The sequence below is a fragment of the Podarcis pityusensis genome (assembly GCF_964106645.2).
Source record: "Podarcis pityusensis genome assembly, chromosome: 3".
NCBI classification, from domain to species: domain Eukaryota; kingdom Metazoa; phylum Chordata; class Lepidosauria; order Squamata; family Lacertidae; genus Podarcis; species Podarcis pityusensis.
The window spans coordinates 19328442-19472620 of record NC_138026.1 but is presented as its reverse complement, the minus strand read 5'-3'; the positions used below and the strand labels follow the sequence as shown (position 1 = coordinate 19472620).

The following is a 144179-nucleotide window of genomic DNA, read 5'->3' as shown; positions in this document are numbered from 1 at the left end:
GACTTTGAGCCAAATCCAAATGCTTCTGTAAGGTCTTCTCCACCTGTCTCCAGCATCAAGGGTGCCTCTAGAAGACCTCTTTATTGAGTATGCAATCTGATTTGTTTTCAGCAAGGCTGGATTACACTGGCTATTTAGTGAGCGTTCATCCAGAGTTCCTCCGGGAAGGAGGATTGATTGTTAAACCACTCTGGGAATGGTAGCTCTGCCAGGGAACTAGGGGTCACCTAATCATTCTCAGCAGCCTCAACAAACTACAGTTTCCAGGACTCTTTGGGGAAGCCACGACTGTTCAAAGTGGTATGATTCTGCTTGAAATGCACGGTGCAGATGGGGCCAAAGTTGAAGACGGAAGCTAGTGTAAGGCATTGTAAGGGAGAAAAATCTGTTGAAAATTTCATAGGCATGCTGAGCAGCACTTGTTAAGTTCAAGGGCTCCAAAGTTAAGGCAATATAGCTGAAGAAATGTGTCTGTGTGTGTGCATCCAGAAAAGTTCCAGGGGGGGGGGGGAAGGCTGAGCTAAATGGCTGATGATCACTGTTGTTAAATTGAGCCCCTTGGGGATATCATGCAATTTGCCAGCAATATGAAAGCCTGGTTCTTTTAACAGGGGTTTGTGAATTACTCGTCTCAGGATTCCATTTTCCTCGTGCTGAACACTCCAGCAGTCTCCCCCCCCCTTTTTTTTTTTGCAGGGAGAGCCATTATATCAAAACAACTGGCTGATTAGCCATGGAAAGTTAGAGAAGGCAAAAGGCCATTTTCGCCGCATGGGCCAGAATCGAATGCAGCGAAAGTTGGATCTGATTCTCTTGCTTCCTTAGTTGTGCAGAATGTCGGTGCAGGTCTTTGGAGAGGAAAGCGAGCAGGCATGGCATTGTTCTCATGAGGAATAGGAACATCCCATCCATGCTTTCTTGGGACATGGGTGGCGCTGTGGGTTAAACCACAGAGCCTAGGACTTGACGATCAGAAGGTCGGCGGTTCGAATCCCCACAATGGGGTGAGCTCCCGTTGCTCGGTCCCTGCTCCTGCCAACCTAGCAGTTCGAAAGCATGTCAAAGTGCAAGTAGATAAATAGGTACCGCTCCGGCAGGAAGGTAAATGGCATTTCCGTGCACTGCTCTGGTTCGCCAGAAGCGGCTTAGTCATGCTGGCCACATGACCCAGAAGCTGTAAGCCGGCTCCCTCGGCCAATAAAGCGAGATGAGCGCCGCAACCCCAGAGTCGGCCACGACTGGACCTAACAGTCAGGGGTCCCTTTACCTTTACTATTCATGCTTTCTAGCCACTCCCAGTGACTACCTCTTATTGGGGAGGCCTTTTTTTAAAGGGTTAAAAGTCTTCAGACCATCTTGTAAGTACTATTTTAATTAACATTTTGCTTAAAAAAAAAAAAAAGTCCATGCTTTAACTGCAGAAATGAGATGGAATGTATCTCTTCACATCCAAAGCAAAATGGACTTAGAGCAATCTGCCCATTCATAGTCCAAAATTCCCATTCATAACTCAGGCATTCACTCACTTGCTGTCACAGAGCATACCAGTTAGTAAGCTGGAGTTAACTCTTTAGTTGCAAAAACACCGTCTTCACAGACTTGGTTGAGTGTCAGGCCAAATGAGCACAGCAGCTCATGCCTGGTAGGTCTTAGTCTATGAAACAGTTGTCAGGATGCCAAAACTGAAATCCGCCCCCCACCCCACGGTTGCCTAAGTCCCCTCCTCTCCAAGGCTTTCCCCAAGCAATCAGAGACTGCATGCAGTCTGTCACTGCTCCACCCGTTTCAGCCCACTTCTGGTTCTGGACGACAAGGGCGGGGGAGCTGGTCGTAGCAAAAGGTGAAGACACTAGTGACTCTTCACCACCCTGACTCATCTGTGCCTCTTGACCTCTCTCCTCCCACTCATCTGCTTCCTCTTCTGTCCTTGATTCTGGAATTCTCTCTGCCACAGACTCTCCCAGCTCACTAAGACCTGTTATCATTTCAGCTTCCAACACCTCCTCTTCCCAGTCTTCTCCCTCTGACCACTCATCATTGTTCCACCACCATTCCCTAGGCTCTGAGCCTTCTTCCCTTGGTGGTTCCCCAACTGATTTTTCCTACCATTCCTCTGTGTCTAGCCCGTCTATGACGGTTGCCTTGTTTGCTTGGATCCATCCAACCAGGCAACCAAAGATGTTATGAAAGGAGTTATATTCTCTCGGAACCTCTTTCTTGTAAGGAATTTTATGCATGCTCTGAAACCCAATACACTGCTCAAGCATGTAAAATAGAATGTCCTAATTTCAGTTGACTTTTTTTAAATTTCATTTAAAAATATTGCCTTTTGGGTTTTCCCCCCTCATCCCCACCTCAAGTAAATGTTATTCACTTTGGCATTTGGCTCTTTTGGTTTACAAAAGGATTTCTCTGGAATTTATGGCTAAAATCTTCCCCATGTCTGTTAGCTGCACAGTATTCTGAATATAGTTCTATAAGATTCACTTCCTCTGTACTTTGGGGTGGGAGGATGCAAAGCTCCTTTCTTTGTAATTATTTCTAGAGTTGGACTTCAGGGAGGAGACTTTGAACCCCTCACCAAATACTGGACAACCTAGAGCAATGGTCTTCAACTGGTGAGTTGGAGCATTACCAGCATGGAAATATATGGTAAAAGATTAGGAAATGGGTCTCCTAATGTGTTGTCAGGGACTGTGCTGAGGAGAGCTACAATGAAGAGGCATGGTGGGAAACACCTCCTCCACCTGACCCTGAATCTCCCCAGGAGCAGGAGGACAGTATAGATTTAGAACAACAGTTTGCAAAGGGGCATAGTTCAGAAGGCAGAAGCTGGGAAATACTGGATGGGGAACAGCTAGGAGAAGAAACAGTGGAAGAGAGAGGGTTAACAGATTCACAGTCATTGGGTAGCATTCCACCCCCCCATCCTCCCCTCCCCCAGTATAAAAGAGCTCAGAAAGTCTCCGAACAGAAAGCACAGGGGGTACAAGCTAAGATTACCAGACGAAAGTGTGATGTAAATTAATAGGGACGGAAGGGGAATAAGCCTTAATTGGGAGCACCGCCATTCTAGAGAGATGTGTTGTCTTGCCTCCCGCTGTGATTATTAAAGATTCTAACTAGTAAGAAGACTCCTTTCCCTTTGTTCTGCTTATCTACTGCCATGGGGAAGGAAGCCAACTCCCTGAAGCCTGACATTTGTGGTTGGATTAGAATGACCCTGGGTCTGAAAAAGGTTGAATACGTCTTATCTAGTAAGGTTTTTGTTTTGTTTTTCAGGGTAAGTTTAACCTGCAGTGGCAGGATAGCCATGTTCTTTTGGGTAGCCCTTACAAAAAGGGGTCCACTATCAGGCAAAGGTGACTTCCTCACCTCCAACCCATCAAATCAGTGGAAGAAGGACTGTGGTTGGAGATCACAGAGGCAGGGAGGGATCTGGAAGTGAAGGAACAAAGAAAGGTTAAGTAAAGGTAAGAACTGAAATCACAGATCATAGGATATTCAAGAATGGAAAAGACATTGATGTGAAGATCTAGACTGTGTGTGTGTATCTGTGTATTTTAAATCAGGAGACCTGATGTCTTCATATTCAAATAACTGTAGCTCCACAATGCACTCTTTCTCAGAATATATCTACCTGTTGAGAGATAGTGAGAGAAGCAGCTATTGTGCTGATGTCCCGTGTGGAAGGCAAATGACATCTTTGTCAGTTTCTGTTGTCATCTGAGAGAATGTGAAAGTCTGCAAATGTATGTGGTGTGAAGCTGAGGTTTTGTGATGGAAAATGTTTGAGTATAAATGCAAAGGAAGAGAGAATACCTCAATCAACTCAGTAGGCTAAGAATATCTGTTTTATCTCTGCTCATCTCTGTTGTCGCTTTGGGTCAAGCATTTAGTGCTCCAGCCTGCTTTTGCAAATTTCCCTTCAAAGCCAGTTGCCTGTTCTACTAAGAACACATATTTAAGTTCAAGCTGGTTAAATGCTTTATCTCCGTCTTACTTGAGTCATTGTGAAAATTCAACAATGATAAAAAAAACAACCCTGAAAATGAAGGCCTCTAAATAGCTCTCTCTCAAAACTGGAGATAATTTTTTACTGCTATTATTTGTAACAATGGGCTGCCTCTAACTAACCCATTGAAATCAACGAGGAAGTCAGATTAATTGCTGGTTTAGGGATACCATAGGGATCTCATCTTGTATCATCCTGCCTGCTCCCTAAGATAACAAAGAGAGGTCCTTCTCTGTGCCCCATTGTGGTGGAAGCATGGGTGGATGGACAAGAGGAAAGGTGTCTTCAGTAGCTGCACATAGGTTATGAAAGAGATTCCCAGTGAAGAGTGGTTGGCACCCTCTCTTGCTTTTTTTCCTCTGTAGCTTAGCAGTAGAGCTATAGCTCAGTGGTAGAGCACCTGAGGTCCCAATCTCCATTATATCTAGATAGGGTTGACCGAAAACCCAGAGAGAAGTTGCAGACAATGCTGAACTCGGGAAGTTTTTTTAAATGTTCAATGTTTTATTATGGTTTTATATGGGTGGGGTATTATTATTATTAGTAGTAGTAGTGGTAGTGGTAGTACAGTCATACCTTGGATTTCAAACACCTTGGCTCCCAAACAAATCGATTGAAACCCAGAAGTGAGTGTTCTGATTTTTGAACTATTTTTGAAAGTTGAATGTTTGATGGGGCTTCCGATTGGCTGCAAGAGCTTCCTGCAGCCAGTCAGAAGCCATGCCTTGGTTTCTGAACGTTTTGGAAGTCGAACAGACTTCTGGAATGGATTCCATTTGACTTTCAAGATACGACTGTATTAGTATTAGTATTGAATAGGACGGCCCTATTTTCATCGGAGAAATGTTGGAGGGTATGTAGTGATGCTATCAGAATAGTCTAATACCTAATCCATATGTTAGATTATTTGTTTATCTGTCTGTTTGTCTGTTCTTAAAATTGTATACCACCCTTTATCCGAAGGTCACAGGGGTGGTTCACCACATAAAAACACAAAATGGGAACACAAAATACAAAATAAAACAAAAACAAACCAATAACCCTGCTCCCACAAACACATTAAAAAGGCTAAATAATGTTTGGTTTCTGTTTGAAAAGAAAAGGGTGGGTGGGAATTGTTTTGGGTCTTGGATGGACTGAGAAGAACCAAGACCAGTTGCAGCACAAACCATTGCTTAAATCTGGGGTAGGGTCAACCACACAATGGAAGCAGCAGCAGCCTGGGTCCCCAGCTCCCATCTTAGCACCCAGTTAGCAGCACACAGAACTAGAAACGTTTGCTGTAGCTTTTAAACACATGGCTTCCCCCAAAGAATCATGGAAACTGTAGCTGGCCGCTCACAGAGCTACTGTTATCAGCACCTTTAACAAACTACAGTTCTCAGTATTTTTTGGAGAAGCCACATGCTTTAAATTTGCTGCAAATGCATGGTGTGGTTATGACCTAGTTTTTATAGTGCACATCAAGCAATGGCGTGCTATTAAGACGTGACCCCCCTAATTCAAGCCACTCACTATCTCCCACATCTCCATTCTGGGGGTTTGGAGTAAATGAGGGTGTTTACGATTACTGAATTTGACTAAAAGTGACAAGGCAATTTACAGAAGTGGCTGTGATGGACAGAAATTGTCTAAGCCACATTCCAGCTGTACAAATTAGCACACATTGAAAATATGTTATTGTCTACCAGAGGACCAAGGAAGATAATAAAGAGATTAAAACCTATGAAATTAACCAAGTGGAAAAGGATCTGTCTTTACTTCCACCACCCCACTCCATTATTCCAGTAGTTTAGATTAACAGCCCAAACTCCCATTCTGACTCTCACCAATCAAGATGAGTCCATTGATAGGAACTGCCACAATAATCTTATTTAATAATAATCCCACTGGGCAAGTTACATAAAAAATTTAATGAATAATTTGTCAACATGAGACATAAATCTTTCTGCTGATGCATATCTTAATCCCTTTCATAATTTCCAGGTCAAAGTCCCTTATTTTTAATGGGGGGAAATGTATCAGAGCAATATCAAGGACCCTAAGTTCAGACAGGTTTATTGCCAGCATCTAGATCTATTCTCACAGTACATTTTTCATTTTCAGTGAAAATAACATATTTGCTGGAGCAGATTTAAATTGGCACCTCTGCTTTCATTACAAGCTGTAATATGAGATTTTTCAGTCACCCTTTAATTTATTAGAATTTTATTTTATACCAAGGATGTGACTGCTTTTAATATCCGTATATCAAAGTATGTTGAGAGTTCATACTGGGAGACAAATTATTAAAATAGGACTTATATTTTAGGAGCCGGGTAAGTCAGCTAATTTGGAAAAAACTTACTGAAAAATATAATTACATGTGCTTGTTTCCACAGCGTTGTGGTGTTAAAAATCAAAGTGCATTTTTTTGTCTGCTACGGAGGCTGCTTGGAAATAATTAGCAAGTTTATTTTAAGTTCCTGTTTTTCTATTTAGGCATTAATACATTTACAACTTTTGATTCATTTGTTTCCACTTATTGACATTGATATCACCATTGATACCATAAAGCTGTTTTTACAATAATTAGTTTGGGGGAGTTTGGTTTCCAAATGGATTATAATTACAGCGATGGAGGTATGAAGTAGAGTTATCCTTCATCTTTCTAGAATCACCATCTCCACGTCCCCAAAGAGTTAACCGTAGAGGGTTTTATTGTATGTGGCTCAATTTCATTGTGTAAGCAAACTATGTTACAAACTGTTGTAAGGTAAATTATGCTAGTAAAGTGTAATTTTGCTTTGGGAAGAGGTGCAGTAGTTAAATGGCTCATTTGAAATGGCACGCGCTACCCTCAGTGGGTGTTAGTTTCTGTACCTATGTACAGAAATTGGGTTGTATTGATATTGTACTAACACGCTGCCCAGTGGTGTTCACAGAAAGGGGGAGGATGTTAGTTTCTGTTTCCTCACTGTGCAGCTGCTTGCAGTCACAGGACTCTGTTTACATTCCACAGAGTCCAGCTACTGTTGGAGTCTCACGGGAAAGGGAGATGGGATGTGACGTTACTGGTTTCCTGTTTCCTTTGTTCTGTAGTTTCCTTTGTTCAGTTGCTCTCTGCTCTCATAGAGAGAACATGTATATTTCTTTGCTCTCAGCTTAGCTTAGTAATAAAGCATGGTGTGTAGCCCATACCTATCTCATCCTTCCGCTGTTGTGTTGTTTTAATGCTCTGCTGGGAGGGCTCAGAGGAAGATGAGCCTTATCAGCTCGGACGAACGGAGCTGAAATCCCAATAGTGGGCACACTGGTCATACTGGTCTGTCAACTGTCAAGAGAGGAAATGCCTTATCCCTTTCCTCCCTATGAGAAAGTCAAAGTAGTCTCTCTTTTTTAACTTGAAATGGAGAAGTATGTCTAGCATCGTGCTAATGGAGGAATTCAGTTTTTGCAAAATCTGGCATGAATTGGCCTTGCTTGAACAGCAACTTCCCAACTAATGTATGGATTGGAACTTAGATGTTCATTGTACTTTGTCCTTCCCAAAAGTGGCATGGACCAACAATAGGGATCAGTTCCTAATCCTGCATATATTTTATCCTTCAACCTTTAAGGGTGATATCAACCCTATTCATGCATTTGGGACAAACAAATGTGGATTAGAATGGTAAAGGTAAAGGACCCCTGGACAGTTAAGTCCAGTCAAAGGCGACTATGGGGTGCATCATCATCTCGCTTTACAGGCCGAGGGAGCCGGCTTTTGTCCGCAGACAGCTTTCCAGTTCATGTGGCCAGCATGACTAAACAGCTTTCGGCACAATGGAACACTGTGATGGAAACCAGAGCACACGGAAAATGCCGTTTACCTTCTCGCTGCAGCAATACCTATTTATCCACTTGCATTAGCGTGCTTTCGAACTGCTAGGTTGGCAGAAGCTGGGACAGAGCAATGCGATCTCACCCCGTCGTGGAGATTCAAACCGCTGACCTTCTGATCAGCAAGCCCAAGAGACTCAGTGGTTTAGACCACAGCACCACCCACGTCCCATTTAGAATGAGGAGGGCATGGGATACAGTTACAAGCCCTGCTCCGACTGGAAGTTGGTCTATTTTGGCAAATGGTACACTGCTTCATCAACCTCAGTCTGTCCTGATCCAGCCCCCACCGGCCCAGTGTTCAAAACTCCCTTTGTTCTAGGCGCATTTTGCGACAGGGAATTTCATTAACGCAAGCAGTTTCTGAGCTCTGGGCACAGTGCTGAGCCTAAGATTGCAGATTAAAACTGCAGAGTGGAAGGAAAGGAGGACCTTTTTTGCCTTCCCACTTCCAGCTACTCTCTGAAGACTGGAAGAGAGACTTTCTCAAGAATATTAGGGGGTTGGGCAGGGGAAGGACTAGACCATGTGAAAAATGAAGATGATATTTTAGCTGCAGTTCATTCATTTTCAGCTTTGTATTCTTGTTATAAAGAAAGCACATCTAGACCTTCCATTGTTGTGCCCATAACCTAGGCTTAAGGTGCCATTTAGCTCCTAGCTTTAATATCTTAGTTTATTTTTTATTTTATTTTTCATTCATTACACACAACTCATATTCATAACATTTGCTATGCATTCCTTCTTCTCTCCCCTCCTAGGCTTCCCCCAACTTCCGCTTCTGGTTTGTTTCTCCTTTCACCCACTTTGCTGCCTCCTAAAAGAAAAAGCTACTAATAACATATTTATACAATAACATCAAACATAAAAATAACAATCAATACACCATAGTATTTCTCTGTCTTCTACATGTTTTCTAATACTAACAATGTGAAGGTTTATTTAATAATATCTTAGTTTCTAACACTGCACCGGCCTGCCTTCTTATTTACAGCCAGTCAGACAGTGGCTTGCAGTCACTGGACTTGGGGGACTAGGCTAGTTCCCTAAATGTTCCCCTTGTGCCTCCTTCTTAAACCCAGAAAGCTTCTGCCCAGCTCAGGAAGGGAGGCACAATACTCACATGCACAATGTTCCTCCCCATTTCCCTTGCAAGCTGGTGCTTCTGGCCTAAACTGTTCCCCTATGAAAAATGTCACCACATGCCACTGTAGTCAGAGGGTGGCTCTGCCTTTCAGTATCTGTGGCTCCACCAACTGTTGCTCCCTCTGCCTTTTGCCCTATTTATCCTGTTCCCATGGGTACCAGGTACTACTTTCTGTTCCAAACATCCCAGGGCACATAAGCTCCACTGCACATCTTCCCATAAACTTCGGGGTTCTAAGTGTCATTGGGTGAAAGTTCCTAGAAGCCTCTTCGCAATCAGAAACTCTGCTAACACAGGTTCCCGATCACGGAGAGGCTTCTAAGTGCATTCACCAGAATATGGTTAGAATTTTCCTTAAGTTAATGATAAGGATTTGACATTCGATTTATTATCTACCCTTCTTCCTAAGGTCCCATGGCAAGTGACAACGATTTAGTGTACAATATAAAAAAACCATTAAAAACAAACATAAGAGAGCCGTGCTGGATCAGGCCAGTGGTCCGTCTAGTACAGCATCCTGTTCCAACCAGATGCCTGCAAGCGGTGCTTTTCCCACTTGAGATTCTCAGCACCTGGAATTCTGAAGTTCTAATAGTAGAGGCAGGATATAGCTATAGTAAAGGTAAAGGTACAGTGGTGCCTCGCAAGACGAAATTAATCCGTTCTGCGAGTGTCTTCGTCTAGCGGTTTTTTCGTCTTGCGAAGCAACCCTATTAGCGGCTTAACGGATTAGCGCTATTAGCGGTTTAGCGGCTATTAAAGGCTTATCGGCTTAGCCGATTAGCTGCTAAAAGGCTATTAAAGGCTTAGCGGTTTAGATAAAGGGGGGGGGGAAAGCGAAAAAAAAATCTCAAGACTCGCAAGACATTTTCGTCTTGCGAAGCAAGCCCATAGGGAAATTCGTCCTGCGAAGCAACTCAAAAACGGAAAACCCTTTCGTCTAGCGGGTTTTCCATCTTGCGAGGCATTTATCTTGCAGGGCACCACTGTACCCCTGACCATTAGGTCCAGTCGCGGACGACTCTGGGGTTGCACGCTCATCTCGCTCTATAGGCCGAGGGAGCCGGCGTTTGTCCATAGACAGCTTGCAGGTCATGTGGCCAGCATGACTAAGCCGCTTCTGGTGAACCAGAGCAGCACACGGAAATGCCATTTACCTTCCTGCCGGAGTGGTACCTATTTATCTACTTGCACTTGACATGCTTTCAAACTGCTAGGTGGGCAGGAGCTGGGACCGAACAATGGTAGCTCACCCCGTCGTGGGGATTCGAACCGCCGACCTTCTGATCGGCAAGCCCTAGGCTCTGCGGTTTAGACCACAGCGCCACCCGCGTCCCATAGCTATAGTAGTTAGTAGCCCTTGATAGCCTTATCTTCCATGATAAGGCCTTGCACTCAACATGTGAATGTCTGTCAGGTGGCAGAGGAACCAACCTCCACGGCAGGTTGCCAGGAACGGATAAGACAAGGAAAAGTCCTTACCATCTGCTTTTATTCAATATTTATGGAGAGAGGCTTGGGAATGCAGCTTCTTGGAATAATAGCATTGCCCCGAGTAAATCTCCCCTCCCCTTCTCTCCCAATTTCTCATTCGTCATCTCTTCTATGGGTGGCGCTGAGGGCCCTTTGCTTCTGAGCCCTTTGCTCTCCTACTTTTAGGGCTCACCAGGTTCTGGGAGATGGTGGGTCTGGAATGCTTTCTAGTGACAACGTGTCAGCCAGATGCTGCTCCAGCTTTGCCTCCTCCTCCTCTCCCATTATTTCCCAACTTTTCCCCTCATCTTCCTCTGAGCTGTGATCTCCCTCAAACCCCTGTTGTGCAGTGGTACCTCGGGTTAAGAACTTAATTCATTCTGGAGGTCCGTTCTCAACCTGAAACTGTTCTTAACCTGAGGTACCACTTTAGCTAATGGGGCCTCCCGCTGCTGCCACACCGCCAGAGCACGATTTCTGTTCTCATCCTGAAGCAAAGTTCTTAACCCGAGGTACTATTTCTAGGTTAGCGGAGTCTGTAACCTGAAGCATCTGTAACCCGAGGTACCACTGTAATTCTGAACTGTCTTCTTCTTCTCTGGAATGATCAGGCTGGGGAGGCAGTCTCCACCATTCCTCCTCTGCCCAGTCCCTGACAATGTCCAAAGTGAAGCAGGAATGCATTGGGACAACAGGGGCATCCCTTCATATCCCTCTGCACTCTGAGTCCCCCCAAGTGCACTAATATGGGTTCGGAGTAACAAACAAAACCCAGAATACTTCAAACAGGCAGAATCAACCAAAGGCCAATTACATTCTTCAACAATTACCGTATTTTTTGCTCTATAAGACTCACTTTTTTCCTCCTAAAAAGTAAGGGGAAATGTGTGTGCTCCTTATGGAGTGAATGCAGGCTGCGCAGCTATCCCAGAGGCCAGAACAGCAAGAGGGATTGCTGCTTTCACTGTGCAGCAATCCCTCTTCCTGTTCTGGCTTCTGAGATTCAGAATATTTTTTTTCTTATTTTCCTCCTCCAAAAACTAGGTGTGTTTTGTGGTCTGGTGCGTCTTATAGAGCGGAAAATACGGTACATTCAAATTGTGGATATTGAATGGAATTGAAAAAGAAGCTTTGAGCATTTCTATGCAATACAAATATATGATCGATATATTAAATATAAAATTAAGATACCATAATTAAGAATGTTTAGTTGTGTTAAAGTGAGATAGTTAAGAAAATTAGTGCCTATCCAGCACGTTCTGAGCATCTCCAGGGTACAATCAAGTGGGAAATGGGTTTTGTCAAATATGCACAGATGGTTCTTAGGAAGCAAAGAACTGCTATAGTCGAGAATTATGTCCTCATGTGAAAAAAGAAAAACCCAATTAAAATGAATCCTTGAACCCACATCAACCCAATCCAAAACTACTCTACCATTTGGGCTGCTATATTACTGGCAGGATGGGGAGGAGAATTTGCCTGTCAGAAATGAAGTCTATCTATATCTGATCTAATCTCTTATTGCCTTAAGCCTCAGGAACAATCTCATTTTATCATTTGCACAGGGGCTTTGCATTTATTTGTTTGTTTGTTTATGAAAATGCTCATATCCCATGAATCCATCACAACTGGGACCAGCTACGTAATGGTGCCATGGTTTTATTTTAATCCAACCATAGTGCTTGCATAAGAAGTCCATGAGATTATCAGGAAGCTTGCATAGATCAAAATTCTAATTGTATTATATAAAAAGACTTTTGACATAACAATATTTACCCACATGTAACCTCCTATGCTAGTGAAGCTACTTGCTTTCCTTTATGTGTAGTAAAGGGTAAATGTAAAGGACCCCTGGACAGTTAAGTTCAGTCAAAGGTGACTATGGGGTTATGGCACTCATCTCACTTTTCAGTCTGAGGGAGCTGGCGTTTGCCCACAGACAGCTTTCTGGGTCATGTGGCCAGCATGACTAAACCGCTTCTGGTGCAATGGGACACCATGATGGAAGCCAGAGCACACAGAAACGCTGTTTACCTTCCCGCTGCAGCGGTACCTATTTATCTACCTGTGCTGGTATGCTTTTAAACTGCTAGGTTGGCAGAAGCTGGGCCAGAGCAACGGGGACACAGGTGGTGCTGTGGTCTAAACCATCGAGCCTCTTGGGCTTGCTGATCATAAGGTTGGCAGTTCGAATCCATGTGACGGGGTATGCTCTCTATGTGCATAACTTCTCTTAAGAGTGTGTCCTGAAAAAGCAAATTAACTTTTTTTCTTTTCTTTTTTTCTATAAAGAGCACAGATGTCATGTAAAAGACGAAACTCAAAAGAATTCTGTTGGGCTTGGCATACACTCTCTGTCTCTGAGAGTGTATCCAATTCTTTCTCCATTGGCAGAAACAGGGGAGTTTATATACTCAGCACCTCTGCATGTATATAAAAATGAACACTGAACTCCAAAATGAATCAAAAGTCCTGTCTCCAAACCAACTATTGCGTAACATGAAGCATGCCCACCTTTGATGGTGCCTTCTAGTGACATTTCTGCATCACCATTTCCTGAGCTTTCCCCATATCAGGACCCAAAGGAGTCAAAATATGCCTGAACACATGTTAAAATCACTTAAAGTGTGTAAATGATTTGATTATCATGGCGTTCTCATCCACATTTGTCAGAACTGGGATTCAAAGCTTCACCTGTTCTGTCTTCACCTCTTCCTTGGCCCTGGAATAATAATGATAATGATAATAATAATAATAATAATAATAATAATAATAATAACAACAACAACAACAACAACAACAACAACATTTCCCCAAGCAACTTGGATGGCAAAGTCCTTTGTACTACTTCAGGGTTTCACTTGGGCTTCACTTCTCTCAGCATGCCTCTAACTTCCATCACATAAATCACAGATGCTGAAAGAGTGTAATACACACAAACAGTTCCTTATGACATTTCCAGCAAACAAGCATTTTTCTCCATTACATTTCTCCATTTGAAACAGAAATTAGCTACACCAGGAACCCACACAATGCTTTGGATTTATCATGGCTATCAAGCCAGCTGAGTCTCTCATGCATGCATTTGTTTAAAGGTGCACTGACCACCATGATCCGCAAAAGACACAATGATGGATTTATTACCAAAATAAATAAATAAATAACATTTTATTTTTGTAAGGTATGTAGAAATGTGACAGTTCTTATGGGCAGCTTTCCTCCTCTCCATCTACCCTCTCCCCTGGCAAATATTCTCTATAAATTGTAGCCTGAAGCTGTACAATGTGTCTATTTTAAGACCATAAAAATTGCCATGCTGGGTTGGATCAATGGTCCATTTAGCTCAGCTTTCTGTCTACTGCTGACAATGGCCAGGCAAATGTCCCAAGGAGGTTCACAAATAGGGCATGAACAGTGATATGCATCTCCTGCTGTGAGCCCCTAGCATCCAGTATTCAGAAGTAAAGTGTCTGCAAAAAATAAAAAAATAAAAAATGGAGGTTGCACTTTTGATTGCCATCCCTAGTAGCCGCTGATGGGTTTATTCTAATTAACCACAGCCATTCTCTTTCTTGTATGAAGGAAACATTCCTCCGCCTCCCCATGTGATGTCTCTGGAAGAAAAAAGAAAATATACCAAAGCAATATCAAGGCACGAGCCCATCTGCTGCAACTTGGGGCTTTCCAGGTGTTCTTGGACACCAACTCCTATCAGCCTCTGATGATCAAAGGTCAGGGGCCATAAAATCATAGATTTGAAGAGTTGGAAAGGATCCCAAGGATCATCTAATCCAACCCCTTGCAGTGTAGGAATCTCAACTGAAACATCCATGACAGATGGCCATCCAACCTCTGCTTAAAAACCTCCAAGGAAGGAGAGTCCACCACCTCCCAAGGGAGACCATTCCACAGTCAAACAGCTCTTACAATCAGAAAGTTTTTCCTGAATCTCCTTTCTTGTAACTTGAAGCCATTGGATTGGATTGAGTCCTACCTTCCAGAGCAGGAGAAGACAAGCTTGTTCCCTCTTCCATGTGACAGTCCTTGAGATAGCTGAAGATGGCTAACATATCTCCCTCTCAATCTCCCCTTTTCCAGGCTAAACATACCCAACTCTCTCAACCGTCCTTCATAAGGCTTGGTCTCTAGACACTAGAAGTATGTAAGTTATGATGTGAGGAAGGAAGATGTAGCTTTGGATTTGGAATGCATTGTCACAGAATTTACCACACCATCCCATCCATGTTGACTTAGAAGTTTGTCCCATAGAGTTCAGTGAGGCTTATTCCCAAGTAAGTGGAAATGGGCTGAATGTGGACCATAGGCTGAAGACAGCATCCAGTCCTTGAGATATTTGAAGATGACTATCATATCTCCTCTTAGTCTCCTCTCTTTCAGACTAAACATTCCCAGCTTCCTGCAACCATTCCTCATAAGGCTTGGATGATGGGTTCTGTATTCCATCAACTTTTGGAGGCCATTGGATTGGAGATGACTGGCATGTCTTTACTAATGGGTAATGGGTTAGGAGAGGGCGTTGACTGAGAGAGACTAATGCTTTATTGATCAGTTACACATTGTATCTTTCTGACTGGCGATCTGGTCTAACTCCATTTTCTTGCAATTACATACCTATAACCATGGGTTATATACCTGAATTGCTTGTGTTGTGGTTTGGAGATTACGGTATTTGCTTATTTGAGGGCTCCTCTGGATAACCTGTTTATTGAACATTCATTCTGATGGGCTTGCGCAAAGCTTATGTGAAGGTTAGACTATGCCTAGTCTTTGGTGAGCATTTGGTTTGGTTTGGCTGTGAGGCATTTATAGGTGAACAAGCCTCCATCCTGACTCATTTGCAGGCTGCTTATATCTTTCCATTAATCATTCATTGAGCCCCACACTTGTCAGAGCATTTGTCTGTCACTCTGTCACTTCTAAGTTAGAAAAGTGCGTTTTCTGTGCCAGGGCACCAAAGTGTTTTAATCCACTTTGACCATGTAAACCTAAGTTTCTGATATGAACTTGAATTCCTCCAGCAAAATGCTGTGTCCTCTGCATGAATCGTATGTCTTGACATGTATCATTATAAGAACTAAATAAAAATTAGAGTTAAAAAGAAACAATGCAGCACCTCACCTTTTTACATCACTTACGCTAGTCATGCTCATGGCAGCAAATACATGCCCACTCATTCACCTTATGCCTCTATACCCAGAAAAAAAAAATGCTGAAAGGGTTTTAAATTAAAGAAAAGTTATCTTCCTTGCTTCTGTTTTGCATCTTCTGGAAGTAACGTGTTGATGTCATTTTCACAGTAACTGAATGTGCAATCCATTAATAAGAGGAGGATTTTCTTCTTCTTTCCTCTTAGATGGAATATTTGCAAGAATCTTTTTCGAAAAACTATTTACGTTGCTCGCCATTTATCCTATTTCAGGGAGCTTCATCAACAGCGCGCATACATCATATGAAAAAGTCTTTCTTTGTGTTTTCCCTTAAGCCTTTCATTTTAGCAGATGATCCTTCATTTTTCAGTTTGGTTTCCCCCCAAGAGAGAATGGATATTTCCTTGCTGTGAATCATTAGGAGCATAGGAATCTGCTCTACATTAAGTCAGACCTCAAGCAAGAGTCTGCCATGCAATATGGAAGGCTGCTGTTTGAGAAGTACACACAGAGCTGGTTGTTTTTGTCTTTCAGCCTTGGTCAATATCCTAAACAGGAACTCATGCAAAACTTTAGGCCATATACATTGTATGGTGATTGGGTTCCCTGATGTCGTTCTCAAAGTAGGGGATCCCTTCCCTCCAAAAGGAAGACATGGAATAAGTTATCTCAAAGACTAACAAATTTATTATTGCATCAGTTTTTATGGACTTAAGGAAATACTCAAAAATTGTGAAGTTTCACAGTCCATTGATGAGGGGTGGCCAACAGGCTCATGCATGCTATCCCTCTCACACGGTGAGAAAGAAGAACAAACTAACAGGACTTCAGTTCACTAGTTCAGCTACTTTGGAGCCTGTCTTGCCCATAAAGTTTCTTTCTGGACTGTAACAGCCAATTCAAATCCATCAGTGTATACAATTCATTAGGCTTATTTCCACCATTGCACCTTACTGGCACATTTTATTTCATTTCTGTTTTGATTCTCTTCACTTACCTGTTTGTTTGTTTGTTTGTTTGTTTGTTTCTTATCAAAGAACCTGGCATTCAGACAATTAACTTCTTGTTTAACTTCAGACTGATGGATCAATGAAGCAATAAAGGTATTATGTTTAAAGCTACAGTCCTAAGCATACCGACTCAGAATCGATGGACTCGCTTCCATGTTAATGTTCTCAGGAAGCAGCCCTGTTTTCAGTAATGTGGAAATACCCAGAAGCCTTCGCTGGAGCTGAAACTAATTTAAAAACACAGAATTAAATATTGAATTCACAGCTCTGAGTCCCCTGAGAACCAATCCCTGGGTTTTGTGCCCATGAATGGTAAACAAAAGTTGGACTTCTTTCCTGCGTTTCCTGCTTGATTCTTCCTGCTCTGAAAGGGAGGCAAAGAGTGTGCAGATACTTTTATAGGCGATGTACAGTGGTACCTTGGATTAAGTACTTAATTCATTCCAGAGGTCCGTTCTTAACCTGAAACTGTTCTTAACCTGAAGCACTTTAGTTAATAGGGCCTCCTGCTGCCGCCGTGCCTCCAGAGCATGATTTCTGTTCTCATCCTGAAGCAAAGTTCTTAACCCAAGGTACTATTTCTGGGTTAGCGGAGTCTGTAACCTGAAGCGTATGTAACCTGAAGCGTATGTATCCCGAGGTACCACTGTATCTACCTTTAACACAGGGGATGGGCATAGGCTTATACTTAAAGTAAGAGCATGGTATTCTGCTAACAAGTTCTGCCACTGCTTGGTTTTCTGCTTGTGCAATGGGACTCTTCCTCATCTCCAGGGCAGTCTTAAGCATATCCGGCACCGTGGTGCAAAGATCCCTCAGGCGCCCCCCCTTCGCAGAGTTGTTGACCTTCTCCCAAGCCTCTGCAGGGATCGCTCTCCTCCTGTGGTGGGAAGGAAGCTGCACACCTGCCAGCTGTATACCGTATATTTCGCTCCATAAGACACACTTTTTTCCTCCTAAAAGGTAAGGGGAAATGTGAGTGCGTCTTATGGAGTGAATGGCGCTGCGCAGAGAGGGAGAGCTGTGCAACGCCTGTCCTGCGAAGCCGGAGGAGAAACAGAAGGGACTCTTTTTGTTTCTTCTCCAGCTTCGTGTCTGTCCTGCGAAGCTGGAGGAGGAACAGAAGGGTCTCCTTCTGTTCCTTCTCCAACTTCGCTTGAAGGTGCGCTGTGCAGTTCTCCCTCTCTGTGCAGTGCCTCTCCTGCGAAGGAGAGGCGCTGCACAGAGAAGGAGAACTGCGCAGCGCCCCTTCAGCAACGCACGTGTCCTGGCTTCTGCCTTAGCCGTGCGCAGCCTCTTTGGGCAGGGGGAGCCTTCATCCTGCTGCCCTGAAGAGGCTTGGTGCGGTTATCCCAGAAGCCAGAACAGCCACACAGTATCCCAGAAGCCAGATCCCTCTTGCTGTTCTGGCTTCTCCCAAACCTGGGTGTGCCTTATGGTCTGGTGCGTCTTATGGATCGAAAAATACGGTAGTTGGCAGGGCACAGCTTCCATCCTAAGCCTCTACAGGGATAACTCTCCTCCCACAAAGGCTTGGGAGGCAAGCTGCACGCCCGCCAGCCGTATGGTTGACAGGGCACAGCTGGCAGGCATGCAGGGAAAGGGGAGGCTGCCTGCAAAGCCGTGCAGCTCCCCCACTCACTGGGGCGCCCCTGAGAGGCCAGCGCCCTGGCGCAACACGCCAGTAAGCCCAATAGGAAAGACGGCTCTGCCCATCTCCTCCCATTTCACACACATCTTGCTGCTTCCCCTAATCTGCTCTAGAGGGTTGGTCGTATCTTATTTGTGGGGGCATTCAATAGGAGGATACAGGGATAGCTTTCTGTTGCACAAGCAGAAACGCTGGTGATGAAACAATTGCCTTAGTACTATGTTAGCTTAAACCCCTGTTTCTTGATATCTCCTTGTACAGTTCAGATGTTTCCTGTTTATTCTTCCACAAGAATCAGCATGGCATTTCAGCTTTGCAAATAAGCATCAAAAGATGCTTCAAGTATGATGCATTAAATGTCAAATGACTTACAAGTGTTTCCTAAAATGACTGAGTGTGTGTGAAATTATTAGGTAGGCTACAGAGAATGCTCAAATACAAAAAAACAACAACACACAAAACCCACTTCTACATCTTGAAACTGGAGTCAGTATCTTCATTACAAGTGTGTGTATGTGTGATATCAAGAGCTGCCATTAAGGTTCTGATAATGGCTTTAGACTCACAATTTATTTTATGCCAGAAGCTGCGTTTGTAAGGAGGGGTGGGGTTGAATACGTTGTGTTTGAGTATTCATCATAACCCAAGGAAGATTAACAGATAGATGCAGTACTTTTTTTTGCTTTTTTTTTTAAAAAAAAAGGTTTAGGGGTACTCTCATTTTCCTCCTCATATTGAAATACTGCCCCTCAATGATGCCAAACTTGAATTCACAATATGTTTAGAGGAATGCGTCCCCCCAGAAAAAAACCCAAGGGATAAATGTAACATAATCTACTCTTTCATTTATCTTTTTATTTATTAAAGTGAGTTTATGTTGTGCCCACCTGCTAAATTTGTGGTTTTTGAATTTTGTATATTGCATATTTATTGTTGTAAGCCACTCTAAGACCACATGGCGAAAGTTGGGATATATATTCCCTTCAAGCCCTCTGGGTTCTTACATTCATCCAAGAACCCAAAGGGCTTGAAGAGAATAGCCTTCTTCCACTGGAGCCCTTCAGCAATTGAGATCCAGTGGCATGCTGCCCCAGACATGGACATCCCATACAGCTGCCATCATGGATGTCTCCTCCTCCATTAATTGTCCTAGCCCACTTTTTAAGGGCATTAAAGCTGGTGGCCATCATCACATCTTGTGTCTGTGAATTCTATAAATCAGAGATGTCCAACAGGTCAATCGGGATCAACTGGGTGATCCCCGGGAGGTTGCAATCAATTGCTGTCGATCGCAGGCTAATTTTCCTTTGCTTTTGCCTCGCCCCCTCTTCCCTGCCTGGATTTTCTCCTGATATCTGTAATGGAAGACGGAGTTTTTGCTGTGAGGCAAAATGCTTTCACAGCGCTGTCTTGTTGAGCGACTAATCCCCTTCCCCCTTAAAAGTCCCTCCCCCCCAAAAAGAAAAAAAGAGGTGGGGTATTTCCCACCTCTAAAAAAAGCTCAGCAACTTTGACCTGAACCCCTAAAAAACGGGGGTTGATCACTGTCAGATTTTAATTCTGAAAGTAGATTGCAGTCCCTCGGGAGTTGGCCACCCCTGCTATAAATGAATTGTGAAGAAGTACATTCTTTTATTTCCTGCCAACCTAGCAGTTCGAAAGCACATCAAAGTGCAAGTAGATAAATAGGAACCACTCTGGCGGGAAGGTAAATGGCATTTCCGTGTGCTGCTCTGGTTCCCCAGAAGCGGCTTTGTCATGCTGGCCACATGACCTGGAAGCTGTACGCCGGCTCCCTCGGCCAATAAAGCGAGATGAGTGCCGCAACCCCAGAGTCGGTAACGACTGGACCTAATGGTCAGGGGTCCCTTTACCTTTACCTACATTCTTTTATTTGTCTCAAATCTACTTCCAATCCATTTATGACCCTGAGCTGCTCTGTTATGAGGAAAGGAGGGGGTGGATCTCTCTCTCTCTCTCTCTCTCTCTCTCTCTCTCTCTATCTCCATACACCATGCATGATTTTATAACCCTCTATCGTGGGACACATAGGAGATCTTCTAACGGAAGGCAGCAAGCACCTGTCAAAGCTGATCCCACCACTCCCCACCCCTATAAATAAAGTTGTTCAATTTGTATGGCTTCACTCTTGTCCGTTATGACACCAATCTGTGATGGGAGATACAAATCCCCAAGGACAATGAGAGGCAGCTGGCTCCACATTCTTGGGTGGTGGCAACACTGCCTTCCTTCACACATCTTGAGTGTGTTTCGCAATCCCACTAGGCTGCGCTTGGTGAGAGGCTTTGTCCAGACTTGATCAGTTATTAATAACTTCAATGCACAACAGTTTTATTTATAAGCATTTATAGATCTGCCATATGTTGCTTAGGAATTCATACGACTTTTGCCAATGCCGCAAAATGTGAGCGGTGCCTTCGACTCTTCGTGGCTACAACAAGAGACTATACAGAAACACTGATAAAAATGAGAAATGCAATACGGCCTTTTGGTGATAACTTCAGTTTTGAACGCCCAGTTAAATATTTCAAAGTAAGTATCTTAATTGGTTTTAAAACTGGCACCCAATCAAGCAAAGAGCCACTTATGAATATTTTTAACTTCATTTCAGCACACAGTGGCACTTTTTTTTGTATGAGTGGTAACCCTCATTTCAATAAAACCACTCAGAAAGAAAAGTACTGCATCACATCAACAAACACAGTAGAATTGACACTTTAAATCTTTCTGCTATTGGACTTTCACCCATATGTTACACTGAAAATCCAGAATGAGAATACAGTCGTACCTTGGTTCTTGAATGCCTTGGTACTTGTACGTTTTGGCTCCCGAATGCCAAAAACCCGCAAATAAGTGTTCCGGTTTTTGAACATTTTTTGGAAGCCAGACATCCAACTCGGCTTCTGCTTGAGTGCAGGAAGCTCCCGCAGCCAATCGGAAGCTGCGCCTTGGTTTTCGAACGGTTTCGTGAGTCAAACAGACTTCCGGAACGGATTCAGTTCGAGAACCAAGGTTCTACTGTACAGAGAGCAACATGTGAATTCTGACAATCCCAGACAAAGTCTGGGAATGTTCACATGCACAGTTAACCACAAGGGTAGAGGCATTTATTCTCCCACCCCCTCCAAAGATTGGAGGCCTTCGCTGGATTCAAGGGGCTTCACGTATATGAAGAGACTCACTCCATGAATGGAATAGCTCCTCTGAATCTAGCTCGCTGGGCATCCTCTCTCATTTCTTTTTTTACTATACAGTAGATTCATGTTTTAAGCACGCACACCTGACAAAACAAACAGAAATTGAATAACAAAGGTTGCTCATGCTTTCACATTCTTCAGGTTACCAGAAAATAAAGTGGAAATACAAGACCTCCTGTAGCATCCCTTGGGAAACAATGATATATTACCATTTTTAAAATACCCTCTGAATCCACATGTTGACTCTTTATACTACAGGTAACGTAAATTAGACGGCATGGAATGATGTTCTTAGCGCTCCGAACACAGTCTACCCCCTCCCCCAACAGAGCAATCCCTCTTTTTTATTGATTTTTTTTTAAGTGCAAACATAATGAAAAGAAAGAAAATGAAGAACGAAAAGAAATATAAGTTACAAAGTGTTGCAGACACTTGGAAAAATGGAAATCCAAAAGAAAAGCACAGCTCCAAAGGGATAATGAAGTATTAACTCACGCAAATATTCCCTTTACAAATATGAAGATGTGTAGAAAGAAAAGTATTCTCCACCTGTGAGTTCTCTTACTACTGAGAATAAAGGTTCTATAAAGTCTTAGATGAGCCAGATGTTGCTCACTGGTGGCACTGAGCAACCATGTGGTTCAATATTCGTATTAGAAATATAATCCCACTTTTAAGTTGCTGTCACTTAACACAACATTTGGCCTAGATTAGCAGAAGTCTGTAGTTGATCCTAGGATGTGTTGAAGCCGGTAAACAACAAAGAAGAAAGATTGTGATTATACTATGGATATGTGCTCCGAAAATAGTGCAAAATTAGTTGCTTACTATCTGCATAATGACCATGTCTCTTATTCAAAATGGGCAGGGGTGAGTAAACATGCGAAAGATTGGGCCACAAAACTAATTTTGTTTCTTTTAGTAGGGGTGAACCCCTAAGGTTGTAGCTCTATGTGCATTCACTTTGGAGTCTCACAGAATTAAATTTGATTTACTTCTATGTAGACATGATTGCACCGTAAATATGCCTATGAATGAAAATCTCAGTCCACCACCTTCTGAATGACCCCAAAAGGATCCCCCCCAATACAAAATATCTGCAGCTTTAAAAGGTTATTGTGTGACCAGGCATGACAGCCCCAGCCCCCAGGGAATGTGGAAAAAGGAAACAAAGACTCTGACAATGTTATGGAATTAAAATTAGGCCACAGCCTTATTAAACTTCTGAATGTAAGAAGACCTTGGCTTAGGCCTTGGGCGTGTATTCCTCCCAGCCCCAAAGCCGAGGGGAACTGGGGCTCATCAGGGTAAATGGGATATGGGGGTGCTCTGTGCGACATAAGTGTAGGCAGGCAGCCGAACCCATATCCCCACACGCGGGGTAGTTCACGGACAACCTTTCAGCGTATGGCCAGTGACACCCATTTATGTAACCCCTTTAAGAGGGGACCCTGGAATTGCCGCCACAGGGGGGTGAGTCACCACTTCACACACACGCACACCCCATTATAGGGAACTAAAGGATTCCACCCATGGCCATAACCACCAAAGTTGTGACGAATTGCTACGGGGAAGACAACACCTGCCAATGCAGGAAAATTTATTCCCAGTCCTTCAACAGCAACCAGTCAAAGACCATAGCAGTGTCCACTAAACAGGAAGAAAAAGTTAACCTGTAAACAAGAAACATTAAGAAAGGGAAGGTAGGGAGGGTGAATCTCCAGAGCTGGCTAATACTGGCTCCTCCCCCTATTTATAATGAGTCTGGCCCCACTTCCCAGGAAACGAAACTTAAAGCTGAGGCTGGGCATGAACCTCTGAATAATACACTGAGAAGCAGGCCAGCCCCCTTCTACTAGCAAGGGAACTGTAGCACCACACGCAATCCCGCAAAAGGCACCCACAATATAGTGTGAGTGCTCATTGTTTTTGCAATGCAAAGTTCTTTGCACCCAAATGTTTCTTTCCCCCCTGTGTGCTCTGTGTGTCTGTGTGGAAAATCTCACCTTTTCTTATTCTTAAAAACGTACAGAGAATTGTCATGTGGGGTTTAGAGCCATGGGAGCTCAAATCTACGGCGTGGGCATGCAGTCTCACTCAAAGAGAAGGCAGTGCCAAACGCATAATATCCCCAAGTGAGATGGGAGGTCCTAATAGGATTGAGAACAGATGGAGAACTGATTAGAAATTTTCATTTGCTAATTGTGTAACCCTGCCTCCGGTTGAGAACATTGGGCCAGCGAGTCTTCAGAGTGCCAACCTCTGCTCACATTTATAGCAAAGGCTCTTTTCCCTTTTTTCCAGTCCAAATCCTTGGAGTCACGCCAAGGCTACAAGGGAAAGGATTTGACTCAGCTTCTAATGGCACATAGCTGTAAGGCCTCTTTGATCTCAGTGCACCTAGGACTGTCTGTCCACAAATGCCTGAAAAATGATTGTGTAATATTTGCAGCATAATGATGTCCTTTTTACAAATTGATCAGGTGGATGCCAGTAATCTGCAGCCCTCAAAACAATTCTGCAATGTTTGCTTTGTTGACCTCTGCACGATTTCCGAATCACATGAAGCCCTTGCAGCTGGGGCTCGGAGAAGGCTTTCCAACTTGTTCCCAACGACCACTGTGTAAATGCCAGCAGAGACCCTCTGTTGTAATTAACCCAGATTCTTTACAATATCCAGTTACACAGGCATAATCCATGAATATTCATGGACAAAGAGTTTGAATTAGGAACACTCATGAATAAGTCATTTGCTCGGAAAACAGGCTTACCGTATGTTCTTTTCCATGGCTTCTATGAATTACCCGGCGGTATTACAATTTGTAATATTAGTTGCTATCATAAAGTTTATCTTTCAGGTTTTCATTTCCAGCTGTGACTAAAGCACTATGGAAAAGATGCAACATTTCCCCCCCCCCCTTTCTTCTTACACACCTAGAAGGTAAAATGCAAGGCTGCATATTTAATGGAGAATGGTGAGAGCCAATTGGTGGTCAACATGAAGCTTCAAACCTAGCAGATGGCTCTGACCAATCACTGTAAGGTATACCTGTGCTCCAGGAGATAGGAAGATTTGAGAAAAGACAATACTGGTACCTGTAACGACCCTAGGACCAGACTCCACTCCATCAGGGGATGAGGCCAGAGATTCAGAGTGGAAGAGATACCGGTATATAAGCAACCAGAAACATTTGCACTAGAGTAGCCCATATTGCCAGTGCTTCTCTTGCTTGAGGATGGCTCATTGACTCCCTCTGACCCTGAGAACTCCAGCTCACCACAATCTTCTCTACCTATTAGAAGTGATGGGCCCCTTTAAACAAAGATCTTTTCTCACCCAAGGCAGAACTGGTTATTGAAAAAGAATTTCAGCTCCTACTTAAAGCACAGTTTGATGATGTCACTTTTACATGTCTTCACTGATAAGTCCATTCCACCCCCTTTCAGCATTAATCCTTGATTGTTTTATTTTTTAAAATGCACAAAAAAATCTCACTTAAATGCATATCTTCAAATATTTCCCCCCGCAAAGTTGTAAACATCTCTAAACATATGTTCTCTCCAAATACACATTTTAAAATGCAGCGCAATGCCTTTTTTTGAGCTGAAAACTGCATCACAAAATTTGGAGAAATACAACACCCTGAAGGATAACTACGTTCTGACCTACAGATCAGTTGGTGTGGTGGAGGGGTTGCAGATCAGGTCAGTTTATGGTGAAATTTGCAAATATTTAGGATGCCGCAAGTTAGGTCCTAGTTTTAAGTGACCTGCTTTGTTTCATGCTAGTTCTAAATGCTTTATTGTTATATGTTTATTTTATTGTGAGTCGCTTTGAGAGGCAGCCTTTCCTGAAAAGTGGTACAGAAGCCCAATAAAACAGAATAAGTATGCAAAATAAAGATAGAATTATTCAAGCATCCCTAGAAAGAAGACAGGTATCTTTTAATGCAGTGAAGGTACATAGGAAATGAGAGGCCCACACAATAGAGGGAGGATCTTACCTGGGAATCCTCACTTGGCTCCAGAGCTTCTCCCACCCTACCCACCCTCAGTTAATGTCTTCCTTTGCAGGTTAACTTTTCTTCATAGGTTTTGCAGGTTAACTTTTCTTCACAGGTATGTGGGTGCTGCTACGATAAGGTCGCTGTTAAAGGGCCGGAAAGGAATTTCCCTGCATTGGCAGGTTTCGCCTTTCCCGTAGCAAAACGTCACAACTTTGGCAGTATCAGGCCTTGGGCGGAATCCTTTAGTCCATCTTCCTCTTTGCGGCGGTGATACCAGGGTTCCCCGTTAAAGGGGTTTCTGAAGGGAGGCTTTGACCGTACGCCGAAAGGTCGTCATTGCTCTCCCCTGCGGCGGCGGCGTAACGGGGGCGGCTATCTCTGCTTGAACATATGTTCTCCAGAGCCGGCCCATCCCCCCCCCACACTGGATAACCCTGAAGCTCCCTAGGTCCCTGGCTGGGGACTGGGGAGGGAGAACGCCCAATGCCTGAGCCAAGGTCTACCCACATTTGAAATTTAATAAAGTTGTGACCAATTTAATCCCATAGCACGTTGTCTTGAGTCGTTATTCCACACGATGGGGGGGACCGCTCGGGATCTGGGGACTCCGCCTGTCCACGCAAAGAAAGAATCTTCATTTTTTAAAATATAGTTCAACCTATTTCTCGGAAGCTCACTTGGTTATTTCAAGTAGCAACAAACTTCTTTTTTAAATGACCTAAAACTACCTTGAAAGGTAGGAATGGTTTCAGACCAGGGAATAAGGAGTTCTTTCCCCCACAGCTTCAGAATTGAAGTCATGAAGTAGAAATTTTAAAGAAAAATTAATAGGTTAATGCTATACAATTCTCTTGCATTTTTTTTCCTTGGCGTATATACATAGCATAAAATTTTAAAGGGTGTAATAAAAAGTATGTGTGATTCTAAAGATTGTAATATTCCCTACTGAGAACTGCTATTTTATGTGTGCTATACATTCCCGGGCTCAGAAACCTACTGAAAAGCCTTATATGGCTGATTAGATGGTCCACTAAACTTCCGAAGCAACAGCATCATAAATGGATTTTTACGACTCTGTAGTATTCAAAGTGTGGGCTCTAAAATAAAAGTAATACATCAGAATGTAGAGGTGGAAAATAAAGGTTATGGACAAATATGAAAACAATGAATGATACAGCGTGTTCTCACTAAAGGAGAGCACGTGTTGCGGATGGGGCCGGACAAAGCACCCTGCAATGACTAGGCAGGTTGGAATAAATGGGGCCTAGTGCTGGTTGGTGTTGTGTTGCTGGGGAAAATTTGTTGTTGCAATTTTAGGGGTGGGATCAGAGGATATTTAAGCAGGGTCCACAGCAGGCTACTTTCTCTTTTACTGTGGACATCGGATCACCCACCCGCCCTCCCTTGTTGGGGCTTGCGCTTTGACCTTGCTTTGCCTGTCATGGGGTCGTCCGCATTGGTGCGGGGGCCTGGTAGGAATTTTTCCATTTGGCTGATTAGTGTGTGCCATTTGGGTTTTGCCTACTACTTAGCAAATCGTCACAACTTGTAAGGTTGGCGGTTAGGCATTGGTTAAATTGGTTGGTGGAGGGGTATGGATTGGCTGTGCCTGCCCCTCCAATGCTGGTGCTGCACGGGAATTCCGTTAAAGGAATTCAGGGGCTTACCATCCTTTCGTCCAAACCCCTGGAATCGGGTTTGGGCCGTGTAAGCCCCTAGGAGCATGCAGGGAGAAGCTGAGGGTCTGTGTCGCAGCTCCAGTCATCCCTGAACTTGTTCCTCCACACTGGCTTTCGCTGGAATCCGGGAGCCAGTGCTGTCCCCAATGTGGGGGGGGGGGGGACAGATAGTCATAACCAATGCCTAAGCAACCACTCACAATTTGTATGATAATAAAGTTGTGGCCAAAATTATGCCAAAAACCTTAAACAAAAATTATGTGTGATGTGTGAGTTATTGGGGTAAGGGTGTTTTGGGGGACCTCAGCACGCAAATACATACTCCTCAACCTGCTGGTTTCTTTTGAGCATTAATGCTAGAATATGCACTCTCACAACCCACAACTATCCATGTACAGAGCTACTTTTCTATAAAAAGAGGTGCCAGAACTCACCATGAACACCTCCCTCACTCTCTTAGAATGGCAAAGGGACCAGAGAGGTGCCGGAACTGAGTTCCGGAAAGTTCTGGCTGAAATAAAGCCCTGCCCACAGGGCCTTCCTTTTCAGTTCAGGGGAAGGGGCAGTTGGACCCCTGAAATTGGATTATCAAGCAGAATTAGGGTACCCCCTTATGTATTGCCAACAAAGAGGAAATGTCTCACTGAAGAAGATGGCAAAGGAAGTCATAGGGTTGCATAAAATTTGCTCATGCTAATTACATGTGTTTAGAAGCAAATTTGGACATGACGTAGGCTGACATCGTCTGTGGGGTTCTGATTCACACAAGCTGTATGAAAAGAAAACTCAGCGAGGGGGCTCCTGCTTCACAATCGGTGGCCTCACATGATTGTGACACCTGCTTGAGTAGATGCTCTGGTTGTAGAAAGTCCCAGTCGGTTGCACAAAGCTACCCCAATCAGACAGAGGCCTACACTCAAGCTTGCATGCTGGGCTTTCTTTGCACGCAATTGTGCACAACACACAGTCGCTGAAAGAAAGAAATGTGATGTTGGAGATTACACGCACAGCCCTGCTCCTTACTCAGCAGTAGGGAAAAATGGATTGGGATGGCCAGTTCTTGGACTGTTAATCTTCTGACACCAGATTATTTAGGGATGCCCTATGTCCAGAATTTCCCAGACATATCCAGAATACTGGAGCTGGAAGCAGTGTCCAGGTGGAAATCACTAAAAATGCCTGGGAAAATCTGGACGTATGGCAACCCACACGCTCAAAAACAACTTTTCTGTTCGGATTTTCACTGTTTGAAATATGGCAACCCAAGATTACTGAATTTTAAGTAAGTGCCCCCTGCTCTTACTTTCTTCCTTTGCAGATGCCCCTTGCTCAAGCTGTACCTGCCAATGATTGTTTTTTCCGCTTTCAAGCCCAGCTTGAATCCATGCTATGGATGCAAAGGTAGAATCGGGAGTGCACTCTCAGTACACTGCCAATTTTTTTCCTTTCCAGCTGTCATTTGCCGCTCTTCGAATTTGGCACTTTTTTCTGTCACCGCAGGGTGACAGGAAGAAAGCGTCAGATTAAAACAACAACAACAACAACAACAACTGAATTATATCAGCAGCTGGAAAGGAAAGCACTTAGCAATGCCAGGTGATTGACAGGTGGGTGTGGTTTGGGCCAAACCATTCTGTGGGCCAAATGGCTGGAGGTTCCCTATTGTGGCTCTCTGCACTTATGCGTACATCAAAATAATACATGAATAGGCACTGAAAGGAAATTGTTGGGGTGCGGAAGTAAAGGGAGCTTCCTTTTTTTAGTCCATGAGAGAAATGTGTCCCTGAGCTGTCAGAGATTTGGTGGCTCATAAGGCATTCAAATGCAATTCATAGATCTGCATAACAAAATATAAAGAACTCATCCAGTCCATCTCAGAACCCTTTTATTTCTGCAAAGAACAGTAGCTCAACAGCATTATGTGTTCCCCTCTTTTGTCCCGACAGCCATTCCATTTTTGTTGCCTGCTATTCCTTTGCTCATCCCCAAGTCGCAGCTTCTTGCAGTTTGATTGTATTGCTTTCTTCCGATAGCTTTTGTGAGACTCCGGAGTATAATAACTTCACATTGGAGAGCCTGGATTTTTTAAGCTGTTACCTAACAGCGTAGATTTTTATAGGATTACTAAACTTTGTAATTTTATTTCCCTTTGGCAATTAAGCGAATACTGATGTTGATTTCTTCCTCCCCCCACCCACTCCAACCTTGTAGTCAGATGAAATTGGAATCGTGTGTTATATAGTACCAATTTCTGAAAATTAAGGTGGTGTGTGTGTGTGTGTGTCTTTGAATTCCCACATTTCATATCACAAAATCCACCAGAGATTTAGCGCTGATACACTGCTACATAAACTAAAATTTTAAAAGCTAAAATCCTTACGATGTTTGCCACATGTTTTTCCAGGGGAATATTTCACACTTTTAATGAGCGTTAGGTTTCATAACCCAAAAGCTAGCTTTCAAAAATGGAATCTGCTTCTGGTACAGGTAGATACAGGTACACAAAGAGCCATTGCCCAGGGGCCAGGGGCTGGAGAAGGGGAAGACCACTAGGCAAAATAGGTAGTCCCAACTCATCTCTTTTCCATTGCTCCCCCTACTGGATTTTCACACAGTAATTTTCGTTCATCATATACTTTGTTGTTGTTTAGTCGTTTAGTCGTGTCCGACACTTCATGACCCCATGGACCAGAGCACGCCAGGCACTCATGTCTTCCACTGCCTCCCGCAGTTTAGTGAAACTCATGCTGGTAGCTTTGAGAACACTATCCAACCATCTCGTCCTCTGTCGTCTCCTTCTCCTTGTGCCCTCCATCTTTCCCAACATCAGAGTCTTTTCCAGGGAGTCTTCTCTTCACATGAAGTGGCCAAAGTATAGAGTCTCAGCTTCAGGATCTGTCCTTCCAGTGAGCACTCAGGGCTGATTTCCTTCAGAATGGATCGGTTTGATCTTCTTGCAGTCCATGGGACTCTCAAGAGTCTCCTCCAGCACCATAATTCAAAATCATCAATTCTTTGGCGATCAGCCTTCTTTATGGTCCAACTCTCACTTCCCATCACTACTGGGAAAACCATAGCTTTAACTATATGGACCTTTGTTGGCAAGGTGATGTCTCTGCTTCTTAAAATGCTGTCTAGGTTTGTCATTGCTTTTCTCCCAAGAAGCAGGCGTCTTTTAATTTTGTGGCTGCTGTCACCATCTGCAGTGATCATGGAGCCCAAGAAAGTAAAATTTCTCATTGCCTCCATTTCTCCCCCTTCTATTTGCCAGGAGATGATGTGACCAGTGGCCATGATCTTTGTTTTTTTGATGCTGAGCTTCAAACCATATTTTGCACTCTCCTATTTATACGCTATAAGTGGTTAACATAAAAGAATACAAACTATTCATGCTAAAATATTGATAAGGTCAATAGGCTTTGAAAACAAGCAGACATAATAAAAATGATCAAAGTGTAGATAAAATCTACAGGTTGATGAGCACATGGACCATTCGTTTATCAGGATTTCTGCAGCACATGCAGGTCGCATTGAACACACATGTATACTAGGAAAGGTGAGGCTGATTAAATCTGCCTGCAGTAATTGCAAGCTTACATACGAAACCGACAATCGCCACTGCTGGCATGAAAGAGACTCTAAAGAGCAGCATGTGGGAGCTTGATGTATTGTGAAGAACAGTGATCATGCAGGCAGCGACTTGCTGCTCACCAAGTTTGGCCCAAGCCAAATACGTCCGGAATTTCCCAGATGTATCCAGGATTCGTCCGCCTGAAATAGCATCCAGCCAGAATTTTCAGAAATTGGTTAAAATGTCTGGGAAAATCCAGCTGTATGGCAGCCAATATCAGAGGTGTTTGGTTTGGTTTTTTGTTTTTTGAATTCCCCCCCCAAAACCTGGGGGGGGGAGATTTTCCAAAAAAAACCCCAACAACAACTCCTTTTGTGTCCGGATTTTCACTTTTTCAAACTTTTTTTGGCATGGGGGGAACTGCAGGAGAAAAAAACCTATTATAGGATTGATATAGTCACGTACATTAAGCACAGGTGACTTGGCATTTAATTAAATGTTCTCATTTTTACATAGTTTAAGTATATTAGTTGGGATGCGGGTGGCGCTGTGGGTTAAATCACAGAGCCTAGGGCTTGCCAATCAGAAGGTCGGTGGTTTGAATCCCTGCGACGGGGTGAGCTCCAGTTGCTCGGTCCCTGCTCCTGCCCACCTAGCAGTTTGAAAGCACGTCAAAGTGCAAGTAGATAAATAGGTACCTCTCCTGTGGGAAGATAAATGGTGTTTCCGTGCGCTGCTCTGGTTCGCCAGAAGCGGCTTAGTCATGCTGACCACATGACCCGGAAGCTGTACGCTGGCTTCCTCGGCCAATAAAGCGAGATGAGCGCCTCAACCCCAGAGTCGGTCACAACTGGACCTAATGGTCAGGGGTCCCTTTACCTTTAACTAAGTATATTAGTATGTTGGTATGCTGTCTTTCTTTTTTTTTTTGGATCACAGTATTTAGCTGTGAAGGACACACTGTTTAACCTTAGAAAACAAGTTGTTATTGTGACTTTCACGTATTTACATTAATTATTTTGAGGGGAGTGGGGTAAATAGGAAGATTTATTTATTTTTTAATCCACTGGAGGGAAGGGGAGATGTGTCTTATCTGGTGATGCCGATTCCAATTTGCTTCTTCTGTCAAATCACAGAAACAATGAGAAAGTGCTACCAGATCATGTTTAGACATTGTTTTCCCACTCATTAACCTAGCTGCAGCATGCATTATTCAAACTTAGCAATTATCCCATGAAAAATAAATAAGAGTATTCCTATGGGGTGCATTTGCACCTCCAACCTAGCTAATGCATGCAGTCTATAACTAGGTCCGGGGTGGAATGGAGAGGCAGAAAACATAAGTCTTCAGGGAAATATCCTGTTTAAGTATTTCTCCGTCTCTACCATGGCCCCCGGCTGAATTGTTTTAAGCAAATCCAGTAGCTCTGGTAGATAGGACAGCAGCCTCCTCCAGCCTGGCTTTCTGCACACCTACTAGCTGAACTAAGCTTTATCAGCATATAGAGCAAACTGATGTGGTGACAATGTTAAGCTAATCTTAAACAGAAGAGGAAGATTAGCCTACAGAGCTATGAAATCTAGCTTCTGAGGAGACTCTGGTATAGGAAATCCAGATGCCAGGTAAATAAGGGTTACTGTTGGGCAGTGCTTTTTTTCGGGGGGGACACACAGGGGTACACATACCCCTAAACATTTTGTGAATCTTTGTACTTTTGTCCATTCACTGTATTTATATTTCCTGATTTGAACTATAAAATGGTGATTTTCTTGAGTCAAATTGAGAGTGCCCCTAAACATTTCTTTTTTGGGGGGGGAGCACTGCTGTTAGGAAATAATTGGGGGAATTTCCACATTTGTGAGAAACTGCAAAAGAAACAACAGCTAACTTCCTGAATTCAAAGAAAGTGAGGGCTTGACTCACTCTCCAGTCAAAAGAGCCCTCAGCAGAGTTTGAAACAGAAATACGTGTAGTGTTCGCAAAGCAAAATATAGGTTGCTGACATCACCTTGCCAACAAAGGTCCGTATAGTTAAAGCTATGGTTTTCCCAGTAGTGATGTATGGAAGTGAGAGCTGGACCATAAAGAAGGCTGATCGCCAAAGAATTGATGCTTTTGAATTATGGTGCTGGAGGAGACTCTTGCATGGACTGCAAGAAGATCAAACCTCTCTATTCTGAAGGAAATCAGCCCTGAGTGCTCACTGGAAGGAAAGATCCTGAAGCTGAGACTCCAATACTTTGGCCACCTCATGAGAAGAGAAGACTCCCTGGAAAAGACCCTGATGTTGGGAAAGATTGAGGGCACAAGGAGAAGGGGACGACAGAGGACGAGATGGTTGGACAGTGTTCTCGAAGATACCAGCATGAGTTTGACCAAACTGCAGGAGGCAGTGGAAGACAGAAGTGCCTGGCGTGCTCTGGTCCATGGGGTCACGAAGAGTCGGACACGCCTAAAAGACTAAACAACAACAACAAACCTTTAAATGTCTTGGTATTAAGCACTCACAATCGTGCTCCCCACACCTGTACCCCTCTCAGAGTGAATTGACCACAACCTTATGTAAGCTTAAATGCTTTACTTACAGCAATAACAGGTCTTACTCACCCATCATTTGCTGCTACATCAGAAACAATATAGGCAAGGTATTCTTGCTTACAAAATTCAGAAGTTAGTCTCAAACATGTGGTCTGGGGATGGAGTCACAGCATCAGGCAGCTGCTCAGTTACATGGTTCAAAGAGAAGAGAGAAAGAGGAATAGGAAATGACACTTATTTCCTCTTTTCCCAAAGCTGAGGGGGTGTAACCTAGGGCAGATCTGCACTCATGGTTTTTAATGTTAAGGAAGGGTTAATGAATGGTATTTATAACTATAAGGACACAAGACGTCCTACTTTTAATGTTCACAATGTGTTATTCAAATGTGACACCAGAGGCTGCTGCAGAGCAACCAGCGGTAGGAAAAAAGCATTTTGATGAAAGAAACGAAGGTTAAAAAAAACACAATTTAATTTACAAGTATGCCCTGTGATGTCTTAGAATGATATATCTAATATAATTCTAATCAAGTTAAACAGGTTAATGTAGATCCAGCCCTGGTCAAGCCTTCTTTATCAGTTTCTAGCTCTGTGGTTGTTAACCCTTCATTTACTAACTAGCATGGATATGCTAGGCTTGAGTGCAAAATCTCCCACAGTCACCATCTGGTACTAGCAAGTGTCAATTATCTCGGGCCAAAGTTAATGTTTAAATGAGATTCGTATTGATATTTGTTGCAGTCATAGAAGTAGGAGGTGGTGCCAGTGGGAAGATGAGTCTCCTGCCTTGCAATCAGATTCCCTGGGAATGAAGATGAGATAATTTCACATTTGTACACAACATATTAAAATGGGCACGAATGCAAAAGCAAGTGATTAAATATTTTATAATTGTGAAATATATTGCTCAAGAAGGGTTCCCACTCATGATGGACTTTCATAAAAATAATTCTTTATGTAATAAAATTTCCTATGGAAAGTGTTTGCCCACCCCTTTCTTTGTACCTCTGCAGGACTTTCTGAAGGTCCAATGCGTCAAGAAAGCTAGGTGGACAGAGAAGGCAACTTCCTCTGTTATTCCATGGATTTATAGTGGTCTCCCCTCCAGACTACACTGTGGAGGCTTGTAGCAGTTGATAGCCCCCTCCTCCACAAATTTGTCTAATCAGAGCTTTTTTTCCCAACCGGAACTCACTGGAACTCAATTCTGCCCATTATAAGAGAGGGATGGAGGTGTTTATGATGAGTTCTGGCACCTATTTTTCTAGAAAAAATTCACTGTGTCTAATCCTCTTTTGAAACCATCATCTGTAGGTTGGTAGCCATCACTGTTTTGTATGGATGCAAATTCATATTTTAACTATGCACTGAGAATCCTCCGGAAAAATAATCTCTCAAAGGACCTGTTGATGGCATTTTACCATTGTACTGTTGAGAGTGTAGTAACTTATGGACTGTGTGTGTGGTTTGGGAGCTGCACGGTCAGGGAAAAACCAATGCTGTCCAAGGTTGTAAAGACTGCGGAGAGAATAATTGGGTGCACTCTTCCCACCTTGGATCAAATCTATGCTTCCAGGTGCCATAAGAAAGCTGCAGAGATAATGCAGGACAGTGTGCACCCCGGAAATGATTTCTTTCAGCTTCTGCCTTCTGGAAGAAGGTACAGGGTTATAAAGACTAGGACTAGCCACCTGAGAAACAGTTTCTATCCAAATGCGATTTTGGTTTTAAACACAGTGTAAGGTAGTCTCTGTGTGAGTGTATTGTATTTAATGATGGGGTATCAGAGTTTTTAGGGGCTAACCAGGTTGGGATAGTTGGGATAGCAGGCTTGTTGGTTTTTGAATGTCTGATGTAGATTTTTTCCATTTCGTTGTTCTGTATGGGACAATGGCAATAAAGATTATCAATGAAGAAATACTTTCTTTCATCTGTCCCAAATTTATCCCGAACATTCACCTCCATGAATTCTATTGTTCATTGTTGTGGCTTGGGGTGATTGACCATTTGGGTCCATTCCAGCTCTACAGTTCTGTGATTCTATGAGAGATATGTGTGTTTCTCTCTCCACTTTTTCTATTCCATGCATACTTTTATAAACGTCTATCATGTCATCTTTTCTTCTTGTCTTTTCTTAAAGCTAAAAAGTTTCCAGTGCCACAACATTTCCTCATAGGGACGTCTCTCAATCCCCTTGATCTTTTCAGTCGTCTTTTTCTGCATTAATAGGTATGCAGCTATCAATAAGGTGTATGAACATTGGAGTTCACTCTGAACTTCCCATTAAAAGAAACTGGGGATCCATCATTGTCCATATGAGTCCTTTCCACATACTGTATTCTCAGGATTAAATTGACTTCAAACATGTTTATTTTTAGTGACCTGTCTGTGACCAGCAGTTGCTGGGGTGGTTGGAAAGGGGATGTCATAATTAGCAGAAGCATCCCACAGCGGGCTTGATGGCTTGTATCTAGTGGAAACCTGATGTTAAGTGCAAATGTCTCTATTGGGTCTCAGCTCATTCCCTGCAGGGTGTTTGTTCATATCATAAGATCTCCACAGTTTAACATGATTTAGCACTGCAGTCCTTGCTAAAGGAAGGGGAGCGCACACATATGAGAGAATCAGAAAAAGAGAGAGTGCAGACAGACCTGGAGATATGAAAGCTGATAATGGACAAGTTAAAAATAGGCAGGTAGTGTCAAGAGCTGTCTGAGGATACAGGAATGGCTGAGTTTGTGAGCTGGCCAGGAATAAGCTATGGAGACTATACTGGTAGAATTGACAGACCTCCAGGCCTGACTTGGAATCTCCAGGTTTGCTTGTCCTCCTCCTGGTTGCTGATGGGGCTTGAACTCCAGGTGAGTAAGAGTGTCTGTTTTCTACATGTATTCCCTCTCTCTCTCTCTCTGACTGTGTTTGCAGCTTGCAAGCTTCATCCCAGCAGGAGCTGGTTGCAAATTGTTGCATAGTCTCTAGGTGGACGGGGGTCTGCTACCTCAGACCCTCCAAGCACCCCTATTTTCCAGGGACATCCTGCTTTTCCTTAGAATGTCCCTATTTTCAGCAGAGAAATTTTGGAAGGTATGGAATAGGATGTCGCTATTTTCATTGGAGAAATGTTGGCGAGCATGGAGTTATCCGACCCCTGGGACATCTGAAGGGAATTCTGTATAGGGAAGTTTTTTTAAAAAAAGTTTGATGTTTTATTATTATTTTTATATATGTTGGAAGCTGCCCAGAGTAGCTGGGGCAGTCCAGTAAGATGTGTGGAGTATAAATAGTAAAATTATCATTATGGAATGGGACATCCCTATTTTCATCAGAGAAATGTTGGAGGGTATTCTCTTTTCTGCAGACCTTCCAAGTGTCCCTATTTTCCAGGGACAGTCAAGAACTTACAGAAGTCATCCCGGTTTCTGATCTGATTCCAGAATGTCCTGCTTTTCCTTAGGACACCCCTATTTTCATCAGAGAAATGTTGGTGAGTATAGAGTTATGCAATCCCCAGCCAGGGAGATAAGTAACTATACAACCTTTAGAAGACATCTGAAGGCAGCTCTGTATAGGGAAGTTTTTTTAAATGTTCAGTGTTAGATTATGTTTTTACATATGTTGGAAGTCACCCAGAGTGGCTGGGGAAACCCAGCCAGATGGGCAGGGTAGAGCTGCCACCTTTCTGAGTAGACATACTGGACAAGACAAAAAAATAACCTGCCCTGATAATAAGGCAGATTGCTATGTTCTACCTCTGCCTACCCATTTGGGGCCTACGGAAGAAGCAGGACTGCAAATCAAGATCAGCCATACTCTGTAGTTATTGTTGTGCTGAGCCTCTGTTAAAGGAAGATTGGGTGTTGTTGCTTGAGAACAACCAAAAATATGAAATCTTATCAAGATCCATGCTGCAAACCCTATTGTTCTATTCACTCTATTAATGTCAGAGAGCAACACATGTAGTTCTGCAAATTGAAACTGACTGTATGAGCCCTAAGAATAACCCAAGGCGCAAATCAGTAGAGAGAAGCGGGTGGCAGGGAGGAGAGATAGACAATCTCTCTCATTACTTTGCTCTAAAAATCCTAATTAATCCCAAAAGGGGTTTTCTTTTGGGGTGGGGTGTGCTATAAAATCAGGTAGAGAAGGTACAGAATTTTTTTTGGCATGCAGACAATGTGAAAAGTAGGACGGTGACAAGAAAGGATCTGCAAAGGATGCTAGCCTTTATTCTAAAGTGAAATATTTATAAATCTGGAGACATATCCTTCCCTAAAACAGGTACATAATGCATTGTTTAATACATTTTTCTAATTGAGTTTAGCCTTGTAAAATAATACAATTGCAGCAGAACTTCGGCACGGAGGGAGAAACCGTACATCATTAGCAAGATTATTAATATTTCACAACAATGTGATTAATACTTCTTTTTCTTTTTAAAAAAAATTCCAAGTGTAATAATAATCAGAATGTCTCGAGGGAATGGACACCTCGTAATGCAGGTAATTTAAACTTGATGTCTGATTGTATGCATTTTACTGAAGTAGCCTTATTTATTTTGTTACTTACACCTTGCATATTTAGGACAACTTTCTCTCTCTTTTGCCCACACCTCCAAGAGTTCATTTCGTCTCAGGTCCAATGCATTCAACTCTTTTGGGGCATGAACAATTTGGGCTTAGTAGATCTGTGCACTGAGATGCAGTTATGCGTCTCAGGACAAGGGTCAGTCGCTTAGCTCAATCAGGGTCCAAAAAGATAGGATCAGGGAAATGAAGGGCTTGTCCACAGCTCCATTTTCCCTCAGGTAAACCCAGGGTTCACTGCTGAAGAAAACCAAATTGCAATCAGATTTCCCGCAGATTGCCATTTGATCTGGTTCAGTGGTAAAGAGATAGTTTTCCAGCAGAAAGCTGCAGGGCAAACACGATACCACTCTGCCCTATGCAGTGGTGTAGCATGGTTTGCCGGTGCCTGGGGTAGGTGGGTGCGCTGGGGGGCTGGGCATAGAGGGTGAATGAAGCCTGCCATTCCAGCCCAGCCCTCGCTGCCACCAGAGCGACCCTCCACCAGAGCCAAGCAGGCCGTTGCTACTCTAGACAGTCAATATTTTGCAGGAGGGACTCAAGCACATATAGGTACTCCAGGTTGGTGCATTAAAAGTGGGCTGAAGATCATGAGATATTAGTCAAATCAAAAATTAAAAAAGGAATGGAAATGTTTCAAAGATTGCCGTATTTTTCGCTCTATAAGACGCACCAGATCATAAGATGCACCTAGTTTTTGGAGGAGGAAAACAAGAAAAAAAATATTCTGAATCTCAGAAGCCAGAACAACAAGAGGGATCGCTGCGCAGTGAAAGCAGCGGTCTCTCTTGCTGTTCTGGCTTCTGGGATAGCTGTGCAGCCTGCATTCACTCCATAAGATGCACACACATTTCCCCTTACTTTTTAGGAGGGAAAAAGTGAGTCTTATAGAGCAAAAAATACGGTATATGTTAAAATATTGTTCTAAGAAAGATATACTAATATGCCTAGAATAAAAATGTAAAGTATGTCTATGAATTGGAAAAGAGAAGAGATAAAAGAAATACAAAGTATGATACATTTGGAGAATGCAAAGATAAATGTGGAAATAGAGATTTAAAGAAGTCGAATTGTGGCGGAGGGAAGCTGTGGGTGGGGGGGAGTATTATATGATAAGTATGACATATTTGTTTTCAATGTTTTTGGATTGTTTTCACTCTTGTTTTCCTTTTTTTGTTTTGTTTTGTTTTTTTTCTGTATTATTTAAACAAAAAATAAATAAACATGAAAAAGACGGATCTTGGGACTTCCGGGTTAGCGCCATCGGCGAATGGCGGAGTTCCTCCGACCGGAGGAACTGGCTCCATGGAAACTGGGTCTTCCCGCCGCGGCGAAGGTGGGGACCCACTAGAAATCCCAGGCGGAGGAAGCCTGGGAACGTGGGGTTCGGCAGGGCACCAGGAGCTCTACTCACCGGGAACCCCATTTTGGGGCTCCAGAGTGAAGTGGGGTGAGCGGCGCGGTGCTGCGAACTGATTGCTACTTTCACGGAGTGAAGCCGCACAGCCATTGCCGGAGAGCGCTGACTTTTTCCTGTGGACAATTGGATTTAAAACAAGTACCCGTGAGTAGAAACGGAAAATTGGATCAAGAAATATCTTAATTTGGCACCGAAGCGGGAAGGTTCAAAACAGGAAGTCCACCTTCCGCTTTTTGTATATAGACTGAAGCAAAAACCTTGTAAGCTAAAGCCTGGAAAGTCGTTTAAAAAGTCTAAATTTTCTTCATTTATAACTACTGAAACCCCCTTGGAAGCAGGAGAAAAGGGGGGGGGGGACTTTGTTTAACGCCTGCAGGAGAGGGAGTGAAGAAAGATAAGTTTCCACCGTCTCTAACCTGGGAACGGGGTGTCAGAGACAGAAATTGTTGGAGAGGTTCATTGACTGTGAATGGTATACTTTGACAGATAGCTAAAGAAGAGAGAATAAACTGATTCCAATGTTGCCTTTTGCATTCTAAAGAAACAAAATATCTGAAAAATGAAAGTAATTTTCCTTTGTTGGACTTGCCTTAAAAAAATGGATACAAATAGAAATTGTCTCCTCTAGAGGGAGCTTGCTAAATTGTTGCTGCAGTCTACTTGAGGACTCTACAGCTGTGAGATTAAGATCGTGGGACCAGTCCTTTTTGACCTTGATTAAATATGAGCTGGGAGGAAGTTTTGGTGCTTGCTTTATGCAAGACAAGTGCCTTGTTGGAACAGATGCATGAGAAGATGGATTTGATGAATGAGAAAATTGATTTGATGACTGTTGTGGTTAATAACTGTGGACAAACAGGGAATATTGATACAGAAACCATTCAGGGACCAACTCAGGAACCTGTACTGACTGGGCAAGTGCAGAAGATAATGGAGGAGGTTGCGGTTGCACCTCAAACAATACAAATGGAGAGACCCGAGGTCCTACAGGAGCATAAGCCGCTGTCTTTGAAGATTGAAGTTGGAGTGGGCCAGGGGGAGTCTGGAGCTGAGGAGGTTCTTAACTTTGGAGAGACCTTGAAATATGCTTTTAAATATTTTTTTGGATTACATTGATGACTGTGGGGAGTGGGACTGTGGGGAATGGGCTGGTTTGATGAAGGGAGACGGAGATAATTTTGGGTTGGAATCCCCCAGAGACCTACTCCTCAATGAGAAAGGAAAGAAATTAAGAAAGAGAGCAACAAAAGACAAGGAAAAGGGCAAGTATAAACAAGAAGAAAAAGATCTGCAGAAGGGACATGGAAGAGACTTAAGGGCCTTGGACATAAGATTGAAACATTTTAAAATTAATGAATGTTAGAAGGATGCTGGAAAGAAGTTATATGACTTTAGTTGAAATGTTATAAAGAATTAAGTATGAATAGACTGACAATGGGTAAAGGTTAAACTTAAGGTTAAATTGCGTTAAGATAAATTATGGAACTAAATTTGAGAAAGAGAGAAAGGACTTGCTGGAACAGTCAATTGAACTAGAATACAAAAAAGGAGGTGTGAGGAAGTCGAGGAAATAAGCAAATGAAAGATAAGGATATGAAAATACGGGGTTTTTCTTTTTAGTTCTTTTTTCTTTTTCCCCCTTCTATTTTCTTTTTTTAAAGGTGTGTGTTTTTTAAATGTTTCTGTGTTTTTTTTCTGTTTTAATGTTTTGATGTACTGTTGATGTTTTGTATTATTGTATTTCCTTTTGTTTTTGAGGTCTTGCAATTGTCTATTGCTTGTATTCCTTTTTCCCCCTTTTCTCTCTCTTTGTAATATTTAAACTCTAATAAATATCTTTTTTTAAAAAAGAAAAAGACGGATCTTTTATTTGCCAAAAAATAAAAGTGGGCTAAAGTGCTCTATAATCCTACGGTAAGAAATGCACCCCCCCCCCCAAAAAAAAGACACAGACTAATGGTGTTTTGGAACGTGATAGGGAAATGCGTTGCAAAATGTGGTGCGAATGAATGATTGACAAGAAGGCAAGCAAATGCCCAGCAAGCAAATTTGGATGAATGCTCGTTGTCAGGTAACTGCCTGTAAACAAATTGGAACAAATGCTAAATAAAGACCAGGTGACCATGTAAGCTTTGTGGAAACAATTCAGGATGAATGCTGAATGAGTAAGCAGGTCAACTTTTGTTCAGCAGCCAGAATGCAGCTGAAGACCTGTTGCTTCTTTTTTTAAAAAAAATAATATTTATTAAAGTTTCAAAAAAAGATTACATTGATAAGAAAAAGAAAAGTAGAGAAAAGAAAAATACAAAATACAAAAAAAACAATTAAAAACAATTCTATCTTTTCATCACTTATCTTTCATTTACTTATTTCCTGGACCTCCTTATGCCTCCCTTTTTTGTATTCCAGTTCAATTTATTAGTTCAGCAATTCCTTTCCCTCCTTATTTTATCCTAATCTTTAATCTTAATATATTATAGCATTAAGTTTTGACCTATTGAAAGTCCAATTTTTCCATATTCTTTTACCATTACAGCTAGAAACCACTTAACTTCAATCCAACATCATTCTAACATTCATTAATTTTGCAATATTTCTGTAAATAGGCTTTAAATTTCTTCCAATCTTCTTTCACCGACTCTTCTCCCTGGTCTCGGATTCTGCCAGTCATTTCCGCCAATTCCATGTAGTCCATCATTTTCATCTGCCATTCTGAAGACCTGTTGCTTCTGGGCTTCATGAGAACATTTGGAGGGCCACTGTGACAAAGTGGACATTGAACTAGAGGAACTTTTAGTCTGATCCAATGTGGCATTTCTTAAATTCTTACGAAACTTGTCAAGAATTGTTTTGTTTTTTCATTATTATAGCCTGTCTAGAGATGCCATGAGTTTTTCTGCCATTCACAGCGTAGTCATTAATCACAACTCATCTCAGCACAGTGGTACCCTGGGTTATAAATACCTCGGATTACAAACACTTCGGGTTACAGACTCCACTAACCCGGAAGTAGTACCTCGGGTTAAGAGCTTTACCTCAGGATGAGAACAGAAATTGCACGGCGGTGGCAGCGGGAGGCCCCATTAGCTAAAGTGGTACCTCAGGTTAAGAACAGTTTCAGGATAAGAACGGACCTCTGGAACGAATTAAGTTCATAACCAGAGGTACCACTGTATTGTACAGTATACACACAAGAAGCGAAAAGTGAAGGGACTGATAGTGACTGACTCCATTCCTTGCTCTCTTTTCATTCTGCCTCTGGGAGTTTGAAATAAGACTGCACCGAAACCCCTCTCACCACAGTTTCCTGAAAATATTATTCATTTCTGCCAAAAAATGAGAAAAACGTATTTTTAGTTTATAACAAACTAAACATTCGAAGCTAAGCAGTACAACTCCTGGCATTCCCACCTCCCTGAATTTTTACAGGTGTTATGTACTGAAAATTGGCTACTGGCCTGCAATAGTCATTAAATTTTGTGAAAGTAAAGAGGTTTTAGCTATTTTTATTTTAAAAAATCACCCACACTACTAAATAGGGAGACACAGAGTTTTGGTTTTTCTGCAGTAAATACTCTGGTTTCTCTTCAGATCATAACAAATCTTTCGCCTTTTATGGTTTTTCCGCAGTGAGGTTCTGGCCTGAGGCAAAGTGGGCAGACTCTCAGTCAGCCCTAGTCAAAGTAGACAGATTTCCATATCACTGAATCTACGGTAAGCCCTATATTGTGTTTGGTCCATGCCTTTCATGTCCACCTAGTTTACTACCCATCACTTTCATCTCAATAGTCCATTTCCCACAAGTAGGCCGCATTTACTAAAAGTTTGAAAATGTGGCCAAGGACAGTTCTTTAAAACCAGTTCCCCGAGAGATAGATTTTAATATTACAAGTCACTTTTTGCGACTCGGAATGCACAGCTTGGATTCTCTTTCTCTGCACATATTCCGTATGAAACAAACTGCATTCAATCAGGATGGCCCACTGAGCTTCACAGTGTGGAGCGTGCATTAGATTAAAAGGGATGCATTATCATAGGTGTGCTTAGGACCATAAAATGTAAGAGAACTAAGTACCGTACCAAGCGATTTAAAGGGCTGTTTATTGGCCTTATCGTTTACAAACAGGTGAACAGACAGAATATGTTTCCAGGCTCTCCAAATTAATTTTCAGCAGAGATTTCACTTGCATTGGGGCGATAAGTAACTTGTATGGAATTACAACACAAAAAGTTAACTGTCTAGAAAACATGCAAGTTTTAGGCCACTTCGCAAACAGGAACAAAACAGAAATGGGTAAGAAGTGTGGATTTCTTACGAAACATATGCGTTCCAAAACTAGAAGTTTGCAAGGAATGCTGTGATGCGATTGGTTTCCATTTCTACAGATTTTATTCATTAAAAAAAATAAAAATCACACACACACACGCAATAAATATATATACTATTCCTTGTAAAAATCACACTTGCTTCGTTATTTGAAATTGCTGTCATTTTGTTTCATTTTTGTTGCTGCAGCAAAGCTTTTTTCAGGGATGCTGACATTGTATTTACCAACAATGTCCAATATTCCAAAGCATTATTGGGGGGGGGGGGGTGTCCTCTAATGGCAACTGTCATTTCCCCTCCAGAATGTCCTGAGACAACTCAGTACAGTGGTACCTCGGGTTACAGATGCTTCAGGTTACAGATGCGGCTAACCCAGAAATAGTACCTCGGGTTAAGAACTTTGCTTCAGGATGAGAGCAAAAATCGTGCGGCGGTGGCGCGGCAGGCCCCATTAGCTAAAGTGGTATCTCAGGTTAAGAACAGTTTCAGGTTAAGAACAGACATCCAGAATGAATTAAGTTCTTAAGCCAAGGTACCACTGTATCTGGAAGATTCTTGGAAAAAATGGCAGCTACCAGCCTCCAAATACAACACCTGCTCAAAGCAGCATCTCCCTGAAGCAGCACCAGCACCCCACAGGATCGAAGTCTCTGCTCAGCTGTTGGAAGGCACTAATGCATAGAGAAGGGGATTCCACAGCACTGGGGCAATGGCAGAAAATGCCTGTTTTCAAGTCCCTGCCCTGTGATGTTGTGTACAGTGTGGATACCGTGAGTAAAATTTATTCAGGTGATCTAAATGAACTTACAGATCTGCACCAAGGCAGGTGGTCTTTCTGGTCAAGTCAGCCCCAAGTTGTTGAGTGCTTTACTGCATTAGTGACAAGACCTTGAACATAGTCCTATAGCTGATAGTATGTTGTAAAATCATCATTAAAAATTAGCCAAAGTTATCAGTTAAGTCAGTGCTTTTTTCTGGGGGTACGTAGAAGTACACATATCCCTAAACATCATTCTATTAGTATTTACCCAAAGCCAGCATCTGCTCCCTTTGCCATCACTGGAGTAAGCATCAGAGTCTCACACCGCTTAGAGACTGGGGTGGTGTGTAACAATATCCTTAGGAGGGCCACCTTTAATTTCTCAGAAAAGTGGACTAGAATAACAATATTTTAAGTGCATGGAAAAGTAGCTCCAGAAGGAGAAATCAAATCAAGGGATGAGTTGACAAAATAAATACACTGGGAAAACAGAGCTTAAAAAGAGGATATATTCTTAGTGGAACACGAGATGGTGGCAGGTCTGGGAATGAAAGCCCAAAGGAGAAGTTAAAAAGCTATTTGGGTCTCTGTGTGACAATATCAATGGCAAAAGAATCAGAACACTGAAATAAGAGATGGCAGAAAGGGATGCTCAGTTGGCAACAGGGCCAGGGAGAAGCAGACCCTCTGCCAATTGCGAGAGAGGATATTGCAGCATATAGAAAGAGGTGGTTCTCGCTCAGTGTCTCACATCATTTTAAAGTCTCTGAAGTGTGACTTCAAATGCTTGCGATCTGCAATTCTGACTCCCAGGCTTGCTGGTAAAGCTCCATCTCAGGCTGCTCACATGCTAACTAGTCCCGGTGTCCTGATGCTTGCCACTTCACACATTGCTCTCCACTGTGGTTTGGCATGCCTCCTAGTACGCACTAACCCATTTGATTTCTTACTTTGTAGAGTTTGCAGTGCGACTTCAGTGCTGCTGACTCTGCCCCCTGTTTACTAGATTGCATGATATAGAGCTGTGCGCTGAATATTTATTTCGCTTGTGCTTGTACTCCCTTCTTCTTCCTCCTCTTTTTTTTCCCCTTCTGTTTTTTTCTCCCCCTCCATGATCTGTTTCTTCGTCGGGCTTTTCATTATCTTGCTGAAAAATTCCAATCTGCCTCTTAAGCCGAGACTTGCTCTTCCTCTTCTGATGTTGCTCATATTTTGGTCTTCAAATTCCCCAGGGCTGAGGGTGGATTTGCATATGGTTGGCAGTTTGTTTATCTGCTCCTTGGGTCTTTAGATGGTGTTGTAATTTGAGTTTGTTTGGAGGTATTTGTATGCAAGGGGAATTGGTTAACATCTAAGCCTGGATCTTATAAATAGAGATGAATGCATACATGTGTATCCATGTGCACCTCAGGCTTTCTGAGCCAGTAAAAATAATTAACCAAGCACCCGGAGCTCATGCGCCTTAAGAAGGAAGAATCTCAGGAAACATCAAGCAACAACTCTGGGAGCCATTAAGGGTATCTGGGCTAGCTGGGGAAAAAGCAAATCCCCCTTTTCGTTTCAAATGATACTCATTTTCGATCTAATTATCTCTTTTCTCTCTCTGATCTTAATCATGGCTGTCATGCTGTGAAGAAAATAGTGTCCCTGAAATAATACATAAAACCATAGGGTAGTAAGGGAGAGAACAAGGCTCACTGATCGGACTATTGTTGAAGATGAAAAAGGAACATAAAGACTGCTTGTGGGAACTTACGTAACCTGCCAATTTATCACTGATCAGGACAACACAGAAGCTGTGACTTTACTGAAGGCATCCGGGAATTAGTGTGGGCTTAGTATGAACCCAGTTTGGTGTACTGCCAATTCTACCTATTGAAGATGGTCAAGTATATCCATTAAAACACCTTCAGAACAAAACAAATTATGTGGTCCATTGTTGCCATTGACTACCAATGTTGCCATCTTTGCAATGCACGTGAAGTTACTCCAACAATGTTCTTTCTTTTATTTTATTTTTTTTATAAAAAATTTTATTGCTTTTTTCAGATACAAGTGTACAATCAGCATAAGAAAATAACAGTAGTAGAAAAGAGTAAAAAGGAAAAAAAAGAAAGAAAAACAAAAGAAAACCATCTTTCCAGAGTGTTTTCTCATAACCAACTGGACTTCCCCACATCTCCCTCACCCTGCATTCTTTACAATAGAGATATCAGCAAATTATTACCTTGTTTCATGCATTCCTTTGTACTTTCAAACAATTATACTTTATGTTTAAAATACTTATTATCTGATTACTTTACCTTAAAGTAAATATGATGTTACTTTAAACATTAGTCCTTTCATAATTTTAACTTAGTTTCCATATCACCGAATCTTATTGCTGAAGCTAAATTTTCTAAGTCATGCAAACTCTTAACATTCATATAACTTATAATATTTTTGTAGATAGTCTTTGAATTTTTTCCAATCCTCTTCCATTGTTTCTTCTCCCAAATCTCGGATTCTGCCAGTCATTTTGGCCAATTCCATATAGTCCATCAACTGCGTCTGCCACTCTTCCAGTGTGGGCAAATCTTGTGTCTTCCAATATTTTGCAATTAGTATTCTTGCTGCTGTTGTAGCATACATATAAAAAGTTCTGTCCTTCTTTAACACCTTCTGGCCGACAATGCCCAGGAGAAAGGCCTCTGGTTTCTTAGGAAAGGTGTATTTAAACACCTTTTTTAACTCATTATGTATCATTTCCCAGAAGACCTTCACTTTTGCGCATGTCCACCAGAGGTGAAAGAATGTCCCTTCAGCCTCCTTACATTTCCAACATTTATTATCAGACAAATGATATATCTTAGCAAGCTTGACTGGGGTCATGTACCACCTATATATCATTTTCATAATATTCTCTTTCAAGGCATTACATGCCGTGAATTTCATACCAGTGGTCCATAACCTTTCCCAGTCTTCAAACATAATGTTGTACCCAATATCCTGAGCCCATTTTATCATTGCTGATTTGACTGTCTCATCCTGAGTGTTCCATTTAAGCAGCAAATTATACATTCTCGAAAGTACTTTAGTCTTTGGTTCTAACAATTCTGTCTCTAGTTTCGATTTTTCCACCTGGAAGCCTGTTTTTTTATCCAACTTAAAAACCTCTTGTAATTGAGCATAATGGAACCAATTTTGCACCTTATTCTTTAATTTTTCATAACTCTGCAGCCTCCAATTTTCTCCAACTTTTTCTATGATTTCCCCATATTTCGGCCAACCAACCTCCATATTGGATTTTTTCCAGGCCTTGGCCTCTACTGGTGATAGCCACCTCGCGGTTTTACCTTCTAATAAGTCTTTATATTTTGTCCAGACCATAAATATTGATTTTCTGACAATATGGTTTTTGAACATTTTATGAACCTTTGCCTTGTCGTACCACAAATATGCATGCCAACCAAAAGCATTGTCAAACCCTTCCAGATCTAGGACATCAGTGTTCTCAAGAAGTAACCAATCCTTCATCCAGCAGAAGGCCGCAGCTTCATAATATAATCTCAAGTCCGGCAGGGCAAACCCCCCTCTTTCTTTCGAATCAGTTAGTATTTTAAACTTTATCCGGGGCTTTTTGCCCTGCCATACAAACTTGGATATATCCTTCTGCCACTTCCCAAAACATTCCACTCTGTCCACAATCTGTAGGGCTTGGAACAGAAATAACATTTTCGGCAATACATTCATTTTTATAGCTGCAATTCGACCCAACAAGGAAAGTTTCAATCTCGACCAAATTTCCAAATCTTTTTTAATTTCCGACCAACATTTTTCATAATTGTCTTTAAATAAATTCAAATTTTTAGCAGACAAATGAACCCCTAGGTATTTCACTTTTTTTACCACACTTAGTTCTGTCTCCTTCTGAAACCCATCTGTTTCTGAAGATGTCAAGTTTTTTCCAAACAATGTTCTTTCTTTTATAGTGTCTTTACCTCTAACAGTGCAGTAACAAATAGTTATGTTTACTTGGCCAATTTTGTTCATTGTGTTGTGGAGAAGCACAAATTCAATCCTTTCTGTCACACTTAATGTAATAGACAGTGGGGACACAGGTGGCACTGTGGTCTAAACCACACTGAGCCTCTTGGGCTTGCCGGTCACAAGGTTGGCGGTTTGAATTCACGTGAGGGGGTGAGCTCCCATTGCTCTGTCCCAGCTTCTGCCAACCTAGCAGTTCAAAAGCACACCAGCGCAAGTAGGTAAATAGGTACTGCTGTAAAGGTAAAGGTAAAGGTACCCCTACCCGTACGGGCCAGTCTTGCCAGACTCTAGGGTTCTGCGCTCATCTCACTCTATAGGCCGGGAGCCAGCGCTGTCCGCAGACACTTCCGGGTCACGTGGCCAGCATGACGAAGCTGCATCTGGCGAGCCAGCGCAGCACACGGAACGCCGTTTACCTGCCCGCTGGTAAGCGGTCCCTATTTATCTACTTGCACCGGAGGTGCTTTCGAACTGCTAGGTTGGCAGGCGCTGGGACCGAACGACGGGAGCGCACCCCGCCGCGGGGAATCGAACCACTGACCATGCGATCGGCAAGTCCTAGGCACTGAGGTTTTACCCACAGTGCCACCCGCGTCCCGCAGGTACTGCTGTGGTGGAAAGGTAAATGGCGTTTCCATGCACTCTGGTTTCCGTCACGGTGTTCTGTTGTGGCAGAAATGGTTTAGTCTTGCTGGCCACATGACCCGGAAAGCTGTCTGTGGACAAATGCCAGCTCCCTTGGCCTGAAAGTGAGATGAGCACCACAGCCCCATAGTTGTCTTTGACTGGACTTAGCTGTCCAGGGGTCCTTTACCTTTTGCCTTAATAGCCAGTGTATGTGTTCCATGCCATGTATGTACAGACCTGATTCCTGTGAGTCCTCCTCCTTAAAATGAAGGGGAAGATTGCTTAAACTAGACTTCCGGTCATATAAATTTCGGGACGAAACACAAATGGCACACATTGCTTTGTGTCTATAGTAGGATGAGGTTCATATACCTCTCTGCTTCTGACTCCTCTGCTTCTCTGGGTGAGCATCAGTGCCATGCTGCATTTGGAAGCCATGAAGAAGAAGAAGAAGAAGAAGAAGAAGAAGAAGAAGAAGAAGAAGAAGAAGAAAAGAAGAGTTTGGATTTGATATCCTGCTTTACCACTTCCCTAAGGAGTCTCAAAGCGGCTAACAATCTCCTTTTCCCTTCCTCCCCCACAGCAAACTCTCTGTGAGGTGAGTGGGGCTGAGAGACTTCAGAGAAGTGTGACTAGTTCAAGGTCACCCAGCAGCTGCATGTGGAGGAGCGGGGATGCAAACCTGGTTCACCAGATTACGAGTCCACTACTCTTAACCACTACACCACACTGGCTATCAATAATAATAATAATAATAATAATAATAATAATAATAATTTTTATTTATATCCCGCCCTCCCCAGCCGAAGCCGGACTCAGGGCAGCTAACAACAATAAAACAATACAAAAGTACAGCATAAACAACACTCTAAAATCATTCATTATAAAATTAATTAATTCAAGCCACTGGCAACCATTGGGCCAGAGCTCTGCGAAGATTGCCGAGGGAGGGAGTCAGGCTGTGCCCTGGCCAAAGGCCTGGTGGAACAGCTCTGTCTTGCAGGCCCTGCGGAAAGATGTCAAGTCCCGCAGGGCCCTGGTCTCTTGTGACAGAGTGTTCCACCAGATCGGAGCCACAGCCAAAAAAGCCCTGGCTCTAGTTGAGGCCAGCCTAACTTCTCTGTGGCCTGGGACCTTCAAGATGTTTTTATTTGAAGACCGTAAGTTTCTCTGTGGGGCATACCAGGAGAGGCGGTCCCGTAGGTACGAGGGTCCTAGGCCGTATAGGGCTTTAAAGGTTAAAACCAGCACCTTAAACCTGATCCTGTACTCCACCGGGAGCCAGTGCAGCTGGTATAGCACCGGGTGTATGTGATCTCGCAGCGAAGACCTCGTAAGGAGTCTCGCTGCAGCATTCTGCACCCGCTGGAGTTTCTGGGTCAGTCTCAAGGGCAGCCCCACGTAGAGCGAGTTACAATAATCCAGTCTGGAGGTGACCGTTGCGTGGATCACAGTGGCTAGGTCAGGGCGAGAGAGGTAAGGAGCCAACTGCTTAGCTTGGCAGAGATGGAAAAATGCCGCCTTTGTTATAGCTGCAATCTGCGCCTCCATGGAAAGGGAGGTGTCGAAGATTACACCCAAACTCTTAACGGACGGTGCTGGCACTAATTGCGCCCCCGCAAGAGATGGGAGTTGCCCCCCCCAATCCCATATCGCCCCGTCCCAGCCACAGGACCTCTGTCTTTGAAGGATTTAGCTTCAACTGGCTCCCACGTAACCATCCAGCCACAGCTTCCAAACATCTGGTCAGTGTGTCTGGGCCTGAGTCAGGATGGCCATCCATCAACAGATAGAGTTGGGTGTCATCGGCATACTGATGGCAACCCAGCCCAAAACTCCGAACAAGCTGGGCGAGGGGGCGCATAAAGATGTTGAAAAGCATCGGGGAGAGTATCGCACCCTGAGGTACTCCACACACATATCAAAGCAGTGGCGCCCCACCCAGACCATCCCACAGACTGCTACTGAGTAAGAGTTGCATCCACTTTAGCCTTGGCCCCACCCACTTTTTGTGGCATGTGGCCCCCAGTAGATTTCCCATAAGGGAATGCTAACCCTTCGATGGATAAACATAAACACACTGCAAACAGCCCTGTGATCCTTTGATGAAAGTGGTAAGTAAATGAAACAAACAAACAAACAAGCATAGGCTCCCCATTGCTACTCGTGGAACTTGTTTCTTGACTGATCACATATCCCTGTCATTTGCTTTTTTGCCTATTTTAAGAGTTGCTTTGCATTTGACGGCATTGCCCTCCTGCCCTAGCATCCCAGCCTCAAAGAACACAGTGGATAGAAGTCTCCAGCTCCGGGCAGGGAGAATATTTATTTATTTATTTATATTTATTTTAAGGAAGCATCAGCTCTTGTTTTGCAAGCACCTCTGCATCAGAGTGCTCCTTATTTCTGAAGCTTTGGTCTGGCCGTGATGGCTATGGCAGGACAGTCAAGGGGAGCTAATGGCCTTAGGAGCTGTGGTGTAAAGTACAGAGGCATTGTGGATTCAAATTATCCTTGTCAGCTGAGCCTGTTTCAGCTGATAGCTTTGCCATTTAACAGAGATGCTATTTTCAAGCATTTCATATTACTAGATTCTCTGCCATTTTGTAATGCAGAGTGCTATTTCTCTCTCTCCCTTGAATGATATACCTTACACTGCAACTCCTGTGGAGGACACCTACTGGGAAAGCTCACAAAAATATGGAGATTATTCTGAGAATTGCATTTGTTTTCAACATTCAAACAGATTTCATGAAAGCTGTGTTTTATTGTTCAAAGTGTCTAGAAGTCATGAGAAGAGAAAAACGAGGTGCCAGGGATCTCTTAATATACTTCAAGCATGCTTTGACAAGAGCCGGCTCAAAATTTCTGATATTTTCCCTTTTTTACCCTTTGCCAGGAAAAGAAGACCACTCTAGATAAATTTCTTCAAATGTTCTTTTTGTTGCCACCACCATTTTGTCACCATTTTGGTGTCACTGCCAATGGTGAGCCCCACTGCCAAGAAACTCCCCCTCCCCACAAACTGGGGAAATTTGATATAATAGCCTACAACTCCCATGATCCCTAGGAAGCAGAACCAGTGGTCAGGGATGATGGGAATTGTAGTCTCAAAACATCTGGAGGGCTGAGGTTGAGGAAGCCTGTAATAGACCAAAATAGGGTGTCCACAAATAAGGTGGGGGATTTTGAGAGGCAATTTGCACACAGCTCTAGTTTCAACACCTTACCTGTTCAGTCATCAAGTTTATCAAAGGGAATTGAAGGCAGAATCCAGGCACTGCCTAGACCACACTAGCTAACTCGCCTCTGGTCAGGTAACCAATGCCATTTCACTTGACTCTGTAAAGCAGGGAAGGGTAACCTGCAGCCTTCCAGATGTTACTGGACTCCAGCTAGCACCAGCCTTGACCACTAGCCTTGTTGGCTAGGGCAGATGAGAGTTGGAGTCCAACAACATCTGGGGGACCACACCTTTTCCACTGCCACTGCTATAAAGCCTGGGACCTACATTATACTCTAAGCCACTTGTCTCTTAGTGAGAGGGCCTTGCCTCAACTCCTCCACCAATGCTGCTTCTGCCTTGAGGACCTGATCTTTGCTTACCTGGACAGTGACCATTGCCTCTGACCATTTGACTGCAAGCTGTAACTTTTGAGTACCTGGAATTTTGCCTAGACCTTGTGTTGGACCCCTGTTCCTGTTATCCTTATATTTTGCTTCTTTGTGATGGAGAATATCTTTATGACTTCAGCTTAGTTCTTCAGGACTTTGGTATGTAATGTAGCACACATTTAATGAAGCCACATCTGTTTCATTCTGCGCTCTCATAACTCAGAGAGAGAATCGACAACATGGCTGCCAACTTTTCAAGGTACTTAATGTGCGATATTGACCCTTATTATTCTTGTGAGGTTTCAAAGAGCAAGGCCAACAAATATTGCGGAGAAAATCTAATACAAGGGAAGGCAAAAGTACAGGGCTTGTGTAGGTGAATAAATCAGTGTTGGAGGAGAAAGACTAATCATTGGCAAGCTCTTTCGCAGGTACATTTATCCACAAGGGGGGAAAATGGGTGCACGTGAAATATAGATACATTTATTGTAAAAATCCAATGTGTGCATGTTTTAGTTGCGCATGAATTTCCCTAAGGCTGAGTTAATACATTTTATAATAAATTTATTTTTCATATAACCTTCAGCCTGATGTTTCTCTGTCTCCTCATTGTAATGTGCTGACTTCAGGTGGTATCAGACTCCTCTGTTAATTGATAACAAGGTGTGCTTCACAATCAGCCTGTGTGCTTCACTTATGCTGTATGTTAGCCTCATGCATCTGATCAGACAAAGTGTGGCATGTCATATCATAACTGTGGACCTAGGTATGGGAGACACTTCACTTCATATTGACATTCTATACTTGAGGATACAAATCCTAGGTGCAAAACACAGGTATGTAGCTTTAGTAATGGTGGGCAGTAATGTCAATAGTATTAGTGATGGTGATAAGGTAAAGGTACCCAATGACTCTTAGGTCCAGTCGCGGACAACTCTGGGGTTGTGCGCTCATCTCACTCTATAGGCCGAGGGAGACGGTGTTTGTCTGCAGACAGCTTCTGAGTCAAGTGGCCAGCATGACTAAGCCACTTCTGGTGAACCAGAGCAACGCATGGAAATGCCGTTTACCGTCCTACTGGGGTGGTACCTATTTATCTACTTGCACTTGACGTGCTTTTGAATTGCTAGGTTGGCAGGAGCTGGGACCAAACAATGGGCGCTCACCCTGTTACGGGGATTCAAACCTCCGACCTTCCGATCAGCAAGTCCTAGGCTCTGTGGTTTAGACCACAGCGCCACCCGCATCCCAAGTGATGGTGATACCAATATATAAATGGCTCCTTTCGCTTTTGGAATAATGTAAGCAATAACTGGGAAAGTATCAAGCTGGCTTGCATGTTGTTGTTGTTGTTTTATTTTTGCAGCCATAAGGTTTATCAGTGTGAATACCCTCCATTAATGGCATTACCCACATGGATTTCCCGTGTAGCACACTATTTGACCTGTGAAAGGCTGTGCCTTCTTCAAGTGATCTGAGCTAGAGGTTTCAATTCTCAGAGGGCTGCAGCAGCTTAAACTGCATTAATCCCAATTATATCTTGGAGGACTCTGGTTTATAGACCTTTTTCTGTGTTTCTTCGCAAGCAAAACACAAAGACGATGGCCCCTTCTGTTTCATTCAACAAGGATAAGTCAACAACAAAGTCCTGTATGTTTTTGTTAGAGATCTCATAATGAGCTATTAAAAACACAGAAGCAGTTCATACTTACATAACTCAGACCACAATTATTTTTTGAGACACCTGAGGTTCATTTACACAGGAAGATCAAGGGGGTACCACTGCTGTTAATATTGAAACCTACATCACTACACAAATCTGGGACAACACTTGCTCAGGACACAGTATCTCTACAACTGACAGCAACCTACTCATCTCTGCTCAGAAAACAAGCCCTTTGGGAACAAGAGTGACTAGAAGAGACAGCCCTGGCTCAACTCAGCAGTGAGAGGCATGGGAACGAAACTAGAATTAGAATTTGCCTATCATTGACCCTTGTTCTACCGGCTCCTGGGACTCAGCTACACAGATGCAAATAAAACGTTTTAAAGATGTTGTAAAGTGCAACATACAAAAGTGACAAAATTCAATGTAGTTTTAAAACGTTTTAAAATAAAGCATTTTCACAATGTTTTTTTTTTAATATGGATGTAGATTCCACTGTGGTCTCCCTGCCTTTCACCCCAGCAGTCCTAATTGGCAGCAGCCACGACTGGAATTACTGGTAATCATGTGAGAAGGAAGGGGAGAGATAAGGAGTGAGGCAAGGTGGCAGTGAAACAAAGCTCTGGTGTGGCGCTTCTGTGTTTGGGGACAAAGAAGGAGGAAAATGTTGCAAGATGGAAAGGAAAAGTTAGAATGAGAGAGACATTGAGATCTTTCCTCTATGAAGCACATCAGAGTACTTGACACCTTTATTAACATATTTTCAGCGAAGACTTTTCTCTTTCCCAAACATTTGATTGTTGAGATCTTATTTGTGCTGTTGGGGGCATTTCTTATTCTTTGGTTGATAATTTTGTGGTGATCGTGAATTCAGATATTTAACATAGCTCTTATTTTTTAAATATGTGACTGGATTTTGTTAATTGGTAAGTCACCTTTAGACTATCTATCTATCATCGATCGATCGATCTATCATCTATCTATCTCCTATGACAAATTTCTCAGGTGGATAATGCATATCCCTAGGATTTTACTATTCATGACCTAGAAGTGCTCAGGCAAAGCATAGAAAGAATTTCACAGGAAGTGAAAAAGTTTTGATAAGTTTTACAACACCTCAAAGGAGAGGAAAGTTCCACAGATCCAGAGCCTCACATTTAAAAGTGCTCACCTGTTCTTTTGAGTAATCTTCTCCTTATAAAGTTATATGCTACCTTCATCATCATCAACTCCTTTTGTACAAGCTGATTTGGGTGTCACAAGCACGATGATGTGATATTTTAGAAGAGGATGAAAGAAACAGCAAGCAGCTGGAGAGACTGGGATCCTCACCCACAAAGGTCCTGATTGCATGAATATCCCCCCCCCCCCGAATCTCAATAACATATTCATGCATTGCAAGTGATATTTTCCAGGAGGCATGAACACAGGGCCATCAGAACACTTGCAAGTCAGTTCCTGCAATTTCAATAGACATTAGTAGAACATTCAGGCTCTGCTTCCTTGCTAGCACAAGAACATAAAAAAGAGTCCTGCTGGATCACACTGGGATACAATGATAGATTCAGAATGGGTAAGACTTGCCATTGGCCCTCAGATATGTGGTTGATTCACTCAAGCATCACCTTGCCCACAGATGAGGCACTCATGGAAATGTCGCTTTGCACAGCTTGAGTAAAATTTAAAGAGCCCCTAAACTAGGGCAATGGACTTCATACATTAACTATGTACTGTCTGACATAATAATTCCTGTTTTCCATTCCTAAAACGGCTTCTTATTAATTTAAGAGCCCAAATTCCTGTTTTCCATTCCTAAACTGCTTCTAATTAATTTAAGAGCCCAAATTCCAGTCTTTTGATATGGCATCCCAAAACTTTTGTCTTTTCCCTCCTTGGTTCTCATTTCTCCTCAGTGGAAATGCTTCAAGCACCTTCAGCCATGGAGAAGGTTCACAAGCCATTTTGACTACTCTTTCCTCATCATTGTTCTGCAGAAGAACCAATGGAAAATTAAAAGGCACCATTATTCCATAATACACCCCATTCTAACTTGGACATAGTGATGCACAAACTATTCTCAACTTGACATGGAATTCGTGTGATACTTTTTAGCATTGGGGAAGGTTCCAGAAGTTCTTTTCTGTCTTGTAACGATGGCAAATGCACCCTGGTATTGTCAGACTGGTTTAACAATCAATTCCTCTTCCCAGAGAACTCTGTGAATTGTAGCTGCGTGTGAGAATAAGGGTTTTCTAACAACTCTCAGCACCCTTAACACATTAAAGTTCTCAGGATTCTTTAGAGAACACCATAACTGTTCAAAGTGGCATGATACTGCTTTAAATGGATAATGTAGATGAGCCTTGAATTAGGTTGGGAAGCTTCCTGCTAACAATGTGGCTGCTAAAGCTGGACTAAAATGCAGCCATGAGGTAGTAGTAATTTCTCAACATGTTTGAGTAAAACTGAGTATGTACCAGCCATGGTGCCATCTGATCTGATGGTTCGTGATGTGCAGGGACAAATGTCAGGCACTGGCTTGAGAAATGTCTTGTTATTCATTATAAATTCAGTAAGTTTCAGAGGACAAATGCCTGACTCCTAATAAAAACTAGTAGATATCAATCATCTATTGCTATTGTTCTTACAGACCAATTACACAAAGCCTTCAGAATTAACTGGAGCAACATACAAACTCCAGATCTCAGATAACTTATTGTCGTCACCATCATCCAGTACTGTGAGCTGAGAAAAATGTGTGGTACAGACACCTTGTTTGCAGACTTTATTAGCATAGAATCATAAAGTTGGAAAGTTCTGTTTCAGTGTATCTGAAGAAGTGTGCTTGCACACGAAAGCTCATACCAAGAACTAACTTAGTTGGTCTTAAAGGTGCTACTGGAAGGATTTTTTTTATTTTGACTATGGCAGACCAACACGGCTACCTATCTCTATCTGTAAAGTTGGAAGGGACTCTGAGGATCATCTACAATAGTCCAACCCCCTGCAATGCAGGACTATGCTACCTTTGAAGGTGACCCGGAAACTACAACTAATCCAGAATGCAGCAGCTAGACTGGTGACTGGGAGTGGTTGCCGAGACCACATAACACCATTCTTGAAAGACCTACATTGGCTCCCAGTATGTTCCCAAGCACAATTCAAAGTGTTGGTGCTGACCTTTAAAGCCCTAAACGGCCTCGGTCCAGTATATCTGAAGGAGCGTCTCCACTCCCATTGTTCTACTGAGAGGTCCAGCGCCGAGGGCCTTCTGGTGGTTCCCTCACTACGAGAAGCCAAGTTACAGGGAACCAGACAGAAGGCCTTCTCAGTAGTGGCACCCGCCCTGTGGAACGCCCTCCTACCAGATGTCAAAGAGAAGAACTACTAGACTTTTAGAAAACATCTGAAGGCAGCCCTATTTAGGGAAGCTTTTAATGTTTTATGGATTCCCCAGAGTGGCTGGGGAAGCCCAGCCAGATGGGCAGGGTATAAATAATTTATTATTATTATTATTATTATTATTATTATTATTATTATGCAACTGTCCCTTATGGGGATTGAACCTGCAACCTTGGCGTTATCAGCACCACACTCTAAACAACAGAGCTATCCAGCCAGCATCATTAACTAAACCGCAGCACATTATAGCATATTTCTTTTTCTCTGTGTTATTTTATCCTTTTCATTCTTATTAGTCTTACTGATTGAGAGGAAATATAACACTGAGTTACGTATTGTTTTTCACACTTGTATCCCTCCCTTCTTCTTCAAGAAGCTCATGGTGGTTTCATGGAATTATCTAATTTTTTTTAATCTTTGCACCAATCCTGAAATGTAGATTAGACTTAGGCACAGTGCTGGCTTGCCCAAGCAAGGTCAGTACAGTGACTGAGCAAAAGTTTGAATCTGAGCTTCCCATATTCAAATGTGACACTCATCTCACCCGTTGGTCATAGTTGATCACTTGGGTTACATCCAGCTAAAGTTAGAGCACTAGTCATATTTGGCTACTCGCCACCGGGGATTTGATACATCTTCTATTTCAGTTGTTCCTCTGGCACTGCAAATATTTGTTTGTCAAGAACCTAGCTGTCAGGGACTGGCTAGATGAGATGAAGTGGTGGAGACCATCTTGCCAAGAAGCTTCCAGGGAGAGTGCAGAAGAGGGTAGTCTGGACCCAGGTTTGTGGTGGTGGGAAACAGGATACACCCCAGAGGAGGAAAGGAGCTGGGAAATACTGGAAGTTGGGAGTCAGGGGGGCGAGGAATAGTAGAAGTCACAGCCCTGAGCTATCAGCTCCCCTGTGACACTAGCAGACTTCATAATGTATTGAGTAGGTTGCATGTGGCATGGCAGACCATGCATTGTGTGATCCTACCCCAGGTGTCCTTATCTTTGCTGGTGCCATTTGGTTTTGCAGGCAGTGATTTGAGGACCCAGCTGATTCCAGTCCAATTTATTTTAGAACACAGTTGACTTGCACACCTTCCCATTTTATGACAAACAATCACTTCAGCAGAAAGAGCCTATCAATCACAGCACTGTTTGCATGCTTATTTAGCTAGCTTGTAATTAAGGGCAGCTAAAAATATCATGCATGAATATATGGCAGTTTCCTTGCCTTTTTTTAAATTTATAAGACAACCTATTTCCTTCACAGAGAAGACATGAGTTCCATCAATCAAACAGTTGGTTACTGAAGTCATTATTACAAAAAATTAAGACAATTATATACAAATGAATATTAATGATGCTTCCAGTCCAAATTAAGGGGTAGTTAATATTTTTTAATAAAAGATCTACAGAGCCACTTCCTCTTTCATCTTTGTTAGAAAATAAAAGAAAGGGCACAACTTTTGCATTTAGTATAACCCAAGGGTTTATAGTTTTAATAAAATTATTAACACTAATTTTATATATATATACAGAGCAGTGTGATGTGTTAATCAAGACTACAAAATGGGAAAAAGTTCCTTCATTGGTTGAATCTGGTTTCTGTGCTTTGATATCGAGTTTTAATGGACGTGTGGCAGAAAATCTATTGTGGAAGAGCAGAGTGGTGGACACAAGCAACCCATTCATTCTATTTTATGTTTTAAAATAATTATTTTATTTTATTATGAAAAAATATTGATGCAGAGGCATGGTTATCTAATAAGGAAGGGCTGTAAGTTCCTCTTGCAATTCCAAGCTACAATATTTTGGTCCATCTAAATACAGAACCGCATGTCATAGGTAACTAAACTATGGGGTTTACGTCCAGTTTTGGTATGGAAGTTCAAATCCCCGTAATGGGGTGAGCTCCCATTGCTTGGTCCCTGCTCCTGCCAACCTAGCAGTTCGAAAGCACGTCAAAGTGCAAGTAGATAAATAGGTACCACTCTGGCAGGAAGTGCCGTTTCCGTGAGCTGCTCTGATTCGCCAGAAGCAGCTTAGTCATGCTGGCCACATGACCCGGAAAAACTGTCTGCAGACAAACGTCAGCTCCCTCGGCCAGTAAAGCAAGATGAGCGCCGCAACCCCAGAGACGTTCACGACTGGAAGGGGTCCCTTTACCTTAAGACACATGGACACAAGCATTTTAGGTTAATGGGCTAAAAAAGGCCACAACTTTATTGGTTTCAGAATGTGAGTGGTATTGGCTTAGGCATTGGATCCGAAAACACTATACTTGACTCCTGCCCGCTCTGCAGGGAGTCACACAAGGGTTAGCAACCTGTAGGGGGAGCTTGTTGATACAAATCAACTGGAAGCTTTCCCCTAGAGTCACTGGAGGGTCATGCCATGGCCCTAGCCATCCCCTGGGCATTGGACAGGAACCACGACCACCAGATTCCTTTAACAGAATACTCTTCAAGGGGAGGGGTAGGTGATGGCCACAACCTGCCCTCCAACACACAACGCATTTCTAATGCCTAACCGCCAAACCTTACAACAACAACAACAACAACAACTCTGGGCAGCTTCAAACAAAGATTAAAAATACATTAAAATGTCACACATTAAAAACTTCCTTGAACAGGGCTGCCTCCAGATGTCTTCTAAATGTCAGGTAGTTGTTTATCTCTTTGACATCTGATGGGAGGGTGTTCCATAGGGCAGGTGCCACTACTGAAAGGCCCTCTGCCTGGTTCCCTGTAACTTCCCTTCTTGAAGTGAGGGAACCGCCAAAAGGCCCTTGGAGCTGGACCTCAGTGTCCTGGCAGAATGATGGGGGTGGAGACACTCCTTCAGGAATACGGGGCCAAGGCCATTTAGGGTTTTAAGGTCAGCACCAACACTTTGAATTGTGCTCGGAAACGTACTGGGTGCCAATGCAGGTCTTTCAAGACCGAAGTTATGTGGTCTCAGCGGCCACCCCCAGTCAAAGTTATGACAATTTGCTATGAGGTAGGCAAAAAACCAAGAGGGTGGTGCCAATCTGCCAAGTGGAAAAATTCCTACCAGGCCCCTTGGATAATCAAGGACACCAACCAAGGTCCATAGAAAGGTCAGGTGCAGAAGTAAAACCTAGAGGGAGGGAGGGAGGGAGGGAGGGAGGGAGGGAGGGAGGGAGGAAGGGAGGATGATCCGAGAAAGCTGGAACAACAAGGCAGCACTCGTGTGCCCGTGGCCATTTTTAAACAGCTAAGCCACACCCCACAGCCAGGTGGATTGGCTGGCTAGGGTGCTTGACACGGGCACAGGACTCCAGTGACGCAGGGGCCCAGTCACGCCCCCCCCCCCGAGAGCTTGGGAAGTGATTCCCGCTCACAACACTTCTCCTCGGGGAAGAGGAGAGTCTTTAACATCTAGAGGAAACATCAGCAGGAAACCGCTACATGATTAGGACCATCATGAGTTTTGGTATGCACTGTCAACATTTTGCTGATTATACACACCTCTGTTTTTTCCTTTACATCTGTAGGTGTGGCACAGAATGTATTGGAGTAATGTCTAAGCTTGGTAATGGAATGGATGAGAGAGCAAATAAATTGAAGTTTAATCTACACTGGACATGGCCTGTTCTGGAGGAAGCTATGCTCTTCCTGAAGAAGCAGATGCATTGCTTGAGAGTACTTTTGGGTCGATTATTTTTGCTTGAAGCCTCAAGTGATTTTGGTGGCATGAAGTGCCTTCAACTGGTTGCTGAGTTATGCCCTAACTTAGGTTGTCTATGCTCTGGTAACCACTAGGTTAGATTCTTAATTTAGTTAGAAAAAGAATAATGGTGGGTCATTTTGCAACTAGTAGCTTTGTTGCATGTGGGATGATGACAGATAAATCCATGATTATAATTGGCTCTCATCATTTTGGTAAGTTGCTTTTTTTGGGGGGGGGGGACCAACTAATAAATACGATACAATAATATAAACTTCAATAACACAAAGCACATTTTCAAGTTAGACAAATGATTTTGAATCAGACTGGATATAAGGTGCTAGACAAACATCATACAATTGTTATTATTAATGCCTAGCTAGAAGGTTATGCTGCAGTTGAGAACCCAGAAGCTATAATGAGTTGTTAGGGTCTGTTATCACATTGATAAAAAGAAAATAGGTGATGTTTGGTTCTGGCAGCTCTGCTAAAAGTTTTGTGTCTTCACATCTGAGAAAGATATTTACTGTGTGAAGATGCACTGATCCCTCTGAGGAAACGGGGGAAAAGAAAAGCCCTGCAACAGCAGTCCTTAGATATATTTCCACTGCAGCTCAGAAAGGTTCAAAATTCTGAAATGCTGCAAAGATGGAAGGGGCCTTCCATCAGACAGTAGGCATGTGAATGATAACTTGTCTCAACAGGAGTCACCTTGGATACAAAAGTTTTAGATGTATTGCTAGGAAGGACTTCTTACACAGGATGTTTGAGGAATTTGATCTGTGGGGATTCTGATAGGAGCTAACATGATCCTTGTCTTCAGGACTAATATGACGATCAGAACTGGGAAGTCAGATATTCCAGCACAGTTCTTAACTGTAACAAATTGCATTCTAAAATGTGTATTTGGTGTGAAAATACATTTACAAATGCATATTTTGAGAGAAAATTTGTGAGTGCCCGGCCCCTTCATGAGGAATTTTGTGGGTGCTTGGGTACCCAGGGACCCAGAGAGTTGGCACCTATGTTGTTGTTTAGTCGTTTAGTCATGTCCGACTCTTCGTGACCCCATGGACCAGAGCACGCCAGGCACTCCTGTCTTCCACTGCCTCCCACAGTTTAGTCAAACTCATGCTGGTAGCTTCGAGAACACTATCCAACCATCTCGTCCTCTGTCGTCCCCTTCTCCTTGCGCCCTCCATCTTTCTCAACATCAGGGTCTTTTCCAGGGAGTCTTCTCTTCTCATGAGGTGGCCAAAATATTGGAGCCTCAGCTTCACGATCTGTCCTTCCCATGAGCACTTAGGGCTGATTTCCTTAAGAACGGATAGGTTTGATCTTCTTGCAGTCCATGGGACTCTCAAGAGTCTCCTCCAGCACCATAATTCAAAAGAATCAATTCTTCGGCGATCAGCCTTCTTTATGGTCCAGCTTTCACTTCCATACATCACTACTGGGAAAACCATAGCTTTTACTATATGGACCTTTGTTGGCAAGGTGATGTCTCTACTTTTAAGTTGGCACCTATGGTCTTGTTCAAATGTCCTTTTTTTTACCTGGCCTCTCAAGGCCACAAAAATTTCATCTCTAAGATCAATGCCCTGTAGACTGCTATCTCCAGCCTGTGGGGGCCTTGGTGAGCAATTCAAAGTAAGATTGATTTCATCTATCTGCTGCAATTGTCCTGGAGCCATCAGTAACAGTAATGTCAGTGTTTGTACCTTGGATCTTCTACATGGAAAACATGACCTGTAGTCCACTCCCTCATTGCTTTTATATGGTTTTGCTGTTGCTTCATTTAGTTTGTAGCTACCCTGAGGGCAGGGGTGCTAACTTGAATAAAATATGGGTGGCAAGTAAGCCCTACCCCACATAATCAATCATATGACACGGTGCACGCACACCATTTGAATGGCAATGCCCATCAACCTTGGGGGGCAGCCCCCTAAAATATTTTCTGTGCGGGGCGAAGACCCCTCGGCCCCTAAGAGATGTCTCCTATGCCTGAGGGCTCCATGGAGCCATGCTTTGTGCCATTTGATTTTAAACATAGACAGACAATACCCATAGGCAGTGAGAGATGGAGCAACAAGTTGAATGAAAAAACAAATTGATCTTTAACCCGCTTGCTTTTAAAGCGCTCACTTCTTTTCTTTTTTTAACATGCCCTCAAAATTTAGGAAGAGTGTTGGAGCCTAACAAAATCAATGTGGGCTGTTTAATAGGGGCAGATAAAACCCAAAAGGTTTAATAAAGCCATTATACAAATCTATGGTGCAGTCAGGGCCAGCATGTCTGAGGCAAAGGACAAGATGGCACCCCCATTGTGATGTAAAAGAAGAATTAGCATATGGTACTTTGCACCTAGGCACAACAGGGTTTCTCCTTAACTACCTTTAAAATTTACTTCAGCATGACAATACATTGCAAAAACATATGGTAAGTGTCACCGTTAACTAATTTTTTTTCACATCTATTGTTTTTTCACCACAACCTTAATGTTCTTTTAATGTCTATTTTTTCTTGCGGATGGCTAGTCTGATTGTTTTATTGACAGCTTCATTATGTTTAGAGCCTATTGTTTACTTTTATCCTCCCACTAATTTAGGGCCTGACTCAAATAACTTCAAAGAGAGCTGGAGTCTTTTAAGAAAATTTTGAAGTTCATTTGGCAGGGTAAACTCCTTGAGAAAATTGGCAAACTCCCTATTCAAACACAAGTTAGATGACGAAGAGGGTTTACCTACTTCTTCCACTTGTATTTTCATGTAGTATTAGGCAATAAGGTTATCAGCTATAACAAATTGGTTTACTTTAGAAAAGTAGGAAAGTTTTTTTCTGCTGAACAAGAGAAATTTGCTCATCCATTATTAAGTTTTCTGCGGTTTGACAATAAGAGAATAGATATTGAAAATTGTAATGTATCCTCTGTTATAAGTATTTTATTGGTGTAATATAAGTTTAAACACAAATTGAGCCCTCGTTTTTGTCTTCTGTTATAAGCAAATCCCTCTCAGGAATATATTGGCAAATATAGTATATGTGCAATTTCTTAAAGCTTGGTCCCTTAATAATTTATAATCGAACAATATCACTTCGAGAAGTGGTGAAAAGCAGGGTGGAAATTGACTTTCTCTGTTTCAATATTTTCTAACATTGGATACTTTGTGCACCCTCAAGAAATATTAAACATATCATCATATTTGGGGAAGACAAAATGCCAGAGTATGCCTACCTCTGATAAGATGAAAAGTTTACTAGGCAAAATATATTTATATTTTTAAAACTAAATAAGGCAGAACCTAGGTAAAGGTAAAGGGACCCCTGACCATTACGTCCAGTCGTGACCGACTCTGGGGTTGCGGCACTCATCTCGCTTTATTGGCTGAGGGATCCAGCGTACAGCATGGCCAGCATGACTAAGCCACTTCTGGCGAATCAGAGCAGTGCACGGAAACACCGTTTACCTTTCCGCCGGAGAGGTACCTATTTATCTACTTGCACTTTGAGGTGCTTTCGAACTGCTAGGTTGGCAGGAGCAGGGACCGAGCAATGGGAGCTCACCCTGTCGCGGGGATTCGAACTGCCGACCTCTGATCGGCAAGTCCTAGGCTCTGTGGTTTAACCCACAGCGCCACACGCGTCCCTAGGCAGAACCTACCTAGAGGCAAAAATGGAAAAGAGACATTGGGACTAATTTCTCCTTATAAGACTGGTCTTGCAGTCTTATATATATACTATATGTCAAGCCAGACAGTTGCAGCTCGTCTGCTTACGATTGCTGACATCATATTTGACCCACATTCTCCATTAGTTTTGTTCTTTTCAATGATAAAAGCTGGCTCTATACAGAGATTGCCCCTGTCAGTCTGTCAGAGGTGAGTTGTGGGCTGCTGTAGAAGCTGACCCAGGAGTCATAAACCAGGAGCAAGAAGTTGAGGCAGGAAACTAAAGCTGAGGAACAAGCCAGGAAATCAAAGCTGAGGAACCAGTTAGGAGACAGAGTTAAAGAACAAGCAGAAACCAGAACGAGCAGGCAAGCAAGAAGTATGGAAGATGACCAAAGGGCAGAGCTGAAGATCACATGAGAACATACCAGAACCAGGCCAGTTACTCAAGAACATCCCAGCACAAACATGAAGGCTTTTATAGCCCTTTTCCCCCAGAAGGCCATTACTTCTTATTCTTATTTTTGTTGTTGTCATCTCAGGAGCTCAAGGTGGCATACATGGTTCCCCCCCACCTCCTCTCCATTTTAGGTCACCTACTTAGTTTCATGGTTGAGTGGGGATTTGAGACAAACAAGTGAAGTCAAGGTCTAGTTGAACATAATATGTTTCTTTAAGCTATATATGCAAGAATTTAAAACTATACCAAAATGCAATCTATGGCTGATAGCCAATAGAATATGCAATAATACATGGGTAGGCAAACTAAGGCCTGGGGGCTGGATCCGGCCCAAGCGCCTTCTAAATCCAGCCCGCAGACGGTCCGGGAATCAGCATGTTTTTACGTGAGTAGAATATGTGCTTTTATTTAAAATGCATCTCTGGGTTATTTGTGGGGCATAGGAATTTTCACCCCCCCCAAAAAAAAAAATAATCTGCCCCCCCCACAAGATCTGAGGGACAGTGAACCAGCATCCTGCTGAAAAAGTTTGATGACCCCTGCAATAACAGCTGAATAATCTTGTGTGGCTTTCCAACATTTACATGCAACACATGGTGTATTATCTCTCATGAACAAAGTTGTTTGTGTCCAAAGTCTTAAAACACATTGATTACAAAAGCTGCATTCCAAATGGCTTGTCAAATGTGTTTTGACTCCGTCTTCTTCAGTGGCATCTATTTGGAGAGCTCCTGCTTATGTGTGAACTTAGATCTTCTTAAAAATACAAAAAAGAGGCTTTTATTAAGCTAAAAACCTATAATTCTGCACTTTTCTATTTAAACCTCAATACAATTTTGGGCTTACCACATAGCGTATAATACTGCTGTAGGTTCAATATGGAAGACATACTGTATTTTTTGCTCTATAAGATGCACCAGACCACAAGAAGCACCTAGTTTTTGGAGGAGGAAAACAAGGGGAAAAAAATATTCTGAATCTCAGAAGCCAGAACAGCAAGAAGGATCGCTGCGCAGTGAAAGCAGCAATCCCTCTTGCTGTTCTGGCTTCTGGGATAGCTGCGCAGCCTGCATTCGCTCCATAAGACACACACACATTTCCCCTTACTTATTAGGAGGTAAAAAGTGAGTCTTATAGAGCAAAAAATACAATAAGTTTAAATTATTCATTACTGCAGCAAGCCCCTATAAAAATGTTCACTCTAATTATAATGTAACATAGAATGTAACAATCTAACCACCACACCACACTGGCTCTCAATGGACAATTGGGATGGATGGGGCCAGGCCAGATCCTGGAAATATCATATTGCACAAGCAGATGTTCCTGTGTACAGTTCTGCAGCTCATCATATGGGACATCCTTACACAGATCCCAAGGTTGTCCATTTTTGCCCAGGCAGCTCCTAAGAGACTAACTAAGTTATGTTGTATTTTTCAGTAAACAGCCTACTTGATCAGATGTATGCAGTGGACTGAGAAAGTGGTAAATATATATGTTGAAAGGAATGTCACTCCCCCCCCCCCCCCGGAATGTTAACATTCAGACATGTGAATGCAGACAATCTCAGAATATTCTGGTTCCTGCACTGCGGAGTGGGAGAAAGGTACTCAGCTGAACCTCATTTAAACTTCAGCAGATTATCATTTTAAAAAATATTTCTAGACTACCAATTGAAAGGATCTGAAAAATCTGATTTTAAGCGAAGTTAATAATGTGAATCCAACAGTCTTCTTTAAAGTTTATAGTTCAGTAGGTTTCACTACTAGGAAGATCTGCAAGGCAATGGTCCATAATGATCCTCACTTAGGAAAGTATCATCATTTCTATTTCTTCCTTTATCTAGCACCTCAAGCATATTCCACCGAGGTTTTCTGTGCAGTGTCTGAAATATTCATGAAAATACCTCCAAGATGTTTGGGAAACAAGGAGGAAAATACATTAACCTTCAAAGTAATTTATGTGCTTTTCAGGTTACTGATTTATTAAGACACTTTGTGCACCTGTTCCAGTCATTAGTGATAGATTGTTCCGTAGTAAGCCCTCACTCCATCTTAGTTAAATTACTTTTGCTGGTTGGATGGATTATTGGGTTACTTCACAACAGCCTTCTAATTTGCTGACTGCTATTTAGAAACACGTGACATATATCAGACTTCACAAGCCAGAGTTAAACTAATAAACTGTCCTGGTGACAATTCTGCAATTTGTGTGTCTTACCTGGGAATTCCCAAAGGGGGAGCCATTCTAGTCTGTTACGTATGAACTACATAAACCACTGTGGACTAGAATCCACTTCATCAGGTACATCAGAGTACCCTACCGTCCGCTTCATCCTGCAACTGATGAAGGGGACTATTGATCACCAAAGCTGATCGTGCAAGTATACTGTCCAGATCAAGGGAAGTAATGTTGTTGTTGTTTAGTCGTTTAGTCGTGTCCGACTCTTCATGACCCCATGGACCAGAGCACACCAGGCACTTCTGTCTTCCACTGCCTCCTGCAGTTGGGTCAAACTCATGCTGGTAGCTTTGAGAACACTGCCCAACCATCTTGTCCTCTGTCGTCCCCTTCTCCTTGTGCCCTCCATCTTTCCCAACATCAGGGTCTTTTCCAGGGAGTCTTCTCTTCTCATGAGGTGGCCAAAGTATTGGAGTCTCAACTTCAGGATCAGTCCTTCCAGTGAGCACTCAGGGCTGATTTCCTTCAGAATGGAGAGGTTTGATCTTCTTGCAGTCCACGGGACTCTCAAGAGTCTCCTCCAGCACCATAATTCAAAAGCATCAATTCTTTGGCGATCAGCCTTCTTTATGGTCCAGCTCTCACTTCCATACATCACTATTGGGAAAACCATAGCTTTAACTATATGGACCTTTGTTGGCAAAGTGATGTCTCTGCTTTTTAAGATGCTGTCTAGGGAAGTAATAGTACCACTCTATTCTGCCTTAGTCCGACCACACTTGGAATACTGTGTCCAGTTCTGGGCATCACAATTTAAGAAGGATCTTGACAAGCTGGAACATATGCAGAAGAGGGCAACCAAGATGATGAATAGTCTGGAAACAGTCTTATGAAGAGCGCTTGAAGGAGCTGAGTTTGTTTAGCCAGAAAACATGGAGTGTGAGAGGGAGATAGGATAGCCATCTTCAAATATCTCAAGGGTTGTCACATAGAGAAGGGAGCGTGCTTGTTTTCTCCTGCTCTGGAGGAAGGTAGGACTCGAACCAATGGCTTCAAGTTGCAAGAAAAGAGATTCCGACTAAACATTCGGAAAAACCTTCTGACATCAAGTGATGTTCAGCAGTGGAACAGACTCCCATGAGAGGTGGTGGACTCTCCTTCCTTGGAGGTTTTTAAGCAGAGGTTGGATGGCCATTTGTCATGGGTACTTTAGCTGAGATTCCTGCACTGCAGGGGGTGGACTAGATGACCCTTGGGGCCCGTCCAACTCTAAGATTCTATTATTCTATGTTACAAATGCTTTGTTGTTCATAAGTTTAAGTAATCTTTGACTTCTAGTCACCAGTGAAGACAACCGTTCATAACCAATGTAGGAAGCCAGTGGCAGGACCATAGTTCAGTGCGAAGCAAATTGCTTTGGATGTATAAAGACCTTCAGCAAAAAAATATTTTAGATAGGGCTGAAAATATGCTGCCTTGAGACCCTGGATCATCATGGACAGTCAGACCATGAAAATATTATCTAGATGTACCTCTGTGTCAGTAGAAGGCAACTTCATGCACCCATGTTCCTCATACAGGCCAGGAACATTCAGACAACTGAATGTTCAGGTAATGATTCCAAATTCTACTGATAACCCAGCTACCTGAAACTTTCATCACATGGTGATTTACTGATAGATTTAAACCTAAAATAAAAAGTGTTAACTATTAGTAGGAAGAACATTTCCGCATAATAGCATAATCATATTATGAATGGGTTATTAACAGAAATAATAATAATAATAATAATATCACCTGAAAATCCTCATGGAATCATAGCATCATAGGCTTTAGTCGTAACTCCACTTTTGTAGGAAAAAGTACTTCTGAGTCGACATGGTTTGGGCTGCAGATGTGGTCTCTTTGCTTCAAGTAGTTCTCACACACATTATAAGGACTAAGGGCACTGTTTCCCCATGACGTTAGCTTTGACAAATCAGTGAATATAGCATCAGCATAAGCAGAGTCCAGTCACAGAGGTCCAGGGCCTTTTTTTCAGCCGGAACTCACCGGAACTCAGTTCCGGCACCTCTCAGGTGGGCTCTGAGGGAACGAGGGAGGTGTTCTGGCACCTCTTTTTCTGGAAAAATATCACTGCATAGGTCTTTCCCAAATTCCTGGTGTTGCACCAGATGGGAAGGTACTAACCAAACAATAAACATCCAGTGATGCAGTCATGATAAGAAAACACACACCACACACACAAAAAACTTCTTCAAATCTATTTCCCATGCACTAACCTGCTAAATCTCACATTAAAAAATAAATAAACAAACAACACACTATTAATTCCATTGACATTTGCTGGAGATAAGGAATATGGTCTTCAGCATGCAGATCTACTATTTTAAATGTATGCACACACTCACCTGTCAGCTGTTTTAGTTGCAGCATCCCAGGAAAGGTATCATGGGTTGCACAGAATAAGTAAAGGGATTCTTTGACTTGTGTCAGGGAAGGAGGAGAGGGAGACGGGTCTGCTGTGCTTCTGTTTGTATCAGCCACATTAACTCTTCATATCATTATCTTCCCATTCCTATGATGAAAAGAGAAAGAATATAACTTTATTTTCAGTGTGGTTTTCTATCTCTTGCTCTTTGCAAACGGTGCAGGAAATATCAACGTGCAATTGGTGGTTTGCTGAGTTCTGTTTGCTGCAGCAACAAACAACCAGCCAAAGGTTATTATGTGAATGCACACGCCTTTTTCAATTTCACTGTCCCTCTCTCTCTCTCCCCACCCCCGGCAATTCTATTCTATTCTTAAAGCTACTCTTCTGGCAAAAGAAAGAAAAAAAAGAAAAAGAAACGAAGGGAGAAATATGCTTCCCATGTCTATAGATAAATTCTTTAATCTGTCATGCCTGAAGGTAAAAAAAAAGGAGAAAAAAAATAAACTCAGACTGAACAGCTTACTCTAGAGTTAGTTTTGCTGATGCAGCTTTTCTGGTTGTCCATACTGAGCAGAAACTCAGGGAAATAGCAACACAACTTGTTTAATGTAGCATCGACAATCATCATTCTTACCGTCAGGTAAAACAAGTGCTTACTGCTAATCCTTGGCTCTTTTGGTTTATACTGCATCTAAAGTTAAGAGGTTCTTGTTGTTCTGCTTCCTACCTCTATTCAGGGATGCGGGTGGCACTGTGGGTTAAACCACAGAGCCTAGGACTTGCCGATCAGAAGGTTGGCAGTTCGAATCCCCGTGATGGGGTGAGCTCCCATTGCTCGGTACCTGCTCCTGCCAACCTAGCAGTTCAAAAGCACGTCAAAGTGCAAATAGATAAATAGCTACCGCTCTGGCGGGAAGGTAAACGGCGTTTCCGTGCACTGCTCTGGTTCGCCAGAAGTGGCTTAGTCATGCTGGCCACATGACCCGGAAGCTGTACGCCGGCTCCCTCGGCCAATAAAGCGAGATGAGCGCCGCAACCCCAGAGTCGGCCACGATTGGACCTAATGGTCAGGGATCCCTTTACCCTTTACTTTACCTCTATTCAGTGGAGATGATGCCCCATGCAACCCAGAAATCTAACCATCTAACATTACAAGTCAAGAGCCTTGTTTAAAAGGCATGCAAAAACAAAATCATGACAAGAGGTGAACACAAACTGACCACTTGGTAATGACTAGCCACAGTTCCTGTGATGTGGGTGGTAAACTGTAGCATTTTCCCAAATGGCAAGTGTTTTTTGTTTTTTTTGTTTTTGGTTTTTTTATTAAACAGTCCCCTGGTTCCTTGGATTTCTGGTTTTGTGTAAATGTTGGGTCAAAATGCACGCCTGATGAGATGACCAGATGAGATGCTAAAGAGACAGACAACCATTTCTTCATGTAGCAGCATGCCCACTAAAGGAAGCTACCAGTTGGCAAACAAATTATTATCAGCCTGTTCACTGCTTTCAAAGTAAGTCGTTTCTTATCCTTCCACCCCTAATTTGGAATGGGCTATCCTCAGACTTGTCTCTCCTACCCTGTCAACTTTCAAATCAGTCCATTGAATCATTTTCTTTTATTCATAAGCCACAGAATCCACTTTCTCCCCCCTGCCTCCTGCCCTCCCTGCCTCCTGCCCTCCTTGCTGATTTTCCATTATAATGGCAGACTCACCCACAGGTGTGGCCCTGCTGGTTTAGACCAAAGGCACCCCACTACTTTTTCCACAATCTACTGGGGAAGAACTTCCTTGGATGGAAAGGAGGGGATTGGGGTGACTATGGTTTTGGGCTTGGACAGCAAGACCACCTGAATATTGTAGACACCTGTGGAAAAAAAGGAGGGGCATTGGGAAGTCATACTTAATGGCTGAAAAGCCAATAAACTACACCATTATTAAGAGAACCAATGCCCTTTGTTGATCACAATTGCAAAAGTAACTGTGACGTATTCTGTCTTGTGACATATTCTCTAGACTACCAGAGGCCATTCATGTGAGCAGACTGAGACAAAAGAGGGGGAGCAAATTAGAAAGCAAGCCAGTAAGCATGAGAGCAAGCATGTTTTAAAGACTTCGAGTCTTAGAAAGTTGGAGTTAGAGCGGCGAGGAGAGAGTTACACATATCACAATCGTAACTTCCACCCACCACCAGCAGGGATTTGCAGAGGAGAAGGGAAACCACCACATCTGCAACTTATGCCAGCCCCAGTGAAAGGAGGAGGGCAGGGTGACAAGGCTCAGATCAGGCCTGATGCTGTTGCACTATGGGAGTGAGATGAGCTTGAGATCCAATGGATCCTGGATCAGCTCAGTCTGGAATTAGAGAGAAATGGAAAGTGAATTGTTGTAGCTTTAAGGATGTGGGTGTTAGGATTCGTTCCCCGTGTTGCAGTCATGGGATTGTTTTTATCACATGACGGTGTATGTTTTCATTCTGCATTGTAGGAAGTGATGGAGACAGGATGTTTTTATTACTCTGTTTCCATGATATAGGACATTTGTCCTTTTGTTCTTTCTCTCTTTGCTGTCTGATGCTGAAGAGGAAGGAGCTGAGTTACGATGCTCCACGTGTGTATATGTAAATAAACGTAGTTTAGCCAAAAAGCTGCACTACTGAGACTGTACGCTGACTGCCTATACTCTGCTGATTCTGAAGTATGCTGATGCCTCTTGGTATCAGTCACTGTGATGTTCGGGCTGGAGAAAGCTTTTGAATCTCCCGACCAACCAGGAGGGAGAGAATATGCCAATCGGGCATGTGTCTCTGCCAGATTCCTACTCGTATGTAGGACCTCCTGGCAGTGGGTAGCGTTTCTCACTGATTTCTGTATCCTCATGCTATCCCTATCCATGATATTTCAGAATGGGGGGTCCCCTCTCCAGCTATGTTCATTCCCCACCCCCCATCCAAAGAAAGATTAGACCAACTCCAGGTTTTGGGAGGTCTTTGTCAGTGGCTCTATCATCTCCCTGCTGCTTCCACCACTGCTCAATAGCCTTTCCTCTCCCTCTGGGCCCAGTGAGACTCACTGTCCAGGGAGAGAGATGAGCAGAAGTAGCAACAGCTCTGCCTTTTTCTTTCTCTTGCACTTTCTCATTCACTTAGGAGGGCAGGCAAAGAAGCAGCAATAAGAAGGAAAATGAACATCAGTCCTGCAGGGTTCAGGGATTGCCAATGGACACACACACACACACACACACACACACACACACGTAGAGGAATGGGTCTTGGATGCCGACCAATAATGCCAACCCTTGACTCAGCCCCTGGCCCTGCTTCAGAAGTCCAGCTGGTGATGCAGAGTTGCAAGTGGAAATTTTGCAGGGCATTAACTAGGCACTTGATATTTTCAAATATGTATTCATTTTTGCACTGCTTTTAATAAGAAATTATGAGCAGAAGCCCATGACAAAATGGAATATGTCAATGTGCCAAAATAGAAAACAAAATGCAAGAAGAACAGGATGGAAAACGTGCCCGGCATTTACAGCTGGGTAGGGAAAGGTCTAAAGTTTGAGTATGTGACTGTAAAATAGGCTTGCCATTTCTTCTAGGGAGCCTTGGGTATGAGAACTTTTATCTGAGGAGGTATTCTGGCACATCAATAGAAAATGGCCATCGAAGTAAATGTTGCAACACTGTCTGCAAGATGCTCATAATGGAAAATTCATGTCAGCCCTGGAGGTCTGAGGTAGCCCAACCTCTGAGAGGACATAGAGAGGACGAAAACACTGCAAACTCCATTTCTCACCTTCTCCCAAATATATTCTGGGCTGGAAAAGTTTTGAGATACTGCCGAGTTCAGGAAGCAGACCAAACTGGGAGAAATGGTTTATGCACTCTTGGATTATGTCCAGAGCTTCTTGCACAAATGCTTTCCACACACTTCCATTACTCCAGTGTGCCCGTGGGGTCTCCAGAATGACCATTTCTGAGTTCATCATTACTTGTAGTCCAGACTCTTTTTAAACCACAGTTGGTCTGAAAGTAGGGACACGGGTGGCGCTGTGGGTTAAACCACAGAGCCTAGGACTTGCCGATCAGAAGGTCGGTGGTCACCCGCGATGGGGTGAGCTCCCGTTGCTCAGTCCCTGCTCCTGCCAACCTAGCAGTTCGAAAGCGTGTCAAAGTGCAAGTAGACAAATAGGTACCGCTCTGGTGGGAAGGTAAACAGCATTTCCATGTGCTGCTCTGGTTCGCCAGAAGCGGCTTAGTCATGCTGGCCACATGACCCGGAAGCTGTACGCCGGCTCCCTCGGCCAATAAAGCGAGATGAGCGCCGCAACCCCAGAGTCGGCCACGACTGGACCTAATGGTCAGGGGTCCCTTTATCTTTACCTAGGCCTGAAATAGGGCAGCATGAAGGTCCTGCTCTTGTACCATCTCTGCAAGCTGCACTGCTGGCAAAAGATCAAGTGCAACAGGGCACTCCAAAACTCCCATTTTCAAAACTTCAATTGACAGGGGCAGTAGTGGTGGCTTTGTGGTTTTGCTCTTCTCTTTAATTAAGTCCCACTTTGCACAGATTGTAGTCCTTTCTTTCTGCTTGGGGAAATGGACAGAAGTTGAATATTACTCCAACATTGTAGAACCTGATTCAAAAGGAAAATTCAGATCAGCCAGGTGGCTGTCTTTCTTTCTGTTGGGCATTTTTGGAGCCTCCGAGACATATTGCCCTGAAACAACAAGTATGGATTGTATCAAAATGCAGAAATGAAATAAAATGCCTCTTGATATCCTAACGTTATAAAACAAACATTCTTCTAGCTAGATTCCAAAACTGAGTTTTGTGCATTTTTGTTGTTGGGTAGGGGGGAGGCATTGTACCATTTGGTAGGAAGAAAGGCATATTGCACACTTATTCCATTTCTCTCAGTCGAAGCACCATAACAACAAGGAGTTCACTCAGAGAATGTGCTCTGTGTCACTCTGAAATGTTTACCTCGTCAATTTAATTGAAGATGCATGATTTTCATAACCTCTGGGAATTAGAAATCCTTGATGAGATCAGTTGGAACATACAGATGCTAGCAGTTCCTGAAAATTGACTCGTTTGTATCCAAGTTCTTCGGGGAGGGGAGAGGTTTTCTAGCAGTCCTATATGGAATGTTGGTGTTTCAATTTAGGACTTGGCTCAGTAGTGGATCATAGAATATGTGGAATTGTTCAGAAAATAAAAGGTCCTAATTTGTATATCCTTATTCTTGTACCTTGGACTGGGGGAAAATTAAAAGTCAGTGTTGAGAACAGTCACAGTTACAGGAATAGGGTGAGACCTCAAAAACACACATTCTGGTGTCAAAGACCATGGAGGACAAGGAAAACCAGAAAGGGGGTGCTGGGGATGCAATATCACAATCTTTTCTCAGTAGGACAGAAAAGAACCCTCATTTATTTCAAGGGCATTACTTCCAAGTAAAACATACAAATAACAGCCAATTGTGTTTTATTCTGTAAAGGCATCACACTTGGGAATGACATAATCTGGACGTGGAGAAAGGGCATTTGGGCTATGTCTGTGTTTTGTGCTCTTCCTTCAAAAATGTCTGAATTACTCTTAGTGAAACTAAGAGAGTGTGCCCCCTGCTAGCCTTAGGTAAAGGTGAAGAACCCCTGACAGTTAAGTCCAGTCACGAACGACTCTGGGGTTGCGGCACTCATCTCGCTGTACTGGCCGAGGGAGCTGGCGTTTGTCCGCAGACAGTTTTTCCGGGTCATGTGGCCACCATGACTAAGCCGCTTCTGCCAAAACCAGAGCAGCACACGGAAATGCCATTTACCTTCCTGCTGGAGCAGTACCTATTTATCTACTTGCACTTTGACATGCTTTCGAACTGCTAGGCTGGGAGCTGGGACCGAACAATGGTAGCTCACCCTGTCATGGTGATTCGAACTGCAGACCTTCTGATCGGCAAGCCCCAGGCTCTGTGGTTTTAGACAGCTGCTAGCCTTAGACCTCCTCTAAACCCTACCCCTTCTGCCCATCTGATGGCAGCCCTGTGCACATGGATAGACTTCTGCCTGTCGAATGTGTTTTGTGCTAGCAGAGTGTATTTTAGCCATCACGGGCTTCAAGGTGCAGAGGCAGGCGGATCGTAACCTATGACCAATAGCACGGTAGATCCAGGATTTGGCTTGCACAGTAAATGGAGAACTAAATATGACCACATAGGTGGTTGGATTTGCCAACATCTCTGTAACTTCAAGCAGGGCCGTCTTACCCATAGGTGCTAGGGGTGTGAGGCACCCGGGTGCCGGGCTCTCAGGAGCGCCAGGCTGAGAGTCCGGGGCCCGAGATTTGAATCTGAGGAAGAGCCTGCCCATTGGTCAGAGCGCCACGGTGGGCTCTTCTGCTGCGGCCAGCTCTGCGCCATGAGTTTGGGGGCAACCGAGCCAGCAAGAATCTAGGCCAGCTGGCCAGCTCCACCCTCCTGCGTACCCAGGACTGGGCAACCTGGGAGGGGGGTGCCAGGCGGATCTTTGCACCCCGGCACTGCATATGCTTAAGACAGCCCTGACTTCAAGACTTGATTTAGAGCTACTTTTTCCTGAGCTTATGAATAAACTTCGTCCCACTTTGTATTTTCAGAAAGAACTAGTGTCATTGATCTTCCTGGCAAAAAACAAAAGTATTTCTTTTAAGCTTAGATCTTAGTAAGCAAACAGTGAGAAAGGTCTATGTGAAGCTGCCTTGACACTAGACAAACTTCCATGCACACAGGAAAATATATACCAAAACTTTTGGGCTAAAGTGCCATGGTGAAATTTCTTCTTCCAAGAAGGTCTCTCTATGAAAATGCAGGGTGTGAAAACACAGTTGTTTGGGTTTTGACTCAGTAACTCCAACTTAGTATTCATGATGGTTTCTCTGACAAATGGGGTTATTATCAGCAGATGCTGTAAACATAAATCAGATGGATATCAATAAAATTGCATTTTATTTTATTTTTTTGTTCTGGCCTTGTTTATGGATTCTCTCTCTCTTTCTAAGTAACCCATAAATACTTGGAATGCATTGAGGAAGCATGCCACTCAGGTTATTTGCTTTCTCTGGTAAAAGAGAACTAGCACCGATCATTTTTTCCACAATGGTTGTCAGCAACAAAAGTGTCCTATTGATTAGACCTTTGCTGCTTTACATCCCTGAATGCCTTGCATCACTTTGCCTCCAGAAAAAAAAACAACATAACTCTGAAAGCACTTTATTCAATAAGTTGATGCATGTAGCTGGTAAAGTCAGTGGCATCTTGAAAAGTGATTTGTTGGAATTAAAGAGACTTACGTTTTGAAAGTATACCTGAAGGAGCATCTCCACCCCTATCATTCAGCCTGGACACTGAGGTCCAGCTCTGAGGGCCTTCTGGTGGTTCCTTCACTGCGAGAAGTGAGGCTACAGGGAACCAGGCAGAGGGCCTTCTCAGTAGTGGTACCTGCCCTGGGGAACGCCCTCCCATCAGATGTCAAGGAAATAAACAACTATCTGACTTTTAGAAGACATCTGAAGGCAGCCATGTTTAGGGAATTTTTTAATGTTTGGTGTCTTATTGTGTTTTTAATACAGGCCTGGCCAGATGGGCAGGGTATAAGTAATAAATAATAATAATAATAATTTCATTGTTGAGTGATGATCAAGGAGTGGGTGGAGAAGGAGGGTACCACCACCCTTATCAGAGGGCATTGCAATGTGGTAGTTGAAACACAGAGGCTGCCAAGTCACCAACATGTCAGCCCCAGCGTATTATCTGAAGGCACTCAAGGCCTGCTGAAGCTAAGCAGTGGTAGTCAAATCCAAAGGTGAGCAGAAAAATGAATTTTGTATTCATTTCTACATACCATATGGGCCAGTGTTTCCCAAACTTGGGTCTCTTCTTGTTTTGGACTATAATGCCCATCATCCCTAGCTAGCAAGATAGGTATTATGGGAACTGCAGTTCAAAACAGCTGGAGACCAAAGTTTGGGGCAAAAACTGGCCTAGATGGTGTGTAGAATATAGCCTACTGTACAAATATAAAATTCAGTTTTTTGCCCACCTTAGGATTTGGATTTGGCTACCACTGGCATTTGGGACACGGGTGGCGCTGTGGTCTAAACCACAGAGCCTAGGGCTTGCCAATCAGAAGGTTGGCGGTTCGAATCCCTGCGACAGGGTGAGCTCCCACTGCTCGGTCCCAGCTCCAGCCCACCTACCAGTTCAAAAACACATCAAGTGCAAGTAAATAAATAGGTTATTTCCTTGCGCTGCTCTGGTTCACTAGAAGCAGCTTAGTCATGCTGGCCACATGACTCGGAAGCTAGCTGTCTGCGGACAAACACCAGCTCCCTCGACCTATAGAGGGAGATGAGCGCCGCAACCCCAGAGTCGTCCGTGACTGGAACTAATGGTCAGGGGTACCTTTACCTTTACCACTGGCATATGCCCCTCTGAAAGTTGCCAGGAGGCAATGTGATCACCATTGGGCTAAAAAGGATTCTCCCCCACCTCTGAGCTATGCAGTAGGGCAGGCTTTCTCAACCTCGGCCCTCCAGATGTTTTAAGACTGCAATTCCCAGCATCCCTGGCCACTGGTCCTGCTAGCTAGGAGTCATGGGAGTTGTAGGCCAAAAACATCTGGAGGGCCGAGGGTGAGGAAGCCTGTAGTAGGGGACATGGATGGATTCACTACTGAATTTTGTCTTTCAAAGAAAACAATTTGCAGGAAGAATTTAGAGGCTCCTACTTGGGGGAAATGGCTAAAGATGGTTTAAGGAAGCAGAAGTCATTTTGCTAAGATGAGCAAGTTTTATTGGGTGGGGTGGGGGAGTAGGGAATACACACATCCTGACAGTAACTGTTGAAATGATTCTGTTTGCCAGAGCTCTGCAGTCCCCGTGAGCTGCCGTGCGGCTGAAGAAATATGGGGCAGCCGAAATGCGAAACAAAATATGAACCCATTAAACATGCCGTTCAAGCTAAAATTTTCTTAAAGAGGACACCAAATAAATCAATAGCTTGTAGGTTCTTGTACCATGTAAGAATAAATGACATTTCAGCAAAAATTGCAGCCTTGCAACCAAGTCATTTCATGCTTCAGAACTTTTTGCTGTCTCAGAGACCAGAAAGGTCTGGACCTGAGCACTTGAATTTGAAATGTTTAGAAATACAAGTAAATGAGTAAGTGTAGATCGCAGCCTAGCTCAGCACTCCATTTCGCAAAACTGTTAATAGAGTGTTTTGCTCGTATGTCTGAGGCAGCATTATGTTATGAAGCTTGAAACGTACTGAAGCATGTTTCAGATGGGACTTGCGCTTGCGACGCGAAATCGGCTTGCTTTTCCTCTTAGCTTGTGCGCTCTCTCTCTCTCTCTCTCTCTCTGAAAAACAGCAGTTAACTTATGGGTTGTTGTGTGGCTTGGGGAAATAACTACTAGGCTAAAGCACAGGAGTTTTTTTATTTTAGGAATGGTGCAGTGTGGGAGACTCTGGTTTAGTATTCCAGCCAGCCAACCAACCAACCACACTCTTTTTCAGAATATCCCATTCTATTGTCCCTCCAACATATGTTTTCAGATTGTAATTAATGAACATACTGCCCACTTCAGGAGAGGGTGTTTTTGTTTTTGTTTTATTTTGCTGTCCCGTTAGGATTTTTTTCCCTTTAATATTTTTTGTTACCCCTGCAAACTTTGGAAACCTTCTCCTCCTGCAGCTATGCTGACCCCTCACTCTTATTTCTCAGCGGCCTTGTTTTGACTACATGCCTGTTGGCGCTTACAGTCTGAGTTAGCTGCTGGAAGGAAAGAAGAACTATCAGTAAAGGCATGCAGAAAAGGGAAGGGATGTGTTATTTGCAACATTCTCAGGATTAAAAAGCTGTGTTCCTACAGACACAACAGGAAGTAAGTCCCAATGAACTCAGCGGGATTCATCTTTGAGTAGGCATGCATAGGACTGTGCAGAATTTGAAAGTCTTTTAAAAAATCATATTCTTCCTGGCTGTTGTTGCTATTTCTCTTTGGTGTACCCTGCATATCCCTTTACAATACCGTTAATTTTGCTATTTTGTAATGACTCAGCAACCCGCAAAAGCACAAAGGCTTTAAGAAATTCAGATACAAGTTGAAAACTGTAACAGGTGCCCAGAAAGTTTTGGAAAGAATGTTGTATAGGATTGTTGACTGAGATAGGAAATGACATTAAAGTTTTTTGCTATGTGAGGTGTTAGTTGTATACAGGTTTAAAATATGGGGACCCATTATATTTTACCTTCTTCCTTTTTGTACATTGGGCAATACGGGCCTGAAACCCACTAGGATTGTGATAATTTACAGTCCTTTGAGCTCATAAATTCTCTGCAAACATATTACAGCCTTCCTTTTTGCATCAAAGTAGCTGATGTATGTTGGTCACCTTGGGCTGAAAGAAATGGGGAGCATTCAGTTTTCTTTTGCGCTACGTAAGGGGCAGTTTAATAGCGTGGCAGGCATTACAGCTTTAAAGTCTGCTTCTGGATTGGATGATGCTACTTAATACTATGCTACATGAGTCTGACCAAACTGCGGGAGGCAGTGGAAGACAGGAGTGCCTGGCGTGCTGTGGTCCATGGGGTCACGAAGAGTCGGACACGACTAAACGACTAAACAACAACAACTTAATACTAAGTTTTTTGTTTGTTTGTTTGTTTTAAAACAAATAAAGGAGGAAAGACTCGCAGCATTAGAAATCCCATACAGTTTACTCAGAGGTATGCCTTCATTTATTTAATGCATGTTAGAGTTAAAAATGCATGCACCTACACTAGAACAAAAGTGGAAAACCTATGTGAGGAGATTTCACCCCTCCCATATCCAAGAATCTGCTGATGTTCTCTGCTGATTCTCCAGAGAGGAGGGGCGATTTCTGCTCTCTACTTATTCCACTCCAGCCTCACATCAAAGTGTCGGAGAGAGAGAGAGACTGAGTGTTAGAGAGAGATCGTGTGTATAGATACGGTTGCTGCTAAGAGCAGCTGCAGACACTCAGTGCAGTTCAGCATTTTTGTTTAGACCTCATTTAGCTCTGTATATAGTTGTGTATTATAGTTGTAGATAGAATAAAAAAGATATTCTACAGAGCTGCTCTCCGAGTCGTTTATGCTCTGCTATACTCTGCTATACTCTGCTGTGCGACGACTGTCTTCTTGTGGAAGTGAATCCGGTGCTCACAACTCTAAGCTGTGAGTCCACAGCACTTTGACCTGTTCCTGTGCAGAAGATGGTCTCTGGAAGTGCTACCCAGCTCGCCTAGCTCAGTCGGGTCTGAGTGGATGAGTCCAGTTGGTGACACTGGCTCAAGGGCGGTGCTGACACTATGGACCTTCTGATGTTGTTGCACTCCAATGCAAATCATTCTCAGCCAGCATGTCCAATGGCCAGGGATGATGGGAATTGTAGTCCAGTACAGCTGGTCAAGAACTGAAGCTCTGGGTGTGCTTTTTGCACAGAGGCTCCAGGCAGGATCAGGAAGTGAAATATGTTCAAGGGTGGTCAGGGATCAATCACACAGAACAGAGGAAAGCAAAGTAATAAGGGGTATGTGATTATTTGGTTCCAGAAAGCATGCCTTCAAGAAGAGGAAGATGTGAGAGCTTCTCCCTAGAAAGATCCATTTTTAAGGTTCTGTGTTGTCAGAAATTCTATAATTTATTCTAGGTGGAGATGGTAAAGTCCACGTTTCTTATACTGGACCAGCATCTTAAATCCTTGTTGTAAATTTAACGTACTGCTGGCCATTGCCAGATCTGGCTCCATATAACTTTACTGGGCCTAAGGTTGTTCGCTAAGTATTAACCAAAGGGTAGCAAAAATATTTTCACACAGCCTGACTTTTAAGGAAAGAGAGTTACTTTGTGTATTTATCATATAGAGGTTATTGCATTGGCGAAAGAGCAACATTCCTCTTGAGGGAATAGTTCAGGAAGCACTTTATATTCCGCACACAAACACACACACACACACACACACATTGATATCATACTATCTGAGTCAATACATGGCCAATATGAAACACTTATTTTTAGGTGATACTGTTTTAATTTACAGTCTGACAATTGGAGTGGAAGAGATCACTCCAATCCTCAGATTAGAATCTCAGACCCTCCAAGTGTCCCTATTTTCCAGGCACAGTTCCTGATTTAGAGAAGCTGTCCCGGTTTCTGATTTAATCCCAGAATGTCCCTCTTTTCCTTAGGATGTCCCTATTTTTATTGGAGAAATGTTGGAGGGTAATTGAATTATCCAACACCCAAGCCATTTGAAGGCAGCCCTGTATAAGGAAGCTTTTAAATGTTTAATGTTTTATTATTATTTTTATATGTTGGAAGCTGCCCAGAGTAGCTGGGGCAACCCAGTCAGATGTGTGGGGTGTAAATAGTAAAATTATCATTATGGAAAGGGATGTCCCTATTTTCACCAGAGAAATGTTGGAGGGTATGGTATCAGAGTAGGCCCAACAGTACAGACACTGCCTATTCCTTTTATCTCCTCAATAGTCCAAAAATCAATTAATGCATTTATTTGTTTCTTTTTAATTACTCCTCCATGTCATGATACAGTGGCCTTCCTGTGACTTACGTATGCCCATTCAGTGTTTGGCCTAAAAGTCACATGATGGTGCCCACAGAAAGATTACTCTAGAGAATAGCAAAACTAGGATTTGCTTTAGATGAAAAAATAATCCACTCTGGTTCTTTCGCCACACTCCTTTCCCCCTCTTGGCTCGATAAAATATTATTTCAATAGGACTTTGTCAATCCAAGTCTTATTAAAGACCCCCATGCGAATTTCTCAAATTTGATGAATTAGTAAGGAAGTGAGCAAACGTGTAGGGTGACATTTAGCTTAACAATGCAGATTCCGCTTCAATTATTTATAACCCTTTGCACTTGTCAATGCACAGCACATAGGTTTTGAAAAAATAATGAAGCTGAGCATTATTATTATTTCTCATTTCAGTGGCTCTCCTGTTAAACCTTTGCGACAAGTGAGGGAGAGAATGCCATTTTTAGTCACATTATAAAGTGGGAGGATTAGTTAAATGTAGATTAGCAAGTTGAGTTGGAGCAGCATATTTTAAATTCTTCCATTAACTTTTGGATCTGTGGTGTCAGCGCCTTTCATACAAACCATTTGGAGCAGCATTTCTGCCCAGCCCCACTTTTGACCCACACACATTTGTCCTGGGTGGTTGAGAAGGGTCTTTGCAGAAAGTCAATGTGGAGGTGGGTTCATGTGAACCGTTTTTGTTTTGTCTCCAATGAGAGCTGACCAGTACATTGACTGAGTTAGGCGAAGGGACCCTGAACTAGTCTGATTCAGTCATCACCTAAAAGTGTGTGCCCTGAACGTATAATAATAATTTATAATAATAATTTATGATTTGTACCCCGCCCATCTGGCTGGGTTTCCCCAGCCACTCTGGGCGGCTTCCACAGAAACCAAAAATACACTAAAATCACACATTAAAAACTTCCCTGAACAGGGCTGCCTTAAGATTTCTTCTGAATGTCAGGTAGTTGTTGATCGCTTTGACATCTGATGGGAGGGCGTTCCACAGGGCGGGCGCCACTACCGAGAAGGCCCTCTGCCTGGTTCCCTGTAGCTTTGCTTCTCGCAATGAGGGAACCGCCAGAAGGCTCTCGGCGCTGGACCTCAGTGTACAGGCAGAACGATGGGGGTGGAGACGCTCCTTCACGTAGGGAGGAGAAGGGGTGAATTAGCAAGCCTTCCCTCCAATGTCCACACACTTGATGGCTTCATTTCAGACATCCTCGCATCAAGAGGGGACGTCTGAAAGGGGATTCTAGGGGTGTTCAGGCTTAACATGTCTTGTTTAGAACACCACCTGCAGGGTTCTAAAGAGCTCCAGGTGTCCGATTTTTGCTTGAACAATTAGGATTTATTTATTTTTTAAAAAAAACTTTAACCAAGCTTTCAACTTTTTAAAATACCATATCTTTCCGTGTATAACACGCCCCCCCCCCCGTATAAGACGACCCCTATTTTGGGGGACTCAAATTTAAGAAAATGGGGGGAGATGGCCCAGAGTTGTTGAAAACGCATTCACTCGCTCGCACTGCCAAATTCAACAAGTGTGTTCCTGCTCACCAACAGCAGCCCGCAATCGCAAGCCCATCTGCCGCAGGCACAGCCAATCCAAAGCAGCCCTTTCCGCATCAACCAATCACCCACACAATTAAGGCAGCAGCAGCCAATCCAAAGCACCCCTCGTATCAGCCACCAATCAACCACCAAATCACCACTGACAAGCTCCTGCTTGGGGCTGCAACCCATCACACCCCCCCATGCACTATCCATGTATAAGACGCGCCCGAATTTTGAACATTATTTTACAGTAAAAAAAAACACACCTCGTCTTATACATGGAAAAGTATGGTACCTTCAGCTGTTGTGTTTAACAACACCAACAGCAGCAGCCCAGAAGCTCTTTGGTACTCCATGTGCAACATTTTTGACAGCGTCACTCCTTGAAAAACCCATGCAAAAGGCACGGACCGAAATAAACATGGAGACATATGAAAACAAAAGGCTATTTGGGACCCAAAAGTGCAGAAAAACAGAGCGGCAGAATGCTCTGTGACTTTGTGGAGACCCTGATCTGGCACAGGGAAGAGGGATTGACATAATGCTTTTACTTTTGGGGGGGAGACCAATGAATCGCCCTGATTCTCCTTATTCTTTGTACTCCATGCAGTCCCCTATTGCTAGATAAGCAATTGGGGGCGGCGAGGACAAGGGAGGTTGAGTCAGGGTTCGTACATTAAGCTATTATGTTTAAAAATAGCCTGAGTACTGGGACTTCTGGGGGAGGCACCTCCAGTAATGGCAGAATTCCTCTGACCGGGAGGAATCTGCTGCGTGGAAATCTGGGTCTGGCCGCCACGGCGAAGGTGGAGACCCGTTAAAATCACAGGCGGGAGAAGCCTGTGAACGTGGGATTCAGTGGGCACCTTTTGCACCTCCCCCACTCGCGGGGAACCCCGGTTTTTGGGGCTCCGGAGCGACGCGGTGCATCAAATCGTCTGCTTCTTCCACGGAGCAAAGCCGCATAGCTGTTGCCGGAGAGCGCTGACCTTTTCCTGTGGACAATTTGACTTTAAAGTAATTACCCGTGAGTAGAGCTGAAGCGGAAGAATTGGATTTCTAAAAGTTTAATTTGGTATCGTAACGGGGAGGTTCAAAACAGGAAGTCCGCCTTCCCCTTGTGTAAATAGACTGAGGCAATGAAGTTGCAAGCTGGAGTCCTGGAAGGTTTTTTGTAAAAGATCAAATTTCCAAAGGTAAAGAACATTAAACCCCCTCTTGGAGGCAGGAGAAGAGAGGGGGACGTTGCGGATTGAGTATGCCTGCGGGAGAGAGCGAAAAGATTTAAAACACCGCCGCTCTGACCCTGGGAACGGGCTGCTAGTAGGACTGACATCTTTTGGAATGTTCATTGACAGCGCTTAGAACGTTCATTGACAGCTAGCTAAATAAGAGAAATACATTGTTTCTACTGTCTCCGGCTGCTTTAAAAAGGAGTAAAAGTAACTGAAAATTGAAACTAATTTGAAACTAACTTTGGATACTATTGACTATTACAAATAGAAACTGTTTCCCCCTAGTGGAAGCCTTTGAAACTGGTTGATTTACAAGAGTTGGACTAGGGGAATTTCCAGTTGCAAGTTAAAAACCGTGAGACTCTGGGACTGACCTTGAATCTTTCAAATGTTATTGTAAATGGAAGAGGAAAAACAGACCAGTCAGCTGTTGATAAAACATTAAGGTCTGGGAGGACTTGGTAACAATCCAGGAGAGGTCTATTATTAGGCCCTCCTGTTCTTTTTTGTTGCTGTCTTTGTACTAGTATATTTGAAACTAAGAGGAATGTCGACAGAAGAGGCTTTGGTGGCTGCATTATATGAGATAAATGATTCATTGGATCAGCTTCACAGGAAAATGGACATGATAAATGCGAAAGTGGATGTTTCAATTGTTGAGGTTGACTTGAATGCAGGGAGTATGGACAATACCAATACAGAAACCACCCAGAAATTGATACAAGAACCTATTTTGATATGGCAAGCTGTGGAGGAAGTCAAGGAAAAAGCTGTTGCTGTTGAAGGTACAGAAACACAACTGGAGAGAAAGAGAAAGAGAGCCCCAGCCCTACAGAGGCAATTTGATGAACATAAGTTGACGCTCGCTATGACTGAACTTAAGGAAAAACAGACGAATTTGAGGATTAGAGTTCACCTTTGGTGGACATGCCCAAGGATTAAGACACTCTGGGAGATGATTCATAATGAAATGAAAAAGGTATTTAAATATACCCTTTTGAAGAAACCAGAGGCCTTTCTCCTGGGCATGGTCGGTCAATTGGTGTTAAAGAAGGATAGAATTTGTCTCATGTATGCAACAATAGCAGCAAGAATACTCATTGTGAAGTACTGGAAGACACAAGATTTATCCATTCGGGAAGAATGGCAGATGAAGTTGATGGACTATATGGAATTGGCGGAAACGGCTGGCAGAAATCTGAGACCAGGGAGAAGAGCTGGTGGAAGAAGACTGGGAAAAGTTTAAGACTATTTATAGAAATACTGTAAAAATAATGAATGTTTGAAAAATGTTGGAATGAAGTTATATGGCTTTAGTAGAAATGCTATAAGGAATCAAGTATAAATAGATTAATAGTGTATTAAAGGGAAAATAAGGCTAGAATATGTCAAGATAATTATAGGATAGAAAACAGAGGAAGATGGAAAGGAATTGCTGAAATAATTAATAGAAGTGGAAAACAGAAAGGGAGGTGTGAGGAGGTCGTGGAAATAAGGGAATGAAAGATAAGATTGAAATTGTTCTGTGTTTGAAATGGTTTGTGTCATGCTTTGTTAGTTTTATGTTTTTCTGTTTTTTCTTTTTTTGTTCTTTCTTTTTATTTTTGTCTTTCTGTTTTGTTGTGTTTAAATGGTTGAAAATTAATAAATATTATTTTTTAAAAAATAGCCTGAGTACTGTATCACTTGTAAAAATAAAAAATCGTCAGTTGGTGATGATAATAGCTATCACTAAAACCTGTACTCCAATTTCTCAAAAGAGTTCTTCACCTCTAAAAGGGGTTTCTACTTTTCCACCTCATTGTCAGAGCACTTTAGAATTAATTGAATGTTGGAGGGTGTGGGGTCGAGTTTACCTTACTTACTTACTTATTGCCTTCCACATACATGTCTCAAGAAGATGTTCAAAATACAATAAAAACGGCTAGAAAGCAGTTAAAGGGAACTCTGAGAATAGCAGGAGACAAAATTAAAAACAATACAAAGCAGGAACCCACAGGAGAAAACTATTCATCCACATGGGGAAACCATTTTTTGGTGGACATGGGTGGTATGTGTGTGTGGTTTCTTTTCAATAAATATTTCTCCAGCACTCTGTAGCCTTCCTGGCACCCCATGCTTCCTGGTCTGAAAAAGAAAACAAAAAACATTGAATGTGTTCCCTCATGATGTCTTCCACTGGAGCATAGGATGCTGGGGACACTTGACTACTGAGATTGGTGTGCTTGCTGATTTTGTTTTGGAGGGAAGTCTCTCCTTTTACCTTAAACAGTAAAAAGACTTTTTACACACAGGGAAATGACTAATAGTGAACAGATTTAAGACACACAGCAGACAGACTTCCAGATTTCCTGTGCTTATAGGAAAGCCCGCCTGAGGATGCCACAGGGTTTTCAAGAAAGGCAAGCACCCAGAAAGGCTGCAGATCACTCCCTGACCGCCTTGAAAAATAGGTGAAGCACAAAAAAAACCCTCTTCGCAGCACCACCAAGAAGTTCACTGAGCTGTTCTCGTTCCTTTAATCATTTTCAAATGCAACTTCTTTTTTTCTCATTAATTGATGGAGAACGGTTGAGGGAGGGTGTGCATGGGTAAAATCTTTGGCGCTACTAATTGCTATCCGCTAACAAACTACTGTCTACTCACCTGTAAAACAAATGTCAGGAGCAGCTGCTGGTCTCCTCAGCAACAGCAAGACCCCTAGCTGCTCCTGACATTGGTATCCTTAAAAAAAGCGTCTGGTATGCCAAGTAGCAGCTGGTAACTGAGTATAGTCATCATTTTATTTTCCCACACCATTACAGCACCATTCTGGGGCATTGTGGGAAATGTAAATGGCAGCTGTTTATCCCCACCATCAGGGAAGGTACCAGGGACCACTGACAGGGAATCTAGAAGGCACTTAGAGAACCTTCAAATTGGGACCTGGCTCTGGTCAGAAGAATGATATGTTAACAGAAGGCCTCAGAGGAAGGGTCACCAAGCAGGCACTCACAAGCAACCACCAATACCCCCTGTCAATATGGCACCTGTAAAAGCTCTCAGTAAATATCCCTTCAAAAATCCATGAAAGACTGTTTGGTCTTCATGTTCTGGTCTGGTTTGAATTGGCTCAGCCTCTCTTGCATTGAATATGCCCTCCCCAGACATGTCCACATTTAAATGAATGTCAGGTTTGGACACCCGCCCAACATAGGAGCCAGCTCCTAGGGGCTGAGGTCTCTTTCTCTCCCCCCCCCCCCCATAAAATATTTAGATGGGGCTGGGGGAAGGGAGGCCCTAAAGTTGATGGGCTTTGCCATTCAAGTGGTATGTATGTCTTGTGATCAATTATATGGGATGGGACATCCCTGCACACACAGACACACACTCCAATATTTTATTCAAGTTGGCATCCTTGCCACTCACCATTCCATTCTGAACAGGTGAGAAGTGGAAAGAGCTCTTTTCTGTAGTTGATGTAGGTGCCTTTCCCCCACCATTCATGGGGGATATGCCGCTTCATAGGGGGTAAGCTTTTTGTGGTTCTTCTTCTTTTTCACCTCTTTTAGATGGGCTGGCCATTTTGTGTTAATCCATGGCTCCATGGCATCCATTTTATGTTACCACATGCCCTCCACAGCAGCCATTTTGTGACTTATACCCACAGCAACTCTCTCATAATTCCAAATGCGCCTACTGTTCCAAAAGGATTGGTGACCCATGCCTCAGAATATGCACGACACAACAAGTCCCACCAAGGAGAATATGTTGCTTTTCGATAATATATTTAAACAAGTGTTTCTGATGAAAACGAATGATACAATGTGACTCACAATCACAGGCACCCCACATCTTTTGCATTTCCTAAGGAAGGGGAAACCCTTTCTGTCATATTCGATTCAGTCCTGCCTGTACAAGCTTCTATAAGTTTCATTTTTCCATGACAGCTACGTTTGACAGACAGCAGCTTACTCTGGCAACTTTGTATCACATTTTCCTAACCATGTAAATTCTGTTGACAGCCTCATAAACCTAAATTGTCAGGCATGGTGTCCCAAAGCAATGCTTATTAAAATACACCAATGGAACAGAATAAATATGTTATTTATGTACAGCATACATATGGTGTAACCTGGAACATTTTTTTTTAATGTAATAACTGTGAACAGAAACTTGTAGGGGACGTTTGACAGTGTCAAAAAGTTTTGCTTGAGTGGTAGAAGTTCAGATGCTTATTGCATACTCGGATAATTTTCATAATGTGCAGTGAAATTGTAAACTCGCTATGGAGGTAGCCCCATGGAACTTATTTCTGAGTACAAACATGCTTAGGATTCCTGTCAGACTCTACCCTTTCTGTTTGGAATCAGACATTCAGACAACTCTGATTTTGTAGCCACATTTAACTATCAAATCCAGAAAATTTGTCTTTTTACAATGAACAATATTGTTGCATGCCACCACAATCTCTTAGTGGTACAAGATTCCAGGGTGCTTGCCCAGGGTTTATGTTTTCTTTTGGAAATGAGGCACATTGGAGACTGTGGTGTCTTTATGATATATGGTTTATTTACACATATATGCATTCTTAGCACTCCCAAAGGGCCTTGTTTCTCCCATGGCTGTGCCCTAGGATTCAAACAGAAATTAAGCATTGCTCTCAATCATTTCTACTGGTTCTCTCGCTCTCCAATATCCTGCTTTGCTTCTAGGTCCCATCACTGCTAGACCTCCGCTCCCAACTGTCTTTGCCTGTTGAGGGAGGGCCTACCACCTCTCTGCCATCTTGCACCAAGCCCCTTAATCTCCCATCACTTTACCAGGAAGCTAGTTTGGCTACTTTCTGGAACAAGAAAGCTTGATTAGCTTTTAACACTTGCTGGATCCAGGAATTAGAGAGGGTTGGCACACATACACTCAGCCCCAAACTTACAACAATATAAAGAAAAACCGACAAGCCCGATTCAGAGACTATTAACTGTTCTTAAGTGGTCCTGAAATTAAAAGTGTCAAATGCAATTAATTTTTGCTACGTTGGGAGGCATGTCTCTTATTTGAAAACTCTCACATTGAGATATGTTCTTTCCGCCAACTTCTGTCCCAGCTTCTGCCAACCTAGCAGTTCGAAAGCATCCCAGTGCAAGCAGATAAATAGGTACTGCTGTGGTGGGAAGGTAAACAGCGTTTCCATGCACTCTGGTTTCTTTCCTGGTGTCCCATTGCACCAGAAGCGGTTTAGTCATGTTGGCCACATGACCTGGAAAGCTGTCTGTGGACAAATGCTGGCTCCCTCGGCCTGAAAGCAAGATGAGTGCCACAACCCCATAGTCACCTTTGACTCAACCATCCAGGGGTCCTTCATCTATCTTTACCCAGGACTCTGGGTGTGCCAGAATGTAGGCAGCCCAGGAAACATTTGACCTGACCCGGATCCAGCCTCCAATCAATTCTGGTTTGGGGTTGATGTATAATTAGGTTTTATTTTAAGTTAAACATGTAAATGAGAAGGGGGAGAAATAGATTGCAACTCCGCCCCTCAATTGCACTGCACAGAGTAGGAGGCTTCAGTCCTGCTGGGTGCAGCAGTGGTAGCCCTGCAGGGAATACAATTGCAAAGCAGACCCCTGCAACCAGTAAGATTGAACCCTCCGCTCACCAGCTGGAAAGCAGACTGTGCCATCCTGCTGGGTGCTGCTTTGCAAGCACCTTCAGTGTAGGGAACATGCTTCCACAACAGCAGCAGCCTGCAGTCAGCAGGATTGACCTCTTTAGTGCAATCCTGTTGGGTGCTGTGTCACAAGCATCTTCCCTGTATTACTGAACCCTCTGCTCAGCTTCTGGGGTGCCTGCTCTTCCTGCTCCTCATTTGCAGTAGATGCTCAGCTATTACAATCTAAATTTGCCACTTTTGGTGTTACAGTCTGTGCCGGAGACTTATTCTTATTTTTGTTCACTTAAACATCGCTGTAGTGCTTTTTGACTTTACAGTCCTCTGAGTGGCTCACAGCTATAAAATTCATTTCAAAAACCTGATGGATATACACTGTTATATACACTTTTATTGGCATATTAGTGCCTGTTTTCACATTGTATTATTCGCTAACCTCTGTAGAGAATTTAGTGACATCTGAAATTAGGTTTATGTTCTTTGGTTACTGGCTTGGATTACAAGATTATAGAAGATATAAACCTACCAAAATTATTTTTGACAGATATGGTTGCGATGGATAGACTCTGCCCAAATTCCTGGTTGGCTCATGTATATAAATGGCTAAAAAGCTGAGGGGATTCCAAGGAGCTTTTCCAAGGCTATTCTAGAGCTAACTGATAAAAAGTAGGTTCTTTGAAATTAAATTTGAAGAAAAATTCATGCTGGGTTTTGCAGTGGCTATATCAGATAGTTGTCTTATTTGTTGTTTATTTCATTTTATATGCATATCGCTTTTTCCAATCATATGCTGTAAGATTAATGCAAGAGAGTTGTAGCCATTTGTTGTATTATTGTTTTTCATTCTATTTAAAATTGCAAAACATAATGTCAAAATCTCTTGATAGTTTCATAGGCTATTGCCGTATAGATCTAGTTTTTACTTGATCTAAGGTTTTTTTGTTTGTTTATAGAAAGATAGGGCTTAATTCCCTCCCACTGCAATACAGTATATAGCACAACTTAAATTAGTATGGGTGTACACTTTATGAAGCAAGGTCTTGCCAATCTGTTGAGACATTTGATCCCTTAAAACATGACTCCAGTTGGGTGTTTCAGCCATAGACAATATTTTGTAGAGAGGGATGCAGTAGACAATAGGAAAGAAAGTCTGAAGACCACACTACACAATACATGAAATGGGTGGCTGCATCTCACAAATCTGAGTTGTGCGTGTTTGCGTTTTAATAGCTACATTTTATTATGTTATTTATATGTGTTTGAAGCTAGCCAGAGTAGCTGGGGCAACCCAGTCAGATGGGCGTGGTATAAATAATAATAATATCATCTGCTCTGGCCCTAAATTCTCCTCCTTTTCCCCTTTGGAGCTAGTCTGTCATGACTGGTTCTCTGTGCTATTTTTCTAGAAAAAGAGGTGCCGGAACTCACCATGAACACCTCCCTCGTTCTGGCAAGTTCCCCCTGAAAAAAAGCCCTCCTGGTACTTATATCCAATGAAGTCTTCCCAATTATGCAAGGACTACTGCTCACACAATGGAACTCCCTCCCCTCCCGATTTTTTTTTCTGAGGGCGTCCCCTAGCCCTTCAGAGTAGATTTGCGAGGCAGAGGGAGGAAGGGATGTCTCATTACACAAGCGAGAGTCATTGCACAAACAGGACCGCATCAGTGGATACAGCCTCTACATGGCTTGCTTTATATTATACAGTGGTACCTCGGGTTAAGAACTTAATTTGTTCTGGAGGTCCGTTCTTAACCTGAAACTGTTCTTAACCTGAGGTACCACTTTAGGTAATGGGGCCTCCCGCTGCTGCCGCACCGCCACCACTGCACAATTTCTGTTCTCATCCTGAAGCAAAGTTCTTAACCTGAGGTACTATCTCTGGGTTAGTGGAGTCTGTAACCTGAAGCGTCTGGAACCTGAAGCATCTGGAACCCGAGGTACCACTGTACTGTGAAATGCTTTGCTTATAATCAGCACACTACATAACCATTACTGGATGGATTGTTTTTGATGACTTACAGCTAAAATTTGCGCAGGAAAATCTATGGCAGAGATACATCTGTATTCTTCTTGCTCACCTCTCCTGTACTGTGCTGATGTTGTTTGACCATAGGGGCCAACTCCTACCTGAAGTTGATGGGCATTGCCATTCACATGGTGTGCATGTTCCACATCTTGTGATCGAATATGCAGGGTGGGGCCCCCTAATATTTTATTCAAGTTAGCACCCCTTTGTCTGACTCTGAAATTAGATGCAAAACTTTACAAAGTTATGGGGAACGGCATTTGTCCTGCAGTGCAGTTAGGTGGCACTTATACTTTGAGCTTGGCTAAAAATACATCAGCCCAGTGAATAAAGTTGATCTTACCTATATCTAGAAACTAGATAAGGGTCAGTGAACCAAGGGCGTAATGTGGGGAGGGCCATGGGGGCCATAACCCCTGGTGCACGGTTTTGAGGGGGTGTGAGCCAAGTGCACCCATGCAGGTATCCCTACCCTGCCTGCTGCCAAGGGTTTCTGGGCCTCAGAGCCTTGCCAATGTGCCTCCTGCCCCCTTGCTGAATGGCCACCTGGCTAGTGTTGGGGGGATGTGCCTGCTCCTCCCCTGCATGGGTGGGTGGCGCAGTGCAACCCTGTGAACCCTCCATGCCCTGTGCCTGCCCAGTGGTGGTGGTGACGGTTCAGCTGCTGTAATGGGTTTTGTTCACCCTCTGTGCCCAATCCCTCATCCTACCTAGTGTGCATGCAGACAAACGCCCCGGGTGCCAGTAAAGGATGCTACGCCACTGCAGTGAGCATAAGCCTGAGGGGCACGTGTTAGCAGCCTGTTTCTTCAGCCTTGGAATTTTCAAGGATGCATTTAACAAAACTGTATATCTCAGCAGTTGTTGCCCTGTCCGTAAAATGAGAATGAGAATGATGCAGGGTTGTTGTGAAGGTGAACACAAGACCATAAAGATATGTGTAAAACTGAAAGTAATAGTGCTACAAATAACAGCAGGAGTGATAAATAATAGCCAACGCTTGTAGCATTCGACAAACAAGCGCTCCTAACAAGATGTGTGTGAGGGGAATCCCAAATGGGCTCACCAGCCCAATGTGACCTCTTTGCATTTCTTACTTGGAAAACAGATCAGCCTGACTACGAGGGCTAAGGACCCCTTTAGTAATTCTGCAGTTGCCATTAAATGCCACCACATGCTGCAGTGTACAAAACGCATTGTAGGTCACCTTATGTTCTGCCTAGCTGTGTGTGCCTGTATGGATGGAGATATTATACCAGTATGTATTTATTATATGGCATTAGTGCATCTTAACGAGCATTGCTGTGGGATGCCTGCCAATTTATGTTTATGAGCCTGTCAACCTAATTTACATGCCTTTGAAAATATACAACATTGCCAGTGCAGGGTCTGCTTGTCGGATGATCTTGTCAGGCAGAAATGAAACACTCATCCAGCTGAGGAGAAAAGCATATTCATTACTGCTGGCTCCACTGAATTCTTGGTGACACAGTGAAATACATTTAATGCCATTTTGCATGTTTCATTCAGAGAGAGAGAGAGAGAGAGAGAGAGAGAGAGAGAGAGAGAGAGAGAGAGAGAGAGAGAGAGAGAGAGAGAGAGAGACTGACGGCTGTCTTATATAAAATATGCTTTGCACTTAATCTCCCATCTTGCTTCCAAACAAAATATGAGGCCAGTAGCCAATCCTCAGTAACATTTGTATATTAGCAGGCAGCAGGGGAGGGCGTGATCTTTGTCTGAAAAATTGAAGATGCTGTTTTTAAAAATTCAGAATAACGTGTTGGAGCTGAAGTGAAAAAGAAGCAGATCTGTCTAAGACGGAAGAGACCCGCGACATAGGCTGGTAGGAGTTCACTCCAAGCTCTTGACTGGGTAATTAGTGCAGTGGACTGACAAGCTCTATGCTTTCCTGCCAATTATACCTCTTGCACCGTGACTTTTAGAATAATTTGGAGCAAGGATTTTTAGAATGTCATCCTATCATTTCTCATTTAATTCTGCATTTGCCTACATTGCTCTGTGAAATCTCCCATTGAATTCAGCCGGTGTTTCAAGCCAAGGAGCCCTGATGCATCAGTATAAAGTTCCTATTATCCAGAGGCATTTTAAAAAAAAACCTCCTCTACTAGGTGCTGTTACCCACACAAAAACAATAACAACATCCGTACAGCAGAATGGGCAAGTGGGGCAGAAAAATCCAGTCCAGACTTTCTTGACGAGGTGCTGTTGGTTCTGAGTTGACTTCTTCATGATCAGGAAAATGCATACTAATGGTATCAAACAGTTGCCTCATGTCAAGAGTTAGGTGAGCAGAATGAAACTTAATTTTCAAGGAGGTGAAGGTCCTGTGTGAGTGCCTGGAGGCGGTTGGAGAATGGATGGCAGCTAACAGATTGAGGTTGAATCCTGACAAGACAGAAGTACTGTTTTGGGGGGACAGGGGGCGGGCAGGTGTGGAAGACTCCCTGGTCCTGAATGGGGTAACTGTGCCCCTGAAGGACCTGGTGCGCAGCCTGGGAGTCATTTTGGACTCACAGCTGTCCATGGAGGCGCAGGTTAATTCTGTGTCCAGGGCGGCTGTCTACCAGCTCCATCTGGTACGCAGGCTGAGACTCTACCTGCCTGCGGACTGTCTTGCCAGAGTGGTGCATGCTCTAGTTATCTCCCGCTTGGACTACTGCAATGCGCTCTATGTGGGGCTACCTTTGAAGGTGACCTGGAAACTGCAATTAATCCAGAATGCGGCAGCTAGACTGGTGACTGGGAGTGGCCACCAGGACCACATAACACCAGTCCTGAGAGATCTGCATTGGCTCCCAGTACGTTTCCAAGCACGATTCAAAGTGTTGGTGCTGACCTTTAAAGCCCTAAACGGCCTTGGTCCTGTATACCTGAAGGAGCGTCTCCACCCCCATCGTTCAGCCCGGACACTGAGATCCAGCACCGAGGGCCTTCTGGCGGTTCCCTCATTGTGAGAAGTGAGGTTACAGGGAACCAGACAGAGGGCCTTCTCGGTAGTGGCGCTCGCCCTGTGGAACGCCCACCCTTCAGATGTGAAGGAAATAAGCAGCTATCTTCTTTTTAAAAGACATCTGAAGGCAGCCCTTTTTAGGGAAGTTTTTAATATTTAATGCTGTATTGTTTTTAACACTTGATTGGAAGCCGCCCAGAGTGGCTGGGGAAACTCAGCCAGATGGGCGGGGTATAAATAATACATTATTATTATTAATAATATTATTATTAATTTGAACAGGACAAATGTGCTGTTGGTCAGAAAGGCTGCCAACCTATCCTGTAAACTTCCTCTAGGACAAAAAGCTTTTGCAAGAGTTTTGACCAATATTTGGTCAAGGAAGCATTCAGCTCCATTATCGTTTCAGTTACACCAGTGCTGGTCCACTTTTAGGCACAATTTGTAATGTTAGCTACGTGTATCACCTAAACTCCTACACAGTGATAAACCATGATTCCTAAAATCCTCGTCTGAGAAGGCATTTCTGTGTATTTCTTTAGGTGCCAAATACTTTACTATTCCAGGGCCACACAGTCTTGTTACACGTTTGAGGACAGAACTAGGCCTGCTGTGTGTCTCGTCCTTCTGTCACAAAAATGTGTGCAATAGAAATTAATTGTTTAGCATTTGTATTAGTACAAAGAATGTTAAGGTCATCTTTTGAAAACTTACTTTTCTTGAGTGTGAAATTCAAAAAAAGGGGGGAAATAATGGGATGTACAACAATGCAAAACACCAGTCAGCTGCTTGCATGACTTCACTTCACAATTGTTCCCTTGCACACTAGAACAGAAGATTCTTGTCAGTCTGGAATGCTTTTTGAAAATGACGGAAAGAGGGGAAATGTTTTGTAATGTCTTCTGAGTGGCTTAATGTAAGGGCTGCTTTATTGTTTTGAAACAATAGATGAGTAAATTCTCTTGAAAGTCTGAAAGCTTGCAATCAATTGCACTTCTGCTTGTTTTCTTCATACCTCATTTTCACAGAAATGAATTGCAGAGAAGGTATAAGGTACAGGGCAGGATAGAGACTCCGAATTTGGCAGAAAGCAAACCACTCCCCACGTAAATGACACTTGCAGTAGATGAGATTGGTGGTGCATTGTGGTGTCCTAAGTTTGAAAGTAACACTAGTTTGAAAGACTTGTAGCTCAGTCATAAAGTCATGGTTTATTCTGAGCACTTTCCTTTTCTCCCAAGCATTTAATTTTTAATTTTCTTCTTTCTGCTGTGCTGTAGTTAGCTGCTGGCTGGTACTTTAGTGTTGATTATGCTGACATTTTAGGGAGGCTGTTGATGTGTTTTAATTGTTGTTGTATAATCATTTTCAGTCTTCCCTTATTATACTTAATTTTAATAATAATAATAATAATAATAATAATAATAATAATAATAATTTATTTATTTCTACCCCGCCCATCTGGCTGGGTTTCCCCAGCCACTCTGAACAGCTGCCAACATCATCATCATAATAATAATAATAATAATAATAATAATAATGATGATGTGATAAAACATCAAACATTAAAAACTTCCCTAAACAGGGTTGCCTTCAGATGTCTTCTAAAAGTCAGATAGTTGTTTATTACCTTGACAGCTGATGGAAGGGAGTTCCACAGGGCAGGTGCCACTACCAAGAAGGCCCTCTGCCTGGTTACTTGTAGCTTCACTTCTCACAATGAGGGAACCATCAGAAGGCCCTCGGAGCTGGACCTCAGTGTCCGGGCTGAACGATGGGGGTGGATACACTCCTTCAGGTATACAGGGCCGAGGCCGTTTAGGGCTTTAAAGGTCAGCACCAACACCAACATAATGCTATTATGTTGCTGTGGGAAGGTAAACGGCATTTCTGTGCACTCTGGCACTCGTCGCAGTGTTCCGTTGCACCAGAAGCGGTTTAGCCACATGAGCCAGAAAGCTATCTATGAACAAACGTCAGCTCCCCCATCCTGAAAAGTGAGATGAGTGCCACACCCCATAATCACCTTTGACTGGACTTAACCATCCAGGTTACCCTTGACCTTTACCAACTTAACTGTCATTTAGTTTCATAATGACATTGCATTTGTTGATGTTAAGTCATCTTGAAACTTCTTGTGCTACAGTGGCATCTTGGAAGTTGAGCGGAATCTGGTCTGGAAGTCCGTACAACTTCCAAAATCTTCAGAAACCAAGACATGACTTCTGATTGGCTGCTGGAAGCTCCTGCAGTCAATTGGAAGCCATGGAAGCCATGTCAGACATTTGGGTTCCAAAGAACATTCGCAAACTGGAGCACTCACTTCTGGGTTTGTGGCATTCGGGAGCGAAAACATTCGACTAGCAAGGTGTTCGCGAACCAAGGTAGGACTGTATAAGGCAATGAATAAATAAAGCTAAAGGGTGACATCCAATGATTTCTGCTTGCTTGTGTAATGGAAATCTGTTTCTGCAATGAGAAGATTTCTCTTCAACCCCACAGTAGATTTTGGGAGTGTGCAGAAGGTTGCAAGGGGGAGAAGGGGAAGCCCTATTGTATGAGCAGACACTTTCTCCTGCTACATTGGATCTCGCCCAATAGCAACAGTTATTAATTAGTTGCCTTCCTACCGCTAAACTCCACAGAAAAGTAGATTTGCCTAAAGCGTGTAAGGCTCTCCCAGAAATATTTCACTCTAATAGGAACATAACATAAATTACCCTCGCTTTATCCATCACCATTTCCTATGTATAATATACCATTACATTCTGTCCATTCATACTGATCTGCAATAGATCTGCATAGTGTCAGCCTAATGCCAAATGACAGGTGTCGAAAATGTAATAAAAGCTGAGACACGTTAATCCATTTTGTTTGAAACTGTGGAAAGGTAATCAGATTCTGAATGGCTGCCTAAGCTTAAAAATACAGTTGCTAAGATGTTTCTTCCAGAAACAATCATATCTAAGATTCTGATTAGAAAAGAGCAACTCCTGCGTAAAACTGCCTTAAATTATAACAATTTTGTGGTAAAGATGCTGAGGACACACTGTGAAATACTAAACAAATCATGAAGCTGTATGATGAGCACCCTGGAGTTATTCTGTAGCACATTAAAGAGCGAAAGCTGTTCTTCTGTGCCCATTACTAATGTTCTCTCCTGCCACTGTCCTGCTCAAAATGGATTTGAGCTGTGAAGGTGGTGCTTAGATAGGGATGAGGCAGAGTCCCAAGGATGAGATGGAAACTCTGGGGTGGGGGCTGCATCTGGCCTGCAGTTCCCCATCCTTGCTTTAGCCCATGAGTTCTCAGGTCTCACACGGGTCTAAAGACACCAGTCTTTCTGCCACCACACCAAGTTCACTTGCCTTCCAGGTAAGTCAAAAGATCTCAAGCTGAGGATTGTTACAGGCTCAAGAAGTCAAGAAGACTATTGCTGCAACCACCTCACTTCCAGCGTAGGACCTATTCCGTCTCACTCTTTTGTAATTCCATGTTTCACACAAAAACAAATACCAAAACAGGGAGGTCAGACTGCATGGAAGCACAGTTTACCTTCCCACCACAGCAGTACCTATTTATCTACTTGCACTGGTGTGCTTTCAAAGCACTAGTTTGGCAGTAGCTGGGACAGAGCAACGGGAACTCACTCCATCGCAGGGATTCGAACTGCTGATCTTCCGATCGGCAAGCCCAAGAGGCTCAGTGGTTTAGACGACAGCACCACCTGCGTCCCACAAATAGACCCAAATTAGCTCAGTATTCAGGCCTTGGCCAAATTTACTACACACCCTTTAAGTATATCAGGTTGTCAAGAAGACAGATGAATCCGCCATAAGACTAATTTTTACTTGGAGTCATCCTAGTGAGACAGGGCATCAGAACTCTTTGAATGTGGACTTCTTACAGATACCTAACACCCCATTTGGTACTATCCCTACCTGCTACCTAGTTATGCATTATGCATTGGCTATTAACCCATAAGATCCAATTCATAATGGGCCCTAATGGGCCAGTCCTTATTTGGACTTGATCCTCCAGTCTTCTGGTCACTCACTTATGAGATGGCAGGGGGAAATAGTATTGTATTACTCATGTTTCACTTCTCTATACCCCGATTCCCAGATCTTTTAGTCCTCCCCCCACAAAACATGGTTGATTGATGCCTTTAGTTTGTTAAGAAAAACAATCAAGGCCCTCTAGTTCAGGGGTCAGCAACCTTTTTCAGCTGTGGGCCGGTCCACTGTCCCTCAGACCATGTGGTGGGCTGGAATATATTTTGAAAAAAATAATAATGAACGAATTCCTATGCCCCACAAATAACCCAGAGATGCATTTTAAATAAAAGGACACCTTCTACTCATGTAAAAACACGCTGATTCCCAGATGAGCTGTGGGCCGGATTGAGAAGGCGATTGGGCCGCATCCGGCCCTCGGGCCTTAGTTTGCCTACCCCTGCTCTAGTTGGTGATTGATTGATTGATTGATTGATTGATTGACTCCCACCATCCCTGACCACTGGTTATCCTGGCTGGTGCCAATGGGAGTTGGAGGACCACAGGACCATATTGGATCAGATGGGTCAACAATTAACCATGACATATAAAGCAGCTTCAGAAGTGCCAAATTATATATACAAGCTCATGAGTCAGAATTTTTCCATATTTGAGAGTAGGTTTGATTCCAATAAAAGTAATGGAAATAGCTTCTCTGTTTTCCCTTTACTGGGCCTACCATTTGAAGATCTGTGTAAATAATGATTCTTTATTCAGCTATAGTCATGACCTTACTAGGTGTTTTCGAATGAGATGAAATGTATTACACAAAAACGAACACTTGGTAACAATCAAGTGTACCTTTACCGTACCTACTTTATATGTAATTTCTTGTTTTTATTCCCCCTTCTTTAGCATCCTGTCAAAACAAACTTTATATTCTTCATAATTAACCAGTGTTTCTGCAAATACCAGAAACAGGATTTTTTTAAAACAAAACAAAACAAAACAAAACACAAAAGAACTTTCTATAGATTTGCCCGCTGATGCTGGTGGCATTTCCACACGAGCAGAATTTTCATTTATTTCTGAGACAGTTTACATAAGGGTTTTCTTTCTTTCCCCCCCAAAATCGCAAATAAAGGTTACAAAGGCGTAAGTACTGGAAAATCTCCACCGGAATGGCGCTGCTTAGGGGAACTTTAAATAGAAACAAAAATGTCACTTTTATGTGTGGCGCACCTCCCTCCTGCTCAGCGTAACTCCTGCGAATGTTTGGCTTTATTGTTGAGAGGTTGGCGCAGTCTATCATTTCTCGATAATAACCTTAAACAAATGCCATGTGCAAAGGTCTACAATTATGTTGGGCTCAACACATCATTTGTGCCTGACATGATAGCTTCACTGTTGCCTGGGATGAATTAAAAATTCCTTAATTAAACGAGACTCAAAGGTGCTATCAAAAGGCAAAACAAAATAAAACACAGAATACCGCCCCTTAATAACACTGTGTTCTGAGATGTTACTTGTTTGCCTCTGCAAACTCTTGATCATGAGTAGTATGTTCAATATTGAGGCAATGTTATTACTTGCCTGCCTCGTGTGTGTGTGTGTGTGTGTGAGAGAGAGAGAGAGAGGGGGGGGGAGGGAGGGAAGGAGAGGGAGAGAGAGAGAAGGGAAAGGGGGCGTTTCTCCTTCAGTTTGAGTGATGAGACATGTGGCACTCAAACAGAGGGCTGACTGCAAGTTAGGAAAGTGGAGATAAGCAACCTCAGGCTCGGGAGCCAAATGTGATGCTCCAGTTCTTTCTTTCTTGCCCTTAGAACTCTCCCCAAACCACACAACTGAGCACATGCATTGCATATAATAAGTTCTTGCCGCAGTTGCTGGCTTCTCCTAGGATATTCTCTTATCTGAATCCCTACCAGGTAAAAAACACCTATAGGTCACTAAACCAAGTAACAGAAATAGACTGGGAAAAGCTTCATCTAGGCTTTCGATGTACTACAAATGGCTGCACAGACATCTGTGGGTTAGTGAGTTTATCCAGAAGCAAATACTCATATATTAGCTCACAGCTGCAAATTGTTCTGCACCTACTGTGTCCAGAAAATGCAAGTCCCAGACAGGGCTTCTTTGCTCCTGCTGCTGGTCTGGTTTCAGCTGGGGCAAAACGTTCATGAATCTCTGGTGGCAATTTCATGGTTACTTCACTGTTTCAGTGAAGTCAGTGCGCTTATCCATAGGTTCACAATCTATTCCTTGCCCCATAAGTCACAGGATTGAGGCCAAACAAATTAATAAAGCTATCTTCCTTCATGCGGACAAAAATTAATTGTATTCATTTTGAAAACATGTAAAATGTGCCAACTTTCACAGGTACAAGATAAGAAAGTGATGAATGGGTCATAATGGAGGTAATATTCATAGACTATATATTTCTTGCATGCATTTTATTAACTACAATATTGTATGTAATTATGATCGCTGACCTACTAAAGCAATTGCCTTGGACATCTTATAATAAAGAATAAGGCACAACCCCTGCGTTCTTTCCATTCCTATCCAGAGCAAGAGAAATTATTTCATTTCTTGGGAAATGAAACCAAGTCTTGCAAAGTGGATAGCAAAATCTGTAGAACATTGGCCTTGGTCAGAAGCAAGGAAAATGAACTCCCTGAAACATGTCTTAATCCACTGAAAATAACCGTGCAGATAATTGCTACAGCAAAGCTGAAATTATTCATTAAAAAGACTTTAGAGGATTTTAAATGACTTTTCTCATAAGCAAACATTATAGCATAGCAGTGATTCTTGCTCCCTGCACTGATACTTCCACAAGTAAAATCTCTAGAGTAGATTTTTAAAAAGAAGAAGGAAGACAGTAGCAATGTTTAAAATTGGCTTGGCTTCTGCTCTTGAGAAAAACAACTCCAGTGAACCACAGACAGAATCACAGCCCATGCATTGGGTGCGTGGGTGAGGGAGAAATTTGATTCACTTCACATTCCAAGGTGAACCTACCTAATTTGCACTTACTGAAACAGTATGTGAACCAAAACACGGCCAATCATTGGAATTTGTAATTATCTGAATTTTGCACGGCAGTTCTCCAGCCAAGTAACATGTACAGAAATGTGTGTACTAGGGTGAAAATGCGCATAAAATGTATGTACTGTATGAGTGAAAATAACATACAAAGATGCATTATATTGAGGGAGAAAGCTTTGCAAGAATTTGTACACAAATGTACCTATTAGAAGAAATTTGTGCTAAGATGCTGGTGAATTTTCATGAGGACTTTGTTTTCAACAACAAAAAGCACACAAATGTAGAAATTTGCAGGCCTGAACTTAAAGGTAAAGGTAAAGGTACCCCTGCCCGTACGGGCCAGTCGTGTCCGACTCTAGGGTTGTGCGCTCATCTCACTTAAGAGGCCAGGAGCCAGCGCTGTCCGAAGACACTTCCGGGTCACGTGGCCAGCGTGACGAAGCTGCTCTGGTGAGCCAGCACCAGCGCAGCACATGGAAACGCCGATTACCTTCCCGCTATAAAGCGGTACCTATTTATCTACTTGCACTTAAGAGTGCTTTCGAACTGCTAGGTGGGCAGGAGCTGGGAGCGAACGACGGGAGCTCACCCCGCCGCGGGGATTCGAACTGCCAACCATACGATCGGCAAGTCCTAGGATTTACCCACAGTGCCACCCGCATCCCTAGGCCTGAACTTAGAACTGGAAAAAGCAAAGAAATGGAGAGCAACTGAAATTGACAGATTTGCCCATTATTACATGGGTGACTTGTTCCAAAGGAGCTTTGGGCTTCTGCTTTTGAAGCAGTTACATGGCAAAAGAGTTGAGTCTCAAAAGCACTTGTCCGATAAGACTTGATGCTATGGCAGAGGGGGGAAAGATGAAATCCAAAACTGTTGTGCTCCTTTATTCATCCACATTCAGGACACTAATCACAGTTGGTGGAACTGCATAGCAAACACTCAGGGAAACTCCCAGTCCTTGAGGACAATGATTCGGAGTTGGTCTGTCAAATCTTAAATAAGCATCTGGACCTGACTGGGCTTAAGCACCAGTTTTATCAGCGGTGCTCAACCTATTTGGACCCGGAGGCACATTTGGAAATCTAAAAATCTGTTGCAGGCAGCACAAAAGTAGCCATTTCACAGAAGAAAAGCAGGTGATAGCCAGAACCACCTACATGCACAGAACTCAGAGAAAACACACAGAGAAAGAAAAGAAGCAACACCCTCAAACTGATTCCCCAAAAGTAAAAACAAACAAACCCACTCCTCTTCAAAATAATGGGTTTGGGGTGGACAGTGGACCTTGGTGAGGCTGCTGTGGTGTACATGGTGTTACACTGGGGCCCCAATATCCTGCCTTCGCTGTCAGCCCTCTCCTCAGTGTGTGTGGCTGAAGGCATTGCTTCAGAGAAAGCCCTTGCTTCCTTCTGTTGAGAAAGGGTGTCTTCACACAGTGCTTAGCTACTTATGGTGGTGGGATTGAAGGCACGGCTTGAGTAAGCCTGTTATCAGTTGTAATGGCTGGTGCTAGCATTTGAAGTGTGCAGAATAGGTCACCAGTCATTGTGAAAGTGAGGAGGCGAGGCAGCTTACCTAAGGCTGAGGTGAGATTTGGTTGCCTGGTTCAAAATCAAGGCTCTTAGCATTGCAATTGCTCTTGGTACCATTTGTCCATTTGGGCTCAGTATTTCTCATTCTTATTCCGTGGGATGGATCCGCACAGCTAATAAAACTCGTTCTGTTCTACAGGTGAGTTAGCCTTGCTGGAAGATACCTGGGGAACTGAATGACCAGCGGGGATTAAGCCTGATCCGAAGGCAAAACAACTCAAACTATGGTTGAAACAGCAGCATTAATTGCACATCATTATCCAGGATAATCAAGCTGCAGGAATAAGAAATTAGACATTCTATCATCATATACTGAATTCAAACACAGTATAATTACTCAACTCCAAATTATGTACTCCACCAATTAATTACTTTTTTAAACTTTGGCTTCCAGCACTGTTTTACACATATTGCATTACAGAATAAATTAATCACACCTGTAAGTACTTCCAAATATATATATCAGTTATATATAAATTGCCCCTTAAACTGGATTCTCACAAAGGATTAATATATTTTAGAAAACTCAGTATGTGGAGGGCAATAAGCATGACTGAGATCAAGAATCCAAGGAATGGTGTTTCTGGTTATGCTGTCTACATGAGAAAGCTGTCTTCTGCTATGTCCCACTCACATCTTCCTCCTTTCTCATAAGTCAAAGAAACCAAGGCTGTTTCAGGGCCATACCTCTGTCTGAATCCAGAATGAAATGGGTCTAGATAATCTGCATCAACTCGTCTTTCAAAGCCATTCCTGTTGGTGGACATCACTACATCTCCTTGCACAGTGGTCATCAGATGCCTACTAGGAGAATTGTTACTCCTAAGTAAACATAACAGCCATGGGTTGAGGACAAGTCATCTTTTGGCAAGGAAAGGGAGTCTTCAGATCACACTCCAAATTCAGTCTTCAGAGGCTTCCCAGCTCCTTGGTCCTCCTCCACTCCTCCTTGACTTCCATGCTTGGTACAGAAGGTTGGGGAAAGGAAGATACAACAGATGCTGAGCCTAATGATAATATGGGGGTCAGAGATGGGAACGGACCGCAAAACCCTTCTCCTGTCCCACATCTGCTAATTGAACATCTGAAAGAAAGAATTGATGTTCACCAGATTCTATGTTAAGCCAACCAAGTGACTGAAACGAACAGAGCATATGGCAGCACAAACATTTTCAAAATGATTCCTTCAGAACAAACATTCAAGTTGCATGAGCACTTCTGGCTCGAATCATGTTGCACAGTCTTATGAATAGTAATGGCATGCAGACCTAAGCAGAGGTATTTGATTTTAATTGAGCTATCCTTTAAAGACCCCCCCTCCCCTCTGCTGTGTCAAGGTCATATTCTCACAGATAATAAGTTTATCATATGAGAAGAGCAGCAATAATGGGCACGAGAGACACATTGAAGACATGTGGCATTGCTAACATGAAAGAAAAGAGAGAAAATGTACTAAAAGCAATAATTGAAGTATACACAGAAGTCAGTCCCACTGATAATTAGCTTAAATTATTAAAGTGCATAAGAGGTTATTAACTAGGAAAGTGCATGAATTATAATTTTTGCTGATCATGACTTCTCCAACTCTCCCAAACTTCTTTTCTTTTTAACTTAAACAAAAAGGAAATATAATTCAGATAGGAAAGGGAGGCCTTTGAAATATTCCAATTGCGAGAAAGAATGAACAGATAATGCTTGCCTTTATTCTAGTCTGGACTGTAGAGCTGTTTGTTTTAATAAACCAATCTAACCTTGGCAATTGCCGAAGAGCTCCTGAGAAAATAAGGGAACTCAGAAAAATGACTGGTGATTAATACATATCAGTATAGTCCTCAACTCCAGGTACAGTGGCTGGGAGATGTTAGGATGAGATGGTGTTAAGAAATTAAGCCGGCAGAAGTAACTCCAGGGTAGAGGGCAAAAGGAGGGGGCATATCAAGAGTGGGGAATGGGTGTATTGGGGAGAGGTATAAACAAAGTTATACTGCAGTCTAACTTCCTTATTTCACTGCCCCCACCTACAAATCTCTGTGTAACTTACACCAAAAATGCTGGTATATCTAAATTCACGCCATAAAAAAGGGACCCTGACCATTAGGTCCAGTCGTGACCGACTCTGGGGTTGCGGTGCTCATCTCGCTTTATTGGCCGAGGGAGCAGGTGTACAGCTTCTGGGTCATGTGGCCAGCATTGCTAAGCCACTTCTGGTGAACCAGAGCAGCGCACAGAAACGCCGTTTACCTTCCCGCCGGAGCAGTACCTATTTATCTACTTGCACTTTGACATGCTTTTGAACTGCTAGGTTGGCAGGAGCAGGGACCAAGCAACGGGAGCTCACCCCATCGCAGGGATTCGAACCATTGACCTTCTGACCAGAAAGTCCTAGGCTCAGTGGTTTTGCGTGGTTAACCCACAGCGCCACCCGCATCCCAATTCACCCCATAGCAATCAATAAAGAGGGCAAGAAACCATGGACTAGCCTACGGGTGCTAACATGCTGCCATCCAGATGTTGTTAGACTACAGCTCCAACATCCATGATTGGCTGGAGCTGCTGGGAATTGGAGTCCAATGTCTAGACAGCACCTTTCGAACTACCCATAGGCTGGATGAAACAAAAGTCTGCGTTCTGACAATTTGCCATCCTTGATGTCAACCAAAATGTGCGATCTCAAAAGGCTGCCTCACTCCTAGTTGGATTGACCCTATCAGTAGGTCAGTTTCCTGTCTTCAGCACATTGATTATAACAGCCTCCCCAACCTGGTGCCCTGCGGGGCATGTATTGGCCATGCTCCAGGGGTCTGATGAGAGTTGTAGCTCAGAACACCTGGAGGGTATCAGGTTGAGGAAAACTGGATTATAATAACAGGTCTCTTGGTGTTTTCTGATCACTCTTGTTAAACGTATAACAATTGGGGTGTGTGGGGAAGTGAAAGAGAACCCAGAAAAACGATAAATGACGATGTGAGAGCTGGACCATAAAGAAGGCTGATTGCCGAATAATTGATGCTTTTGAATTATGGTGCTGGAGAAGACTCTTGAAAGTCCCATGGACTGCAAGAAGATCAAACCTCTCCATTCTGAAGGAAATAAGACCTGAGTGCTCACTAGAAGGACAGATGCTGAAGCTGAGGCTCCAATTTTTTGGCCACCTCATGAGAAGAGAAGACTCCCTGGAAAAGACCCTGATGTTGGGAGAGATGGAGGGCACAAGGAGAAGGGGACGACAGAGGAAGAGATGGTTGGACAGTGTTCTCGAAACTACCAACATGAGTTTGACCCAACTGCAAGAGGCAGTGGAAGACAGGAGTGCTTGGTGTGCACTGGTCCATGGGGTCGCGAAGAGTCGGACACGACTAAAAGACTAAACAACAACATTGTGCTTACACAAAACATATATGCACCACTGTTTAAAGTAGAAAATATTAGATATGTTTATAGCCTTTGTGGAACTCTTACCTTAAAGGAAGGGTAAGAGCTCTTGAGCTTTCTAGCTTTTTCAATTCATTCCTCCTGAGCAGATTCTGTTCCATTCTTGATGTGCTGCCCTTAGCATGTAACGTGCTTGAAATCACATTAGTGCCCCATTCGCTTTGGATTTATGAATGTAATAGAACATCTCACATTGGAGCTGTTGTCTTTTATCACTTAACCTTGCATATTTTGTTATCTCACAGACAGGGGCTGCAGGAAGTATCCCTCCCCTCAAAACAAAAATATATAAAAAATTTCTATCATGTGTTGTTATCAAGTGGAGCAGATAGCATCCAGAGAGGGAGAGAAATAGAAAACATTTGGGTGCCCATATGGCACATGGAAATCTCATTATCTACTAGCTCTCAGTTATTCAAGACTGTAATCAGTTTACCAGCTTGTCATGCCCAGGCAAATGCCTGAATCGCTGGAATAGTTCACTGAACTTGTTTTATGAGTCAGTTTAGCAAAAAAAGAAAAAAAAGGGGGGGAATACTTTTAGGGTAAGAAGACCAATGACAATTTACTCGGAGGTTATCCTTTTGTGTGCTTTCTTTCTTGCATGCATATACAGTGGTACCTCGTGTTAAGTACTTAATTCGTTCTGGAGGTCCGTTCTTAACCTGAAATTGTTCTTAACTTGAAGCAACACTTTAGCTAATGGGGCCTCCTGCTGCCGCCACGCTGCCGGAGCACGATTTCTGTTCTCATCCTGAAGCAAAGCTCTTAACCTGAGGTACTGTTTCTGGGTTAGCGGAGTCTGTAACCTGAAGCATATGTAACCTGAAGCGTATGTAACCTGAGGTACCACTGTATCCCACTTTTCTTCTGAGGCAAAATACTTGTGCTTCCCAGGAGGTCTCCCATGCAAACCCAGGCCAGACCCAGCAAGGTGGTTGCTTCATGTTCCTTCAGACCAGGGCTGGATCTACATTGACCTTTTAAACGTTATTAGAACGATAATAGAAATATTGTTCTGAAACGTCACAGGGCATACTCTTTAAAATAAAGTGTTTGCGTGGACAGGTGGAGTCCCCAGATCCCGAGCGCCCCCCCCCCGTCATGTGGAATAACGACTCAAGACAACGTGCTATGGGATTAAATTGGCCACAACTTTATTAAATTTCAAATGTGGGTAGATCTTGGCTCAGGCATTGGGCGTTCTCCCTCCCCAGTCCCCAGTCGGGGACCTAGGGAGCATCAGGGTTATCCAGTGTTTGTGTGGGGGATGGGCCGGAGAACAAATGTTCAAGCAGAGATAGCTGCCCCCGTTACGCCGCCGCCGCAGGGGAGAGCAATGATGACCTTTCGGCGTACGGTCAAAGCCTCCCTTCAGAAACCCCTTTAACGGGGAACCCTGGTATCGCCGCTGCAAAGAGGAAGATAGACTAAAGGATTCCGCCCAAGGCCTGATACCGCCAAAGTTGTGACGTTTTGCTACGGGAAAGGCGAAACCTGCCAAAGCAGGGAAATTCCTTTTTGGCCCTTTGACAGCGACCTTAACGTAGCAGCGCCCGCATACCTGTGAAGAAAAGTTAACCTGCAAAACCTGTGAAGAGAAGTTAACCTGCAAAATAAGGCATTAACTGAGGGTGGGTAGGGTGGGAGAAGCTCTGGAGCCAAGTGAGGATTCCCAGGTAAGATCCTCCCTCTATTGTGTGGGCAGGTAATCCCTCCCCTACCTGGCCTGATCTCCTTGGCAATGCTTCCCCCAGGTGCGATTGGACAACTGACTGGGGTAGGCGGAGACCTCCAGGTATCCCACCTGAGGGAAGGCAAAGCCAAGCCTATGCTGTTGGAGCCGCTCCAGATCCAGGGGCTGCGCACGTCCACACAAAGGTCGTCCCCCGTTTTATGTGGGGAGCGGTCATTCTTACCTCTGTCAAAGCAGGAAACATTCTCTTTTGCTTTCTCTCCGCTGCCTCACTGGTTTCTGGTTTCTGTGCAGCACGTTCTGGTGCCACATTTTAATAATATTAAGAATAGAACACCTTGTGGCTATATGGTTATTCCTTAACTCTTTCTTATTGTTAGAAACCATGAGTATAGATCCACCCCCAAGGTTGCCAACCTGTTGACATATATGGAATTTTGAAGACTGCCATTGGCCCCACCCTCTCTAGTCACTTCTCTCCTCCAATAAGCAGTCTGCCTAGATGGTCCCATTACAGCATTCACAATATAATCTTTGATCGGATGAGATCTAAGTCCTAGGAGCTAAAAGAAAGAGGGTTAAAAGAAAAAGAAAAGGTTTGGAGCAGCAACCCCAATGGGCTGTAAACCTACTTGGAAAGTGGATTGGCGCTAAAGTCCTAAAGCTAACAGTTGTGAATATTTAGCACAGTCACACAAGTGCCCTGCAAATACACACTCACATGCTCAGGGGCAAAGGAAGGAGAACCAGCACCAGGGGCAGGGTGTCGGGAGTGGGGCAAACCACCCGCCAGTGTGTGCATGTGTGCTGTACACACAGTGCACGCACGTATGCCGTAAGCACAGTGCATGCACGTGCGTTGTTACGCACCGCACATGCATACAATCCATACGTACAGCAGCGGGATTCTCTGCTCATGGCTGCAGCAGCGATGGGATCTCGCAGATGCAGCAGTGGCGGGATCCTGCCACTGCCTGTATGGCACCTGCATGCATGGTACTTAGCGACACAGATACCGCCACCATCCATACAGCAATTGAGCAGTGCTGCGCATGCACAGTACGTACAGTGCATGCGCATGAGCCACCAGGCGCCACTCAAGCGCTATACAGACAGCGGCGGAGGGTGCAGCCGCAGGCGGAGGTTCATCTGCTCTTGGCTGCGGCAGGGCGATGGTGGCGGTTCACGCCGCCGTGCCCAGGAGTGGTGGGGTGAGCCCCCCGTGGGGTGCCTTCTTGTCACCCCCCTCAGAGATGACACCTGGGACGAGCTGCCCCCTGCCCCCCTTACGCCACCACTGCACATGCTAAACCAAGGATAGTCCACACTGTGACCTTCAGATGTTGTTAACTGCTCCCAACATCCTTGACTCAGTGGTGTAGTGCTGTTTGCCAGCGCCCGAGATGGGTGCATGCGGACATGCATCAGGCAGGGGCAGAGCATGCTCACCCAGTCCTCACCACCGGGCAGGCACTCACATCCAAGACAGGGATGGGGCAGGGCATGGAGGGCGTGCAATGGGGATCTCTGTGGGAGGCACCTGGTGCACCCCCCAAATGTGCGCCCAGGGCAATGGCTCCCCTGCCCCCCTCCATGCTACGCCACAACCTTCACCATTGACCATATTGACTGGGGGCTGATAGGCCATCTTGTCTCTCCCCACGCTAAGCCCTTAAGAGTGCACAAAACACTGGCACACAAGAGCAAAGTTGTAAAATCCAGCTCTCAAGTTAAGAGCCACAGATGTGCATTCCGGCCAAAATAGGTAGCACTATAGTGTAGTATGCTCCATGCTGAAGAAAAATTTGCATCTTGAGAACTTGATGTGACTAGCGTGCAGATGGTGGGCTGAGCTATGGTTCTAGGAAGCACCCAGTTCAAATGTCACCTTTGATATGAACATATTGCATGACCTCAGGCAAGCCACTGAGGACATCTAATGCCTTTTCCACAGATGCATGATATGAACTCCAAAAAATAGTGCTATTTAGAGAAACCAATATATGATAGACTATGGGGATAATAATGCTGACCTCTCTTACAGGGTTCTAAGATTACATCAATAGCATACATGAAGTGCTTTGAACCCACCAAAGCACTGAATACGTGCTAAGCATTATTCTTGCTATGGAGAGAAAACAGATATTGTATTGTTTTTTAACAGATACCTTGGGGGGAAAGGCAATAACCACACAACATATTGCACGTAACATGCCACTTTGATTGCTTCACCTTTACTTTCCCTTCTGATCCATCACTGCTTACATTTGATAAGTTTCCTAGCCACCAATACTGTTCTGCTGTTATTAAAGAAATGGCATCCCCTTCAGAATATTTTCGCACTGAAATACTCGCAGCCATTTGGCGGTGAAAAGATTAAGGTTTGCTATCTCATAAAATATAGTAAGAGCTCGAAATGGATGTTTAAACCATTGCCGATAGGGATCTCCCTTTTCCACTGCGTGTTTGGAGCACTAGCAAATGTTGAGATCAAGACAGATTTACATAATCAACTCATTTTTTAACCTTTCCCTGCCTCTGTGACAAATCAGTCGAGAAACTCCTGTGAGGAATGAGACTTGGACCAGGGACCTTGCTTAGAAAAGCAGGTCATCCAGGACTAGCCTAAGAGGCTGATAAGAAAGAAAACCACAGTGTGCTTTTTTATTGTTGTTCATATTGTGTTGCCTGCTGGGTGCCTAAATCCACAGCGCAAATAAGAATCCAAGGGAGAATTCTTTGCTCCACTGCAGTTAGTGGGAAAACTTTTGCTGAGAGGGAGAGCAGCACAGCTCAGAAGTCCGAAGAACCAAAGTTGCCTGAATTAGGCTTGTTGCTGCACAGAAGAAGAGTTTGGATTTGATATCCCACTAGCTGACAGGACCAGTGGTCAGTGATGATGGGAACTGTAGTCCCAAAACATCTGGAGGGCCGAGTTTGCCTATGCCTGCACTAAGCCAAACAAAGCCCTTTTTTGTGGCCCAGTATGCATTTGACGCAGGTGGCGCAGTGGTCTAAACCACAGAACCTAGGGCTTGCTAATCAGAAGGGCGACGGTTCGAATCCCTGCAATGGGGTGAGCTCCCGTTGTTCGGTCCCAGCTCCTGCTCAACTAGCAGTTCAAAAGCACGTCAAGTACAAGTAGATAAATAGGTACCGCTCTGGTGGGAAGGTAAACAGCGTTTCCGTGCGCTGCTCTGGTTCCCCAGAAGCGGCTTAGTCATGCTGGCCACATGACCTGGAAGCTGTCTGTGGACAAACGTCGGCTCCCTCGGCCTATAGAGAGAGATGAGCGCCGCAACCCCAGGGTCGTCCGCGACTGGACCTAATGGTCAGGGGTACCTTTACCTTTATGCATTTGGGGAAGCCGTACAAGAGGAGTGAGCTTAGGGTGGCCTTGTGTCCCACATTGTAGATCACAATCCTCTATTGAAGGGCTGTCTAATTCAAATACGATTTAAAGGTAAAGAACAAAAAGAGAATCCGTACTGGGTTACCAAACCGGCAGACTAAGCATGTGCTTAGGGGACCAGTAAAGCAGGGGCACAAAAAATTAGGAATATATATGACATTTGATATTTAAAAAACAGCATCAAAGTAGCCATCATGAGAAAATATGGAACTTTATCAGACTTCCTTGCACTCCACTCCACATCCTCACACTACTTCTCTGTTCTCTTTTTGTTGCATGCATGACTGAAAGGCTGACTCTGTTGCATGTATCAGAGAATGTTTGTGATATACTCAAACTACCGTCCTGTCCTGTCCTGTGTAGCAGGTTGCTTCTGCTGAATTTTTGCTATATATTTATATATATGAAGTCTGCAGCATGCAGTCCCTTGGTATTCTCTACCTCCACTCACACAAAACTCTGAACAAATCATCAGAATTCACTGGGAGGGGACGCTGGAATATGACAATGACTTTGACGCTGCCCCTTGCGTTGTCCAGAGATAGCACTAAAATGGCTGCTTCAGAACAGGCGGAAAAGGATCGAGATGTCCCCTTTGGGGTAGTCTTTCTCCTTGGCTTCTTTCCAAAATAATAATAAGAATAAGAAGCAGTCAAAAGAGCTGCTGAGCCTGCAAGAATACAACCAGAACACTCTTTTCAAAAGACAGTTCCGCATATTTTTATCAACACTTTTGTGGGGCAATTTGCATGAAAGCTCTGCTCCCGCACTAGACATCTTCACATCTTGTTTGTGACAGCCCTGACATCTTCAATCAGAGGCAATGTCATAAACAGCATTCTCACTTCAAGTGATTAATAAGCAGCAAGGGGGAAGAGAGAAAAAAGGTCCTAGTTTCTCAAAATCGCCTCTAATAATGGTTCATTCAAATGCACGGCAAACACTGCACCCAAATCTTCCAGAAAAACAGAATATATATTTTCCTGTTTGCATGACAAAACATGCAATATCTTCCTATGTACATAAAAATGTAAGGTGGTCATCACACAGCCCCCCCCCCCATTGGAGAATTTGCAGTGCTGCATCACAACCCTGGATTTGAACAAAGTCAGGAGAGGGGAGCAGCAGCAGAGAAGACATGTTGCACACAGCAAATAAAAATTGTTTGGAACAACAGCAGAGATTTTTGGGGGACAATGAGCCAGAGATGTAGGAAAATTGAGAGGAGAAAAGAAGGCAACTTTAAACAATGGCAGAGGTTTGAGTAAAGTGAGTGGGGGTGACACAGAAGGGGGCAGTGGCAGTTTAAAACAAGGTTTGGGTACAACAAGAAATGAATTGGGAAATGCTCTGTTTTATTACCTTTTTGGTAATAGCTCTTGTATTGTATCAATCTCTGCTATTTCTCCTTCTTAAAATTTGTTTGTTTATATGTTTGCATCTTTGAAAAACAATCCCTCAACGTTATCCCAGTTCTACTTTATTCAAACCTCTGCTGTTGTTTTAAACCACAATTTTTGCCTCAGTGTATCTCCACTTCCACTTTACTCAAACTTCTCCCAGGGTTTGAGTATAGTGAAATGGGGGAGACACTGAAATAAAAAATCCTCTTCCATTCCTCAGCTTCCTTATGTGAGAGGAAAAAAGGATTTGGAGTCCCCAAACATTCCAAAGTACCATCACACAACATATTTCACTCCTAGTACTATGCGTTATCTTCAACATGAAGTTCCAGATGCAATGTGGTCATTCAGAAGAGATATTTTATTAACAATCAAACACTATTATATGTATATCCATCAGCTGAACTAAAACTTCCCTAACTGAACCAGCTAACTGGCAGGTTTGCTTATAAAATTCTATTCATCTGAAATATACAGTAAAGGTAAACATAAAGGACCCCTGGACTGTTAAGTCCAGTCAAAGATGACTATGGGGTGCAGTCCAAGGGAGCCGGCATTTGTCCACAGACAGCTTTCTGGTTCATGTGGCCAGCATGACTAAACCACTTCTGGTGCAAAGGGACACTGTGGTGGAAGCCAGAGCACACGGAAACGACGTTTACCTTCCAACCGCAGGAGTACCTATTTATCTACTTGCACTGGCGTGTTTTCGAACTGCTAGGTTGGCAGGAGCTGGGACAGAGCAATGGGAGCTCACCCTGTCGTGGCGATTCGAACCACCGACCTTCCGATCGGCAAGCCCAAGAGGCTCAGTAGTTTAGACCACAGTGCCACCTGTGTCCAATATACAGTAAGATATACCGGCATGGGTTGAGGGGGCTACAGAATAAGAGAGAGGGAGGCATGGAAACGGAGGTGGTCTGTGTTCAAGGGAAGGCTGATGAAAGTAAGGAGGATGGTGGAGGAAAAAGGGGGAATGAAAGGGGTGCAGAGGTAGTTGCAAAAAAGGAGGGAGATGGAAATGGTGCTTGGAAGTTGCAACATATGGGAAGAGGAAGGTGCAGGTGGCTACCGTGGGGTTGTTTATTGTACAAGGTGGGGTTGCACGAAAAGAGAGGGAGGCATGAATGTGGAGGGGAAGGTGAAAATGAAAGCAGGACTGCAGGACAGAAAAGTAATGCAGCTTCAGAAATGGGATTAGGGGGTGGAAAGTGAATTTAGTAGTAGCATGGGGTGGGAAGGAGAAACTTTATGCAGTTAATAGGAGGGGAAAGTAGGGATTGTAAGGGGAGTGAGCAGGGACACAGCCCCTTGTTTTTAAAAAGAAGAAAAATGATGTACTTTTTTTTTAAAGGAAACATATGCACCACACATTATTTTAAATGTGCTGCAATCATTTTATATATAATACACTCTTTATGCATAGATAGTCTGAACATTTTGCTCAGCAGGACATCTATCTGTCTTCATTTACTTTCATTCTGTTCCCAAGGAAAACAAATGCAGAAGGATGTTTTCATATGAGAGACTGAAATGTTATTTGCGCTGATTTCCCTCCCCCCTGTAATCCAATTGTAAAAATTGTTTTCTAAAATATTTTTTTTGGGGGGGAGGGAATTGGCTGAAATGTGCAAGCACATCCTCTTCTTTATGAACACAAATCCCATGCTTTTGGGACTCTGGGGACGTGTTTTTTCCCCATTGTTAAGAATTCTTATTTTATTTAGAGAGATGTAAAACAAAGCACAATATTTTCCTAACCAACTTTGGGATACAGCACCAATATGCTCTGTCTCTGTCCAGGCCAGAGAAGTGACACTTAAAATAGTTTTTAGGTGGCAATACATGCTGGTCAGGCTCTCTTACACAGTCTCTCCCTAGAGCTGGAAATGTAGGGCAAGAAAAGGAACATATTACTATGGTGGGAATATCCCCCAGTGGTAGAGTTTTAGGGTAACATTTCTGAGGAGTCGAATCTTATTACAAGGCCGAATCTTTTGCCTACTCCAGGCCTGGGGAACTTGTGGCCCTCCAGATGTTATTGGACTCCAACTCCCATCATTCCTGGTCATTACTGTCTGGGGGTTATGGGAGTTGAAGTAAAACAATGTCAGGAGGGACACAGGACCCCCATCCCTGGTCTATACCCTCCCTGGCTCCTTAGAAAGTCTGGAATGCCCCAAATAAAGGATCCTATTATTATTATTATTATTATTATTATTATTATTATTATTATTACCATCATCATCAATGAATTTGCTTCTTGTTCATGGAAGCAAGAGTGATTGTTACTCATTCCTGGAAGTATTTAGAGGAAGCCGCCATTAAATCTTGGAATGGCTTGCTTTAGCATTTAGCAATATTGGAAAAGCACACTCAGAAGGTTTGATTGATCAAGGGACAAATCCAGCAATACATGTTTTATGATGTTTTTCGATTCACATCTTGTTTTGAAAAGTGTGAATTTGACAGCTGCACCTTTAAATGCGAACTGAGTTGGCCTTCTTCCCCCACCCCTACACATCACACTTACATCCTTTCTGTTCTTCAAGAAGATCAGAGTGACTTAGCTAGGGCTTCCAGGTGGCCTTTAGACATTGATGAGGGTCAGGTTTCCCCTTAGCTTCTTCTTCTGAACCACATAATATTCTTAAAGACCATTCTCTGGTCCCACATCTCATCTCCTGTCCTCCATCCACTATAACTCAGAAATGACAACCAGGGCGCTTCATGTTGGCCCTGTAAATTCTTGAATAGAGCTATTGTCACGTCAACATTCATGTGTGTCAGCACCATCTTCCTTGCAATGAGGTGGATAGGTGGCAGAGTTGCATTATCTTCTCACCCTTGTGATGGGCCCCAGTGCTCTTTCCTGTTTTCCTGCCAAGATCCATTGCATGACCAAGGCAGCACCAACTGTGCCTAGTTTCTACTAGGAGGTTAATACAAAGGTATTGCCTTTGGCAATGAGTTGGGGGACACATTTGGCAAAGTATGGGGGACACATCATTTACCAATGACTTAGAGAGGAACGTGTAACACTCACAGCCCCGTGTGTTAATGCTCGGGTAGTACCATTTAAATCCCATTTATTCCTTAAACCACCTTAAAGGGTGGAATAACTTTCTGCTTTCTGCGTGTAAATGAATATTACTGAGGACTAATCTGCTTTTAGGAGATGTTCAGTGTTTTGCAAGATCAAATTTCAAAAGATTCCAGTTAATCTCTCCTATGGGAGTGAAGTAAGCTCAGGCAACTTTGCTTTTCTATGCAAAATGGCTGACTTCCTGATTTGTAATTAATGTTTCTTGCACACACTTTGGAGGGAAGGGAATTATAGAGGGCAATGCCATTAACGCATACAACACAATCTAGAAATGACAGATGGGGTGCTGCCCCCTTTTGGTCGAATGCTGCATAGGGAGAGACACAAATAATGATTGGCAAAGAGTTTTTAAGGACAGGGAGAGAGGGAGAGAGGGAGAATGACAAATCTGTTATTCCATTAAATAGTTCTGGATTGTTCTCATTTGTTTGTAGATGTTCAAAATTATGGGATTTGGAATGATACGATGATCTGACAAAGCTTTCAAATGAATTAATCAAAATTGTCCCCTTTCTCCACAAAAACAGGCTAATTAAGCTCAAATAGTATTTCTTTTCTGGACCTTTGCTCTTTGGATTGATTTGAAGGAAGCATTATGCAAATCAGTTTCAAATAAAGAACTGCCGCCTCCTCTATTCAGTGTAAATAGAATACTGCTCCCCCCATATTTTCCCATTCACACCCACATCGCTGCAGTGGAATTGGTTCACAGGTTTGTTAGATGAAACTGCTCAGTGCTGAAAATCAAGCCTATTTATGTCGAATGCTTCAGCACTACCATTAAATTACGGCTTGCATTTTATTTTTTACTTTTTACAGTAGTATACTATTTGGTCTTCCAGCTGAGAATGAGACACCAACAATAAGACAAAATAAATAAATTATACAAGAGGGTATTAATGCCCCAGTTGGCATTGCATTACACTCTCAGCAACATCCGTCGTGCAGATTAACCACTTGAATAGCTCACAATGAACAAAAGCAGATATGCTTCTAGAAGAGAGGAAACAATTTGAAAATGGCCCCCCCTCCTTCAGGTCCTTCTTGAACATAGCCCATGTTTTCTGCTACTGCACAGCCCCCAAAGGCAACAGAATATTGCTATATCATCTGCATACGACTGCTTTCTTTAAAATACAAAAATCACAGTGGGGCATTTGCTAAACAGTGAGTTGGATGTTCCCCGGCTTGTTCAGCCTATCCTCTTTCTCTGGCTAAGGTGTAAACAGTCTTTCGAAGGAAGACCCTGTGTTGTGCTTGAAGGCGACACCCCTCCATCTGCAGAATCATATGAGCCAACTCCTAGGGGCCAAGGTCCCTTCGCATCCCCAATGTAATATTTGAGGGGGCCAGCCCCACCCCCCAAGTTGATGGGCATTGCCATTAAATGGTGTGTGCGCGCCATGTCATATGACTGATTATGTGGGGTGGGGCTTACCTGCCACCCCCCAATATTTTATTCAAGTTGGCACCCCTGCATAGAATTGCTGATGTGTTCAAGCAATGTTGGCACACAAACGGCGGGCATGGAATGCAATTAGCTCTTTGTTAAGAAAATAACACAGCAGGGTCCTCTGGTTTGCCTTGATCCAGCTAAGACTTTGCAGAAACTGACCACTAGCTCCGCCCTTCCCCTTCTAGCCTTTCACTCTGGATCCCACAGAAGCAGATAAAGGCTGGGTCAAAGGGGTGAGCTCCTTCTCTGGGCCTCTCTGGTGTGCTCCTCCTCTGGGCCTCAGCAGCGTGCAGGACTCTCCTCGATCAGGGTGTCAGAGGGGGATGTGAGCCAGCGGGACTGAGACTGTCCTGCTGCTATGCAGCAGAACCAACCCCTGACTCCTCTCTAGGTGACTCTGTGCTTACACTGTGACTCTCACCCTCTTCTGGAAGACCCTTCTTCTACTGACCCCACTTGGTTGCTCAGACCCCCTGCTTCTAGTACCTCCCAGCTCATCCCTTCTGCTGACTGCTCTTCAGTGTCCCACCACCAAGATCTAGGATCTCAGTCGTCATCTTCTGTGCCCCCCCGGGGGGGACTTTTGGGTGGGCATCTTCCACCACTCTTCCTCATCCAGCCAGTCCCTGACTCATACTCCCCATCGAGCTAGACATCAACATGAAGAATACGAAGTTATTTTCAGCAGTGCTCTCCTTCATGGTTTGGTTCTATTCATTCTTCACAACCATGGGTAACTCTACCCACTATCAAATAATGGTAATGGTTTCAGTGAGTCCGAAAGGCCACCAGATGCCACACAATGAGATCAAGTCCTTTGTGTGCACCACATACTTAGTACTTGAAAAGGAAGGCGTCTTCTATGTACAGTGGTACCTCGAGTTAAGAACTTAATTCGTTCTGGAGGTCTGTTCTTAACCTGAAACTGTGCTTAACCTGGAACACCACTTTAGCTATTGGAGCCTCCTGCTGCCGCCGCGCCGCCGGAGCATGATTTCTGTTCTCATCCTGAAGCAAAGTTCTTAACCCGAGGTAATATTCCTGGGTTAGCAGAGTCTGTAACCTGAATCGTATGTAACCTGAAGCGTATGTAACCCGAGGTACCACCGTAATTGTATTATTTTATTGTATTATTGTATTATTGTATTGTTGTTAGCTGCCCTGAGCCCGGCTTCGGCTGGGGAGGGCGGGATATAAACAAAAAATTATTATTATTATTATTAATGTTTTCATATCTTGTACCAGTGAAACAATAGTTGAACCTGCTCTAGTAACAGACGCTTCAGTGGCACATGGAAAATATTCCAGCAAAGTCCTTCACATGATCGATGAGCAGATGACAAGAGGGTGCTCAACAGGGGTAGTGGCCAGCAGGCATGTTGATGTGCAGGGGTAGGGGTTGGCTTCAACACCCAACATCCTTAGTTTCTGGGGCCCAACACCCTGGCAGGTCCCACCCTGACACTCCCAACACCCTTGGGCTGCTGCATCTATTTAACCCCACCATCACCATACTGCCAATGCAGCATCATTCTGGGGCATTGTGGGAAATAAAAATGGCAGGCCCCAGCCACCTGGGGCTGCTTGGAGTGCTGCTGCTTCCTGCCACTGCTGCCGGATAACAGGGCCCATTGACTGAGGGAAAAATCCACCAGAGGACATTTTCCCCAGGCTCCAAGAAAGTCAGTGTTGTGGCTTACTGCGAGGGGCATGCTGCTGTCTGTGAAATGTTCTCTAAATGTAGACTTTCTTCAAGGTGAGGCTATCTTCTGTTTAGATAAAATGATTATAAGGGTTTGCTTTTGAAACTGTAATATCCTTTGTATCGGTTCTTTTGCAAGTACATAATTAACCTGTCATCCCACCCTGCAATAATCAATGTGATAGACAGGAAATATATTAGGAAAGAACTTCGGTGTGATATGCTTTCAAACCCTTTTCTATCCTTCAACCAGCTTTCGTTTTAATTAAGCCTTGGGCATTAGCACGCTACAATGAACTGTCATATTATTCTTATCAATATTTTTTTGTACCTCTGAATGAATCATTAAAGAGGTGCACCAGGCCACTTTGGGGTGTTTGTGGAGATTTAAGTTTAAAATGCAAGTAGTGCCCTTCTGTGATGTATGCTTAAAAAAACCAATATTTATGAAGGCCTATGTGTTAAATATAGAGGAAGTCTGAAATACAGAAAAGGGGCTTTATGTTACAGTCAAAAATAAATCGCACCAAAGCTGGGGAGAGACAAAATGTAACTTTAAATGTCATTGTAAATGCTAGAATGGAAGATACACAATTCCCTAAATGGAAGACACACAATTTCAGGGAAGTAGCATGGATGATAACACTAAAACTGCATGCATGGCAGATATCATGGTTTCAGTAAGGCCCCATCTGAATTATACATTCAAAGCAAGATCATGTCACTTTAAATAGTCATGGCTCCCCCCAGAGAGAACCATAGTTTAAGGATGCTGAGAGTTGTTCAGAAACCCCGATTTCCCACTCAAAGCTTCAGTTCACAGAGTGGTTTAACAATGAATTCCTCTTGCCGGGAAACTCTGTAAGATCTGAGCTTAACATGCCGCAGAATGAGATGGCTGAATCAGTGGCATGCATTGGAATTTTTTTGTAGGGAAACAGGGCCAGAGGTGCCAGCTTGCGAGGGTGATGGAGGGGGCAACATTGCACGCATGATGTTGCAATGTCCTGATGTTGTGTGTGTGTGCATCACTCCTCCCTCCCTAAGCAGGGCAGAAGATTTCCGGTCTTTGGGAAGCAGACACCGGGCAATCATTTTGGGAAGCAGCTTAGTCCCCCTAGCCCACTGGCCGCACAAAATTGGGTAGAGTCTTGAAGCGGTAGTAAGTACTATCCCATGGTGACTTTCTTTATTCTTATTTTTAAGTATAGTAAAAGGTAAAGGGACCCCTGACCATTAGGTCCAGTCATGACTGACTCTGGGGTTGCAGTGCTCATCTCGCTTTATTGGCCGAGGGAGCCGGCATACAGCTTCCGGGTCATGTGGCCAGCATGACTAAGCTGCTTCTGGCGAATCAGAGCAGCACACAGAAACACCGTTTACCTTCCCGCCAGAGCGGTACCTATTTATCTACTTGCACTTTGACGTGCATTCGAACTGCTAGGTGGGCAGGAGCAGGGACCGTGCAACGGGAGCTCATCCCGTCACGGGGATTCGAACTGCCAACCTTCTGATCGGCAAGTCCTAGGCTTTGTGGTTTAACCCACAGCACCACCCGCGTCCTTATTTTTAAGTATACTTTTCACTAAAATTAAGAAGACATTGCTTGTATGAGGATTTTGAAGTTCTGGTCTCAAACTTGATAACCAGGCAAAGTTGTGTTATTGTGATGGCCCTACTCTACTGCAGGCATATATTTAACTGATTCAACAAATGAGTTTAGGGCTGCACCACCTTTCCCCCTCTTTCTGGCCCTGTTCCTGAACCTTTAACAGTGGCCTGACATAGAAATTCAACAGGTGAAGCATTTTTTCACATGGAAATGTAGTGCTGGAGGAAGTGTGCACCAGACCAATTTCTATGCTGGCGGTGGCACACAAACAGCTGCGGCAAAGGGACGGCAGCTCTCCTTGAGCCCAGAGGGTACATATCCATTTATTATGTGTTTTATTTTATTTGAATGAGGCTATCTATAGATTCTGAAACAACTCCAATGTTCGTCCCCGTCCCACCATCTCTGACCATTGGCCGCGATGGGTGGGGCTGATGGGAGTTGGAGTCCAGCGACATCTGGAAGGGAAGCAGGTTCCTCATCCCTGTTGTAAGACAAGTCACTATACAGATGGAGAACTGAGGCCTAAAGATACCAACTACTTCAAGGTGAGCGAAACCATGTTACAAGCTCTGGAATTCTCTCCCAAAGAAGGTTTGTCTGCCTCCCCAGCCATTAAAAAGTCCTCCAACAGATGGCTAAAAGCTTCCTGTCTGGAAGGACTTTGGGAAAACGAATGGGACTTTTTGCACTTAAACTTGCTGCCCTGAGTTCTTTTTTATTGCTGTGGGGGATTTCTTCTCCTTTTTAATGGCTGTTCTTTTTGTCTTTTTGCATTTTGCTGCTTTCAGTCATTTTTGTTTTAATTGTTTTTAACTTACCGGCGCTCTTCACCTTGAGCTTTTAAAACAAATAAATGTGTAAGGAAGGAATGACCAGAGGGCTTACTTACATATATCAAACTGCCATTTCCCTCATATTATTCTCCTCTTCCCCCATGTGCTTATTGTTCCTCCTTTAACCTTTGTGCTCCTGTAGGGCTGGCACACCTGTGATCCTCTATCTGCTGGGTTCCAAATCAGTCCCAGCCAATATGATGATTTGCAAATTTATTAATTGCAAATGTATCACTATTACTACTTATTTTGCTAGTGAGAGTTGTAGTCCAGCAACATCGCTCTGCAAGATTCAGTCCTTTTGCTTTGCTTTCCCCAACATGGTAACCTTCAGACTACAACCCCATCATCCCCAGCATCCCTGGTTGTCAGAGACATGGCTGAGTCAGATGCCTGGGAAGAGTCTGACTCAAGAAATGAGAGAATGCAGTCACAGTCAAAGCAAGAATGGGTTAGTTTGTCCACCCTTCCTCCAGAGTTTCCAGCCGCAGATAGAGAAGTAGCCTCAGAAGGCTCGCAGTCAGGAGGGGAGGGAACAGATGGCCTTGAGGGGGTTGCTATGCAACCAGAAGAGAGGCAGAGTTTAGAAGACACTTTGTTTGAGAGTGGAGGAGAATTCCATCCCCACTCCAGGAGAGCTGAAAGGGTTAAAATGCAACAGAAGTACAAAAGAGGGAGGACAGGACATTGGTGCACTCCATGTTGCAGAAGGGGTGGAGATTCAGACTGAGCAACTCATAAACAAGGGTGAATAGCTTGGTGCTGCTCCTTTTGTGTTAATTGTAAATAAATGTACCATAAACCTGCCAGAGACTCATTCATTCTTATGGGAGCTTGCTCGTGTCTGCCTGAGATCCTGACACTGGCTATTGGTCAGAGGTTGTAGCCCAAAATGTTTGAAGGGCACCAGGTTGAAATCTCTGTATTCTCTGTTGGTATATCTTCACCATTGTTGCTCCAAACTTCTGGGATCCCTTTCCCCCTAATATCCAAACACCTTCTGTGCTATTATATTCAAGCACCTCCTCCAGCTTTCTACCTTTTTGTGGATCCCCCTCCTTTCTTTTCTAATTCTTCTTCAGATTTGATTGCACACCTGATCTTATTTTTTAATATTCATACATTCCTTAGTAGCTTGGATCCAGAGATATCTTGCATAAGCCAAATGGCACTTCCTCTTGAGCAAGACAAATCCTCGGAGTTCTTCTAATGTGGCTCCTTTTTGTGCCAGTCCAGAGGGTCCCTGAACTCTCAAGAGTGTCTTTTTTCGGCAGTGGTGGGAGGACAGAAGGTTGCAGTGGGGAAGGAAGAGGAACCAGGGAGGCCTCGTTACATAGAGTTCCACTAGTCTGTCTCTGGATCAGATTACAGTTCAAAGTGAATCTGTCTAACACTACCTTTCTAAAACAATATGTGAACCAAAACAGAGCCTCCCTTTGAAAATTTCACTTCTCTGAATTTTGCAGTGTAGTTCCCCAGCCAAGCAATGTTACAGACATGCACATACTAAGATAAAGTGTGCATAATAAAGTGAAAGTAACATACAAAATGAATTGTATTAAAGAAAACTGCTTTGTAAACAATTGTATATTCGGAGAAACTTGTTTTAAAATGCTGATGAATTTTCGCAAACTTGTGAATATTGTAAAGGTGGTGTTTCCCCTTCGCAGTAACACTCTGGCACAGTCAGCGTGGTATTTACAGTCTTTATTACATGTATACAAGAAACAGCTACAGCTCAGAATCACGTGTCCAAACCCGTTGAGTCAGATTCGGGGAGTGGCTTCCTACAATTCCCGCACCAACAAAGTACGCGTGGGAATCGTGCGAGACGTCTTTGATCCTTACTTTTCATTTCCCTCCTTGTCTGTGCTGATTTGAAAACCCTCTCCCTTCCTGAGTCTGAGCTTCCTTCCCCACCCTCTGGGTGGTTGTGGGGCTCTTCAGCATCCCTGAGCCCCTGCTCTCCTTGGCTACTCTCTGCCCCCTCTTCCACTTTCTCTGTCTCTTAGTGGTTGGGGGGCTCCCTGACAGATATGTAGAGAGCTCAATGTTAATCAGAAAAACAAGAAACCGAGTGAAACCAAAATGGAGAGAATCACTCACCTTTAATTTTAATGACATATTACTGCTACTAATGAAAATTATAAACGTTCTGACCCTCCCGATTCACAATGTCTTAAACTTACCCTATATCCAGATGTCACCATATTATGTTTCCTGCCCACCCTTCAACAGCCAAGTTTGGAGGTAGGATCAAGGAATCACAGAAAAGATGATGTGAGGAGATGAGTAATTTGCGTTTTCCCCTTTCCCTTCAATAATGTATAGTCAAACATAAAGGATTTATCCAGGAAAAGCACTGGGTTTGGAAGATCAAAAACACAAGAGATAAATCCTTATCTCCAGTGCTGTCAATAACAACTGCAGAATTCATGAGTCTGGTAAATGAAAAATATGAGCACCTTGAAAACATGGTTTTCTTTTTATTTTATTTTCTTAAAAAATCATGCTAGCTTTTTCACAACAGTGAAAGCTTTTGTCTAGAATAGTTATGGGAAGGCTACAATCCTAAACCTTCTTCCTTGGGAGCAAGAACTATTGAAAACAACGGGACTTGCTTTAGAGTTGACACATGTAGGATTACGCTGCAACTTCAATAACACAGATAGGCCCTAGCCCTAATGACCAGGAAGAAAAGACTTTCTCTATACATTTGTTTGTAATTCAATTGCTGCGGATAAGGTATTGTGGGGTGGAATTCATGACACTATTGAACATCTCAGCATGATCCAGTTGCCCAATTTCAGGGTTCGGTGTGCAGAAGGATCTGACTGCACAACTGGAAGCTTAAGCTGTTCATTCATACATGATTACAGACCCAAGAAGTCAACCTTAAAGCAATTCCCACATGGCCTTTCCTTGTGCTGCCTGACTGATTTCCCCTCGAAATCTGTAGATACTGAAATACAGACAGACACGGGGCAAACATGTGCCCACCATTTCCAGATACGAAGTCAAGCCTTCAGAATTACCATAGAGTAGATAAGCAGTGTGCGTTCAGTTTTACACCTAATGTTTGTTCTCACTCATTTAATTATTTCCCATTAATATTAAAGAGTAAAAGATGGAGCTCTCTTTTTTTCCTGGAGTGTATAAATGGTACAGCTAATCATTTTCAACAATTATAGTAAAATAGCATTGACATTTCCCGCTCTTTAAAATTATGTAAATCACCGAGTGGCAAAGTGCTGTAGTTCTTTTCTCTAATAGAAAACTGCTGTTTAAAGTGGAGTTGTATGTCAAGTAGGGGAAGGTGCGAGTACTTTGATTACAATATTCCTCCCTTCCAGCCCACCTTTCCTGCAGCACGAAACTCCATGCCATCTGGTCGCCCACTGCCCTGATTATAATTCCAAATGAAGGGCATTCATTCTTGAAGACATAGCTGTGTTTTTTGTTTTATTTTATTTTTTGCCACCGCCATTTAAATCTGGATTCGAGCCATCCAGATTTTGTCTCTCAGCTAAGTCATACCCAGAAGAAACCCAGCTGTAATCAAGGATGTTAAATTAATCTTAGCAAACCTAAGCACTTTGATTTTCAGAGGCTCTGTTCTGACGCTGACAGGACTGGCTGCAACCCTCAATACCGAGGGAAATGAATTCTGAGAAAATGAAACTTCCTGCTGCTTTTATAAAGGTGGGTGACCTTGGGCTAGTCACACATCTCTGAAGTCTCTCAGCCCCACTCACCTCACAGTTTGTTGTGGGGGAGGAAGGGAAAGGAGAATGTTAGCCGCTTTGAGTCTCCTTCGGGTAGTGATAAAGCGGGATATCAAATCCAAACTCTTCTTCTTTAGACCTGCATGAATCTCTTAAACATTGTTTAGTCTTTAACTGCTGTACATCACGGTAAAGTTAAAGGTAAAGGTAAAGGTAAAGGGACCCCTGACCATTAGGTCCAGTTGAGGACGACTCTGGGGTTGCAGCGCTCATCTCGCTTTATTGGCCGAGGGAGCCAGCGTACAGCTTCTGGGTCATGAGGCCAGCATGACTAAGCCGCTTCTGGTGAACCAGAGCAGTGCACGGAAACACCGTTTATCTTCCCGACAGAGTGGTACCTATTTATCTACTTGCACTTTGATGTGCTTTCGAACAGCTAGGTTGGCAGGAGCAGGGACCAAGCAACGGGCGCTCACCCCATCGCAGGGATTTGAACCGCTAACCTTCCGATTGGCATGCCCTAGTCTGTGTGGTTTAACCCACAGCACCACCCACATCCCTTTATACAGGGTGAAGTGGAGTAAATGCTTTCTCCAGCTTTTAGGAAAGCTTATTTTACAAACAACTTTACGATGCGCAAACTGCAAGGCCACGAAGCTAAAGGAAGCCCAACCACCATGTATGGTGGCCTAGCAGAGGCTAAAAAAAAAGATTTCACCCTTTTATACTCCTGGTGAAGCTAGGACTGCAAGTCCTAGGTGGTGTAAAATACTGTCAGCTCATTTAGCAGGCTGTCCTGTATGACTGTGAGGCTGATTTTGGCTGGATGGGTCACAGGTTGTACAGACCTGCTCTAAAGCTGAGATGTATTTGTGTGCAAATTCTTTTAAAATAGGAGTGCTAGAAAACACTCCATTATATATAAAGAAGAGTGGTGGTTTCTTTTTGAGGGGGTGTCTATCTAAAACAGCAAAATTGCCAATTATTCATACTAACAATCTTCACTGTCAGAACGTTCAGGGCTTACCATTTTGCCATCTTCTTGAAACTGCTTTCTACCTCTGGTTCTAACAAGTGAAATATAAAGTGCTCTATTTGGATGCTGCTAATGTGAGTTGTTTGATGCATTCAATTCCATTGATTAAAAGGTCTAATTTCTTTCCCAGCATTTGGAACAAATGGGTTATTTGAAAGTTTCCATGAATGGAAGAAATAAAATAACTCTAACCTTATCTTTTAATTTCAATTTACCTTCAAAAAAAAAATGCCACACAAATGAAAAGTAAAATTATCTATAACTTTCCAGCCCTTCCTGTTCTGTTGAACCATGCAAGGGGGGGGGGGATCCAAGATGGTGAACAAGCAAACGCCACGTTTTAGAACATTTGCTTTTCAGCAGAGTGATTTCCTCCACAGAAACTGCTCTTCCTGAGGAATATTTATACACAATAGATGCTGCCTCTTCAGTCCCTCTGTATCATGGTGGGAAACCTTTTTCAACCTGGAAACCACATTGGGCAACCTTACAAAAGCCGCACGTCAGTGGTAGGTGGGGCCAGAGGAAAAAGTGGGTGGGGCAATGATTGTGACTCTTCTCTTTCTACAGTACAGTGGTACCTCGGGTTAAGAACTTAATTTGTCCTGGAGGTCCGTTCTTAACCTGAAACTGTTCTTAACCTGAGGTACCACTGTAGCTAATGGGGCCTCATGCTGTCGCCGTGCCACCGCTGGGCAATTTCTGTTCTCATCCTGAAGTAAAGTTCTTAACCTGAGGTACTACTTCCGGGTTAGTGGAGTCTGTAACCTGAAGCATCTGTAACCTGAAGTGTCTGTAACCCGAGGTAGCACTGTAGGCCAATTTCCCGCTTCACAAATAAACATGATTCTACACAAACCATCATCCAGACTGGCAAGCAAGCAAGCAAGCAAGCAAGCAAGCAAGAGAACACACTTAGCCATGCAAAAGCACTCAATGAAGACACAGAGCAGGGACAGTAAGGGGTGGAGCCTAGAGAAAAGGGGTGTGGATTTACGAAGGATGTGGCCTGGGGAGATTTCAGAAGGGTTGTATTCAACCCCTAGGCTTGAGGTTCCCTATCTCTGCTCTGTAGGATGGAAAGGGATTTTCCTTTCCTAAAATACGTTAGTCATTTTCTGTAGCACTTATGTGTAGGAGTAAATAGATAATGTACAGGTAGGAGTAGCAGATTGTCTTGGAAAGCTCAGCTAGTGTGTGTGTGTGTGTGTGTGTGTGTGTGTGTGTGTGTAACACTGAGATTCGCAAATTTTACAGCAAAACATCATATTCTCTTTTATTCTGGATTATCCTGAGATAAGGAGTTTGGCTACAATGAAGAGGTGTGTGTTGTGCTTAAATTTTCCTCCATCTCTCCAACCATTATCCACCAATTAATGACAAGTGTTTGGAAATTATCAAAGGGTCTAAGAGAACATTTCCATACCTTCCAACATTTCTCTGATGAAAATAGGGACATCTATTCCACAAGAAGAAGAATAATTTTATTATTTATACCCTGCCCATCTGACTGGGTTGCCCCAATCACTCGGGCCAGCTTCCAACATATATGAAAACGTAATTTCAAAAGTAAAGTTCCTGACACCCGCAAAGTGGTGTTAGGAAGACCCCAAAACTATTGTTGAGCACTTTTTTTAAAGAAAAATTGTTGAGCTTTCTTTGGGAACAAACCCTATCATTTGGGAAACCTCCCCCCAAATTGTGATTTTTAGCTTTTGGAACTGTTTCCACTGCTTTTCCTGTCGTGTTGCAATAAATCCGCATTTTCACTGACATTTTGCCAATTTGGCAAAATTCCTCCCAGACACCATTTTTTGCACCCAGAAACCAGGACATGTCAGGATTTTCCTGTCATGTAGCAAGACTGCATAAATTCACGGTTGAACTCTGAATTAACTCAGGCTGATGGCACCTGTGAAGTCAGATTATACAGAATATAGGATGCCCAGGATTTCTGCTAATGCTTGCAACATTGCATCCCTCTCAATGCAAATTGCAGTTTCAGAGGGGAGAGGTTTCATCAGAACCATTGTACGCTAAGGAGGGAGAGGATTAAACTCTTTCTCTCCTCAGCCCCTATAGTCCGGATGCTACTCAGTCTCCCCAATGGCAGCTATTTACATAGGATTTTACACAATGGACATCACATCAAATTTGGCTCTTGGTGCAGGATCAGTCTGTGCCAGATCAGTGGCCTTGTATATTCCAACTATGAAAATAACAGACACTGCAAGGATGATATCAGGGAACAGTATGCCGTGCCATAAATTAGCTGTTTTGCTGAATTGCCATTTTCAAAGACAGATCATCACATTACATTGTATGTATAAATGTTACCAACTCCAGGATGTCGTGCTCTGACTTGCTCTTCAATAGCAAAGGCCATTTGCTCTCTTACTGCCTGCGCAGTGAAACACCATTCCCTAGCAACCTTATTTATTTCAGCCATTTTTCATTTTCAGGTTTAACCTGCCTAAGCTGTGATTGAAACCTGAACATGAATCAAATAATAATAAAAAGGCAGGAAAAAGAAAATTAAATAAATGCATTCATTACCTGTCTTCTCCAGTTCCCTTTAGTTTATTCTAGTATTTCCTCTCCGGACTTCTTTTCTTTTCTCTCAGGGACATATCACAAAACTGAATAGAAAACAACGACTCTTTGTTTGTTTTCCTTTAAAAATACCACACACACACACACAAAAACACACACACACACACACACACACACACCCTACTCCACATTCTATTTCAACAGTGTTAACTTCAGTTCACACGGGATTGTATATTATTTATTTTTTTATCAATTTATCCCCAAGACTCAGTGGGATACTGATTGAAAAGCTTAGGTGAAAAAAATGTCAGAACGAATATTGAAGAAAAATGTTTATCCCATCTGCTGCAAGTCTAGGGTCTGTCTTAACAACTTTTCCTCCACCCGGTTTTTCCCTGACTCTAAGCTGTCACCTGAGTAAATTGATTTAAAAAGGGGAGGGGGGCAGAAGGGGAAACACAATCTCTGTTCTATTAATATGTCACAGCCATATTAGACTTGTTTTTTGGCAAATAATACCGAAAGGTGGTTTTGATTCTCAGGTGAAGTTTTCCCCCCACCTCAACACCAGTGCTGTTTTTATACTTGATAATCCATCTGCTTCTAACTAGTGAGCACAACTCCTCACCCAAAGTTAAGTGTCCTTAAATCCAATTAAGTTTGAAATGGGATGCAAATGTTCTTCGCAATTCACTCAATTCTAATGTCACTAAAGTATAATTGAGTATATCTGGATTCATAGGAGCCAACTCCTTGAGGCCGAGGTCCCTTCGCGCCCCAATAAAATATTTGAGGGGGCCACCCCCCAAAGCTGAAGGACATTGCCATTCAAATGGTGTGTGTGCACCATGCCATGTGACTGATTATGTGAGATGGGGCTTACCTGCCCCTCAATATTTTATTCAAGTTGGCACCCCTGCCAGCTAGCATTTGGGGGTTCAATGCATCACCAGGTATCCGAATTGATAATGGGCTGACCTGCTGTTTTTCTTGTAGAGTCATCAAATACCAGGCATTCCATAGAGCTTCATACTGGAGTTCTGCATAAAGCACCTGTTGTATGTAGACCTCCATAGATGGACTGGAGCTCTGAGAACTTCTGGCTTTGTCTACTGTGTGTCAGGTGGGTGTTGAAATGCTACCAAAATCTGTTTCTCTGAAAAAAAGCTAAAGTCATTATGCACTGAGTGAAATCATTTCGAGAAGGAGGACTATGTGCTTTGAAAAGTCTCAAAGACACAGGAGTGATTTCAAAGATAAATGAAGTTGATTAATGGTCCTTAGTAATTTGAGATAGTAATCAGTATAGCACCACGGACCACAGATGAGCTGATCTCTCACCTTGAGGAAGAAAAGGGTGTGGGGTTAACTTTGTTTCCTTCACAGGAAGCTGCCTTTTGCTGAGCTAGAATATTTGTATTCTATGCTAACTGGAAGTGGCTTTCCGGGGTTGTAGACAATGTTCTTTCCTAGTCCAAAGCAATGGCTTTGTAGAAAGAGACACACTTTTTTACCCCAGATTAAGACTAATGGCAGTTTTCTATGAACAGATAACATGAGCTAAGGGGCAATAGCTATGCCAGAGAATGAATAAAGTTAAGTATTTTTTAAAACCTTATGTATCTATTTATCTAATGATTTTACTTCATAAGTGTCAGGGAACTGACATCGGAGCTAGAGGCGGAGGCAAGGCTCCCAAGCGATGCTGGAGAAGGGCCCAGCAGGGAGAGAGGCAGCTCATCAGCTGGGGAAGGAAATCAGCGTAACACCAGGGAGATGGGGGAATCGGCGAGGGGGCTCCAGGACTCCTCGCCAGAGACCAGCGGGGAGAGCACGGGTCCTCCGCTACCCACACCCTCCCTGCGCAGAAGACTTCCGCGCAGGGAGAGTAGGAGGAGACTCGGCGTCAAACAGCTTTTATGCTGGAAAAGGTTTAAGAAACGCCGACTGACGGATTCTGCTAGCGACTGAAACAGCCACGAAATGAAGGGCTGTCCAGACAGAAAAGGTTTAACAAGGCAACCTAGCCAGGAGTGGCGGCAACTTACGCATGAGCAACCCCTATATTTATTACAATAAGATTCGTACATTGCTTGGTTGTAATAATGTGCAAATAGAAAGCTGCATACCTATGGCTCGTGATATGATTCCAAGGCTGTTCGTTATGAAACTGGTTGTTTCTGGGCAGTCCCAAAGTATATGTGGGTTATATTTTCTAGATGTGTTTTGTGTGCGTCAGATGGCTAACATCTATTTGTAATTTTATCACTTTGGATAGACCCCTTTCTTAGCACAAAGCATTTGAAATGAAGAGTCTTTGGTTCTGCTTGTACAACAAACATGGAGGGGGAATACTCCTGAATCTGTAGTTAAGGGCTGAGGGCTAATCTGAACTAAATGCAAAAACATACCCAACTGTGTGATGTGGCAAAGCACACACACCAGCAAGGCACTGAAATGATGCTTCCTGATGAGAAAAAAAGAAGCAAGCGTTTATTTGGTTGAAAGAACTTGATTGCAACATGCCAGTAGTTTTCTTGAAGGGACTGCTTCAGTCAGCATCTTCTCCTTATTTACAGCCTAGTCGCATAACCTCAAAATGAGCAGCAAAGTGGCAGGTGAAACAACTGTGGTATTTCTGAATCCACCAATTTCCATGATATGATATAAGTACTCCACATTTTGCTTAGCCCCAATGAGATCATGGCCTGAATCGCATTCAGAAAAGCAAAAAAAAAAAAGGGGGGGGGGTGCGGTGGTGGGATAAGAAAACGTCAGTAACCCTGATGAAATCTTAGGTTATGTTTCCAAATTAAAAGAGAAGCTGAGCAGTGCAGTAACTCTAGGACGATAGCATCACAGCAAAACTGCAAATTAGAAATACAGTATGAGGAAAACAGCAGCTAGTTACAGATCTTATTTGCTGGGGTCAGCAGTCCTATAGGACACAGAGTCAGGCAGTTTTGTGGTATTCCCAACTGTAGCCATCTCAAAGGGCACACAATAAACATTAATGTACAGATTGGACAGTCAGTTTTGTAGCTCCAGACACAAACGGAAGAGCTTCTTTTAAACACAAGGTGAGACAAAAGTCAATGATATGACCTCTTCCTTAGTGTTCCCAGGTACAGGAATTTGTAATGGAATGGAATATGTAAATTCATTGCGGGATATCTTCAGGAGAAAAAAAGACTAAGGAATGAACCCCACACAAATCTAGATAGTCTTGTACACCTCCTTCCAGCAACTCCTGCAGCCAAGCTGGTGCCAATCATATTGCTCTGCTTTCCCTTGGACCACATCAGTGAGGCTGAGAGGGGGTTGATTAACAATCTATCAAAGGCTGATTAACAAGATATCAAAGTAGCCTTAAAGCTGGTGGCAGTAGTACCCAGCAATCAGTCCCCACCATTTATATCTAGACTCAAAAGGCAGTTGCTTGCTTATGAAGGCTTCTAAGATAGAAGAGTGTGGCATGGCAGATGAAAGCAGGTAAAGTCAAAGACCACCTCTCTCCCTTCTAGCTCATTTGTGCAAATAGGACCATGAATGATTGGAATGAGGTTGGGGAAAGAGGACAGGAGACTCAGTCCCAAGCCCCTCTTGGTGTCATAAGTTCTTCATAGGCTTATGTGGGCAGTTCCCAAAAATGTGGGCCAACATGTAAATAGGGGGTCAGCAAATCTGCCATTTTCAGTTCCTCTCTCTCTCTCTCTCTCTCTTTAATCTTAAGTTCAGTTCTCCACATGTACACATTGGTTTGCAATATATATATTTTTTAAAAAGTCCTCATGAAAATTCAACAGCATTTTAATGTGAATTTCTTCTGATATGCATAATTTTGCAAAGTAACTTCGCCTACTAATCCATTTTGTATGTTATTTTCACTAATATTTTAATGCACACTTGACCTTATGTTATGCATTGTTTTGTGCGCATAACTTGTGTGGAGAACTTGCATTCCACAATTAGAAGAAAAGTGGATTTTGAAGATTGGTTGTGTTTTGGTTCATACATTGTTTCAGAAAGTGAGAATTAGACAGGTTCACCTTTAAATAGGAACTGATTTGAGTTTCTCTCCCTCTCCCCATCCCTACATGTAAACGCTGAAACACATGATGGGGAAACATTTCCCATTGGTGTTTGCAAGAGATTCTTGTGACCAACACTTGTCTCGGCTGTACAGAAGTAGCTCACAAAAAGTGTTTCCCACAGGTAATATGTAAACTGTCTTCCTGACAACCAAGATTCCAATGCCTGCATTGACAACAAGAAAAGCAGACATGGTAGAGATGAGGGACAAATTTATTCAGCTTGCATTGCAAAACAAAGTTACCTAATTTATGCTTCCAAAACCAATGCATGAACCAAAACACAGCTGTTCTTCAAAATTTGCACTTATCTTAATTTTGCAGTGTTCTCCAACCAATGTGGGTTTTCTCCTCTCTTAAAATGATGATGGTGATGATAATGATAAACATGAGGGAAAGATTGAACAACAGAAAAGGGAAGCAATAAAAAGAACACATCATAAATGCATTTACAACAAAGCAAACTAAGGATATGGCTGGGTGTTGTCCTGGCATTTATCATTCAAGAACATCACACATAGACTCCGCAGTCCATAACCTCCTTTAAAATGCTGATCTCTATACATTCTTCTATAATACATAAATTCTGATAAAGCAGCTATATGCCACATTTTATTGAACCAGTTGGATAACTGAGGAATATATTAAGGGAAAGGATACAACAATGCATATACAGTCAAAAATAACAACAATGCAATATATTAGTGAAAATTGCCTGCAAGATGTGTATAGTATATATAAATTTTTGTGCAGACCTTTAAAAAAATAACTTTACACACTGATGCTGAAGAGAGCTGAACTAAATTTAAGATTAGAGAAATGAAAAACAGAATCCAATATTGAGAGATTTGCCCACCCAAGCTGCATCTCTAGTATGAAGTCCAAGGATACAACCTTTCAGACAGGAGTGGGTGATAGAGACGAAAAGGTCAACTCATCCATTCCCCCCCCCCCCATGTAGGCTGGAATACGTGGTTTGAGCTTTCAGTCCTGTTCTAAGCAGAGTATTCATATCTTGGTGTAGAACTCTAGAGTAGTCTTTGTGTTGGTGAGCTTCTCCCACTGTATCACCACTGTAAAGAAACATTGAAAGGGGGCAATTCCTAAAGGAGAAGAAAAGAGGGGTCCTACTTGATCCTTCCCCTGTCTCCTACCACTCCCCTGCTGTTTGTCCCCAGGGTAGGATTATGATGGAAACAAATGTCAAAATTCAGTTGAAGGAACAGCAGCTTAGAGAAATAATTTGCAAGAAGTTGAGGGTGGCTAAATGTCGACCACCCCTTCACCACCCCTGCAAAGTGTTCTCTCCCATGGGTGTCATGAATGAGCCAGCTCCCAGGGAAGGTTTGCAGTCAGATCCCAGGGAAGGTTTGCAACCAGCTGAAGGAAGCAGCCAGGAACAGAGAGGGTTAACTGCCAGGCAGGATGAACATTGGCGAGTGCCAACTCCCCCGCCCCTTGGAATGCGGATTGAGAAGGGAATGACTAAGAGTGAGCCAGAACCCTGCCAATGCTCTCAAGAAGTACAAAATGACGTGAACAGAGAAGGAAGCAGTTTATCAGGTGGGAAAGAGCTAAGAGACAGCCCCTCAGAGAATGGGAAAGAGGTGGGAGCTGACTCTCTCAGTCCAAGGTCTCGGCGAATGGGAGGGCTCTAAGACAGGAAGCAAAATAAGAGACATCAGAAGCGAAAGTTCAGTTGCTTCTGGTCTCGCAGGAAGCAGTCTTAAGAAGGGTCATCATGATTGATGAGGCTGGCGGCTTGTTAGAGCCATCCGGCGAACTCTGTTTTTGCAATAAATCTTCCTTTTTCATCAACTATGCTTGCTATGTTATCAAGACGGGAACTGGGACTCCTGACAATGTGCTACCTTACAGCAGAGAGGAAGTAGGAGGGATATTATTATCCTAAACCATGTCACTGGGAAATCATATAGTTCAGACCTTAACAAGACCAGTTGCCTCAGTGAATTTACTCCAGGTTTATTCTTGGCATCACTAATGAAAAAGTTCAAAGAGGCGTGGTCGAAAGACTGGAAAGAACATTTCTGCAGATACCTGGAGCGACTAACAGATCTCTGTAATGGACTGAGCCCCCCAACCGCTCTGAAATTCTGAGTGATGATCTCAAAAGTTTTTTTGTGTGTGGTTTTTTTACATCTTGCAAATTCAGAGTTAAATTCCTACCCCCAAAAGATAAGGAGTAGTGAGAAGAGGATCATCTTTCTTCCCAAGGACAGCAAGTGGGGGTAGGGGGCGGAGGAATACTGCAAAGAACAAATTACATGCTGATTATCTTGTTTTTTAATTCAAAGAGAAAAGAAGAAAGCAAGTTTAGATATGATTGATTTCCTCTGCTACCATTAACACCTCTGACTATCAATAGAACATTTGATGATACTTGTGTTTACCCCTCACAACTCTATTGATGTTAACTTGCAAGAAGACGTGCAAGGCAGTGCAAGATAATAATTTATAGAATTTTTGGTCCATTGAGCATTGGATAATTTTGATGACTTCTAAAACCTTTCAGCCTAGAAGTGCTTTATTTTTCAGATCCCACTATAATTAGTTACAAAGGTTATTTGAGTAAGACGTGAAGTGAGGCTGGAAGGTTATTGTTAAATGAAATCAATTTCACCTACCCTGTTTTCTGGCTGCAATATTTTCTCCTTAATCTCAATGGGGGGAAAATAAGCTATTTCAGAAAGCCATTTACCCACAAACAATGACATCTGATGGTTTAGCAATTTCTTCAAAGCTGCTTAAATCTTTCAAAAAAAGCAAAGGGTATCTTTGTGTTTCTTTTGACCAAAAATAAAATAAAATAAATCCCAAAGCACTTTAAAGACTAGGCTACAATCCCATATGCACTCTTACACAAGAGTAAAACTCACTGAACCCAGTGGGACTTACTTTAGAACAGAGACATCTAGGATTGCCCCTATAAGGTCTTAGACTTGTGGATAAGTAGCTTTTTGATGCAGCCTATTTTCCATTGAGTGGGCCCATTAAGATCCAACCCAAAGTTAAGCTTTTTTAAAATCCCACTAATTCCATGGGAGAGCTTTGCACATGAATTGCGTAGCCAGAAAATGAGGGATAATTTCGTGAACATTTCTTTTGCAGCAATGAAAAGTACCCTTTCCTCTTTTTTTGCATTTTTGGGGGGCATTGCATTACAGGGGGATATTTACTAGCTGAACATGACAGCATAACTTCTAGGAGGCAGCATTGCTAGATTGTTAGAATTCTTGCCTGCACTTCACCTTAAGATCCGAGGGTGAGTTGCAACCATAAAATCATGTCATTAAAAAGGTAAATCTCAATCTTTCGCTGAGATTGTGAACTTGTGCACAGCTCCCTGGTTTCAGGCAATGCCAGACCATTCAGATCTTCCCTAATCTAGTCTGCCATACTGTGCTGGTCCTGGGGGTTAATCAAGAGGCAAGGTCCAAGTCCAGTCCGTGGTCGAGAAGCAATATGAAGGCAGTCCGTAAAAGTCAAAGCTGGGTGCAGGGCAAGGGTCAGGCAGGAACTGACAACCACCAACGTTGCTTTCGCAACCTGGGACTGGGGCTGGCTGGCTTTTATCTGCCCCAAGGCATAGGGCGGCCCCGATCCTCAGGTGACTCACCTCTCCTGGCCTGGAGGCAAGCACTCCTCCTGCAGGAACTTAGTTCCCTCCATCTCTCTGCCCTGAGCCTCTGCAGCCCAGGAGAGGCTGGAGGGTTATCGGACCCAGAAGCAACTTCAGCTTCCTCTGAAGGGGCTGAGAGTGGAGCACCTGCAGGCAATGGGTCCTCCATCCCCTCAGGAGCCAGAGCAGACTCAGCTGGTGCCTGCACCTGAGGATCCAGCACAGGTGAGGACCCTTCAGGCTCATGCCCCAGCCCTGGCTCAGCTGGTTCTGGAGGCGGGGAATCCTGTGCAGGCTGGGATTCCTCAGGTTCAGCATCTGACTCCGAATCCCAGGCCATCACACATACCTTTCAAGATGACACATCACTGAGAAACAGAAACAGGAGTTTTGAGAGATGCAGACCCAGGTCATACCTACAGCATATTCTTAAAAGCATCCATACCACTTCAACAGTCATGGCTTCCCCTAGAGAATCCTGGGAACTGTAGTTTGTTAAGGGTTTCTGGAAATTGTAGCTCTGTGTAGCAGCAGGACTTTTTTTTCAGCCAGAACTTACAGGAACTTTGTTCCGGCACCTCTCATTATAAGAGAACAAAGGAGGTATTCATTGTGAGTTCTGGCATCTCTTTTTCTAGAAAAATAGCACTGAATACCTGAGAACTCTCACCATCCTTAACAAACTACAGTTCCCATGATTCTTTAGGGGAAACTATGACAAAGTCATATAAGAGCACCTTAAATGCCTGATTTGGATGTGACCTTATTCAAATTTGTACTCAATTATTTTCTCATGTTTCTTGATATGAGCAAAATATCACGTAGATGCCAATTTAGTGGACAAACTGGCATTTCGTGCTTTAGGGATGGCGAGGGAGAAGAAGCAGACTGTATCGGAGAATATCAAGGATAAATCTGAAAGCCAGACTTTTCTTCCGCACCTTTATCTGTTGCATGAAGTCCTGTCTCAGAAAGAAGAGAGCTGTTGAAAGGATATAAGTGATTAGTCTCTTGACCTTTTTGCTATCAGCTTTCATCAACTAGAGCTCACCACTGATAATAAGAATAAACCTTTATTTTATATGGTGACTGACAGCCTCTTGAAAGATAGAGAGCGAGCCCAAAAATCTTTCAAAAGAGCAACCCACTTTAAAAAGCTGGATTGCTTAGGCAGGCTCAATATGGAGAAATTAATTCAGGCAGCGTTGCAGCAAGCTCTGTAAACATCAAACATGTTTCCCACTGAACACTTTTACTAATCAAAAAGGTTTATGTATACAGTAGCATTGAAACAGAGGTTCCCAAAGAATTTTAAAAAGGATGGAGTGGGGAGAGACAAGGAATACAGCTGAGCCTCATTTCCATGGATTTTGATTTGCACCTCAAAACATGCATGCTCAGCGGGGAAGAACCTTTTGGCAAATAGCGAAGCAAATTGCATGATTATCGGAAGTCCAAGTCCTAGACGCCCATCACGAGTCAGAGTAATTCGGGCCCTAGACACGGATCACAGGTCAAATAAAAAGGTGTGCAAAAGCCCCACCTTGGGTCTGGCTTTATGAAACTTTGTTGTCCCTAAGCATTGAGCACAGAGAGTGAGGAAGCTGGTCTATCGGTGAGCAGGGGAAATTTCCAAACTGAATGAGATGAAACCCAGACAGAATCCTTTTCTTATTCTGTCTGTAAACCAATGTTTCCCTTGGGTGTCCAGCTCCTTTTGGACTACAACTCCCATAATCCCTAGCTAGCAAGACCAGTGACCAGGGATGATGGGGATTGTAGTCTGAAAACAGCTGGAGACCTAAGTCTGGGAAACACTGCTATAAACTCTTCTTTTAGAGCATGTGGTTGTATTTATACCAGGGCTCTAATTTAGCATGTAGGCTAGGGGTAGAGATGGAGGTGGTCTTTTAGGGTAAATGAAGCTCTGCTTCACCAATCTTAGCCTGCCCTCAGCCAGCACCCACTTGGGGGTTTCTCTGCCTGTCATTGGCTCTGACTGTTAGAATTCCTGCTCCATGATTGCAGTAATGGGATTGTTGTCTTTCACACGACAGTATATGTTTTGACTCCACAGAGTGGGAAGTGACGGAAACAGGATGTTTGTGCTACTGTGTTCCGTGAAGTGGGACTATTGTCCTTTGTTCTTTTTCTTTTTGCTGTCTGATGCTAGAGAGAGAGGGAGCCATGTTGCAGTGCTCCATGTGTGTTTATATGTAAATAAAGTAGATTAGCCAAAATGCTGAGTTCCTGAGGTCTGTTACGCAAGTTACGCAAACTCTGCGGATCCCTAAGTGTGCCGATGTCTGTTGGCATCAGTCACTGTGATGTTCGGGCTGAAGAAAGCTTTTGAAGCTCCTGAACAATTCACCAGGAGGGAGAGAACATGCCAGTCAGGCATGTGTCTCTGCCAGGGTCCTACTCAAGTGTAGACTGAACTCCCGACACTGACTTCCCTTACTGTTAGTCTTCCTGCCTTCTGCTCTACCAGTCTTAATTGGCACAAGCCACCACACAATCCTGCAGATGTTTCTGGCCTACAACTCCCATCATCCCTGGCCATTGAGCATCCTGATGGGAGTTCAAAAATCTCCGAAGGCCACAGGTTTCCCTATCCCCAGACTGGGGAAAGGCTTACAAAAGGTATATAAAGGAACTTAGCCTAAAATTTGGCTTACTCTGGTCAAGAAGTTTCCCTCAGTTTGGGCAAAGAAGATCAGGAACCCCACTGCTTCCTTGTCTCCCAAGGCTTGAGAGATTCCCTGAGCAATACCATGTGATCTAGCTCAGGGATCACCACTTCCCTTAAACACTGGGAGGGTTTTGTACAGCAGTTTTTGGAATGGGATTTGTGTCTAGAAGTTGGACAAAACCCCCCCACAAATTCTTCAAGGAAGAGTTGAAAGCTCAAAAGTCAAATGGAAGACTTTCAGTGGTACTGAAGATGAAACTAAATTGACCATTTTTGACTCCACTTTAAAAGGAGCATATAAATCCACACACACCTGCTGTCATTTTGTGAAGGAGAAAAGGATAAGAAGATACCATGTCTAACTTCATGGTCCTCCCTCCTGCACCCTTAGTGCAGTTATTTTATTCTTCTCATTGTATCAGATCATAGTTTTCTATTCTGTTTTTGTCTAAAGTTTTCCCTAAAGAAAATGTGGGGGACAATGGAGAGCAAAGTGCAAGGCTTTCATGGGTGACACTTGTCCCTTACAGTCATTATTGAAACAATCACAGTGCATGGTGCAACAGGTCACTCTGACACCAAAGCAGCTGTATTTTGGATGAGATGTATAATCAAGGTCATAAAGACTTCTGGCCATTTAATAGCTCATTATAATTTTTGCAGGGGCAAGAGGTTACTCCTAGGGAGTTCTGCTGGGTTAATTATGTAGCGCCTCCATCCATTTGATTAGCTATTTGGTATTATACAAGGACTGCAGCATTCCACAATAAATTGTCAGTGCTACATCGATTTTGGTAAACAAACCTCTACAGCTGATTCTTAAAGAAGTTACAGGTTATTATTGCTAATACTTGTTGGTATCTGTCTGTCTTGAGAGAGAATGGAGTGTGCCACCATGGGTGAAGTCAAACCGCTGTGTTAGCAGCACCCAAGTGACCTCCCTGGGGTGCAAGTCTGGGAAGTGTGTATGGAGGTCCTGGACTGCCCAGACGACAAGAGAAAATGCTGGACTAGATGGGCTTTTGGTTTGATCCATCGTTGGCACAAGAGGGCCAAAAAGGGCATAACATCCATCATCTTTGGCAGCAGCCCATCCTGAGTTTCCAGTGCAGAAACAGCTGGTTGCATTGTCTGTCGATCAGATTAGCTCAAGGAAAACTCCTTTTCTTTGCCTACTCTGTCCAGTCATGCACAGGAATTAGCAAACAGGGCACGATAGTCAAGAATGTTGATCACAACAGCAGGGCAGTCTGTGCAGAGTCAAAGGTTAAAAAAAAAGAAGAAAAAGGTAAAGGACTCCTAGATGGTTAAGTCCAGGCAAAGGCGACTACGGGGTTGTGGCACTCATCTCACTTTCAGGCCAAGGGAGCTGGCATTTGTCCACAGACAGCTTTCTGGGTCATGTGGCCAGCATGACTAAACTACTTCTGGTGCCATGGAACACTGTGACAGAAACCAGAGTGCACGGAAACACCGTTTATCTTCCCGCCACAATGGTACCTATTTATCTGCTTGCACTGGCGTGCTTTCAAACTGCTAGGTTGGCAGAAGCCGGGACAGAGCAACGGAAGCTCACCCAACTCCAAGCACAATCGTTAAGGAGCACCTGGGGCACCACAGAGAGAAAGTTTTGCTCAGGGCCAGCCAAAGGCATTTTGGTATTTGCGGCGGACCCCAGAATGGTGTCCCCTCTCCGTCAGGGAAGAAGAGGTGAAGGAAGAGCTGCATCAGGAACAAGGGTGAAGAAACATTAACATACTGTTGCACCAGTAAAGCCTGCCCCCTGAGGCGGTTGCCTCATCTTGTCTCATGGGTGGGCCAGTCCTGCTTGTGCCCCATATATATTTACTGTGGAGAAAAATACACTCTGTGCATCTTCTCAGCATCATTTTTCAAGAGCTAGACTCTGGCTGGTTGGACAGTCATCTGTCATGTATGATCTAGCTGAAATTCCTGCATTGCAGGGGGTTGGACTGGACCCCCACAAAAATGCATGTAGGAAGACCACAAACAGGGTGTTCTGGAAATAGCCCTCCCCTATTCAATCTTTCTGTGTTAATGTCCACTATGTGGTACAAAATATTAGCTGGCATAGCTATTAATTTGGAAACAAGGTAATCCAAGCTGGAGATACCATGATGGATGTTGAGTTAGGAAACACGGAAACTCTCCTCACAGAACTGACAGAACTTTGCTACAAACTGGAAATGCATGTGGAATGAAGCCAAATTGGTTGCATGAAGCCTAAATATAGAAATAAAACTCTCCCATAGATGTGGTGGAGTTAGGTGCAAGAGGGCAAGGCTGCATAATGACAGCACACCTGATACTAATTTGGAAGGAATGAATGGCACAGATGATACCCCAGAAGAGGTCTACTTCAGAAAGTGTGTTTTATGTTTCAGTAGGCAATGGTATGGCAGGATTAACTGTCCACTTCAATGCTGTTAAGCAGCTGACAGGGGGGAAATGATATTTTTGTGGAAATATCTCACCATGTCTGAAAGTGAATTGGAGATAAAAGCTTTATCTCTATCAGAACAATATCCTGCTTACCTTAACGGTGACAATTTTGGAAAAGAAATGCAACTTTTACCCTCAGTACATAAAACAAATTTTGTAAATGCACTGTTAAAGTCATTAGATCTGTTACAGACTTTGTAACCTGCTTAGAAATGTTTGTATTAGTTTAAGAATACAACTTCAGCAACAGTAACTTCTAGAGAGAAGTTGTTTGGCAAATCTCAGCTAATTAAGACTTATTTAAGGTCCACAGTGTCTCAGGAATGTGGATTGTGGATTTGGCCAGGCTAAGTATTGAATCAAACATTGCCAGAACGATTAATTTTCATGCTATAATCCATTTTTTTTTCACTAAACAGGTCAGAAAAGCTCTTTTTAAAA

At 43.2% G+C, this 144179-nt stretch overlaps 1 long non-coding RNA gene across 3 annotated transcripts; it reads left to right on the top strand.

The window, feature by feature from the left end:
- Positions 1 to 63803: 63803 nt before the first annotated feature.
- Positions 63804 to 105231, top strand: LOC308473675. Of its 3 annotated transcripts, XR_013984179.1 has the most exons (4): positions 63854 to 63889; positions 67019 to 67063; positions 71525 to 71704; positions 105023 to 105231. It is a non-coding gene; the product is annotated as an uncharacterized lncRNA (long non-coding RNA). The 3 variants fall into 3 exon arrangements; XR_013984178.1 differs by lacking the exon at positions 67019 to 67063 and having other exon boundaries at positions 63804 to 63889; XR_013984180.1 differs by lacking the exon at positions 63854 to 63889 and having other exon boundaries at positions 67055 to 67184.
- Positions 105232 to 144179: the final 38948 nt, after the last annotated feature.